Source organism: Oncorhynchus mykiss, chromosome 3, assembly GCF_057628025.1.
Source record: "Oncorhynchus mykiss isolate SJ-2025 chromosome 3, ASM5762802v1, whole genome shotgun sequence".
NCBI lineage: Eukaryota > Metazoa > Chordata > Actinopteri > Salmoniformes > Salmonidae > Oncorhynchus > Oncorhynchus mykiss.
Window position 1 is genome coordinate 35862694 of NC_143024.1, and position 144179 is coordinate 36006872.

The 144179-nt window shown below is 42.8% G+C and overlaps 3 protein-coding genes and 4 pseudogenes across 6 annotated transcripts; all 7 read right to left on the minus strand.

Annotated features, from left to right (window-relative positions):
* Positions 1-25451: 25451 nt before the first annotated feature.
* LOC149984521 (uncharacterized) lies at positions 25452-28053 on the minus strand (annotated as a pseudogene). The gene has a single exon (XR_016494594.1). The product of XR_016494594.1 is annotated as an uncharacterized LOC149984521 (transcript).
* A 16630-nt stretch (positions 28054-44683) lies between these two features.
* On the minus strand, positions 44684-48821 carry LOC149984522 (protein rapunzel pseudogene; annotated as a pseudogene). The gene is made up of 2 exons (XR_016494937.1): positions 48812-48821; positions 44684-45776 (listed from the first exon to the last, which is right to left on the minus strand). The product of XR_016494937.1 is annotated as a protein rapunzel pseudogene (transcript).
* A 175-nt stretch (positions 48822-48996) lies between these two features.
* Positions 48997-49749, minus strand: LOC149984523 (protein rapunzel-like; annotated as a pseudogene).
* A 6218-nt stretch (positions 49750-55967) lies between these two features.
* On the minus strand, positions 55968-61594 carry LOC149984524 (protein rapunzel-like; annotated as a pseudogene).
* A 16513-nt stretch (positions 61595-78107) lies between these two features.
* Positions 78108-86647, minus strand: LOC110515051 (uncharacterized). Its single transcript, XM_036972936.2, has 7 exons — positions 85971-86647; positions 85246-85533; positions 84940-85036; positions 80361-81270; positions 80144-80213; positions 79725-79899; positions 78108-78712 (listed from the first exon to the last, which is right to left on the minus strand). Exons 1-7 carry the CDS (start codon positions 86287-86289, stop codon positions 78559-78561), a joined length of 2013 nt encoding a protein of 670 aa, XP_036828831.1. The 5' UTR covers positions 86290-86647; the 3' UTR covers positions 78108-78558.
* Positions 86648-86745: 98 nt separating this feature from the next.
* LOC149984525 (uncharacterized) lies at positions 86746-88687 on the minus strand. Of its 2 annotated transcripts, none has more exons than XM_090230701.1 (4): positions 88092-88687; positions 87576-87992; positions 87395-87491; positions 86746-87164 (listed from the first exon to the last, which is right to left on the minus strand). In XM_090230701.1, exons 1-4 carry the CDS (start codon positions 88462-88464, stop codon positions 86963-86965), a joined length of 1089 nt encoding a protein of 362 aa, XP_090086827.1. In that variant the 5' UTR covers positions 88465-88687; the 3' UTR covers positions 86746-86962. The 2 variants fall into 2 exon arrangements, with proteins under 2 accessions (XP_090086827.1, XP_090086826.1); XM_090230700.1 differs by having other exon boundaries at positions 87395-87487; positions 88092-88657.
* A 25967-nt stretch (positions 88688-114654) lies between these two features.
* On the minus strand, positions 114655-131201 carry LOC110515085 (nuclear receptor subfamily 2 group F member 5). The gene is made up of 4 exons (XM_021594134.3): positions 130098-131201; positions 119261-119541; positions 118632-118878; positions 114655-116743 (listed from the first exon to the last, which is right to left on the minus strand). The coding sequence occupies exons 1-4, from the start codon at positions 130462-130464 to the stop codon at positions 116427-116429; spliced, it is 1212 nt and encodes a 403-aa protein (XP_021449809.1). The 5' UTR covers positions 130465-131201; the 3' UTR covers positions 114655-116426.
* Between the last annotated feature and the right edge of the window lie 12978 nt (positions 131202-144179).

A 144179-nucleotide genomic window follows, 5' to 3' on the forward strand; every position in this document is an offset into this window, starting at 1 on the left:
CAGGGGAAGTGGGTATATCTGACCTCCATCATCTAGGACGTGACAACGTTTAATCAAATCTCCCCATTTCTGCCCATTTAAAAAAAAAATGTTGCACAGTTTTGCAGGCCTTCTCATACAGCTGCAACTGTAAATGCATTCGTAAATCAAGACCTTTATTGGCGTTGGGCTCTGGGATGCCTGCAACTATTGAGAATCTGAGTCTATGGTCGTTGTGGGGGGAAGGGGTTGAGTATGTATAAGTGTGTGGGTGTGTATCCCACAACTGTTGCGAGGGAGTAAAAGATGTTTGGTACAATATAGGATGGTTCACAATAATGGTTTGCTAATATAATAATTGCTTGCCATAATGTCATTTTGGTAATGGCGAGACTGGTGAGAGGTAAAATCTTTAGCATAAATTGCCTACATTACTACAAATATTTATAGCTAATTATGGAAAATAAGAAACAGGATTTTTTTAAATATATCTATTTTTTTAATGGCTATACACATCGAGGTGAGGGCGATGGAAATTCATTTGGTGGTTGATCTGCTTCTGTTCTGTGGGTGGCACTGTGTGCTCTTTTCGAAGGATGGGTCCTGGTCTCTCCAGGGCTATGGAATCTGGGGGGTCGGGGGTGGTCTGCAGGGCATTGTGATGACAACCCAACTCGGGATGAGGAGGGCTTTTATGGGGTGGAATAGTGGGGACCAATTGGAGGTTTACTTAGTAGCAATGCAAATATCATGGTACAGCTGTATTGACACTCAATCATCATGTTACTTTTTAATGGTACATTTACAAACATATATTTTGATAAATAGAATTGAAAATTCTATCTCATTATGGCAAGTGGTGAAATAAGTATAGCCAGTTATAATTTTAAGGGCTTAGCAGATGAGAAAATACAATCAGTATTGACCTGACTAAAAGAGAAGAAATATAATATCTATTGTTTACAGGAAACTCATTCAACAATTTTAGATGAAGTTTTGTGGAAAAAAGACTCGGGGGGGCAAAGTATATTTATCCCATGGGCAAAGAAATTCAAAAGGGGTGATGATATTAAATGTATTTGGCTAAGGTAAACGTCCGACTTCACCTGTATAACTGCTCTTGCTCACTTCATCTAACCTGACCTCTACCCCAAAGTGCTCACTCCTCCCCAACTCAAGGCTGTCATGGTTATTGATACCAGACTGTGTCAAGTTTCAAGTTTATAAATGACAATGACCAAAGAAGTGCTACACTTGGACTGCTGTAAAGAATGACAGTTTCCATCCCCCTGCTGATGTTCAAAGAAAAGGCAGATTTCTGGACTCTTTCTTTTACCTGGCGGTGGCATGTTGTGACAGACAAGGCCAATACTCACTACTCACTCACACTATGAATAAAATTACAACGAAAATGTGGGAAACATGGATGATAATGCACGTAGCTAGTAACCTCATCCCCAGGCGATGTACGTTAAATGAATGCATCGATTACATTAAACCACCACATATACTGTATATACTAAGTATGCGGATACCCCTTCAAATTAGTGGATTCGGCTATTTCAGCCACACCTGTTGCTGACAGGTGTATTAAATCGAGCACACAGCCATGCAATCTCAATAGACAAACATTGTCAGTAGAATGGCCTTATTGAAGAGTTCAGTGACTTTCAATGTGGCACTGTCATAGGATCCCACCTTTCCAACAAGTCAGTTTGTCAAATGTCTGCCCTGTTAGAGCTGACCCTGTCAACTGTAAGCGCTGTTATTGTAAAGTGGAAATGACTAGGAGCAAGAACGGCTCAGCTGCGAAGTGAGAGACCACACAAGCTCACAGAATGAGACTGCTGAGTCCTGAAGCGGTAGCAACACTCACTACCGAGTTCCAAACTGCCTCTGGAAGCAACGTCGGCACAAGAACTGCTCGTCGGGAGCTTCATTAAATGGGATTCCATGGCTGAAGAGCTGCACACAAGCCTAAGATCAACCATACGCAATGCCAAACGTTGTCTGGTGATGTAAAGCTCGCCGCCATGGAGTCTGGAGCAGTGGAAACACATTCTCTGGAGTGATGAATTACGCTTAACCATTTGGCAGTCTGACGGATGAATCTGGGTTTGGCTGATGCCAGGAGAACGCTACCTGCCCCAATGCATAGGGCCAACTGTAAAGTTTGGTGGAGGAGGAATAATGGTCTGGGGTTGTTTTTTATGGTTCTGGCTAGGCCCCTTAGTTCCAGTGAAGGGAAATCTTAACGCTACAGAATACAATGACATTCTAGACGATTCTGTGCTTTCAACTTTGTGATAACAGTTTGGGGAAGGCCCTTTCCTGTTTCAGCATGACAATGCCCTCCAATGCCTCCATACAGAAATGGTTTGTCGAGATCGGCAAACCATTTCTTGAATGGCCTGCATAGAGCCCTCTTCCGTTTTGCTGGGTGGTCAGCTCAAGGAAGAGTCTTGGTGGTTACAAACTTCTTCCATTTAAGAATGATGGAGGCCATTGTGTTCTTGGGAATCTTCAATGCTGTTGACATTTTTTGATACCCTTCCCCAGATCTGTGCCTTGACACATTCCTGTCTCGTAGCTCTACGGACAATTCCTTCGACCTCATGGCTTGGTTTCTGCCCTGACATGCACTTACAACCTTATATAGACAAGTGTGTGCCTTTCCAAATCATGTCCAATCAATTGAATTTACCACAGGTGGACTCCAATCAGGTTGTAGAAAATTCTCAATGATGATCAATGGCAACAGGATGCACCTGAGCTCAATTTTGAGTCTCATAGAAAAGGGTCTGAATACTTATGTAAATTAGGTATATTTTTATTTTTATAAATGTGTGAATGTTTCTATCATGTTTTAGGCATGACCCATATGCTGACAGTGTCTAAGAAACGTTTGTTTCAAAATCAGGTGGAGGCAAACGACAGGTCAAAGGCAGGCAGGGGTCAATAATCCAGAGAGGGTGCAAAAAGTCCAGAACGGCAGGCAGTCTCAGGGTCAGGGCAGGCAGGGGTCAATAATCCAGTACAGTGGGGTAAGGTACAGAATGGCAGACAGTCTCAGGGTCAGGGCAGGCAGAACGGTCAAAACCGGGAAGGACAAGAAAACAAGAAGAATACAAGAAACAGGCAGGAGCAGGGGAACAAACGCTGATAGGTTTCACGAACAGAACAAACTGGCAACAGAAAAATAGAGAACACAGGTATAAATACACAGGGGATAATGGGGTGGGTGACACCTGGAGGGGGGTGGAGACAAGCACAAAGACAGGTGAAACAGATCAGGGTGTGACAGTTTCTAAAAAAAGTTTTTTGCTTTGTCATTGTGGGGTATTGTGTATGGATTGATAGGGGTAAAAATGTATTGAATCTAATTTGGAATAAGGCTGTAACATAACAAAATATGGAAAAAGTTAAGTGGTCTGAATACTTTCCAAATTCACTGTACTTTCCACGTAGGAACAGGGATCATTCCCTACTTCCAACCTCTCCACTCTTTCTCCATCTCCTCATTTAATGAATGCCTGAATAAAGTGTCAAATCACCTAAAAAAGTATTAGCATTGTTAGGTTCTAAATCTCAGAGTAAATGACTCAACGGACACCTATGAAAGCTTAACCAAGTTTATTCTGCCCAGAGGGCCAATACAGCTGCATTCAGACAACACGTTTCCACCACCACAAGTATATATACTCCAATTTAGGCAGTCCTCCTTCTCTCCAATCCAGTCTATTATGGTTCGACTTTACGACGAAAGCATACCATGCGATTATGCTAGGTCAGCACCAAGTCACAGAAAAACACCAGCCATTTTTTCCAGGCAAAGAGAGGAGTCACAAAAAGCAGAAATAGAGATAGAATGAATCACTAACCTTTGATGATCTTCCTCAGATGACACTCATAGGACTTCATGTTACTCAATACATGTATGTTTTGTTCGATAAAGTTCATATTTATATCCAAAAATCTCAGTTTACATTGGCGCGTTATGTTCAGTAATGTTTTGCTTCCAAAACATCCCGTGATTTTTCAGAGAGCCACATCAATTTACAGAAATACTCATAATAAACATTGATAAAATATAGAATTGGTATGCATGGAATTATAGATACATTTCTCCTTAATGCAACCTCTGTGTCAGATTTCAAAAAAGCTTTACGGAAAAAGCACACCATGCAATAATCTGAGTACAGTGCTCAGAGACAAAAAGAAGCCATACAGATACCCGCCATGTTGCGGAGTCAACAGAAGTTAGAAATAGCATTATAAATATTCACTTACCTTTGATGATCTTCATCGGAATGTACTCCCAGGAATCCCAGTTCCACAATAAATGTTTGTTTTGTTCGAGCATTTAGTTCACAGATCCACATTCACGAGGCGCAGGCCAGGTGAAAAGTCAAAAAGTTCCATTACAGTTCGTAGAAACATGTCAAACGATGTATAGAATCAATCTTTAGGATGTTTTTATCATAAATCTTCAATAATGTTTCAACCGGAGAATTCCTTTGTCTTTAGAAAGGAAAAGGAACGCAGCTAACTCTCACGGGCGCAAGCCTGACTGAGCTCATTGCCTTCTGCCAGACCCCTTAGTCAAACAGCTCATATTCTCTCCCCCTTCACAGTAGAAGCCTGAAAGAAGGTTCTAAAGACTGGTGACATCTAGTGGGAGCCTTAGGAAGTGCAATATGACCCCATAGACACTGTATATTGGATAGGCAAAGACTTGAAAACCTACAAACCTCAGATTTCCCACTTCCTGGTTGGATTTTTTCTCAGGTTTTTGCCGGCCATATGAGTTCTGTTATACTCAAAGACATCATTCAAACCGTTTTAGAAACCTCCAAGTGTTTTCTATCCAAATCTACTAATAATATGCATATCTTAGCTTCTGTGCCTGAGTAGCAGGCAGTTTATGCTGGGTATCTTATTCATGCAAGCTACTCAATACTGCCCCCAGCCATAAGAAGTTAAGGGGATCTGACATGACCTCAACCCCTCATTCGCCTAATCCCCAGTTGCCCATCTGCTTCCCCTATAGCAATCCTGTGTCTTTCTCCCGTCCACCCAACACATTCGAAAGCCATCTGGCTCCTACAGATAACCATTAACTTCTGATGTAAAAAACAGTCTCTTTCACTCCTTAGGTACTATACTTCTGAGTATAACAATGTTCCAAGTTTAAACCAGAATCTATATATATATTTTTTTTATTTCACCTTTATTTAAACAAGTATGCTAGTTGAGAACAAGTTCTCATTCACAACTGCGACCTGGCCAAGATAAAGCATAGCAGTGTGAACAGACAACAACACAGAGTTACACATGGAGTAAACAATAAACAAGTCAATTACACAGTAGAAAAAGTCTATATACATTGTGTGCATTGTGTTTCAAAAGTAATGAGGAGGTAGGCAATAGGCCATGGGAGTGAATAATTACAATTTAGCAGATTAACACTGGAGTGATAAATGATCAGATGATCATGTGCAAGTAGAGATACTGGTGTGCAAAAGAGCAGAAAAGTAAATAAATAAAAACAGTATGGGGATGAGGTAGGTAAATTGGGTGGGCTATTTACAGATGGACTATGTACAGCTGCAGCGATCGGTTAGCTGCTCAGATAGCAGATGTTTAAAGTTGGTGACGGAAATAAAAGTCTCCAACTTCAGCGATTTTTGCAATTTGTTCCAGTCACAGCTAGCAGAGAACGGGAAGGAAAGGCGGCCAAATGAGGTGTTGGCTTTAGGGATGATCAGTGAGATACACCTGCTGGAGTGCGTGCTACGGGTGGGTGTTGACATTGTAACCAGTGAACTGAGATAAGGCGGAGCTTTACCTAGCATGGACTTGTAGATGACCTGGAATAATGGTCTGGGGTTGTTTTTTATGGTTCTGGCTAGGCCCCTTAGTTCCAGTGAAGGGAAATCTTAACGCTACAGAATACAATGACATTCTAGACGATTCTGTGCTTTCAACTTTGTGATAACAGTTTGGGGAAGGCCCTTTCCTGTTTCAGCATGACAATGCCCTCCAATGCCTCCATACAGAAATGGTTTGTCGAGATCGGCAAACCATTTCTTGAATGGCCTGCATAGAGCCCTCTTCCGTTTTGCTGGGTGGTCAGCTCAAGGAAGAGTCTTGGTGGTTACAAACTTCTTCCATTTAAGAATGATGGAGGCCATTGTGTTCTTGGGAATCTTCAATGCTGTTGACATTTTTTGATACCCTTCCCCAGATCTGTGCCTTGACACATTCCTGTCTCGTAGCTCTACGGACAATTCCTTCGACCTCATGGCTTGGTTTCTGCCCTGACATGCACTTACAACCTTATATAGACAAGTGTGTGCCTTTCCAAATCATGTCCAATCAATTGAATTTACCACAGGTGGACTCCAATCAGGTTGTAGAAAATTCTCAATGATGATCAATGGCAACAGGATGCACCTGAGCTCAATTTTGAGTCTCATAGAAAAGGGTCTGAATACTTATGTAAATTAGGTATATTTTTATTTTTATAAATGTGTGAATGTTTCTATCATGTTTTAGGCATGACCCATATGCTGACAGTGTCTAAGAAACGTTTGTTTCAAAATCAGGTGGAGGCAAACGACAGGTCAAAAGCAGGCAGGGGTCAATAATCCAGAGAGGGTGCAAAAAGTCCAGAACGGCAGGCAGTCTCAGGGTCAGGGCAGGCAGGGGTCAATAATCCAGTACAGTGGGGTAAGGTACAGAATGGCAGACAGTCTCAGGGTCAGGGCAGGCAGAACGGTCAAAACCGGGAAGGACAAGAAAACAAGAAGAATACAAGAAACAGGCAGGAGCAGGGGAACAAACGCTGATAGGTTTCACGAACAGAACAAACTGGCAACAGAAAAATAGAGAACACAGGTATAAATACACAGGGGATAATGGGGTGGGTGACACCTGGAGGGGGGTGGAGACAAGCACAAAGACAGGTGAAACAGATCAGGGTGTGACAGTTTCTAAAAAAAGTTTTTTGCTTTGTCATTGTGGGGTATTGTGTATGGATTGATAGGGGTAAAAATGTATTGAATCTAATTTGGAATAAGGCTGTAACATAACAAAATATGGAAAAAGTTAAGTGGTCTGAATACTTTCCAAATTCACTGTACTTTCCACGTAGGAACAGGGATCATTCCCTACTTCCAACCTCTCCACTCTTTCTCCATCTCCTCATTTAATGAATGCCTGAATAAAGTGTCAAATCACCTAAAAAAGTATTAGCATTGTTAGGTTCTAAATCTCAGAGTAAATGACTCAACGGACACCTATGAAAGCTTAACCAAGTTTATTCTGCCCAGAGGGCCAATACAGCTGCATTCAGACAACACGTTTCCACCACCACAAGTATATATACTCCAATTTAGGCAGTCCTCCTTCTCTCCAATCCAGTCTATTATGGTTCGACTTTACGACGAAAGCATACCATGCGATTATGTTAGGTCAGCACCAAGTCACAGAAAAACACCAGCCATTTTTTCCAGGCAAAGAGAGGAGTCACAAAAAGCAGAAATAGAGATAGAATGAATCACTAACTTTTGATGATCTTCCTCAGATGACACTCATAGGACTTCATGTTACTCAATACATGTATGTTTTGTTCGATAAAGTTCATATTTATATCCAAAAATCTCAGTTTACATTGGCGCGTTATGTTCAGTAATGTTTTGCTTCCAAAACATCCCGTGATTTTTCAGAGAGCCACATCAATTTACAGAAATACTCATAATAAACATTGATAAAATATAGAATTGGTATGCATGGAATTATAGATACATTTCTCCTTAATGCAACCTCTGTGTCAGATTTCAAAAAAGCTTTACGGAAAAAGCACACCATGCAATAATCTGAGTACAGTGCTCAGAGACAAAAAGAAGCCATACAGATACCCGCCATGTTGCGGAGTCAACAGAAGTTAGAAATAGCATTATAAATATTCACTTACCTTTGATGATCTTCATCGGAATGTACTCCCAGGAATCCCAGTTCCACAATAAATGTTTGTTTTGTTCGAGCATTTAGTTCACAGATCCACATTCACGAGGCGCAGGCCAGGTGAAAAGTCAAAAAGTTCCATTACAGTTCGTAGAAACATGTCAAACGATGTATAGAATCAATCTTTAGGATGTTTTTATCATAAATCTTCAATAATGTTTCAACCGGAGAATTCCTTTGTCTTTAGAAAGGAAAAGGAACGCAGCTAACTCTCACGGGCGCAAGCCTGACTGAGCTCATTGCCTTCTGCCAGACCCCTTAGTCAAACAGCTCATATTCTCTCCCCCTTCACAGTAGAAGCCTGAAAGAAGGTTCTAAAGACTGGTGACATCTAGTGGGAGCCTTAGGAAGTGCAATATGACCCCATAGACACTGTATATTGGATAAAGACTTGAAAACCTACAAACCTCAGATTTCCCACTTCCTGGTTGGATTTTTTCTCAGGTTTTTGCCGGCCATATGAGTTCTGTTATACTCAAAGACATCATTCAAACCGTTTTAGAAACCTCCAAGTGTTTTCTATCCAAATCTACTAATAATATGCATATCTTAGCTTCTGTGCCTGAGTAGCAGGCAGTTTATGCTGGGTATCTTATTCATGCAAGCTACTCAATACTGCCCCCAGCCATAAGAAGTTAAGGGGATCTGACATGACCTCAACCCCTCATTCGCCTAATCCCCAGTTGCCCATCTGCTTCCCCTATAGCAATCCTGTGTCTTTCTCCCGTCCACCCAACACATTCGAAAGCCATCTGGCTCCTACAGATAACCATTAACTTCTGATGTAAAAAACAGTCTCTTTCACTCCTTAGGTACTATACTTCTGAGTATAACAATGTTCCAAGTTTAAACCAGAATCTATATATATATTTTTTTTATTTCACCTTTATTTAAACAAGTATGCTAGTTGAGAACAAGTTCTCATTCACAACTGCGACCTGGCCAAGATAAAGCATAGCAGTGTGAACAGACAACAACACAGAGTTACACATGGAGTAAACAATAAACAAGTCAATTACACAGTAGAAAAAGTCTATATACATTGTGTGCATTGTGTTTCAAAAGTAATGAGGAGGTAGGCAATAGGCCATGGGAGTGAATAATTACAATTTAGCAGATTAACACTGGAGTGATAAATGATCAGATGATCATGTGCAAGTAGAGATACTGGTGTGCAAAAGAGCAGAAAAGTAAATAAATAAAAACAGTATGGGGATGAGGTAGGTAAATTGGGTGGGCTATTTACAGATGGACTATGTACAGCTGCAGCGATCGGTTAGCTGCTCAGATAGCAGATGTTTAAAGTTGGTGACGGAAATAAAAGTCTCCAACTTCAGCGATTTTTGCAATTTGTTCCAGTCACAGCTAGCAGAGAACGGGAAGGAAAGGCGGCCAAATGAGGTGTTGGCTTTAGGGATGATCAGTGAGATACACCTGCTGGAGTGCGTGCTACGGGTGGGTGTTGACATTGTAACCAGTGAACTGAGATAAGGCGGAGCTTTACCTAGCATGGACTTGTAGATGACCTGGAGCCAGTGGGTCTGGCGACGAATATGTAGCGAGGGCCAGCCGACTAGAGCATACAGGTCGCAGTGGTGGGAGGTATAAATTGCTTTAGTAACAAAACGGATGGCACTGTGATAAACTGCATCTAGTTTGCTGAGTAGATTATTGGAAGCTATTTTGTAGATGACATCGCCGAAGTCGAGGATCGGTAGGATAGTCAGTTTTACTAGGGTAAGTTTGGTGACGTGAGTGACGGAGGCTTTGTTGCGAAATAGAAACTCGACTCTAGATTTGATTTTGGATTAGAGATGTTTGATATGAGTCTGGAAGGAGAGTTTACAGTCTAGCCAGTCACCTAGGGGGGGGGGGGGGGGGGGTAGCCAGGAGGAAGGCATGGCCAGCCGTTGAGAAATGCTTGAAGTTTTGGATTATCATGGATTTATCGGTGGTGACCGTGTTACCTAGCCTCAGTGCAGTGGGCAGCTGGGAGGAGGTGCTCTTGTTCTCCATGGACTTTAGTGTCCCAAAACCTTTTGGAGTTAGAGCTACAGGATGCAAATTTCTGCTTGAAAAAGCTGGCCTTTGCTTTCCTGACTGACTGCCTGTATTTGTTCCTGGCTTCCCTGAACAGCTGCATATCGCAGGGACTATTCTGCTGTTGCAACTCCCCCCCCCTAAATCTCAAAGTTTTATGAGTTCTCAAAGCATCCCGAATATACCTGACCTGTGTTTAAAAAATATATATATATATATATATATCTTCCACCCTGGTCATAGGCCTAAGCCATGTCAAAATACATAGAATTACATTGAATTAGCTTTAAAACAGTAAAATGTTCCTGGGGGAGAACCCCCAGATCACCAGTCTATGGGTTGTGCCAGGGGGAAATGAAATTCATATAGCAAATCTCACTTCAAGCATTCTTCAAAAGTTGGCACCCCTGAGTGAGTGATAGGATCTTTAGAGGCTGAACAGGCAGGACATTAATTGAGCCTGGTTTTACCTTTGGCACACTAGAGATAAGGAACCAATAACAAATCTCTTTTGTGTGGTGTATGAAGAGGTTACTTGACAAATTACCAGGGAATAGTACTTTTCATCTTTAACCATTTGTCACGATTCTTCAAAATCGAACCCAGAAGCAGACCAGGACAAGGAGAGTAGGAAGAAGGTGAGTATTTATTTACAAGTGAATGTGAATGGGTAGATATATCCAGGTGGTGTAGCGGGTAGCGGTGGTGAGTTGATGGGAGTAAATAGGTGGATCCAATGGGGAAGCGGAATCCTCTGACGACCAGGCGGGAATGGGGTAAATGATCCGGGTGAGTAACTGAAGACAGAACAAACAGAGGTAAGTTCAAGGCAAGCAATACGTAACAAACAACAAAACAAATTCTATCCAACTTGAGGCTGATACTCTGGCACAACATACTGTTCATGGCTAACGATCCGGCAGGGAATGGATGTCAGGTTAGAGCTTTTGAAGGGGAGAGGTGATGATCAGGACAGGTGTGCAGATTACTGATGGGATACAGGTGCGGGTGAACATCGATCTCCCAACAAGCTAATTCGCCCGGCAACCAGACAGGGTGCGTTCCAGGACACCGGAAACACACTCCAGGACAGAAACACAGGCAAACACAGACTCAGGAAGCGGGATTCGTGACAGTACCCCCCCTCCGACGAACGCCACCGGGCGGACTACCTGGAGCGCCAGGGTGCAGGCGGTAAAAGTCACGAAGCAGGTCGTCATCAAGGATCTGACGCAGAGGAATCCAACTCCTCTCCTCTGGACCATATCCTTCCCAATCCACGAGATATTGGAACCCTCGACCCCGCCGTCTGGAGTCCATGATGCGGCGCACCGTGTAGACAGAACCACCTCCGATCATCCGAGGAGGAGGAGGACGAGGAGGAGGGGGCAACAGAGGACTGAGGTGAACCGGCTTGAGGCAGGAGACATGAAAGGTGGGGTGTACTCGAAGCGTTGCCGGCAATTTGAGTCGGACCACAGCAGGATTAATGATTCTCTCCACCACGAACGGACCAATGAACTTTGGTGACAGTTTCCTCGACTCAGTCCGTAGAGGAAGATCCCGTGTAGCCAACCACACCTTATCTCCGATGGTATAAGCAGGAGCAGGAATACGGCGACGATTCGCCTGGATCTGATACCGGTCAAAAACTCTAAGGAGAAACTTCCTGGCCCGATGCCAGGTCCGGTGGCAACGACGAATGTGGGCCTGGACAGAAGGGACCGAAAGATCCCTCTCCTGAGAAGGAAACAAGGGAGGTTGGTATCCGTACAGGCATTGGAAGGGGGACATCCCAGTGGCAGATGAAGGAAGGGTATTATGGGCATACTCGACCCAGGGTAATTGAGGACCAAGAGGTGGGATCAGAGGAGACAAGACAACGCAGCGTGGACTCCATCTTCTGGTTGGCTCTCTCCGCCTGACCATTAGATTGGGGGTGAAATCCAGATGTGAGACTGACTGTAGTTCCAATGACCAAACAGAAGGATTTCCAGACAGCAGAGGTAAACTGAGGACCACGGTCAGAAACAATGTCACAGGGCAACCCGTGGACCCTGAACACCTCCCTAACCAGGATCTCGGACGTCTCAGTGGCAGAAGGCAGCTTGGAGAGGGGAACAAAGTGGGCAAACTTGCTGAATCTATCCACAATGGTCAGAATAACCGTGTTACCAACAGAAGAGGGCAACCCCGTGACAAAATCCAGGGCCAGATGCGACCAAGGTCGTCGGGGAATAGGTAGGGGGTGAAGAAGCCCAGAGCTGGCCCGATTGGTACTCTTATTCTGCGCACAAACAGGACAAGCGGCAACAAACCTCCGGGTATCTTCTCCCATGGCAGGCCACCAAAATCGTCTGCGCAGTAGCGCCATAGTCCGAGCAACACCAGGGTGACAAGCTATCTTGCTGGCGTGGGACCACTGAAGGACAGCAAAACGAACCGACTCAGGCACGAACAACCGACCGGGTGGACCGTTACCGGGCCCGGGCTGTGTCCGAAGAGCCGCCATCACCTCCTCCTCAATCCTCCATGTAACGGCTCCCACGACAACGTTCTGGGGAAGAATCGTCTCAGTCTTGGCCTCACTCTCCTCCGTCTTGGAGAACATCCGGGACAGGGCGTCCGCCTTCCCGTTCTTCGACCCAGGTCGGAACGTCAGGGAAAAATTGAAGCGTCCAAAAAACAAAGCCCACCGGGCCTGACGAGAGTTGAGACGTTTAGCCGATTGCACGTAAGCCAGATTCTTGTGGTCAGTCCAGACCACAAACGGTTGCTCCGCTCCCAGCAACCAGTGACGCCACTCCTCCAAGGCAAGCTTCACAGCGAGAAGCTCCCGGTTACCCACATCGTAGTTTCTTTCAGCTGGAGAAAGACGACAAGAGTAGAAGGCGCAGGGATGGAGTTTACCGTCAGTGGAGCTACGCTGGGACAGGATGGCGCCCACCCCCACATCAGACGCATCCACCTCCACAACGAACTGACGGGAAGTGTCAGGTTGAGAGAGAATCGGGGCGTTGGTGAATCGGCTCTTCAAATCTAGAAATGCTCGGTCTGCCTCAGGAGACCAACAGAACTTTCTGGTGCAAGACGTCAGTACAGTTAAAGGGGCGGCCACCTGGCTGTAATCACGGATAAACCGATAAAAATTTGCAAACCCCAGGAATCTCTGGAGCTGCAATCTCGAACCGGGCTGGACCCAATCCCGAACCGCCCGAACCTTCTCTTGGTCCATCTTGATCTCTCCCCTGGAGATTATGTAACCGAGGAAGGACGTCGTGTGGGCGTGAAAATCACACTTCTCAGCCTTCACGAACAGACGGTTCTCCAATAACCGCTGCAGGACCTGCTTGACATGTTGAACGTGGCTAGAAAGCTCCTTCGAGAAGATGAGGATATCATCCAGGTAAACGAACACAAAAATACCAATCATATCTCTCAGAACGTCATTCACCATACTTTGGAACACAGCAGGAGCGTTGGTCAGTCCAAACGGCATCACCTGGTACTCAAAATGTCCCATCGGAGCATTGAACCCAGTCAACCACTCGTCCCCCTCTTTGATCCGCACCAAATGATAAGCATTACGTAAATCAAGCTTCGTAAAAACCGTAGCACCCTGTAAAGAATCGAAAGCCGAGCTCATCAAGGGCAGGGGATACTTGTTCTTGACCGTAATATCATTCAAACCCCGATAATCAATACACGGTCGAAGAGTGCCATCCTTCTTGCTCACAAAAAAAAATCCTGCTCCCAGAGGTGATGACGAGGGCCGAATGAGACTTGCAGCTAGAGACTCCTTGATGTAGGTCTCCAAGGCCTCACGTTCAGGTCGAGAGATACTGTATAACCGTCCTTTGGGAAAGGCGGCTCCAGGAAACAGATTAATCGCACAGTCATAAGGTCGGTGGGGAGGAAGGGACTGAGCCTTCTGTTTACTGAATACTTCACCCAACTCGTGATATGTTTCTGGAACCAGGGACAAATCAGGAGGAGCAGAGTCACTGACCTGACTGGAAATGGCAGGAGAACAGGCAGTCCTAAGACAGTTAGCATGACAATCAATGCTCCAACTAGTTACCTTACCCATCACCCAATCAAACGAGGGATTGTGTTCCTTCAGCCAGGGGTAACCAAGAACCAGAGGGACATGGGGCGAGGACAGAATGAAGAAGGAGATAAACTCTGAATGATTACCCGACAACATCTTAACCGGTTCAGTCCTCATAGTGATCCGTGCCAGACTACTGCCGTTCAGGGTGGTTGCTTCAATGGCTTCCGGCAATTGCTCCTTGGAAAGCCCCAGCTGTTCCACCAAGTCAGCATCAATAAAGCTGCCAGCGGCACCTGAATCGATAAAAGCGTTCATCTCTAAGCTCTGATCCTTATTCATAAGGGTCGCAGGAAAACGGGGTCTGACAGGATTCTTGAGAGGTTGAATCTGGCTCGCTAAAATTCCTCCCAAAACTAGCGAGCCGGGCAGTTTAACGAGCGCTGTGGACAAGCGGAGATGTAATGTCCTGAGCTACCACAGTAGAGACAGCTGTTGGTCTCACGTCTACGTTGGCGCTCCTCCTTAGTTAGCCCATGTCGCCCCACTTGCATTGATTCAGGCTCTGGTGGCAAGACCCCTCCACTAATCCCATGTGGGGAATAACGATCAATACGTTCTGGTTCACTTCCTGAACCGAATGGTAACCGAGTTGCTGATTGATTGGATGGGCCCCACTGCTTCTCCCTCCTCTCTCGGACTCTATTATCTACCCGAATCGATAAAGTGACCAAGCTGTCTAGGTCACTAGGCTCTGGATAGGATATCAGCTCGTCCTCGAGTTGCTCCGACAACCCCTGGTAAAAAGCCGCTTGTAGTGACTCCTCATTCCAACCACTCTCCACAGACAATGTCCTGAACTCGATCATAAAGTCTGCCACACTGCGAGCTCCTTGGCGAAGAGTGAACAAACGTTTAGCTGCGTCCTTACCTCGGACTGGATGGTCAAAAAGCCTTCTCATCTCTCCCGTGAATTCCTGGTATGAAGCCATGCAGGTCCCCTGTCGTTCCCAAACGGCTGAAGCCCAATCCAGAGCTCTTCCACGCAGCAGTTCAATAACAAAGGCTATCCTAGCCTTGTCAGTGGCGTAAGAATGGGGCTGCAGATCAAACACTAACTCACACTGCATAAGAAACGAACGGCATCTTCCCAAATCCCCTTCATATTTATCAGGCGTTGGTACCTTGGGTTCACGGAAGGAAACCGCATCAGGCACGGCAGGTGAGATGGGTGAAACAGGTGGTGAATGAATCACCAGCAAACTGAGCTGATCCTGGATCTGTGTCAAACTAGCAGATCATTTCTGGATTGGAACCGCTATCTCCTGTAGCGCCGTCTTGTGTTGTCCCACTGTCTTCCCCTGCTGGGTAATGGCATGGCAAACGGAATCCAGGTCCGCTGGGTTCATTCTTGGCCGGATCGTTCTGTCACGATTCTTCAAAATCGAACCCAGAAGCAGACCAGGACAAGGAGAGTAGGAAGAAGGTGAGTATTTATTTACAAGTGAATGTGAATGGGTAGATATATCCAGGTGGTGTAGCGGGTAGCGGTGGTGAGTTGATGGGAGTAAATAGGTGGATCCAATGGGGAAGCGGAATCCTCTGACGACCAGGCGGGAATGGGGTAAATGATCCGGGTGAGTAACTGAAGACAGAACAAACAGAGGTAAATTCAAGGCAAGCAATACGTAACAAACAACAAAACAAATTCTATCCAACTTGAGGCTGATACTCTGGCACAACATACTGTTCATGGCTAACGATCCGGCAGGGAATGGATGTCAGGTCAGAGCTTTTGAAGGGGAGAGGTGATGATCAGGACAGGTGTGCAGATTACTGATGGGATACAGGTGCGGGTGAACATCGATCTCCCAACAAGCTAATTCGCCCGGCAACCAGACAGGGTGCGTTCCAGGACACCGGAAACACACTCAAGGACAGAAACACAGGCAAACACAGACTCAGGAAGCGGGATTCGTGACACCATTTGCACCCACAGGTTTGAATACTTTTGTAAATTAATATGTGTGTATTTCATTTTTAATAAGATAGCAAACATTTCTAAAAAAACATATTTCCACGTTGTCATTGTGGGAAAGTATGTAGATGGGTGAGGTTATTTTTTAAATCCATTTTGAAATCAGTCTGTAACACAACAAAATGTGAAATAAGTAAAGCAGTATGAATACTTTCTGAAGACACTGTCTTGTAATACTGATAGCTTAATATAATGTGCCACGTGAGTATCTAAGGTAATTTAAGGTATTTCTTGTGTTATTTTTGCATAGTTTGATATTGCCTATAGGGCTCAAAATTGCTGGGACCATGGCAGGCAAGTTGCGTCACATACGCCTAAAATAACATTGCAGGACGAGCGGTTGGGTTCGGGATTAGATCTTGCAGTAATGGTTGGGTCAAAGTCATTGGCTGCGGGCGGTTGCGGTATGAAAAGCTGTGCACAGACCTGAGTGTGTGTATGTTTGTGTGGTATCGTGGTTTTGTTCACATTCAGTCCTTAACATTGTGTCGGTACTCTAATCCAAACTGCTTTTCAGTATTTTTGTTTAGCATGAATAACTACGTGACTATGTTCAGCATTTAGTTTGGTTTATTACTTTACTCGGTTCATTTAGAACCTAACACTACTGTAGCTGCAACCAAACCTATTCTGAGTGATGCAAACTTCTATGGATATGTTTCATTAATGTTCTACTGGAATGGGGTATGGTGATGCCAACTTCCATGGAAATATTTCATTAATGCTCTACTGGAATCTGGTGTGGTGATGCCAACTTCCGTGGAAATATTTCATGAATGTTCTACTGCAATGGGGTGACAATGACAAAGTGCAAAAATCAAGTTGATTAGGTTACGGGGCAAGGCTAATCTTCAATCATTTGATGGGCTCACAATCCCACAGCTGCAATGTAAAAAATACAGTAGCTGCAACCAAACGTATTCTGAGTAATGCCAACTTCCATGGAAATCTTTCATTGTGGGTGTGTGAGGGGGAAATCAGTCCTGCACAGACCTGAGTGAGTGTGTGTGTGTGTGTGTGTTTGTGTGTATCGTGGTTTTGTTCACATTCAGTCCTTAACATTGTGTCGGTACTCTAATCCAAACTGGTTTTCAGTATTTTTGTTTAGCATGAATAACTACGTGACTATGTTCAGCATTTAGTTTGGTTTATTACTGTGTGCAGGGCTCCATTCACATAGGGTAATTAATAGAGGTCGACCGATTATGATTTTTCAACACCGATACCGATTATTGGAGGAACAAAAAAAGCCTGATACCGATTAATCGGACGATTTTTATATATATTTGTAATAATGACAATTACAACAATAATGAATGAACACTTATTTTAACTTAATATAATACATCAATAAAATCAATTTAGTATCAAATACATAATGAAACATGTTCAATTTGGTATAAATAATGCAAAAACAATGTGTTGGAGAAGAAAGTAAAAGTGCAATATTTGCCATGTAAAAAAGCTAACGTTTAAGTTCCTTGCTCAGAACATGAGAACAGATGAAAGCTGGTGGTTCCTTTTAACATGAGTCTTCAGCATTCCCAGGTAAGAAGTTTTAAGTTGTAGTTATTATAGGAATTGTAGGACTATTTCTCTCTATACCATTTGTATTTCATATACCTTTGACTATTGGATGTTCTTATAGGCACTATAGTATTGCCAGCCTAATCTCGGGAGTTGATAGGCTTGAAGTCATAAACAGCACAATGCTTGAAGCACAGCGAAGAGCTGCTGGCAAATGCAGGAAAGTGCTGTTTTTTCGAATGCTTACGAACCTGCTGCTGCCTACCACCGCTCAGCCAGACTGCTCTATCAAATATCAAATTATAGACTTAATTATAATATAATAACACACAGAAATACGAGCCTTAGGTCATTAATATGGTCAAATCCGGAAACTATCATTTCGAAAACAAAACATTTATTCTTTCAGTGAAATACGGAACCGTTCCGTATTTTATCTAATGGGTGGCATCCCTAAGTCTAAATATTGCTGTTACATTGCACAACCTTCAATGTTATGTCATAATTATGTACAATTCTGGCAAATTAATTACGGTCTTTGTTAGGAAGAAATGGTCTTCATACAGTTCCCAACAAGCCAGGCAGCCCAAACTGCTGCATATACCCTGACTCTGCTTGCACAGAACGCAAGACACAATTTCCCAAGTTAAAAGAAATTCATGTTAGGAGGCAATATTAACTAAATATGCAGGTTTAAAAATATATACTTGTGTATAAATTTTAAGAAAGGCATTGATGTTTATGGTTAGGTACACATTGGTGCAACGACAGTGCTTTTTTCGAGAATGCGCTTGTTAAATCATCACCCGTTTGGCGAAGTAGGCTGTGATTCGATGAGAAATTAACAGGCACAGCATCGATTATATGCAACGCAGGACAAGCTAGATAACCTAGTAATATCATCAACCATGTGTAGTTAACTAGTGATTATGTTAAGATTGAATGTTTTTTTTATAAGATAAGTTTAATGCTAGCTAGCAAATTACCTTTACTCCTTGCTGCACTCGCGTAACAGATAGTCAGCCTGCCACACAGTCTCCTCGTGGAGTGCAATGTAATCCGCCATAATCGGTGTCCAAAAATGATGATTACCGATTGTTAATGAAAACTTGAAATATGCCCTAATTAATCGTCCTTTCCGATTAATCGGTCGACCTATAGTAATTAACCTATTACAAACAGCCTATATATTTTGTAGGCTACTGATGGGTTCTCCTAAACTTAAAATAGTGAGTGCCATAGTCTGGTTTCTACACCAGAAGTGAATGGTTATCTCTAGGAGGAATGTATGTGGTGGATGCAATTAAGCTTGCAATGTATTGAGTAAAGGAAAGGCAATTACATGGTTGCATGTACTGATAAGGGTGGAAAGATGTGGTTTAGTGAAGAATGGAGGTCAGGCCCGGTCACATTAAGGTAGAAGGAACCGTTTATGGCCCGCATCACTTAAACTTCCTGCCTAAAAATAAAGATGTCATGTTTCGAGGGAAGGAGGAGGCTTCACCCAAATTGTGGTAAATGTACTACCACTGGTTAAAACATGTATTTGTATTATACAACTGTATGACCCAGGGGGCAAATAAACTTTGTTTGAGCTTTACTAATTGTCCGTGAGCTTTACTCGGTTCATTTAGAACCTAACACTACCGTAGCTGCAACCAAACTTATTCTGAGTGATGCAAACTTCCATGGAAATGTTTCATTAATGTTTTACTGGAATGGGGTGTGGTGATGCCAACTTCCATGGAAATGTTTCATTCAAGTTCTACTGGAATGGGTAGTGGCAATGGCAAAATGCAATAAATAAAGTTGATCGGGTTACGTGGAAAGGCTAATCTTCAATCTTTTGTTTGGCTCAGAATCACACGGCTGCAGTGTAGAACATAGCTGCAACCAAACATATTCTGAGTGATGCCAACTTCCATGGAAATCTTTCATTGTTTTTGTACTGATGAATACAAATACTAAGCTATATTGTATGAAAAAAAGGACAATTGTATTATTTTATACTAATACAATTGCTCAGAGAAATACTTTTTGTTTATCAAGTAATGAGATTTGTATTTCTCAAAAAGGTAAGGGTCAAAATAATTGGCACCTCTGATTTCAATACCTTTCAATACCTCATCTTGCAAAGATAACAGAACTGAGCCTTTTTATAAAATGTTTTATGATATTAAAGAGCACATTGGTAAGGATTTAACTGGGAGGTTATTGTCTTGCTGGACAATCTGCTTGCGGCCAAGTGTCAGCTTCCTGGAGAGGCAACCAGGTTTTGGGCTAAAATGTCCTGTTTTCATGTAGAACACATATTTGTATCAACAAAACATAAAAGTATATTCTAGACAGTTTATTCATAGTGAGAGTATTTCTGACCCTGCTCTTTATAGTTAGGGGATGTGAACGCTCTGTGCGTAAGATATTTCAGCCATATGGCCACAAAATTACAGAGCATGTTGGGTGTTTTCAAACTATAATTCCATAGCCACAGCTTCTGTCCCTCAGTTAGCTCTTCCCTTAGACTTCGATTGTGTTGCTATGATGTCATTGAGTATATATAACATAGTGAGTACAATTCATTTTTCCGATCTGTAACTCCTCACCTTACATGCAGATTTAGGCAATCTTCCAGTGCAGTTTCAGCCCTTTCCTCAAACATACTATACTGTGGTGACCAAAGACAGCAAACCAAATAAATCAAGATCATTTATTTTAACATTGTAATATCCATATTTGTTTTTATTTGATAAGGTAATTTGTGTGATAAGAAGAAGGCATATTGACAGAGATACTAGAACAAAATAATTATTCCTTTTAGATCAGAAAAAACATCTTGAACATTTTTTTTGTCCTCATTATCTAAAGAAAACCATACAAACATGCTACTCTATATGAAGAGATGATAGTGCCTTGTAGATGAATTATATTATAATTTGTGTTGTTTAAGGCTCATGTACTCATATGTTGACAAAGTAATACAGACATGGTTTAAAATGGTCAATATGGTGTTCTTATTACTCAGTTTAAGGGTGTGCAATGAATTGTGTTCTTTTCATCCCCTTTAAAAATGTTGAAGTTGTTGGCAATGTCTAGTTTGTAATATGCAGGCCATAGACATCAAACCACCACTGTCACAACTTCCGCCGAAGTCGGTCCCTCTCCTTTGTTGGGCGGCGTTCAGCGGTCGACGTCACCGGCCTTCTAGCCATCGCCGATCCACTTTTCATTTTCCATTTGTTTTGTCTTTGTTTTACACACCTGGTTTCAATCCCCCAATTACTTGTTCATTATTTAACCCTCTGTTCCCCCATGTTTGTTTGTGAGTGATTGTTTGTATGTTATACGGTCCGTTATGTGGACTTGCCTTATTGTATTTGCCTATTTTGAGAAAATTATGTTTATTTACTCATATCTGCTGTCCCGCGCCTGACTCCTCTACACAAGCTACACACAGACCTCTTAACAACCACTTCATAATCATTAATTGATTGCATTTATATAGTGCCTTTCCAGATGTTCAAAGCACTGTATGGGGGGGGGGGGGGGGGGGGGGGGGGCTCACCTCTTCCACCACCAAGGTGAAGCACCACTTCAGATCAACATTTTTTGAAAAATAAAATATATAAAAGTAGTCAAATTCCTCAGAAAACAAAGGTGCAAAATAAATGGAATGCAAGGAAAATGGAATGGGTTAAACATTATGATACTAAATGTAAGCACACTTCATAAGGTTGTGGGAGTTGTGGAACTATGGACTTTTATAGACTGAATCAAGATGACCTGTGATACCACCATTTCTGTTGCACAATACAATAGGTAAAGATGTAATGAGCATTTCTATGCTAGGCATTCATGAGTAAACACATCGTCCTCCAACTTCCCAGCAATAATTTGTCTTAGCATGCCCGTGGTGTGGGTTGATTGATCAAATCACATGGAATGGGAGCTGTTTCAGTGAAGCAGTATGTGCCAAAATAACAGAGACAGGATTGGCAAAATACAATGCCAATTGAGTTGTCACCATATACAGTGCCTTGCGAAAGTATTCGGCCCCCTTGAACTTTGCAACCTTTTGCCACATTTCAGGCTTCAAACATAAAGATATAAAACTGTCTTTTTTTGTGAAGAATCGACAATAAGTGGGACACAATCATGAAGTGGAACGACATTTATTGGATATTTCAAACTTTTTTAACAAATCAAAAACCGAAAAATTGGGTGTGCAAAATTATTCAGCCCCCTTAAGTTAATACTTTGTAGCGCCACCTTTTGCTGCGATTACAGCTGTAAGTCGCTTGGGGTATGTCTCTATTAGTTTTGCACATCGAGAGACTGAATTTTTTTCCCATTCCTCCTTGCAAAACATCTCGAGCTCAGTGAGATTGGATGGAGAGCATTTGTGAACAGCAGTTTTCAGTTCTTTCCACAGATTCTCGATTGGATTCAGGTCTGGACTTTGACTTGGCCATTCTAACACCTGGATATGTTTATTTTTGAACCATTCCATTGTAGATTTTGCTTTATGTTTTGGATCATTGTCTTGTTGGAAGACAAATCTCCGTCCCAGTCTCAGGTCTTTTGCAGACTCCATCAGGTTTTCTTCCAGAATGGTCCTGTATTTGTCTCCATCCATCTTCCCATCAATTTTAACCATCTTCCCTGTCCCTGCTGAAGAAAAGTAGGCCCAAACCATGATGCTGCCACCACCATGTTTGACAGTGGGGATGGTGTGTTCAGGCTGATGAGCTGTGTTGCTTTTACGCCAAACATAACGTTTTGCATTGTTGCCAAAAAGTTCAATTTTGGTTTCATCTGACCAGAGCACCTTCTTCCACATGTTTGGCGTGTCTCCCAGGTGGCTTGTGGCAAACTTTAAACGACACTTTTTATGGATATCTTTAAGAAATGGCTTTCTTCTTGCCACTCTTCCATAAAGGCCAGATTTGTGCAATATACGACTGATTGTTGTCCTATGGACAGAGTCTCCCACCTCAGCTGTAGATCTCTGCAGTTCACCCAGAGTGATCATGGGCCTCTTGGCTGCATCTCTGATCAGTCTTCTCCTTGTATGAGCTGAAAGTTTAGAGGGACAGCAGGTCTTGGTAGATTTGCAGTGGTCTGATACTCCTTCCATTTCAATATTATCGCTTGCACAGTGCTCCTTGGGATGTTTAAAGCTTGGGAAATCTTTTTGTATCCAAATCCGGCTTTAAACTTCTTGACAACAGTATCTCGGACCTGCCTGGTGTGTTCCTCGTCCTTCATGATGCTCTCTGCGCTTTTAACGGACCTCTGAGACTATCACAGTGCAGGTGCATTTATACGGAGACTTGATTACACACAGGTGGATTTTATTTATCATCATTAGTCATTTAGGTCAACATTGGATCCTTCAGAGATCCTCACTGAACTTCTGGAGAGAGTTTGCTGCACTGAAAGTAAAGGGGCTGAATAATTTTGCACGCCCAATTTTTCAGTTTTTGATTTGTTAAAAAAGTTTGAAATATCCAATAAATGTCGTTCCACTTCATGATTGTGTCCCACTTGTTGTTGATTCTTCACAAAAAAATACAGTTTTATATCTTTATGTTTGAAGCCTGAAATGTGGCAAAAGGTCGCAAAGTTCAAGGGGGCCGAATACTTTCGCAAGGCACTGTAAATGCAAATTGCAGCAACTGAAATGTCAGTCTGCAAGTGAAAGTTCACTCTAAAGTGTTTGTTTATATACTGAACAAAAATAAAAATGCAACATGTAAAGTGTTGGTTCCATGTTTCATGAGCTGAAATAAAATATCCCAGAAATGTTCCATATGCACAAATAGCTTATTTCTCAAATGTTTGGTGCATACATTTGTGAACCTCCATGTTTTTGAGCATCCATCCACCTGATAAGTGTGGCATATCAAGAAGCTGATTAAACAGCATGATCATTACACAGGTGCACCTTTTACTGGGGGCAATAAAAAAAAACACTGCAAAAATGTGCAATTATGTCACCCTACACCATGCCACAGAATCCTCAAGTTTTGAGGGCGTGAGCAATAGGCATGCTGACTGCAGGAATCTCCACCAAAGCTGTTGCCAGAAAATTGAATGCTCAATGCTCTACCATAAGCCACCTCCAATATTGTTTTGAAGAAATTGGCAGTACGTTCAACCGGCCTCTCAACCGCAGATCACGTGTAACCATGCCAGATCAGGACCTCTACATCTGGCTTCTTCACCTGCGGTATCGTCTGAGACCAGCCACCCAGACAGCTGATGACTCAACACTATACTTGTCAGCTACTACAATGACTGAAATTACTGCAACACTTAACAAAGAGTTGCAGTTAGTTTCAGAGTGGGTGGCAAGGAATAAGTTAGTCCATTCACTGAACCCTAAACCTCAACTAAATCTTGTAAAATATAATGTGGAAATTGAGCAAGGTGAGGTGACTACACTGCTTGGAGTAACCCTGGATTGTAAACTGTCAAAACATATTGATACAACAGTAGCTAAAATGGGGAGAAGTATTCAAGGGTTTTTCTTATATATATTTTTCATATTATATTGACTATTTTCTACATTGTAAAATAGTACTGAAAACATCAAAACTATGAAATAACACATATGGAATCATGTGGTAACCAAAAAAGTGTTAGTATAGTAAAAATGAAGAAAAACCCTGGAATGAGTAGGTGTGATCACGCTGAGGGTGAGGTTGTTATCCTTGCACCACACAGTCAGGTCTCTGACATGCTCCCTATAGGCTGTCTCATCGATGTCGGTGATCAGGCCTACCTCTGTTGTGTAATTGGCAAACTTAATGATGGTGTTGGAGTCGTGCCTGGCCGTGCAGTCATGAGAGAACAGGGAATACAGGAGTGGACTGAGCACACAGCCCGCTCCTTGAAAGCGGCAGCTCTACCCTTTAGCTCAGTGCGAATGTTGCCTGTAATCCATGGCTTCTGGTTGGGGAAGGTACGTACAGTCACTGTGGGGACGACGTCATCGATGCACTTATTGATGAAGCCAGCGACTGATGTGGTCTACTCCTCAATGCCATCGGAAGAATCGCGGAACATATTCCAGTCTGTGATAGCAAAACAGTCCTGTAGTTTAGCATCTGCTTAATCTGGCCACTTTTTTATAGGCCGAGTCACTGGTGCTTCTGTTTGCTTATTGCGGTGTACAGCTCATTGAGTGTGGTTTTAGTGCTAGCATCGGTCTGTGGGTAGACCGAGTCTGTTGGTCTGTATGTAGACAGCTACAAAAAATACAGATATCTCTTTAGGTAGATAGTGTGGTCTACAGCTTATCATGAGATACTCTACATCAGGCGAGCAAAACCTCGAGACTTCCTTAGATATCGTTCACCAGCTGTTGTTTACAAATATGCATAGGCCCCTGCCCCGTGTGTCACATTGGTATGAATGATAAGGGAGACAGGCGCAGGAATGTGTAATAGGGGTTTTATTTATACCCAAATTACGGCGTGCACAGGGACGAAGACCAAACAAACACTGTACAAAACACAGGGTAGAAACCCAAACAAAAGAGGAGTACCTTGAATAAATAACACAAGTGCACAATGATTAACACACGGGACGAGACCCGATCATCTGTGCAATCCACAAGCGGCAACAAAGCCAAAACACACAGCACAGGTACTCACGACCAACGGACATAGTAACAATAATGGACAGCCTAATGGAAACCAAAGGGCACACTTTTACAAGTACTAATCAGTGAGAATAGGGGACAGGTGTGCGTAATGAAAGCTCCGGAGGGATCCGTGACACCATGTCTTACCAGAGGCTGCTGTTCTATCCTGCCGATAGAGTGTACGGTATAAGCTGCCAGCTGTATGTTATTCATGTCGTCGTTCAGCCACGACTCGGTGAAACACAAGATATTACAGTTTTTAATGTTCCGTTGGTAGGATATACATGCTTTCAGTTCGTCCCATTTATTTTCTAGCGATTGAATGTTAACTAGCGGTACTGTAGTGGTCTGGGTGTAGCTGGTGCAGAGGAGTCAGGCGCAGGACAGCAGAGATGAGTAACATAAGTAACTTTACTCAAATATTCCAATAACATGTCGTAATACCGAGCCCACAATAACGGAACGAACATACATAAAACAATCACACACAAAAACCATGGGGAAAACAGAGGGTTAAAAACATTTTTTAGGGTAAATACATATTGATACCCCTGTTTTCAATACTCTAGCAACCTCCCCTTGTGACAAAAACTACACTGATGTAAGGGGCCCGTACTGGCGGCAGAGAAGTGAGACGCAGGAGAGCAAAAACTGTATTTCCAACAGTGCAGTTTAATAATAAAAACCCACCGGAAAACAGAACAATCAATAAATAGGTACATAACCCGACGCACACCAGAATAAACGTGGCACAAGCACTTACAATAAACAATACAGGACAAGGACATGGGGGGAACAGAGGGTTAAATACACAACATGTAATTGGAGAATTGAAACTAGGTGTGTAAAACAAAGACAAAACAAATGGAAAATGAAAAGTGAAACGATGATGGCTAGAAGGCCGGAGACGTCGACCGCCCAACGTCGCCCGAACAAGGAGAGGGACCGACTTCGGTGGAAGTCGTGACAAGTTTGGATGACAAAGGCAGATTAGCCTCTCGTCGCCTGATCCTCACAAGGCACCCCGATCTCTGTCTGCCAAATCTCTGTTTCTTCCTCCAGCGAATGACGGGGATGAGGGCCTATATGGGTGTCTGGAGTATATCCTTCCAGTCCGACTCATTAAAGAAGAATTCTTAGTCCAATTCCAGGTGAGTAATCGCTGTTCTGATGTCCAGAAGCTCTTTTAGGTCATAAGAGACGGTTGCAGCAACATTATGTACAAAATAAGTTACAAACAATGCGAAAAAACTAACAAAATAGCACGGTTGATTAAGAGCCAATAAAACGGCAGTCATCCCCTCTGGCACCATTAGACACCAGCATACACACACACATGATAATATATGCAGTATACACACACGTACACATGGATTTTGTACTGTACGTAGATATGTGGTAGTGGTGGAGTTGGGCACACAATGTGTTGTATTTATTGTAATGTTTTTAAAAATGCATAAACTGCCTTAATTTTGTTGGTCCCCAGGAAGAGTGGCATCAGCTAATGGGGATCCATAATAATTACAAATTCAAATGTGTGGTTTATCTGAAATGTATTTCTACAAACAAATAATTTTTGTTACATTATTTTAGTACATTTAATTTGACAAAGAATAGATTAATAGGTAAAACAGTTGTTGGTAAGTATCTTGCTTTATTATAAGTGTTATGCCTATGTTCCTCTTCATTAAGTATAGCTGGCGATCAGAACTCAACTGAGAAAGAGAGAAAGTACTTGTCAATGTCAGTCTTGGTGCAAAGATCAAATTGGACTGCAGCTTCTCGTCTGTCACTGGCACCTGAAAGCAACTTTTCCTTGTGGGGCACTGGATGTCTTTTTTGTTGGAGAACAGGCCCGAAGGGGAGCTGAATATACGGACAGACCAGCACACCCAGTCATACTTTCTTTTCAGCTTCTCCAAAATGGCGTCTGCCAGCTGCTGGTTGCTCAGGTCAGAATGGTCCCTAACCAACCTCCGGGAATCCAGTTCAGACTGCTTGGGTGATGCAGTCCTCAATGACAGCATTCATTTTCACCTGTACATCCTTCATCTTTTCACCCCAGTCTTGAAGAAGCTTCTCTTCGTCATCGCAGTCCTTTAGAGCGGTGTAGCCCATCAGAGCGATGAGGCCTATGTAAAATATTGGATTCAATCACACATAAGTCTTATATTGCGCGTCGACTTTTCTCCTCATAGTTAAAATCAATCTCCAAAACTGACTCTCCAGAGAAGTTGTCTCACATCACGGCACTGCAGAGGTTAATTAGGTTTTTGTCACCACCTGTTTTGACAAAATGCTCCATGAAAAGCTTCTTCTTCACCTCTTCACGAAAAGCTTCTTCTTCATCTCACCAAACTTGGGTTTGGCATTGCGGATGTCCATGTACTTGCGGAACTGGTTGAAGATGTTCTCCTCTACAGAAAATTAGGCAGCGTCCACTCTGCTCTTCTCGATCTCCTCGTCAATCCGCTGCATCTCCTCTGAAACCACCTCCATGTCACGCCCTGGCCATAGAGAGGCTTTTATTCTCTATTCTGGGTAGGCTAGGGTGTGACTAGGGTGAGCATTCTAGTTTCTTTATTTCTATGTTTTCTGTTTCTATGTTTTGGCCGGGTATGGTTCTCAATCAGGGACAGCTGTTCTATTGTTGTCTCTGATTGGGAATCATACTTTTCCTTTGTATTTTGTGGGTAGTTATTTTTGTTAGTGGCACTATAGCCCTAGTAGGCTTCACGGTCGTTTCTTTGTTTCTTGTTTTGTTGGCGACATTTACATAAATAAAGGAAAATGTACGCTCACCGCGCTGCACCTTGGTCCGGTCATTTCCACGACAACGTCCGTGACACTCCAGGCGTTCACAAATCTTCTGGAACTGCTCATTCATGAACGCAGCTTCCTTGCTCTCCACATTGTTCAGGAGCAATTTCATTATGGGAGCAGTGATTGCGAAAACAAGGAAGATGTCACCTGCAATACTGGCCACCACCTCAGCTCCCTGTTCAAACACTTCCATTACAGACTCTATCACTGCTACGATCTTCTGTAGCTGACCGGCCATTTTTGCTGGTATTGCTATTATTCAGTGCATAACACATACCAGTATTACATCTGAGAAAAGACCATAAGGTCATGGTCAAGAGTATGTTTAATTTACATTGGACATGATAAAGTCTATGGTCTATAGAATTACTTTTGACTAAATGGACACCTTTCTACTGACACTTAACTAATGTATTATTGAAGATCCATTTAAAATATAGACAACCAATCATCCCCCAGTCCAAGCCCTTAGTTAAAATGGAGGAAATGTTCAACAGCAATACCAAAGTCTTAACAGTTAGGCCCATATAGTTGATTTACCTACCAACCTACAGTATATTCGTATCTGAACTTACGTAGAGCTGTTGGTAATTGTCGGACTGTGGCCTGCTTCCTTGCTCAAACTCTCAACTACTCTCAGCGCAACATAGCTTCTGCGTGTAAATCAGCTAGAAAGATGTGTCGGCATCGAGTAATTGTCTCTGGCCCCCTCCCAGTTAGGGGGAGTGATGAGCTCTACAGCAGAGTCTCACAACTCAATCGCTGGTTGAAAACTGTTTTCTGCCCCTCCCAAAAGATAGAATTTGTAGATAATTGGCCCTCTTTTTGGGACTCGCCCACAAACAGGACCAAGCCTGACCTGCTGAGGAGTGACGGACTCCATCCTAGCTGGAGGGGTGCTCTCATTTTATCTACCAACATAGACAGGGCTCTAACTCCTCTAGCTCCACAATGAAATAGGGTGCAGGCCAGGCAGCAGGCTGTTAGCCAGCCTGCCAGCATAGTGGAGTCTGCCACTAGCACAGTCAGTGTAGTCAGCTCAGCTATCACCATTGAGACCGTGTCTGTGCCTCGACCTAGGTTGGGCAAAACTAAACATGGCGGTGTTCGCCTTAGCAATCTCACTAGGATAAAGACCACCTCCATTCCTGTCATTATTGAAAGAGATCATGATACCTCACATCTCAAAATAGGGCTACTTAATGTTAGATCCCTTACTTCAAAGGCAATTATAGTCAATGAACTAATCACTGATCATAATCTTGATGTGATTGGCCTGACTGAAACATGGCTTAAGCCTGATGAATTTACTGTGTTAAATGAGGCCTCACCTCCTGGCTACACTAGTGACCATATCCCCCGTGCATCCCGCAAAGGCGGAGGTGTTGCTAACATTTACGATAGCAAATTTCAATTTACAAAAAAAAAAATGACGTTTTCGTCTTTTGAGCTTCTAGTCATGAAATCTATGCAGCCTACTCAATCACTTTTTATAGCTACTGTTTACAGGCCTCCTGGGCCATATACAGCGTTCCTCACTGAGTTCCCTGAATTCCTATCGGACCTTGTAGTCATAGCGGATAATATTCTAATCTTTGGTGACTTTAATATTCACATGGAAAAGTCCACAGACCCACTCCAAAAGGCTTTCGGAGCCATCATCGACTCAGTGGGTTTTGTCCAACATGTCTCTGGACCCACTCACTGTCACAGTCATACGCTGGACCTAGTTTTGTCCCATGGAATAAATGTTGTGGATCTTAATGTTTTTCCTCATAATCCTGGACTATCGGACCACCATTTTATTACGTTTGCAATTGCAACAAATAATCTGCTCAGACCCCAACCAAGGATCATCAAAAGTCGTGCTATAAATTCACAGACAACACAAAGATTCCTTGATGTCCTTCCAGACTCCTTCTGCCTACCCAAGGACGCCAGAGGACAAAAATCAGTTAACCACCTAACTGAGGAACTCAACTTAACCTTGCGCAATACCCTAGATGCAGTTGCACCCCTAAAAACTAAAAACATTTCTCATAAGAAACTAGCTCCCTGGTACACAGAAAATACCCGAGCTCTGAAGCAAGCTTCCAGAAAATTGGAACGGAAATGGCGCCACACCAAACTGGAAGTCTTCCGACTAGCTTGGAAAGACAGTACTGTGCAGTACCGAAGAGCCCTTACTGCTGCTCGATCATCCTATTTTTCTAACTTAATTGAGGAAAATAAGAACAATCCGAAATTCCTTTTTGATACTGTCGCAAAGCTAACTAAAAAGCAGCATTCCCCAAGAGAGGATGACTTTCACTTTAGCAGTGATAAATTCATGAACTTCTTTGAGGAAAAGATTATGATTATTAGAAAGCAAATTACGGACTCTTCCTTAAATCTGCGTATTCCTTCAAAGCTCAGTTGTCCTGAGTCTGCACAACTCTGCCAGGACCTAGGATCAAGAGAGACACTCAAGTGTTTTAGTACTATATCTCTTGACACAATGATGAAAATAATCATGGCCTCTAAACCTTCAAGCTGCATACTGGACCCTATTCCAACTAAACTACTGAAAGAGCTGCTTCCTGTGCTTGGCCCTACTATGTTGAACATAATAAACGGCTCTCTATCCACCGGATGTGTACCAAACTCACTAAAAGTGGCAGTAATAAAGCCTCTCTTGAAAAAGCCAAACCTTGACCCAGAAAATATAAAAAACTATCGGCCTATATCGAATCTTCCATTCCTCTCAAAAATTTTAGAAAAGGCTGTTGCGCAACAACTCACTGCCTTCCTGAAGACAAACAATGTATACGAAATGCTTCAGTCTGGTTTTAGACCCCATCATAGCACTGAGACGGCACTTGTGAAGGTGGTAAATGACATTTTAATGGCATCGGACCGAGGCTCTGCATCTGTCCTCGTGCTCCTAGACCTTAGTGCTGCTTTTGATACCATCGATCACCACATTCTTTTGGAGAGATTGGAAACCCAAATTGGTCTACACGGACAAGTTCTGGCCTGGTTTAGATCTTATCTGTCGGAAAGATATCAGTTTGTCTCTGTGAATGGTCTGTCCTCTGACAAATCAACTGTAAATTTCGGTGTTCCTCAAGGTTCCGTTTTAGGACCACTATTGTTTTCACTATATATTTTACCTCTTGGGGATGTTATTCGAAAACATAATGTTAACTTTCACTGCTATGCAGATGACACACAGCTGTACATTTCAATTAAACATGGTGAAGCCCCAAAATTGCCCTTGCTAGAAGAATGTGTTTCAGACATAAGGAAGTGGATGGCTGCAAACTTTCTACTTTTAAACTCGGACAAAACAGAGATGCTTGTTCTAGGTCCCAAGAAACAAAGAGATCTTCTGTTGAATCTGACAATTAATCTTAATGGTTGTACAGTCGTCTCAAATAAAACTGTGAAGGACCTCGGCGTTACTCTGGACCCTGATCTCTCTTTTGAAGAACATATCAAGACCATTTCAAGGACAGCTTTTTTCCATCTACGTAACATTGCAAAAATCAGGAACTTTCTGTCCAAAAATGATGCAGAAAAATTAATCCATGCTTTTGTCACTTCCAGGTTAGACTACTGCAATGCTCTACTTTCCGGCTACCCGGATAAAGCACTAAATAAACTTCAGTTAGTGCTAAATACGGCTGCTAGAATCCTGACTAGAACCAAAAAATTTGATCATATTACTCCAGTGCTAGCCTCTCTACACTGGCTTCCTGTCAAAGCAAGGGCTGATTTCAAGGTTTTACTGCTAACCTACAAAGCATTACATGGGCTTGCTCCTATCTATCTCTCTGATTTGGTCCTGCCGTACATACCTACACGTACGCTACGGTCACAAGACGCAGGCCTCCTAATTGTCCCTAGAATTTTTAAGCAAACAGCTGGAGGCAGGGCTTTCTCCTATAGAGCTCCATTTTTATGGAACGGTCTGCCTACCCATGTCAGAGACGCAAACTCGGTCTCAACCTTTAAGTCTCTACTGAAGACTCATCTCTTCAGTGGGTCATATGATTGAGTGTAGTCTGGCCCAGGAGTGGGAGGGTGAACGGAAAGGCTCTGGAGCAACGAACCACCCTTGCTGTCTCTGCCTGGCCGGTTCCCCTCTTTCCACTGGGATTCTCTGCCTCTATCCCTATTACAGGGGCTGAGTCACTGGCTTTACTGGGGCTCTCTCATGCCGTCCCTGGAGGAGGTGCGTCACCTGAGTGGGTTGAGTCACTGATGTGGTCATCCTGTCTGGGTTGGCGCCCCCCCCCCCCCCCCCCTTAAGTTGTGCCGTGGCGGAGGTCTTTGTGGGCTATACTCAGCCTTGTCTCAGGATGGTAAGTTGGTGGTTGAAGATATCCCTCTAGTGGTGTGGGGGCTGTGCTTTGGCAAAGTGGGTGGGGTTATATCCTTCCTGTTTGGCCCTGTCCGGGGGTGTCCTCGGAGTGGGCCACAGTGTCTCCTGACCCCTCCTGTCTCAGCCTCCAGTATTTATGCTGCAGTAGTTTATGTGTCGGGGGGCTAGGGTCAGTTTGTTATATCTGGAGTACTTCTCCTGTCCTATTCGGTGTCCTGTGTGAATCTAAGTGTGCGTTCTCTAATTCTCTCCTTCTCTCTTTCTCTCTCTCGGAGGACCTGAGCCCTAGGACCATGCCCCAGGACTACCTGACATGATGACTCCTTGCTGTCCCCAGTCCACCTGGCTGTGCTGCTGCTCCAGTTTCAACTGTTCTGCCTTATTATTATTCAACCATGCTGATCATTTATGAACATTTGAACATCTTGGCCATGTTCTGTTATAATCTCCACCCGGCACAGCCAGAAGAGGACTGGCCATCCCACATATGCTCTCTCTAATTCTCTCTTTCTTTCTCTCTCTCGGAGGACCTGAGCCCTAGGACCATGCCCCAGGAATACCTGACATGATGACTCCTTGCTGTCCCCAGTCCACCTGACTGTGCTGCTGCTCCAGTTTCAACTATTCTGCCTTATTATTATTCGACCATGCTGGTCATTTATGAACATTTGAACATCTTGACCATGTTTTGTTATAATCTCCACCCGGCACAGCCAGAAGAGGACTGGCCACCCCACATAGCCTGGTTCCTCTCTAGGTTTCTTCCTAGGTTTTGGCCTTTCTAGGGAGTTTTTCCTAGCCACCGTGCTTCTTCACCTGCATTGCTTGCTGTTTGGGGTTTTAGGCTGGGTTTCTGTACAGCACTTTGAGATATCAGCTGATGTACGAAGGGCTATATAAAATAAATTTGATTGATTGATTGATTGATTGATTGATTGATTGAACTAGAGTGAATCCCTGCTGGCCTCACAGTGAGAACTGATAAAGAAAGAGAGAGAGGGAGCAGTGTACATTTCAATACACAAGCAAAGCCTACTGGGATTACAGCTGGGTACACCCAGTGAGCAATAAGGCAACTATTGACAATTCACCAATGAGGAAAGACCCGTATAGGTAGGTACTCTATGGAGTTTCAAATATGTAGTTCAACACAGTGTTTTAATGGTTTTATGTTATAGAAATGTTTTAAGTATTCAGTTTGTTGTCTGCATTATACACTCAATTCAAGTGTGTTATATATCACATCATCAAAGTGCCAAATGAGGAAAAAACAACCAACCAACCAATGAATATCTGAAATACAGTATGAAGTATAAACAGCAAGCAGGAAGCCAAATAGCAACTTCAAACACTATGATGTACTAGAGTAGACTGTGATTGAAGGGGTGGTGCTAAGTGCATTGCAACAGTGTTCATTTAAGGAAATCGCATAGAGTATCTAGCATTGGAATAACATACTACAAGCAGGGATTAAGACTAATTTCAGCCTGGAGGCCATTTTAGATGTAATACTATAATTATATGTCACAGAGGACATTACAGAACATTTACTACACAGTATATTATTTATTATACAGTAGAAATCATTTACCTCTGCTGCAATAATTCATGGCAAATTGTATTGACCATTCATCAAGATCATTGAAATAATTTAAAAGTACCAATTTGACAACTGCCGTGAAATTACTTTCAGGTCAAAGTACAATGTTATGAGCTCAAACCTTAATAATAAAAACCTAATCCATTCTCCTTTGGCCCTTCAACTACAACCACCATCCCCACCACGGTCGCTTGTCAGCCAGTTGGTTCAATTCCAAGTAGGGTGTGGGAGTGATGAACTGTCTGTACGAGATTAAACTTGCTGAGCAGAAGTGCATTTTCCACAGAAACACCAGGAACAACAGCAACAAGTCGAAACAGTGGAAACTATCCTGTTAGCATCTTAGCCAGCCTTTCTCTGCTGCTGAGGTCTGCCCCAAATGGGTTTACACCACAGAAGATTGGGGAAGATGTTACCCTCATATCTCAACCTGATCTATCACCTACTGTCAAGAGAGGCATCGTCTTCAAGACCATAGAGAACAGTGACTACTGAGAGAGATGTCTAAGAAAATCTAAGAACTCTAGAACAGTCTGAACAACGCCACCATAAAAGATTTTCACTCTGTATTTGTATTTTTTTATGGATCCTCATTAACTGCTGCCAAGGCAAAAAGGAAGGCAGTTATACAATTTTAAAAACATCATAATACATTCACAAAATATTTCACAACACTTAAAGTGTGTGCCCACAGGCCACTACTCTACAACCACATATAGTTGAAGTCGAAAGTTTACATACACCTTAGCCAAATACATTTAAACTCAGTTTTTCACAATTCCTGACATTTAATCCTGGCACAAATTCCCGGTTTTAGGTCAGTTAGGATCACCACTTTATTTTAAGAATGTGAAATGTCAGAATAATAGTAGAGAGAATGATTTAGATCAGCTTTTATTCCTTTCATCACATTCCCAGTGGGTCAGAAGTGTAAATACACTCAATTAGTATTTGGTAGCATTGCCTTCAACCTCTCTGGGATAGGCGGTATGCTTGCGTCCCACTTGGCCAATAGCCAGGGAAAATACAGAGCGCCAAATTCAAATAAAATGATATAAAAATCAAATTTTCATTAAATCACACATGTAAGATACAAAATTAAAGCTACACTCGTTGTGAATCCAGCCAACATGTCAGATTCCAAAAAGGCTTTTCGGCGAAAGCATAAGATGCTATTATCTGAGGATAGCACAACAGTAAACTAAGAGAGAGTCGCATATTTCAACCCTGCAGGCGCGACACAAAACGCAGAAATAAAATATAAATCATGCCTTTACCTTTAACAAGCTTTTTTTGTTGGCACTCCAATATGTCCCATAAACATCACAAATGGTCCCTTTGTTCGATTAATTCCGTCGATATATATCCAAAATGTCCATTTATTTGGGGCGTTTGATCCAGAAAAGCACAGCTTCCAATTTGCGCAACATCACTACAATATATCTCAAAAGTTACCTGTAAACTTTGCCAAAACATTTCAAACTACTTTTGTAATACAACTTTAGGTATTTTTAAAATGTTAATAATCGATCAAATTGAAGACGGGACTATCTGTGTTCAATACAGGAAGACAACAAACTGACGCTACTTTTCGAGTCATGCGCCTCTCTGAAAAAGTACAATTCAAGTGACATTCATTCAAGATGGCCGTACTTCTTCATTCATTTCTAAAGACTGTTGACATCCAGTGGAAGCGGTAGGAACTGCAAACAAGTCCCTTAGAAATCTGGTTTCCCAATGAAACCTCATTGATTAGACAGTGACCTCAACAAAAAAAAATAAATCTGAATGGTTTAGTTTAGAAACTTCAGAGTGTTTTCTATCTAAATCTACTAATAATATGCATATCTTATATTCTGGGGATGAGTAGCAGGAATTTGGGCACGCTATTTATCCAAAAGTGAAAATGCTGCCCCCTATCCTGAAGAAGTTGTTTAACTTGGGTCAAACGTTTCGGGTAGCCTTCCACAAGCTTTCCACAATAAATTGGGTGAATTTTGGCCCATTCCTCCTGACAGAGCTGGTGTAACTGAGTCAGGTTTATAGGCCTAATTGCTCGCACTAGCTTTTTCAGTTCTGCCCACACATTTTCTATAGGATTGAGGTCAGGGCTTTGTGACGGCCACTCCCATTCCTTGACTTTGAAGTCCTTAAGCTATTTTGCCACAACTTTGGAAGTATGCATGGGGTAATTGTCCATTTGGAAGATCCATTTGCGATCAAGCTTTAACTTCCTGACTGATGTCTTGAGTTGTTGCGTCAATATATCCACTTATTTTTCCACACCAGCTACTTATCTATTTCATGAAGTGCACCAGTCCCTCTTGCAGCAAAGCACGCCCACAACATGATGCTGCCACCCCCATGCTTCAGGGTTGGGATGGTGTTCTTTGGCTTGCAAGCCTCCCCCTTTTTCCTCCAAACATAACGATGGTCATTACAGCCAAACAGTTCCATTTTTGTTTCATCAGACCAGAGGACATTTCTCTAAAAAGTACGGTCTTTGTCCCCTTCTGCAGTTGCAAACTGTAGTCTGGCTTTTTTATGGCGGTTTTGGAGCAGTGGCTTCTTCCTTGCTGAGCGGCCTTTCGGGTTATGTCGATATAGGACTCGTTTTACTGTGGATATAGATACTTTTGTACCTGTTTCCTCCAGCATCTTCACAGGGACCTTTGATGTTGTTCTGGGATTGATTTGCACTTTTTGCATCAAAGAACGTTCATCTCTAGGAGACAGAAGGTGTCTCCTTCCTGAGTATGACGGCTGTGGTGTCCCATGTTGTTTATACTTGCGTACTATTGTTTGTGCAGATGAACGTGGTACCTTCAGGCGTTTGGAAACTGCTCCCAAGGATGAACCAGACTTGTGGAGGTCTATAATTTTTTTGGGGCTGATTTATTTTGATTTTCCCATAATGTCAAGCAAAGAGGCACTGAGTTTGAAGGTAGACCTTGAAATACATTGACAGTTACACCTCCAATTGACTCAAATTATGTCAATTAGCCTATCAGAAGCTTATAAAACCATGACATCATTTTCCGGAATTTTCCAAGCTGTTTAAAGGCACAGTCAACTTGGTGTATATAAACGTCTGACCCACTGGAATTGAGATACAGTGAATTATAAGTGAAATAATCTGTCTGTAAACAATTGTTGAAAAAATGACTTGTGTCATGCACAAAGTAGATGTCCTAACCGTCTTGCAAAAACTATAGTGTGTTAACAAGAAATTTGTGGACTGGTTGAAAAACGTGTTTTAATGACTCCAACCTCCAGACGTGACACTTGGCATTCGGGCCAAAGTGTTCAGTCTTGGCTTCATCAGACCAGTGAATCTTGTTTCTCATGGTTTGAGTCCATCAGGTGCCTTTTGGCAAACTCCACGCGGGATTTCATGTGCTATTCATTGAGGAGTACCTACCGTCTGGCTACTCTACCATAAAGGCCTGATTGGTGGAGTGCTGCAGAGATGGTTGTCCTTCTGGAACGTTCTCCCATCTCCACAGAGGAACTCTAGAGCTCTGTTAGTGACCATCGGGTTATTGGTCACCTCTGACCAAGGCCCTTCTCCCCTGATTGCTCAGTTTGGCCAGGCGGCCAGCTCTAGGAAGAGTCTTGCTGGTTAAAAGGGTCTGAATACTTATGTAAATAAGGTATTTTTGTTTTTTTGTTTTTTTTATACATTTGCTAAAAATTCTAAAAACATATTTTTGCTTTGTCATTATGTGTCGATTGATGAGGATATTTATTTATTGAATCCATTTTAGAACAAGGCTGTAACGTAACAAAATATGGAAAAAGTCAAGCGGTCTGAATACTTTCTGAATGCACTTAGGCCTATATAGCATTTGCGATGTCATCAACAGCTATTGTTTCAATTCAACCACGGGTTCAACAAAAAAATGTCAATAAGCTACATAGCTACATTCTGTATATTACCCAAATGTCCACTTTGAAATTATTTGGTGTGCCGAGTGGGACCTGTACACATTTTTTTAATGAGAATGTTTTGAAATTGTTGAAGTTGAAGTGTACTGCTCTGTCTTCAGCTGCAAGGATAGCTTCTCTGTCCTGTAGATGTTTCTAGGTCACAGAGAAAACATGTAATATGATGACAGATGACTTAAATGAAATGAAATGAAATGACGTCCCCTGCTGGATGAGGGAGGTCCCACAGGAAATTAAATGATGTCCTCTGCTGGATGAGGGAGGTCCCACAGGAAATGAAATGACGTCCTCTGCTGGATGAGGGAGGTCCCACAGGAAATGAAATGACGTCCTCTGCTGGATGAGGGATGTCACACAGGAAATGAAATGACGTCCTCTGCTGGATGAGGGAGGTCACACAGGAAATGAAATTAAAGTGACCAAAAACGTAGACCACTCCTTCTTGTTGATAATTCACTGCACTACACTTGATCAATTGTTGTTGAAGAAACTGTACTGTACGCCAGTGCGTGATCCCACAGTCCTCACAGAAAAGTCCCCTGTCTTTTCACGCTGCAGGCAGCTGTCCCAGCCACCTAAAATACTTAATCTGTAGGTTTCCTATTAGGCATTGCTGACAGAGGTTTTTAAAAATAAAGAAAGTGAAGAGACTATCAAAATGTGTTGTTTATTTTTTCTATCTGAAAGAAACCTAAACTGTTCATGTTGGATATTATTGCTAGGTTTGTTTTGTTGGTGAATTGTTGGTGAATCTCCTGTCCTATTTTATAAAAGGGAAGATGTTATGGGTGTAAGATGGCACGTTAATGCCATCTGTTGGTAAATGTTCATTGCTGCAACACCAGTGTTTTTACCAGTGTGCTTAATATACCCGGATGTATTACAATGTGCTGAACAAGACTGGTTACTCGCATCAATGACTCCTTCTCGTCACTTAACATCCAAACAAATGCTGGCAATGAACTATTTGATAATGATTAACGTCACTAACAAATACAAATGTTCACTCTCCCTTTCCCTCTTTGTCATGTGTTGTTATGTACAGTAGACAAATCATCCATAAATGCTGTGCTCTAACTGAACTTTGACCCATCTGAGTCATAACCCACTGGGCACACACTGGTTGAATCAATGTGGTTTCCACGTCATTTTAACTAAATTAGGGTCCCATATACAACTACTCCTACTCCAACTCCAACTACTAATCTTCACAAGACTACAGCCCCAACCTCTAAATGCAGATCCTCCAGCCAGGAGAGGGACCTTTCAGAGAGTTGATCCTGAGTGCTGGGCTGGACCTGCAGCTGTGCGTCACTGAACAAATGTTTTAATGCTTGTTATGAGATTAGCCTACTTAAAGATCAGCGGGCTGGTCGATGGTGCACACCGATGGGTAATAACATTATCCTGGCTGGGATTGGCAGAGGCAGCCAGGCAGAGGCATCCTGCCATTGATCCAGACCCTACAGGGCCACTCTGACACTGCCCTCCATCAAATCACTCATTTGTTTATGAAATATTGATATTAGGTGCGATCTCTTCCTGAAGACGGGTAAACGTGGCTAGTAGGAGAATAACATGTCTTTAAACAGGCCTTTGGATCTACTAGATTGAGTTTATTAGAATGTCTACAGCAAGTAGGTAAAAATATTAAGTCCAACAAACCTGTTGCTGATTGTTCGTTAATGTCTCCTAAGATTCGGGCGCTCAACTATTCTGTGCAAACAACATGATGGATTTTGTTTCCTGTCTACTCAATGCTGATTGTCACAGAGTGGAAGTATATAGGCATAGATTCCAATGGAAATGTCAGTCGTGGCTTCTTTTCTATTTCATCCGAATCTAGGGGCGATTTGGAGATGGAAGACCGGGATCAATACTCTTACATTCAGTAGTGCCACTGCTTACGTATGTGTGGAGAGACGGACCAAGGCGCAGCGGAGATTGAGTTCCACATATTTATTTAAAGTGAAACTTAAACAACCAAAACAATAAACTAACAACGAAACGTGACTACGTGGTGCACATGCACAAACACAAAATAATATCCCACAAACACAGGTGGGAAAAATGCTACCTAAATATGATCCCCAATTAGAGACGATTACCAGCTGCCTCTAATTGGGTTGGGTTGTGTAACGGAGGACGCATGACTTTCAACCTTCATCTCTCCCGAGCCCGTACGGGAGTTGTAGCAATGAGACAAGATAGTAGCTACTAAAAACAATTGGATACCACGTAATTGGGGAGAAAAAGGGGTAAAATTCACAACAAAAAAAAAGACTGAGGTGGGATCTGTTGATCCTAACAAATTCCCCAGTCTATGCCGGTGACAAAAATACCCATAACATGATGCTGCCACCACAATATTTGAAAATACAAAGGGATCAACAACATTGCATTCATTACATACTACTGGCCTGTATGACAAAGTGAAAAGAAATGAGCCTGTCTTAAAAAATCCATTCTAAATAATCCATTGTGTTTGTAACAAGGCTGTTAAGTAATACTACAAGACAAAACAGCAAATAAATTAACTTTTTAGCCTAAACTCAAAACCATATTGTGGTGGCAGTATCACGTTATGGGTATGCTTGTCATCGGCAAGGACTGGGGAGTATGTCAGGATCAAAATAAATATTAAAGGAGCAAAGCCAAGGGAAAAAGTTTGAGAAAAACCCAAAGTCATTTGAAAACCTCACCCTGGAATAGGGTTTTATTTTTCAGCGAGACAATTACACATTTTAATGCCAAAGACACACCAGAATGGCTTTACAAGAGTTGTACCTGAGTGGTCTAGTCTCACTCCTGACTTAAATTTGCTTGAAAATCAGAGTCAATATTTGAATATTGTTGTCCATCAATGATTCCCAACCAAATGTAATGAGCTTGAGCAATTTTGACAAAAACAATGGAAATATGTTGCCCTAAGAGTTGTGCAAATTTGATGGAATCTTACTCCAAACGATTCACAGCTGTAATGGCTGCCAAAGGTGCTTCCACCAAGCATTAACTCAGGGTGGTAGATACTTACCCAATTATTATATTTCAGTTTAGTTTGGATTAGTATAGAAATATTTATATAACCTTCTTTCACTTTGAACATTTTGAGTAGGTTGTGTAGATCTGTAGGAAAAAAATATAGATTTTAATCACTTTTTAGTTTTAATTTTAAGGCAGGAAAATGTGGAAAAAAAGTTCAAGATGGTTTAGACTTTATATTGCATGGTCAACATTTTTTAGGGTAAATACATATTGATACCCCTGTTTTCAATACTCTAGCAGCCTCCCCTTGTGATGAAAACTACACTGATGTAAGGGGTGCGTACTGGCGGCAGAGAAGTCAGACGCAGGAGAGCAAAAACTGTGTTTCCAACGGTGCAGTTTAATAATAAAAACCCACCGGAAACAGAACAATCAATAAATGGGTACATAACCCAAGGTACACCAGAATAAACGTGCACAAGCACTTACAATAAACAATACAGGACAAGGACATGGGGGGAAAAGAGGGCTAAATACACAACATGTAATTGATGGAATTGAAACTAGGTGTGTGGGAAGACAAGACAAAACAAATGGAAAATGAAAGGTGGATCAGAGATGGCTAGAAGACCGGTGACGTCGACCACCGAACGTCGCCCTGCGGCCACAGATGGTGCACGAGCTGGAACCCCCTCCGGTCTCCCTGCGCACCGCCCCTCCCAGCTCCATGGGTATCGTCAGAGAGGGGGTGCGGGAGGATGGATCCACCAGACCCCGATCTGAACGTCCGCGGGTAGCCAGCAGGTTATCCAGCCGGATGGACAGGTCCGCCAGCTGGTCGAACGTGAGGGTGGTGTCTCTGCTGGCCAACCTCACGCAGACGCGCTCCTCCACCCCTATACCTGGGGTACCTGCTCCTGCTGACTCCATACGTTTGGTCCGGTATTCTGTAAGGGGTGAGTACTGGCGGCGGAGAAGTCAGACGCAAGAGAGTGTTTCCAACGGCACTGTTTAATAATAAAAACCCACCGGAAAACAGAACAATCAATAAATGGGAACATAACCCAAGGCACACCAGAATAAACGTGCACAAGCACTTACAATAAACAATACAGAACAAGGACATGGGGGGAACAGAGGGCTAAATACACAACATGTAATTGATGGAATTGAAACAAGGTGTGTGAGAATACAAGACAAAACAAATGGAAAATGAAAGGTGGATCGGAGATGGCTGGAAGACCGGTGACGTCGACCACTGAACGTCACCCGAACAAGGAGAGGGACTGACTTCGGAGGAAGTCGTGACAACGGATCCTTTTTCAAATTATATTATTTATTGTATAGTATTTTTTTAAATCAAGGGTGCCAAAAATCATGGAACTGACAGCATGTATTGCCCCTCATCATCATTTTGAGATAAACCAAGTTAAAATGATAATACTATTGCCTCAATATATTTTTATGCAAAAAATCTAATACAAGTGATATTTTACATTCAATCTTTATTGATAATGCTGCATAGTACAACCATGCAACAAAGAACATAACAAAAAATAGGCTATGACATTTAGATGAGCGTATATTTTCAGAGAGCCCTAGAGGTAAATATATTCCCATCTAATTAATTTTAATAAAGCAGAATTATAACTATTTAACAGCCATACATCTCGGTTGTAACAATATGAGAGACAGGGACTGGTACCACAGAATAGGCATTCCATTGAATATAGGGTTATGAATCACAGATATGGATCGGTGAGCATAGAAATGGCATCAGTAACACTGGAAATCTGAGTAGTGGGGTTAATAGCACAGAAGAGATCAAATCAAACTGCAGTGCTTTAGAGAACAAGAACAAATGAAGTAGAGAACGTAACTTTGTGAACCGTTTCTTAGGCAAAGACACAGTTAAGGGGACACGGAACATGAACCACAGCGTAAGAGGAGACATTGTTGGTCAGTTATGAGAGGATACTGATTAAAATCAAAACTGCTATGGCAAATTAAGATATATAAAATCCCCAAAACATCTAGAACACATCCCCATAATGTATTTTAGAGTGATTTTTGATATCTTACGCTACTTTTGGTGTAAATGGCTTCAAAATATGAAAATAATACAATATAAGTGAAAAGAAAGAGGGTCACAGAGCAAAGACAATTCCCCAGAAATGTAATTATTTAGGGTGTGTTCGTAATTTGTGCACTCTGGACATTCGTATAATTTAGAGCGTTGTCAGATTCTCTGTTTGTATATTCAGAGCGTTTCGCTCTCGGAGCATTTGGACGCTCTGGCTGAGGAGTAGGGTTGATCTCACAAGTCATGCACCCAAACTAACTGGCTAAAGTTGACTAGCTTGCTAGCTACTTCAAGACACAAATAGGAGAAAACCTCACTCTGACCATTTTACTCGCCCTAGAATAGCTGGTTAGGCTGTTTTCATGTTGTTTATAGTGTTGGTGACTAACTGTGCTGCTGGCAACAATCTAATTATGTTTTTTTTGCAGACGTTTACTGACACAGGTCATATTCAACAGGTGTTGCGTGTTCGTAGATTAATCAGTTATTCTACACTCTGACCCACTCAGACGAGAGTGCTCTGAAATCGGAGTAGACGGACGGCCAGAGTGAATTTATGAACACACCCTTAGAAAAACAAAGATTTGTTCTAATACTTAATTTCTCTGAGATACAAGAGAACACATAAGAGAGGAAGCACTTAAAGCTAATGTTTACTTTGACCTTTTGTATTGCTGTGTGGTTAGTTTAGTGTTGTCACTGCACTTGGTTGGTTTACAATCACAACCATCATAATGTAGTGTGTTCATGAAAACAAACTGATACACCTTACAATATGGTTGAAAAGGAAACAGTAGTGTTTTTGGACAGTATAGTAAACCAGTTTTGGTGTTACATTGAACAGGCTACAAGTGTTTAGTGTTACAGTATGACTTTCATCCCACCGACTTCATTATCTGGGTGTAAGCTTTTTTTTTAACTAGGCAAGTCAGTTAAAGAACAAATTCTTATTTTCAATGACAGCCTAGGAACAGGGGGTTAACTGCCTGTTCAGGTGCAGAATGGCAGATTTGTACCTTGTCAGCTCAGGGATTTGAACTTGCAACCTTTCGGTTGCTAGTCCACCACCCTAACCACTAGGCTACCCTGTTGTTGAATAATTATGGAAGCAACATGATGCTAGTGTTGTGTGTGTGTGGCATTAATTATTGGATTCCCTCCATAAATACATTCTTAGATAACTTTTGGATATTTTAAGTTAGATTTTACAGTGCATTATTTATCAAAACTTTTTAATGCTATTTCCAATTGAATGCTAAATAAGTTAATTTAGGTGCTGATAATAAGTAAAGTAATACTAATTAACCCACAGTAAAGTAAAAAAAAAAAAATGTATTTAGATAATTGTCATGCTCTGTTAATAGTGTCCACAGTATAGATAATGTTTATTTATTTATTTTATACTGAAAGTGCTAGGTTGCATCAGTGGCACTATTAGATTTGCATGGAGTGTATGTCTGTTCAAATAGATACCCATTATGGTGAATCTTACATTCATGCAACAGAATGAGCCCATTCGAACTGTCTCCCTCTAAATCAGCAGCAAATATCTATGCAACACAACATATTTTTCAAAACGCTGAATATTGTCAGACATTAAAACCACTACATCATACTCTTTAGAAGATAGGAATGGCATAGTTAAATCTAATTAAGAGCCAGTCCAAATGTTGATATTCAGACTGCTGTGTATGCAGGTTTCCATATCAACATTCACATATATTATATAGGTCTGTTAATTTACTACTGCTGTGGATGGGGCAAATCCCTAACTGTTTTCATTCAATCTACTTACCACTAACTCATAGATACCAACAGTGAATAGCCATGTGATCATTGAAGAATAATTCATCCACATCACAGGATGCTACTGAGGGGAGACTGGCTCATAATAATGGCCGGAACAGAGCGCATGGAATTGCAAACACCATTCCACTAATTAGGCTCCAGTCATTATCACGAGCTTGTCCTCCCCAGTTAATTAAGGTGCCACCAACCTCCTATGATCCACATTGATAGACAATTAACGGGTTGAATAAACAGAGAGGTGGTATACACAGCTGTCCTGGAGTAAGGAGAAAAGTGATGGGAAGGAAGGATATGGGATCCTAAGTCATAGAGAGAGTCCTACATATTGAGGACAAGTAGCAACCTCTACACCTCCCTCTCCTCCTCTTCTTCACTTGCATTTCTGGAGGGCCTCCTGCATCCTCTCCTGCACGTGCTCCATCTTCTCGGCCGACTCGTCGCTGATGCCCTCCTCGTCGTCTCCGATGACAGCGGCGTAATCCATGATGGCGATCAGGCCGATGCAGAAGAGGTATGTGAGGCGTGTGCACAGGTTCTCCATGGTGCGGCGGTCGCCCTGCGAGTGCTTCAGGTACACCTCCAGGATGGGCCGGCTGAACAGCTTGGGCTTGCCCACCACACCCTCGTAGAGTGTGTGCAGGTTCTGGTCGCCTAGGTCGTTGGAGTAGCTCTCCTCGAAGTCATCCTTCTTGCGCTCACAGTGCTTGGCCCTGCCTCCACCATCTCCGTGAACTTGCGGAACTGGTTGCGCAGGTTTTCCTCCACACAGCACTACTGGCTGTCCAGCGTCTCCTTCTTGATCTGTAGCAGGGTTGCCGTGGCCCCTTGGCCCTGTCCTCCACGATCTCCATCTCCGACATGGCAAGCAGGGGGTCACAATACAGAAGTCAAAACCAGGTAGTGCTTGAAAGGGTTGGGGAGGATGGTAGATTCTGATTGAGAAACAGGAGCCTAAGAGAAAGAGAGTAGAGCAATCTATTGACAAGTTCTTTAAAATAGAAAAAGTTCATGTTTTAAACTCTAGTGTTACATTTAACACTAACAAAGTATCTATATCGTTCCACACTGCACAGAGTTAATGTTAACACTTTCGAAAGTTCTTTTTCACTTTCACAGAGTTTCTGTAACTCTGTAAATAGTTGGAAATGAACACTGGCCAACTGTCGTGGAAGATTCAGAATTTGTTGGTAACATATGTAAGATGTTTTATATTCATCAAATGTGTGTAAGTTACTTCTCATCAGAATAGTATTTTTGTATAATACTGTGGCGAGGGTTGCAGTATCTGTTCTATGTCAAGACTAAGTTGCATGGCCACAGAGAGGGGAGAGGTCAAAGTATCATCATGTGTAAACATATCTTTTGCTCCACAATGTCTGTGTGCCAGTCAGTGTGTCTGCGTGAGCTTGTCCAGGATTGGTTGTATTTAGAATTGGTTGTATCTAAATGACAATTTGATATATGCCTGTTGATATGGAGGATTGGTTTATGGTTCTGAGGTTGAGAGAGGAGACAAAGCTGAACAATGAATTACGCCGATGCTGTTTTATCCTGTGTATCTTTGCTATAAAGGATCCCATTTTGCCGTTGTGTGGGGACTCTCAACTTTTCATTAGAGATACTGAACTGTTGAAAGTCAGAGTAATCAGAGTCGGCAGTGGTAAATAGAAAACCCGAGGGCTGAAGTGCAACACTGCAGTGCAACACTGCTCATAGCAAAACATTATACAATATAGATTTAATCCATTCCATTCATTGACAAAGAAGATTGCCCACCACACAAAAGGAAATGACTTTTTTTAAAATGAGGGAAGAGGACTAGTTTAGTCTCCAAACAAATTTCAACCTTACAGGCATACTTCAGGATTTTGACAATGAGGCCCTTTATCTACATCCAAAGGTAGATGACTAGCAGATACCCCTGTCACGTTCTGACCTTAGTTCATTTTTTTAATGTCTTTGTGTTAGGTTGGTCAGGGTGTGAGTTGGGGTGGGTTGTCTATGTTCTTTTTTTCTAGGTTATATTTTCTACGTGTTTGGCCTAGTATGGTTCTCAATAAGAGGCAGTTGTCGTTCGTTGTCTCTAATTGAGAATCATACTTAGGTAGACTTTTCCTATCTGTGTTTTGTGGGTGATTATTTTTCCGTGTCAGTGTTTGTTCCACACGGGACTGTGTTGGTTTTCAGTTATTTCTCTTGTTCCTTTTGTTTTCTGTGTCCAGTGATATTTCATTAAAATACACTGTTCAAAAAAATAAAGGGAACACTAAAATAACACATCCTAGATCTGAATGAATAAAATATTCTTATTAAATACTGTTCTCTTTACATAGTTGAATGTGCTGACAACAAAATCACACAAAAATGATCAATGGAAATCAAATTTATCAACCCATGGAGGTCTGGATTTGGAGTCACACTCAAAATCAAAGTGGAAAACCACACTACAGGCTGATCCAACTTTGATGTAATGTTTGATGTAAAACAAGTCAAAATGAGTCTCAGTAGTGTGTGTGGCCTCCACGTGCCTGTATGACCTCCCTACAAAGCCTGGGCATGCTCCTGATGAGGTGGCGGATGGTCTCCTGAGGGATCTCCTCCCAGACCTGGACTAAAGCATCCGCCAACTCCTGGACAGTCTGTGGTGCAATGTGGCGTTGGTGGATGGAGCGAGACATGATGTCCCAGATGTGCTCAATTTGATTCAGGTCTGGGGAACGGGAGGGCCAGTCCATAGCATCAATGCCTTCCTCTTGCAGGAACTGCTGACACACTCCAGCCACATGAGGTCTAGCATTGTCTTGCAGTAGGAGGAACCCAGGGCCAACCACACCAGCATATGGTCTCACAAGGGGTCTGAGGATCTCATCTCGGTACCTAATAGCAGTCAAGCTACCTCTGGCGAGCACATGGAGGGCTGTACGGCCCCCCAAAGAAATGCCACCCCACATCATGACTGACCCACCGCCAAACCGGTCATGCTGGAGGATGTTGCAGGCAGCAGAACGTTCTCCATGGCGTCTCAAGACTGTCACGTCTGTAACATGTGCTCAGTGTGAACCTGCTTTCATCTGTGAAGAGCACAGGGCGCCAGTGGCAAATTTGCCAATCTTGGTGTTCTCTGGCAAATGCCAAACGTCCTACACGGTGTTGGGCTGTAAGCACAACCCCCACCTGTGGACGTCGGACCCTCATACCACCCTCATGGAGTCTGTTTCTGACCGTTTTAACAGACACATGCATATTTGTGGCCTGCTGGAGGTAATGTTGCAGGGCTCTGGCAGTGCTCCTCCTTGCACAAAGGATGGAGGTAGCGGTCCTGCTGCTGGGTTGTTGCCCTCCTACGGCCTCCTCCACGTCTCCTGATGTACTGGCCTGTCTCCTGGTAGCGCCTCCATGCTCTGGACACTACGCTGGCAAACCTTCTTGCCACATCTCGCATTGATGTTCCATCCTGGATGAGCTGCATTACCTGAGCCACTTGTGTGGGTTGTAGCCTCCGTCTCATGCTACCACTAGAGTGAAAGCACCGCCAGCATTCAAAAGTGACCAAAACATCAGCCAGGAAGCATAGGAACTGAGAAGTGGTCTGTGGTCCCCACCTGCAGAACCACTCCTTTATTGGGGGTGTCTTGCTAAATGCCTATAATTTCCACCTGTTTCACATTTGCCCAACAGCATGTAAAATGTATTGTCAATCAGTGTTGCTTCCTAAGTGGACAGTTTGATTTCACAGAAGTGTGATTGACTTGTTACATTGTGTTGTTTAAGTGTTCCCTTTATTTTTTTGAGCAGTGTATATTATGGACACTTACCACGCTGTGCATTGGTCCGATCTGTCATACTCCTCGTCAGAGGAAGACGAGAAACGTTACAACCCCATAACTTCCAGTCATTGCGCTAATGCTAGTTAGCATTGACTTGCGTAACTACATCTAACTTCCTTCATACTGGACACAGACATAAAAATGGTCTGCCTCTGGTGAAGTAGATAAAGGGCCTCGTTGCCAAAATCCCAAAGTATCCCTTTAAAGCCCTCATATGCCACCCGACCCTGGGAGTGGATGAGGATCAGTTCCCCTCATACTGGGCCAGCGCCTCATCCATCTTGGCCTGAATCTTCTTCACCCTGGGGGCCCATTTATCCCTCCCCTCTGACCACCGTATATGCCATTAGTGTCATCAGGCCCATGCGAAAGACATTAGCCAATTGGGAACACTTTTTCTCCATGACGTCTCAGTTTTTCTTGTAGTGCTCTAGGTACACCTTCAGCAAACCTCTGTTCAGAAGTGTTATTCTTTTCTATGACACTGCTATAGTATCTGTCTAGAGCTAGGGTAAGCTTGTCTCTCTCATAGACCCTCTGGAACTCTGAACTCATTTTCGATCTGTTCCACCATGGTGTTGAGGGCGGTATACTGGTGCTTGATATACTCTTCATACTTTCTGTACTTCTCATTGACCTCGTTCTGGTGAATCTGCTTCAGAATCTGCTGGTTTGTCTTGGAGATGCTTTCCAGCTTGGTGTGGATTTGGACAAATTGTTGGACGTCCAGGTCTTGGGTGAGGTGTTTGGCTCATGTCTGCAAGTAGTGCCAACTTTATTGAATGTGAATTATGTGGGGTGATTTACTTTAACTTGTATTCAGAATATTCACAAAGAAGCCTTGTGAATCCTTGATAACTTTTTATTGTGTACGCACATTCGGCAAATGCATCTGGAATTTAGCTGAATAATAATAGAATATTGTCATACAGCTGAAGAACAGATTAGTCTGCTCTTTGAACACCGACTGACTCTCTACAACATTGGGACACAACATTATACCCCTTATTTTTAACATACAGAACAAGTATTCTGCTGCAGCCAATGGCAGATGGTTGCTGTCCAGTTCTGAAACTGGAGTTTAAAATACCATATATGCCCCACATTAGATGGAAATGTTAGTAAATAAATACTCTTCTCAGAGTATTGATGAATGTACCAATTTGTATGCAATCATTGGAGGGGATTACGTCTTTTGATATCAGTGAGATCTACAACTAGCACTATTCCATCTTAAATTGTGGACAAAAATATATGTGACTGTGCTAGATACATTCAATGTCCATTGATTTAATCTAAAATTAGGATTAATAATCGGCTCTTACCAGAGTCAAGTCGGTAGCTGTTTCCATCCTTCTGGTTCTGTTGTAGTACTCTTGGTAGTTGTGGTTCTGTAGTAGTAGAAGTAATAGTACTACTAGTCTTGGTATTGTGGTTCTGTAGTAGTAGTAGAAGTAATAGTACTAGTAGTCTTGGTACTTTGGTTCTGTATTCTCTGAACTAGCAGCCTTTACATCCATCAGTAGACCTTGGCCAGTCCTCCGTGCCATGTAAGGGCAGGTTGTGGGAGTGGCTCATGCATACACAATGCTGATTGGGTTACGGGGTAAAGGCTACTCGTCAATCCACTTTTTATTGGTTCACTTTCCAACGGCTGCAGTGTCGGGTGATGCCAACTTCCATGGAAAGCTTTCAGTAATGTGAATGGAACTAGAGGAATGAGGAGTGACAATGACAAAGTGCAAAAAGATTTTTGAAATATTTTGTGCTTTTTGGGGCTGTGTCTTCAGAAGGTTTAGATGGAAATTATCTTGAAAGTTATGATGCCAGATGACGCAACTGCACACACAAAGCTACTGAGATGAGGATGTCCATGGTTGCTGTTTCAAGACATGGGGATATGTAAATCTTACTCCTCAACCTGAAGTGTCCCCACTTGCGCCACCAAATAGCTAGCTTTTTGTGTGGCGTGACTGGTAAGACGCTTTGGGAGTGCGGTCACGTGCTAGCAAACAAGAGATCCTGGGTTTGAGCCTCTGTGTAAGCCGAATTAGGAGGAAGTGGTACTCGCTAAGCAGGAAGCGTGACGTCCATTATACTAACACCAGTACCACAGCTGTCATGTAACTGATACCCATTGTCGGGTAAGGGGTGCACAGAGGTGTAGCAACAGCCAAAATAAAACTGTACACAGCACAGTAAGTTCGCAGTTAAGTGTACATAAAACTGAAATGTAGGTCAAATAGTGAAATATTTAATCAAAGTGGAGGTGATATGTAGGCTACATTTAGAAGTGTCAGAGCCTTAGATATTTTACTCACAGCAATGATACAAAGTAAAATTCTGAGTAAAATTTTGAAAAAAGTATTTGTATCTGTTGACAAGTGAGTGGAGGAATTGTAAGAGGTATGTAAATGGCTTACACTGAGTCACAGCTCCTGGTCTGGGACTGTGATTGATGTAAATAAATAACATGCACATATTACTACTAATCACAGCTTATAGTGTCCATTCCATTTCCAGTTGAAGGTGTTAACAGCCGTCTCTGTCAGTGAAACCTAAATCAGTGTGCTGCTAAGAGCTTTGCTTTATCCACTGTCCCTGCGTCCCCTTACTGGGCTAAAACCAGTGGTGCTCTAATCGCAAACACACGTGACCGCCCTCCTTGATAATTTACCAACCAGTTGCGCTATAGAAAATGATCGGATAGCACCATTGGCGACATTTAAGCTAGCTGCGTGGAGTAAGTTTATGGCACTTTCTTACCTCCATTACATTAGCATAGCAGCCCTCCTTTCAGCACAAGACCGATGTCTTGGAGGGGACTGATAGCTCCAGTGAGGAAGTGTTAGTGTTCAAATACTGGAGAGTTGAGACCAAATCACGGACGCTGGACAGAGTGGATTTCAGTTGTAACAAAAGACAGTTTTAATGAGTCAGAGATATCTTGTCCCGCAGTTTTACGTGCACGGACCTAGTTCACATAACTCGGCAAGGAGCCAGGTGAAAAAGAGACCTATACAATGGTTACATACATTTTTATACATAGAATAAAGTAGGTGGAGTCTTGTCGTTTCGGTCTTCTTGACTGGTCGGAGGGTTGGAGGCGGGCCTTGCTCTAGCCAGAGCGGGCCCCATTGGTGCACAGCAAAAGTTCTTTGCTCTTGGGACCGGCCAGTTAGAGGGAGATGAGATGTGTGTTTATATAAGGAAGAGGGGGTCAGTCTTATGGCTGGGTGTATGTGTTCTTACGACAGAATGTCTTTGTTTATATGAGCTATGTGTATGAATATTTATATAACAAATCCCCCTCTTCACATCTATTAGACGTGAAAACTATAGCAGAAAGGTGGCGGTTGCAATCGTGGGTATACATAAGGTGGTGCTCCTAACCTTGTCTGGTTTGCATGGTGGGTCTGTAGGTGTAGTGCTACGTTTGGGACGGGAGTGATTGGAGGGAGTGATATCAGGAAAGGAGTTAGGGACATGTGTAGGGGTTGGTGTATGTGATGTGGCAGGGTGAAATAGTTGTTCAATTAACCATGTGAAAGTCCTAGGGTTACTCCAAATATCAGTAGGAATATCACAAATAAGGGACCAGATATCCCCAGCCTCACCCAGAGAGGGAGAAATTTCCCTCTAACTGGGCGAGGTTCCCTTCTCAGGGGAGGCGGAGTTTGATGCCGCATCACCTGAGGAAGGAGTGTCTTCATTTGGAATCGAATTTAGGCCGCTCAAATCAGCTCTGACTTCAGTCAGTGTTCTAGAAGGAATTGGGGCTGGGGTGCAATGTGTAAGGCGGTGCCAAGGTGTGCCTGATTTACCTTTGACCTGGACTGAGTGTGAAGTAACCTCCTTCACTTCGTACGGTCCAGTCCACCTGGGTTCCAGCCACTTTCTCTTGTGGACTGTAACCCTCACCCCGTCACCAACCTTTACCTTCAGTAGTGGCGTGTCCCCCGGCAGCTCCCCCTCCTGTCCTCCACGATCTCCATCTCCGACATGGCAAGCAGGGGGTCACAATACAGAAGTCAAAACCAGGTAGTGCTTGAAAGGGTTGGGGAGGATGGTAGATTCTGATTGAGAAACAGGAGCCTAAGAGAAAGAGAGTAGAGCAATCTATTGACAAGTTCTTTAAAATAGAAAAAGTTCATGTTTTAAACTCTAGTGTTACATTTAACACTAACAAAGTATCTATATCGTTCCACACTGCACAGAGTTAATGTTAACACTTTCGAAAGTTCTTTTTCACTTTCACAGAGTTTCTGTAACTCTGTAAATAGTTGGAAATGAACACTGGCCAACTGTCGTGGAAGATTCAGAATTTGTTGGTAACATATGTAAGATGTTTTATATTCATCAAATGTGTGTAAGTTACTTCTCATCAGAATAGTATTTTTGTATAATACTGTGGCGAGGGTTGCAGTATCTGTTCTATGTCAAGACTAAGTTGCATGGCCACAGAGAGGGGAGAGGTCAAAGTATCATCATGTGTAAACATATCTTTTGCTCCACAATGTCTGTGTGCCAGTCAGTGTGTCTGCGTGAGCTTGTCCAGGATTGGTTGTATTTAGAATTGGTTGTATCTAAATGACAATTTGATATATGCCTGTTGATATGGAGGATTGGTTTATGGTTCTGAGGTTGAGAGAGGAGACAAAGCTGAACAATGAATTACGCCGATGCTGTTTTATCCTGTGTATCTTTGCTATAAAGGATCCCATTTTGCCGTTGTGTGGGGACTCTCAACTTTTCATTAGAGATACTGAACTGTTGAAAGTCAGAGTAATCAGAGTCGGCAGTGGTAAATAGAAAACCCGAGGGCTGAAGTGCAACACTGCAGTGCAACACTGCTCATAGCAAAACATTATACAATATAGATTTAATCCATTCCATTCATTGACAAAGAAGATTGCCCACCACACAAAAGGAAATGACTTTTTTTTAAATGAGGGAAGAGGACTAGTTTAGTCTCCAAACAAATTTCAACCTTACAGGCATACTTCAGGATTTTGACAATGAGGCCCTTTATCTACATCCAAAGGTAGATGACTAGCAGATACCCCTGTCACGTTCTGACCTTAGTTCATTTTTTTAATGTCTTTGTGTTAGGTTGGTCAGGGTGTGAGTTGGGGTGGGTTGTCTATGTTCTTTTTTTCTAGGTTATATTTTCTACGTGTTTGGCCTAGTATGGTTCTCAATAAGAGGCAGTTGTCGTTCGTTGTCTCTAATTGAGAATCATACTTAGGTAGACTTTTCCTATCTGTGTTTTGTGGGTGATTATTTTTCCGTGTCAGTGTTTGTTCCACACGGGACTGTGTTGGTTTTCAGTTATTTCTCTTGTTCCTTTTGTTTTCTGTGTCCAGTGATATTTCATTAAAATACACTGTTCAAAAAAATAAAGGGAACACTAAAATAACACATCCTAGATCTGAATGAATAAAATATTCTTATTAAATACTGTTCTCTTTACATAGTTGAATGTGCTGACAACAAAATCACACAAAAATGATCAATGGAAATCAAATTTATCAACCCATGGAGGTCTGGATTTGGAGTCACACTCAAAATCAAAGTGGAAAACCACACTACAGGCTGATCCAACTTTGATGTAATGTTTGATGTAAAACAAGTCAAAATGAGTCTCAGTAGTGTGTGTGGCCTCCACGTGCCTGTATGACCTCCCTACAAAGCCTGGGCATGCTCCTGATGAGGTGGCGGATGGTCTCCTGAGGGATCTCCTCCCAGACCTGGACTAAAGCATCCGCCAACTCCTGGACAGTCTGTGGTGCAATGTGGCGTTGGTGGATGGAGCGAGACATGATGTCCCAGATGTGCTCAATTTGATTCAGGTCTGGGGAACGGGAGGGCCAGTCCATAGCATCAATGCCTTCCTCTTGCAGGAACTGCTGACACACTCCAGCCACATGAGGTCTAGCATTGTCTTGCAGTAGGAGGAACCCAGGGCCAACCACACCAGCATATGGTCTCACAAGGGGTCTGAGGATCTCATCTCGGTACCTAATAGCAGTCAAGCTACCTCTGGCGAGCACATGGAGGGCTGTACGGCCCCCCAAAGAAATGCCACCCCACATCATGACTGACCCACCGCCAAACCGGTCATGCTGGAGGATGTTGCAGGCAGCAGAACGTTCTCCATGGCGTCTCAAGACTGTCACGTCTGTAACATGTGCTCAGTGTGAACCTGCTTTCATCTGTGAAGAGCACAGGGCGCCAGTGGCAAATTTGCCAATCTTGGTGTTCTCTGGCAAATGCCAAACGTCCTACACGGTGTTGGGCTGTAAGCACAACCCCCACCTGTGGACGTCGGACCCTCATACCACCCTCATGGAGTCTGTTTCTGACCGTTTTAACAGACACATGCATATTTGTGGCCTGCTGGAGGTAATGTTGCAGGGCTCTGGCAGTGCTCCTCCTTGCACAAAGGATGGAGGTAGCGGTCCTGCTGCTGGGTTGTTGCCCTCCTACGGCCTCCTCCACGTCTCCTGATGTACTGGCCTGTCTCCTGGTAGCGCCTCCATGCTCTGGACACTACGCTGGCAAACCTTCTTGCCACATCTCGCATTGATGTTCCATCCTGGATGAGCTGCATTACCTGAGCCACTTGTGTGGGTTGTAGCCTCCGTCTCATGCTACCACTAGAGTGAAAGCACCGCCAGCATTCAAAAGTGACCAAAACATCAGCCAGGAAGCATAGGAACTGAGAAGTGGTCTGTGGTCCCCACCTGCAGAACCACTCCTTTATTGGGGGTGTCTTGCTAAATGCCTATAATTTCCACCTGTTTCACATTTGCCCAACAGCATGTAAAATGTATTGTCAATCAGTGTTGCTTCCTAAGTGGACAGTTTGATTTCACAGAAGTGTGATTGACTTGTTACATTGTGTTGTTTAAGTGTTCCCTTTATTTTTTTGAGCAGTGTATATTATGGACACTTACCACGCTGTGCATTGGTCCGATCTGTCATACTCCTCGTCAGAGGAAGACGAGAAACGTTACAACCCCATAACTTCCAGTCATTGCGCTAATGCTAGTTAGCATTGACTTGCGTAACTACATCTAACTTCCTTCATACTGGACACAGACATAAAAATGGTCTGCCTCTGGTGAAGTAGATAAAGGGCCTCGTTGCCAAAATCCCAAAGTATCCCTTTAAAGCCCTCATATGCCACCCGACCCTGGGAGTGGATGAGGATCAGTTCCCCTCATACTGGGCCAGCGCCTCATCCATCTTGGCCTGAATCTTCTTCACCCTGGGGGCCCATTTATCCCTCCCCTCTGACCACCGTATATGCCATTAGTGTCATCAGGCCCATGCGAAAGACATTAGCCAATTGGGAACACTTTTTCTCCATGACGTCTCAGTTTTTCTTGTAGTGCTCTAGGTACACCTTCAGCAAACCTCTGTTCAGAAGTGTTATTCTTTTCTATGACACTGCTATAGTATCTGTCTAGAGCTAGGGTAAGCTTGTCTCTCTCATAGACCCTCTGGAACTCTGAACTCATTTTCGATCTGTTCCACCATGGTGTTGAGGGCGGTATACTGGTGCTTGATATACTCTTCATACTTTCTGTACTTCTCATTGACCTCGTTCTGGTGAATCTGCTTCAGAATCTGCTGGTTTGTCTTGGAGATGCTTTCCAGCTTGGTGTGGATTTGGACAAATTGTTGGACGTCCAGGTCTTGGGTGAGGTGTTTGGCTCATGTCTGCAAGTAGTGCCAACTTTATTGAATGTGAATTATGTGGGGTGATTTACTTTAACTTGTATTCAGAATATTCACAAAGAAGCCTTGTGAATCCTTGATAACTTTTTATTGTGTACGCACATTCGGCAAATGCATCTGGAATTTAGCTGAATAATAATAGAATATTGTCATACAGCTGAAGAACAGATTAGTCTGCTCTTTGAACACCGACTGACTCTCTACAACATTGGGACACAACATTATACCCCTTATTTTTAACATACAGAACAAGTATTCTGCTGCAGCCAATGGCAGATGGTTGCTGTCCAGTTCTGAAACTGGAGTTTAAAATACCATATATGCCCCACATTAGATGGAAATGTTAGTAAATAAATACTCTTCTCAGAGTATTGATGAATGTACCAATTTGTATGCAATCATTGGAGGGGATTACGTCTTTTGATATCAGTGAGATCTACAACTAGCACTATTCCATCTTAAATTGTGGACAAAAATATATGTGACTGTGCTAGATACATTCAATGTCCATTGATTTAATCTAAAATTAGGATTAATAATCGGCTCTTACCAGAGTCAAGTCGGTAGCTGTTTCCATCCTTCTGGTTCTGTTGTAGTACTCTTGGTAGTTGTGGTTCTGTAGTAGTAGAAGTAATAGTACTACTAGTCTTGGTATTGTGGTTCTGTAGTAGTAGTAGAAGTAATAGTACTAGTAGTCTTGGTACTTTGGTTCTGTATTCTCTGAACTAGCAGCCTTTACATCCATCAGTAGACCTTGGCCAGTCCTCCGTGCCATGTAAGGGCAGGTTGTGGGAGTGGCTCATGCATACACAATGCTGATTGGGTTACGGGGTAAAGGCTACTCGTCAATCCACTTTTTATTGGTTCACTTTCCAACGGCTGCAGTGTCGGGTGATGCCAACTTCCATGGAAAGCTTTCAGTAATGTGAATGGAACTAGAGGAATGAGGAGTGACAATGACAAAGTGCAAAAAGATTTTTGAAATATTTTGTGCTTTTTGGGGCTGTGTCTTCAGAAGGTTTAGATGGAAATTATCTTGAAAGTTATGATGCCAGATGACGCAACTGCACACACAAAGCTACTGAGATGAGGATGTCCATGGTTGCTGTTTCAAGACATGGGGATATGTAAATCTTACTCCTCAACCTGAAGTGTCCCCACTTGCGCCACCAAATAGCTAGCTTTTTGTGTGGCGTGACTGGTAAGACGCTTTGGGAGTGCGGTCACGTGCTAGCAAACAAGAGATCCTGGGTTTGAGCCTCTGTGTAAGCCGAATTAGGAGGAAGTGGTACTCGCTAAGCAGGAAGCGTGACGTCCATTATACTAACACCAGTACCACAGCTGTCATGTAACTGATACCCATTGTCGGGTAAGGGGTGCACAGAGGTGTAGCAACAGCCAAAATAAAACTGTACACAGCACAGTAAGTTCGCAGTTAAGTGTACATAAAACTGAAATGTAGGTCAAATAGTGAAATATTTAATCAAAGTGGAGGTGATATGTAGGCTACATTTAGAAGTGTCAGAGCCTTAGATATTTTACTCACAGCAATGATACAAAGTAAAATTCTGAGTAAAATTTTGAAAAAAGTATTTGTATCTGTTGACAAGTGAGTGGAGGAATTGTAAGAGGTATGTAAATGGCTTACACTGAGTCACAGCTCCTGGTCTGGGACTGTGATTGATGTAAATAAATAACATGCACATATTACTACTAATCACAGCTTATAGTGTCCATTCCATTTCCAGTTGAAGGTGTTAACAGCCGTCTCTGTCAGTGAAACCTAAATCAGTGTGCTGCTAAGAGCTTTGCTTTATCCACTGTCCCTGCGTCCCCTTACTGGGCTAAAACCAGTGGTGCTCTAATCGCAAACACACGTGACCGCCCTCCTTGATAATTTACCAACCAGTTGCGCTATAGAAAATGATCGGATAGCACCATTGGCGACATTTAAGCTAGCTGCGTGGAGTAAGTTTATGGCACTTTCTTACCTCCATTACATTAGCATAGCAGCCCTCCTTTCAGCACAAGACCGATGTCTTGGAGGGGACTGATAGCTCCAGTGAGGAAGTGTTAGTGTTCAAATACTGGAGAGTTGAGACCAAATCACGGACGCTGGACAGAGTGGATTTCAGTTGTAACAAAAGACAGTTTTAATGAGTCAGAGATATCTTGTCCCGCAGTTTTACGTGCACGGACCTAGTTCACATAACTCGGCAAGGAGCCAGGTGAAAAAGAGACCTATACAATGGTTACATACATTTTTATACATAGAATAAAGTAGGTGGAGTCTTGTCGTTTCGGTCTTCTTGACTGGTCGGAGGGTTGGAGGCGGGCCTTGCTCTAGCCAGAGCGGGCCCCATTGGTGCACAGCAAAAGTTCTTTGCTCTTGGGACCGGCCAGTTAGAGGGAGATGAGATGTGTGTTTATATAAGGAAGAGGGGGTCAGTCTTATGGCTGGGTGTATGTGTTCTTACGACAGAATGTCTTTGTTTATATGAGCTATGTGTATGAATATTTATATAACAAATCCCCCTCTTCACATCTATTAGACGTGAAAACTATAGCAGAAAGGTGGCGGTTGCAATCGTGGGTATACATAAGGTGGTGCTCCTAACCTTGTCTGGTTTGCATGGTGGGTCTGTAGGTGTAGTGCTACGTTTGGGACGGGAGTGATTGGAGGGAGTGATATCAGGAAAGGAGTTAGGGACATGTGTAGGGGTTGGTGTATGTGATGTGGCAGGGTGAAATAGTTGTTCAATTAACCATGTGAAAGTCCTAGGGTTACTCCAAATATCAGTAGGAATATCACAAATAAGGGACCAGATATCCCCAGCCTCACCCAGAGAGGGAGAAATTTCCCTCTAACTGGGCGAGGTTCCCTTCTCAGGGGAGGCGGAGTTTGATGCCGCATCACCTGAGGAAGGAGTGTCTTCATTTGGAATCGAATTTAGGCCGCTCAAATCAGCTCTGACTTCAGTCAGTGTTCTAGAAGGAATTGGGGCTGGGGTGCAATGTGTAAGGCGGTGCCAAGGTGTGCCTGATTTACCTTTGACCTGGACTGAGTGTGAAGTAACCTCCTTCACTTCGTACGGTCCAGTCCACCTGGGTTCCAGCCACTTTCTCTTGTGGACTGTAACCCTCACCCCGTCACCAACCTTTACCTTCAGTAGTGGCGTGTCCCCCGGCAGCTCCCCCTCCTGGACCTTGTGAACCTGGGTAGAGAGTGCTGCAGCGAGAACCGTCAGTTTTTTCACATAATTAGACATTACAATTTGTTGTACATCAAGGGCGGGCATATGACCTCCCTCCCTTGGTGGACCATGCATGACTCTACCAGTCATTATCCCATGAGGCACATACTTTAGCTATCTTAGCTTTTGCTTTTGGTTTGACGTTCCACCAGATTTTGGGATTGGGGCCTGTACACAGATCCAAATCTGTGGGTTATGCCAAATCTTTCTTCCACCTGTCTCAGGTGTTTGTTAAATGTAAGCCATTTGTCAAATTTGATTTGTCTTGGGATGCCATACCTGGGTATTAGTTTGGTTTGTAGCCACTTAAAGACTGACCTAGCATCCTCCCCTTTTGTTATTATTGCCTCTACCCATTTGGAGAACCTATCTACTATGACTAGGAGATAGAGTTTGCCTTTAGATACATTTTCGGGGCCCATGTCGGTGTAGTCTATACTAATATCCTGAAAACATGCATTAGGTATTACGTATGAGCCCATTGGTGTTTGATATGGTTTCTTTGGGTTGTGTCTGTCACAACCATTGCCATAAAATAAGTCAGTCATATTTTTTATGTGAGGGTGCCACCAGATGTGCGAGGCCTTTTTGGAGGGTCTTTAGTTTGCCTTCGTGTGTGGGGCCATGTGTTTCTCATAAAAGTTATGGGTCCATCAGTGTGGCCTGCTTCATGGGCATGGGCTGAGTCTGTATAGATATTCAGTCTTTCCTTTTCCTCTGATGAGGACCTGCGTCAATCCGATGATTTCAGCTAATTTGGCCGATGCTGGTTGAGGGATGATGGCTGATTGAAGGGTGACATCACGAGGTGAGCTGTTTTTTCAATAGCTTTTGCTACTGCAGCAACGTATCTGGAGCATGTTGACTGTCCTACCTCAATGTGGTCAAGTTTGAAGAGTAGTACATCAAGACCCTTCTCTCCCCCTCTTGTTTCTGGAATAGGACGGATGAGGTGAATCCTTCCCTTTCAGAAACATCCAAATGGAACTTGTTCTTGTAGTCAGGTGCAGTCAGAGCTGCTGCCGCTGATAGATCTGTTTTCAGGAGTGCTATGGCTGTTGATGCTTCAGCCGTCCAGGCCAGGGGTGCATGGAGGTTCCTTGATCGTAGGATGACCGGTGCTGCCACCCCCTCTGGGCCACACCCAATGGTACAACACCTGATAGGTGGGGTCAGGTGCATCATGTCTTCGTCCCAGTCTGCAGTGTAGAGGCAGTCATCAGTTTCTGTTGCATTGAGTGTGCAATGGATCTCAGCTTGGGGAGTCTTATATGGGTGCAGAGTGTAGATTTGAGCTTTCAGTTGGTTGAACTTAAACTGGATGTGAGGGGTGGCAGGCCCTGTGGGTAGGCATTTTAGCCAGTACACTTCTTGGGCTTCAGACAGTGTGGTCATCGGCAGGAGTGGCATCCTCATCATTCTTACTGGGTGATCAGGTGTTGAAGTGGGAGGGTTGGTTGTAATCTTGCTGCTCCTGCTGCATGTGTCTAGGAGAGGGTCCTCTTCCTCTTCCTGGTGCCCCTCCACGTCCTCTTCCTCTTTCTCTCCATTGCTGTTGCTGCGGGGAGAGTGGTTTCGTGCAATATCTGGCATAGTGACCGGGAATTCTGCAGTTATACCACTGGTAGTTTCCCCCTCTGTATGGTCCAGTGTAGGGGCCTCGTTGAGCCCGTTGCCGTTGCAGGATATACCGCTGTGGGGGAGGGTAATGGGGTGGTGGGGCTGCCGCTGTTGGATCATCTGAGAGACAGTCTGTGCCACGATCTGAGTGTTATCTGTCTGCTCCCCTTGGTCTTGAGTTTCTACTGCAATCATTTGTTTGGGCGTGATGGCTGCAGACATTTTATCTAAGTCGTCTGATAATGTGTATAATGCGTTATTTAGGTATATTCAATCCTTACTATGTGGTGTTTATTTCTATCGTTGTATGCTTAGATATACTGCTGTACTGGCAATGGCTTATCTCTTCTACCCCCACCCTCGCATACCAAGGGGGTTATCAGTATGTGACGCCCGCCACGTGTCTGTTTCTCCCGTATTTTATTTGAATTTGTTCAGCGATTCGTTTAGGTATTTTCTAAAAATGATTCGGCGATTTCCTTTTGGAACAATATATCAGTGAATATATGCGGTTCTATAACAATTTTCAGAGTAATTCTAGCTCTTTAGGAAATATAGATAGAATTTCTAGACAACTAAGAGTTGTTCAGTGAATTATTTAAATATTTTCTGTAAACAATTCAGTAAATTCCTTTATGAACTTATATCAGTAAATTCGAGCGATTCTATAGCAATTGTCAGAATAATTCTATATCTTTAGGAAATATGGATAGAATAGAAAAACCCAAAAATCAGTGTGTAGCTTTTAGCGTCTGTCAAACAAAGTCTGTACTAAGCTCGGCGGCTTATTTAAATACTTTCTAGAAACAATTCAGTAAGTTCCTTTATGAACTTATATCAGTAAATTCCAGTGATTCTATAGCAATTGTCAGAATAATTTTAAACTTTAGGCAATATCAACAGGAATGAAAAAAACGAAAATCAGTATTCCAGCCCGGCTGCTGTCAATCAAAGTTGCCCGGCCATTCGATACTAAGGTGGCTTTGTCTATCAGCACGTGTGCCTAATAGCCCAGTTACGTATCCCAACCTACTCCGCGACAAACGTTTCTTTCAATTTAATTTCCCCCATCTCCAAATCATGGAATGTGAACTCTGGTTCATATTATGTTTATTGTTTGATGTGCAATAGCCACCTCATTCCCGATCTCTGTCTTGTGGAACGCCAAACTTACATATCCTGTATCTACTCGACATAGAATAAATGATACACAGCTTTTTTAATAGGGCATTTTTCATGCAGATTCATTCAATCCAACCACACCTCCACAAGACCTATTCGATGTTATATGTATCAACAGGAGATTTTACTTGCAGATCCGGTTCATCCATAATTCAACTATAACCACACCTCCACAAGACCTTATTCGATAGTATAGAACGTATCAAAAATAGGACATTTTTACTTGCAGATTCGGTTCATCTATAACCACACCTCCACAAGACCTTATTCGATAGTACAGAACATATCCAAATAGGACATTTTTACTTGCAGATTCGGTTCATCTATAATTCATTCATTCGTATGAAATTCTCATTGAATTTCCAACATCCATAATTGTGTCCTTTACGTGAACACAGCCACTATTTAACGTCACCTCTATACACAACCCAATACATATATAATTAGGACAGTTTTCTATGCAGATTTCAGAACAAATAGGGTCCCTGGAGGAATTTAACACATTGGTCAATCACAATTCACACATTCCTATTAAAATAACTGAGTATAGGCCCATTAATAAGAATATATATATATATATATATTTTTACAAAACAAGATATCTTTAATCAATGTCTTAGGTTCTTATGTAAAAAATTTGGGCACCGATTCATACTCACGCCCAGTACTTTCTGATCAAAATTTGGTTTAGGCTATAATACAATGTGCAGATTTCGATATAACGGGCTCTGCTCACCTTTATATAGAGCACTCCGATCAGATTTCCTGAGGCAATATGAATGGCTGGGGAAGTCACTCTTCCGTCTGATTTTTTAGCCGTGATCAGTCTCGTCCTCTCACACTAACTTATAATAGATCGAATTCAAGAACAACCATCCTCTGCTACCAATTTTGTTAGTGTTCAAATACTGGAGAGTTGAGACCAAATCACGGACGCTGGACAGAGTGGATTTCAGTTGTAACAAAAGACAGTTTTAATGAGTCAGAGATATCTTGTCCCGCAGTTTTACGTGCACGGACCTAGTTCACATAACTCGGCAAGGAGCCAGGTGAAAAAGAGACCTATACAATGGTTACATACATTTTTATACATAGAATAAAGTAGGTGGAGTCTTGTCGTTTCGGTCTTCTTGACTGGTCGGAGGGTTGGAGGCGGGCCTTGCTCTAGCCAGAGCGGGCCCCATTGGTGCACAGCAAAAGTTCTTTGCTCTTGGGACCGGCCAGTTAGAGGGAGATGAGATGTGTGTTTATATAAGGAAGAGGGGGTCAGTCTTATGGCTGGGTGTATGTGTTCTTACGACGGAATGTCTTTGTTTATATGAGCTATGTGTATGAATATTTATATAACAAATGTCATACATTTTGAGTGGTAGTTAGAAGCAATGGATGCTAACAGCCACTGTGCGGGACACTGAATCATACAGAGAAGCAGAGATGACAGAAAATCTGAGCTCAATTTTGGTGGAAGAGAAACCTGTTGCAGGGCAGCACGGTTGACTTAAACTGGAGTGTCAGATGATGCAACTGTACATACGGTACAAAGAGATACTGAGATGAGGGTGTTAACCGCTGCCAACAACCGTAACACAGCTATCGAGCAACTGACACGTAAAGTTGTAGCAACAGACTAAATTATGTTATACACATTGCAGTATATGTTTCCATAAAACACCCTTATTATTATGACAGAAATGTAGGTCAAATAGTGAAAGCTTTAATCAAATTGGAGTTCAACCAGTTAAACCATATGGAGTTCATACGACTTGAAACGTTGATTAATGTGCACTGTCCCTGTAAAAATAAAAATAAACTCAACTCATGTAGGCTATATTAAGAAGTGACAGACAGAGCCTTTGTATTATCCATGTGATTAAAATATCTAAGTAAAATGAACTGAGTAAAATGTGTAAAGAAGTATTTGCAGCAGTTGACAAATGAGTGGAGGAATTGTAATTGCTTACGTTGAAGGGTTTGACAAGCTCCTGGACTGTGACTTCAGGCTCTGATCGATGTGACGCCTAAAGAAAAGAGAACATCCATCAAGATTGGGGGAAAATATGAACTGCATCTGTGCACAGCTAATAGTGTTCTTTCAATTTCTAGATGCGATTAGACAGCATCTCTCTACAGCCTTTCATATCTGTATGTATTTGTCAGTGAAGGAGTTAACAGCTATCTCTGTTAGCATAGCAGCCCTAAGGTTCAACACGTCAGCACCACGCTGCTTTGAATATGCCTCTATGGAAAAGACTGATCGCTCCAGTGTAGCCGTGATATCAGCGCTAGCAGGTGAAATGTGGAAGTCGTGCCCCTCAAGTGGTGGTTAGAAGCTAAAAGACACTGGACAGGACTGAGTCATACAGAGAAGCAGAGACGACAACAGACTGAGCTTAATCTCGGTGGAAGAGCAACCTGTACTATGCAACACAGTTGCTTAAACTGTTACATCAAAGACACTACTGTACATTAAGTGAAATAATTTCACGGTGCTAATTTAACCTGCATGAGTTGAGTGAGATTGATGGACGTTTTCAAAGATCGGCAGTTGTTGCCAAAGGTGTACCTAGATCACTGCGACCGAAACGGAGGTGGCTTAGCTGGCAAAATGCTGGGTCATCCTTCCACATGTTTGTAGTACAAAATATGTTGTTGGTTTTTTAGCTGTGTTTGTCTTTACATGGACATGATCTTGGAAGTATTTATATGATTCCACATGATGCACACAAAGAGCTACTGAGATGAGGGTGTTCGTGGTTGCGTTTTTTGTTTTACAGCTGCTAACAGTCACACAGCTATTGTGCAACTGACTTACATTATCAGCTGTTTCTAAGGAGTGCACAGAAGTGATGTAGCCAAAATAATATGGGGGACTACTCTTCAATCCACTTTTTGTTGGCTCACATGGCCACTACTGCAGTAGAACATACAGTAGCTACAAGCCAAAACAGAAGTCTAAAATCTGGAGTAGCAGTGGCATTTGGCAGTGAATGAGTTAACAATTTTCTCTTTAAACATAGCAGCGCTCTGTTCAGCACTTCAGCACCAGGCCGATTATGAATGTGCCTCTATGGAAGAGACTGATAGCAACGCTAACAGGCTAATTGAGGAAATCATGCCCTTCAAGTGGTAGTTAGAAGCAATGTGCTCTAACAGCCACTGGGCGGGACACTGAGTCATACAGAGAAGTAGAGACGACAGACTGAGCTCAATATTGGTGGAAGAGAAACCTGTTGTAGGGCAGCACGGTTGGCATAACTATAGTACTACATTAAAGACTACTGTACATGAAGTTAAATCATTTCACTGTGTTCTAGTGGAGGAATTCAGAGGCTAATTTAACTTGTATGAGTTGAGGTGTATTGTCTGAGAAGTGCTTTCTCAGTCTACACAGTGGTACTTATCCTCATGTTTAAATATGTTGCAAAAACACATAATTGTAGACCAAGGTGTTTTTGAAAAAAAGCACAGCCTTAATGTACCACAGTCACCGTTGAATTTGACAGATATCAGACAGAGCAGTGGAGATGTTGAGAGCGGTGTCAAAGCGAGAGCCTGCTCATAATCTCTTTTAGTCTCTCACCTCACTGAGTGCAAATGACAGGATAGGATTGGTCCCACTCACTCTTTTGTGCCTGAATCTACCAGAGGGGGCAGTAAATGTACATATTTTTATGGGAGGGAAAACTCAGTCAGATTTCAGCACCAATGATGGACTGAGTAACAGTGTCACTCCAAAGCACATTTTAACCCTTTGCATTCCGGCAAATATTAGTTAGTGGGTTTGGATAGGATGTTATTGAAATTAATATGGGGGAAAGAAGGCAATATAAAAGAAGCAAATGGGGAGATAGTAGCTTAAAGTAATCTGATTAAAAGCCCAGTATTCATGAGAATATGATCCCTTTCTTGACATTTTCTGCCTTCCGGTGCTCAATTAACCCTTACCACACCAGTGAGACAACTTTTCTATTTCTGAGATCAGAAATATACCTATGGATAAAATTTCTAATTTGGATAATTATTTACATTTTTGTGTCTTTCCCTTTACAGAACACTGCATCCGAGAGAGAACTGGCTTTGAAATGTAGGTAATGAAAGTTAATTGTGTTATTTAACCTGGGGGCAGACATTTTCACATTATTACTCTGTCTATCATCATCATCACAGAAATGCAAGCAAGCAGCAGTGTAATTGAACCCTTTGTACAAATGAAGCCTGTGTTTAACTGTTACTTCCAATTGAACGCTTTATAATTGGTGGTTTCAATAATACCCATCCCATAGTAAACTGTGTTTGTACACAGTAGAAAAGTGTATGCATGGAAAAGTTGATGTATATGGGCTGTCAACCCAATATGTTATTTCGGGGAAACAGCTGACCAGACCCCACGGCCCGTTAAACTAACGCCTCCCTTTCAGGTTAACCGATCACCACTGTGCTACGGTATAGCTGAGCCTTCAGAGACTCAGTACACTGCAGCACTCCCTGTTTGAAGCAGTTGGTCTAGGCCCATGTCCTGAAACCTCAAATACAACCATTATTTCCCAAATAATTAACTTAATTCTAAGTTAAAGATGGTAATTTGTATTCAAACAACATATTTTGCCTCATGAGTACAAATAAAGCAGCTGCGATGGTGCTTCAATCAGGAAGTGGGCAGTTACTCTCACCACTCTCTCTAAGTGGAGCGGCCATCTTTACAGTCTCTAGATATGCACATAGCAGAGCAAGCTAAATACATTCTACATGTTATCTCACACTAAAATCTTTACAAATTTTACCATTTGCATGTTTGCTCTTTATTTGAATAATGTTGTGTCTCTTACTGTTCAATCTTCACAGCTTCCCATCTTTCTTTACAGAGCACAGCCTGTGAAACAGTTTGGGCACTTCCCTTTGGACAACAGCCCTGAGACCAATGTAGAGCTGGCAATAGCTGACTAATTAACACAATAGACAACAATACAGTTTCTTCCGGAGTTTTACTGACTTTGTGCATACTAAATCCAACCCACATCTCCTCTGCAGTAGCACAGAGCCAGCAAGCTCCATTCCCTTCCCAGCTATGGCTCCCCCTAGCCGTGCTTCCATATTTCCTTAAATATGCACAGCATAATGGCCTGTCCCGCCCTTCTCTATAACATTATAGAGAAGCACCTGAAAATCTAAATTTTTCTGGATACATTTTGAGATTAGAGTCTCTATATACCCCATTTCCATCCAACGGCACCCTAACCATAGTGGAACATAGCTTTTCTTACCTTTACAAAGTGCCTCTCTCTATACTTCTCTCTCCCCAAAGTCCCAACCTCGATAGCCTCGTTCTTCTTCCCAGAAATCCCTCCAAAAGAGGCACTTCCATGTAAGATTTATGTGTAGGAGTGCTCATATTGGACTCAACCATTATTGTAAAATATAGAAGGCCCCAGATGCTCAGTAAGGGCCTATTTGGGTACATAGTCCCAGTGCCAACATGTCCCTTTCAAATGGTATGACACTGGCCCTATAGTAAATAACCCTCCCCTAACTCACTCTGTCCCCCCCCCCCCCCCCCCAATGGCTTTCACATCATATGGTCCATCCACCAGTCATACAGCCAATACTGAGAAGAAATTGTCACTTGCTGCACAAATTAGCTCTCAGAGAGTTTCCACTGGGGTTTTGTAGATTCACCAAGCCTTGGAGCCTCTTAGAGAGGCTCAAAATCATTGATAGGGGATATTTTGGACACACAGAGACCCCTTTTTATTGAAACTGACCATTTGAATGCAGAGGAAAATATGCTGGTGGGAATATGATCGAATCAAGCAAAAAGAGAGCACCGTCTCCAAGTGTCCATCTCCAAATGTATCCAGTGGGACACTGAGAAGGTAATCAAGCTCCTGAAGTTTAAAATGTCATTTTTAAGAAGGTGTTTCTTCATATATTACTGAACAAATCGTCAATTTAAGGGGTGGTGGATGACAAATGCCAATTTTGGGGTCAGCACTTTGAAAGCCCAACAGGTAAGCTCACTAACTGACACGACACACTGTAGGTGCACAAGGTAAGGACTTCATTCTTGTTCAAAACTACATGTATATACATAAATAAACAATTTCTTTAAATAATTTGAAGGTGTCATAATATCAATGGTGTATCATCTTAAACTTCAATTTAACATATTTACCATATAGTCTACAATATACACCTACCACTTTTTTATAATATTTTATTCAGCACTAGCCTTCAGTTGACTACATGGTTCTGAAACTAGATAACATGCTAATGTTTTTAAAATAAACTTTAAGTCTTTAATATCAGAAAATGAACAAAACATAGCCTGGCAGTTTAAGACTTGACTGAACTAATTTCGATACAGCCTGCCCTGAATAAGCAACTATATTTCAGGATCTGACAGTAGGCATCAAGACATGGAATGGGTATGCTTTAGAAATGTCCAGTGTTTTAAAAAGAAACACCAAAACCTTGTAGTCTTATTTCACAGTATTTCCAAAGTAGAAGTGGCAGTAAAACAAATGCCAGTATTTTCCTGCGAGTCCAGACTTGAGCTGATACTTGTCCTAAAACAATAAGACCCCCAAACCAGTCGTCAACTGCCCAAAGCAACAGCAGATCAATCCAAACCTTCAGGGTCGAAATAGGGCGTAAAACGTGGTCTTCATTTTTTAAACCGTAAATAACAAACTCCTAAACACCTGCCCAGAACGAATCTCAACACTACAGCACAGATATGCTATTTAAATTAAATTATGTATTCGTAAACAATGATAAATTATATCCAATCGAATAAAAATGAGACACTAGGTACATTTACCTAGTGTTGTCAGAGTATGGAGACAGGCTTCAGCGCAGGACTGGAGATGTCAGCTGCTGGCACGCACTGAAATGCATCCACAGGTACACCTCAAATTGACTCAAATTATGTCAATCAGCCTATCAGAAGCTTCTACAGCCATGCCATCATTTTCTGGAATTTTCCAAGCTGTTTAAAGGCACAGTCAATTTAGTGTATGTAAACTTCTGACCCACTGGAATTGTGATACAGTGAATTATAAGTGAGATAATCTGTCTGTTAACAATTGTTGGAAAAATGACTTGTGTCATGCACAAAGTAGATGTCCTAACCGACTGCCAAAACTATAGTTTGTTAACAAGACATTTGTGGAGGGGTTGAAAAACGAGTTTTAATGACTCCAACCTAAGTGTATGTAAACTTCCGACTTCAACTGTACCTTTTGAGCTGTCTGAATCCTCCTGACTAGTGGTTATTTTTTAAATAAACTAAATATGCTTCTCTGCATCTCTGCTAAAATATGGGTAAAATATTGAAAGGAATGTGAGTCTTATTCAGTACATTTAGATATTGCTTGTATTTCTAAAGTCTACCAATCTTGCCTGCAGGCATGCCAGTGAAGATGATAATTAGACAAGCTAGCTATTCTAACTTGATTGATTGCCTCAACCTATCTGGGATAGCTAAAGCCAACTTCATAAAATTGCTAGGTGGCAAGTAGTATTACTAATTTTATTAAATTCAGATGTGTCACTGATCTACACAGAATACCCCATAACGTCAAAGTGGAATTGTGTTTTTAGAAATGTTAACAAATTCATAAAAAATTCAAAGCTGTCTTGAGTAAATAAGTATGCAATCTTTTTGTTATGGCAAGCCTAAATAAGTTCAGAAGTAAACATGTGCTTAACAAGTCACATAATAAGTTGCATGGACTCACTCTGTATACAATAATACTGTTTAACATGACCACCCCATCTCTGCACCCCACACATACAGTTATCTGTAAGGTCCCTCAGTTGAACAGTGATTTTCAGGCACAGATTCAACTACAAAGACCAGGAAGCTTTTCTTATGTTTTGCAAAGAAGGGCACCTATTGGTAGAAGGGTATAAAAATCAGACATTGAATATCCCTTTGAGCATGGTGCAGTTATTAATTGTACACTGTATCAATACACCCAGTCACTACAAAGATACAGGTGCCCTTACTAAATCAGTTGCCGGAAAGGAAAGACACCCCTCTTGGATTTCACCATGAGGCCAATGTAACAGATTTTAATGGTTGTGATAGGATGGATCAACAACATCGTTACTCCGCAATAGTAACAACATAAATGACAGAGTGAAAAGAAGGAAGCCTGTACAGAATAAGAAATATTCCAAAACATGCATCCTGTTTGTACTGAAGTAATTCTGCAAATAAATTGGCAAATACATAAACTTTTTGTCCTGAATTAAAAGCGTTATGTTTGGGCAAATCCAACCCATCACTGAGTACCACTCTTCATATTTTCAAGAATGGTATTAGCTGCATCATGTTATGGGTTGGCATGAACTAGGGAGTTTTTTAGGATAAAAAGAAACGCAATAGAGCTAAGCACAGGCAAAATTCTAGAGGAAAACCTGATTCAGTCTGCTTTCCAACAGACACTGGGAGACAAATTCACATTTCTACAGGACAATAATCGAAAACACAAGACCATTTTTGCACTGGAGTTGCTTACCAATACATCATTAAATGTTCCTGAGTGGCTTAGTTACAGTTTGGACTTAAGTCGGCTTTAAAATCTATGGCAAGAGTTGAAAATGGCTGTCTAGCAAGACCAATAACCAACTTGATAGAGCTTGACACATTTTTTAAAGAATAATGGGCAAATATTGTACAATCCAGGTGTGCAAAGCTCTTAGAGGTTTACCCAGAAAAACACACAGGTGTAATCGCTGCTAAAGGTGATTGTAACATGTATTGACTCAGGAAGTTTAATACTTATCCAATCAAGATATATTAGTGTTTTATTTTCCATTAATACAAAATGTATATACTTTTTCTTCCACTGACATTACAGGGTATTTTGTGAAGATCATTGAAAATGAACATAAACTGAACAAGTTCCACAGACATGTGACTAACAGAAATGCAATAATGTGTCCCTGAACAAAGGGGGGGTCAAAATCAAAAGTAACAGTCAGTATCTAGTGTGGCCACCAGCTACATTAAGTACTGCAGTGCATCTCCTCCTCATGGACTGCACCAGATTTGCCAGTTCTTGCTGTGAGATGTTACCCCACTCTTCCACAATGGCACCTGCAAGTTCTCTGACATTTCTGGGGGGGAATGGCCCTCGCCCTCACCCTCCGATCCAACAGGTCCCAGACGTGTACAATGGGATTGAGATCTGGGCTCTTAGCTGGCCATGGCAGAACACTGACATTCCTGTCTTGCATGAAATCACGCACAGAACGAGCAGTATGGCTGGTGGCATTGTCATGCTGGAGGGTCATGTCAGGATGAACCTGCAGGAAGGGTACCACATGAGGAAGGAGGATGTCTTCCCTGTAACACACAGTGTTGAAATTGCCTGCAATGACAACAAGCTCAGTCCGATGATGCTGTGATACACCGCCCCAGACCATGACTGACCCTCCACCTCCAAATCGATCCCGCTCCAGAGTACAGGCCTTGGTGTAACGCTCATTCCTTTGACGATAAACGTGAATCCGACCATTCACCCCTGGTGATACAAAACCGTGACTCGTCAGTGAAGAGCACTTTTTGCCAGTTCTGTCTGGTCCAGCGACGGTGGGTTTGTGTCTGGTGAGGACCTGCCTTACAACAGGCCTACAAACCCTCAGTCCAGCCTCTCTCAGCCTATTGCAGACAGTCTGAGCACTGATGGAGGAATTGTGCGTTCCTGGTGTAACTCGGGCAGTTGTTGTTGCTATCCTGTACCTGTCCCGCAAGGTGTGATGTTTGGATGTACTGATCCTGTGCAGGTGTTGGTACACGTGGTCTTCCACTGCGAGGACGATCAGCTGTCCGTCCTGTCTCCCTGTAGCGCTGTCTTAGGCATCTTAGGCAATTTATTGCCCTGGCCACATCTGCAGTCCTCATGCCTCCTTGCAGCATGCCTAAGGCACATTCAGGGACCCTGGGCATCTTTATTATAGTGTTTTTCACTATCAGTAGAAAGGCCTCTTTAGTGTTCTAAGTTTTCATAACTGTGACCTTAATTGCCTAATTGCCTAAGCTGTTAGTGTCTTAACGACCGTTCCACAGGTGCATGTTCATTAATTGTTTATGGTTCATTGAACAAGTATAGGAAACAGTTTTTAACCCTTTACAATGAAGATCTGTGAAGTTATTTGGATTTTTACTAATTATCTTTGAAAGACAGGGTCCTGAAAAAGGGACGTTTCTTTCTTTGCTGAGTTTATTTATCTTTAAACAGGACAAATCTGAGTGGGCACGTGCCCCTGTGGGCATGACACCTCTGCTATTTATGATTGTGTTATTATTATAATAAACAAGGGGAAAATAAATACATCAGAGCAATATTTCAGGGTAAGGTTCTTCTGTCCATGATATGCCATGCATGTTGATGTTTCTATGTCATTTTGATGTTTTCTATAAGCACTAGGGCTAGGCAATGGAAGATGGAGCCTACATGCAATAGATTATTACACATGACATAGACTGTCTACACTGTATGCTGCTTTAGTGACGATATTCAATGCAAAATTGTACAGAGATTATTTTTTTGTCAATAAAATGTACTTTTTCAAGACTTTAAAGTGTCAAGTGTTATATTGTTACTATAACCTCTTCTCATATACATTGTTTATAATTCAGAGACCATACAGTAAGTGATATATTGTTCCCTTTTGAGTCTGTAGAATACTGTCTAATACTGTCTAATCATCTCATATCTCACAACCTGCCTTATTTCTGCTTGTGGTCCGAAAGGAGTTACTGTAATGCCTGTCAGACTACAATGGTACAACCTCTGAGTTACTCTGCATGCACATTTCCCATCTACAGTTACAATCACTCCATTCATAAGGTTTGTCAAGATAGTTCATCTTCACAATGTTGTATCAAGCTGCATTTAGTTCATGGTAAAGGATTCATAATTAAGTCATTTGTGCGTGTTCTTTTTGTGACGAGTAGAGTAGTACTTGATTGATCCCCACTTGGAAATTGTTTTAGCACTCAGCATCATCAATAAATGACAAGGACAAGAGAAGACATGTAACAAACACATGATAAAAAAATCAGATAGACACATACAGTATGAAGGCACCTGCACCTTAGAGGCCTTAAAGTTCAATTCACCACAGTGCTGTGGAGTGGGTGCTGCATTACAGTGCTGTCTGTGTGTGTGTGTGTGTGTGTGTGTGTGTGTGTGTGTGTGTGTGTGTGTGTGTGTGTGTGTGTGTGTGTGTGTGTGTGTGTGTGTGTGTGTGTGTGTGTGTGTGTGTGTGTGTGTGTGTGTGTGTGTGTGTGTGTGTGTGTGTGTGTGTGTGTGTGTGTGTGTGTGTGTGTGTGTGTGTGTGTGTGTGTGTGTGTGTCCATGTGTCCATGTGTCCATGTGTCCATGTGTCCATGTGTCCATGTGTCCATGTGTCCATGATCATGTGTGTCTTAGCTTGCAGCCTTTTTATGATTATATCCTGCCTTGATTCTAGATTGCAGCTGATTGTAGCACTGGCTTTCTTGATGATTTTGTCAAGCTGGTTTGAGTCCTCCTTGGCCATTCCAGCACACCACACTGCTGTAGAACATGCAAAGCATTTTGTCAACGACAATATCTAAGCTTCCCTAAAAAATACAGTCTGGATTGGACTTTTTAGTACACTGTGTGAATTCTCCTTCCAGTTCAGCTTGTTGTCCACTATTACACCCACGATCTTGTAAAAGTCAACAGTACTAAGGTCTTTACCATTAATACAAATTTGATTGGGAAAAAAAATCCCCCCAAATCTACCACCTGCTCTTTGGTCTTTAGTAGATTCAGGTTCAGGTAGTTAGCCTCACACCATTTCACAAAGGACTCTGTTGTTTCCCTGTGGTGAGTATTGTCTCATCTCGTGACACAGCTTACTATAGCAGTCATCAGTTCAGTGTTGTGTGTAAAAAAATTGTGTAAAGGATAAACAGGAAAGGTGACAGGACCGTCCCTTGCGGGGGCCCCCATGTTTGTACATATCCGATCAAATACTGCCTGGTTCAGTCTTATGAACCGTGGTCTATTGGTCAGATCACAATCCATTTGATTATGTGTGGGTTGACATGAATGTCTTTTAGCTTTTGGGCCAGAAGTTGGGGTTGTATGGTATGGAAAGCACTGGAGAAGTCAAAGAACATTGTTGTCACCACACAGCCAGGCTTTTCCAGGTGCTCTGTGGAGGAGATCGAGCAGAACATCTTCAAGACCAGTTTTAGGGTGGTATGCAAATAACAAAGGATCCAGGTAGGATGCCACCTTGGCTCTTAATAAGGGCATTCAAATTTGTTCAATCATAATGTAATAAAGATATAAATAAGTCATATTCTTCTAAAATCAAGGTGTTTATTTTGGTCATAATTCTGTAACACCTATCCAATTGTTTTAGATCAGGAGCAATTGAAATTCAGAAAAATACTTCAGTAAGTTAAATGTTATTAATGTGCAAAATATATGTTTAAATGAAAAAGGAAAAACATTTGTTTCGCTTTATTGCTATTACAAACTGTACAATATTTTATGCTAAATTGAACACCTGATAGAATAACGCTGCAAGTATGGATGATGAGAAGGTACACCTGTAAGTTCAACCTGTCAGGAAACTCCTGAACATGCACAAACCGTGCCTCCTGTTGATAGGCTCAATGACATCAATTACAGAGATGAACCAGGTATCTATTCAGTCCTGAAACCGTTTGTTACCGGCCATGCTCAACATCTCATTTTAAGTAAGTGGTCTGTATGGAATGTCAAAAGAAGACTGTCCAGTAGCTATCCAAACTTGCCACCCTACTGCCTGCCCCTGCGTCGTCCCCTAGTCCCCCCAGGTGTCCGTGTTCTGGGGGGGGTGGCAGGGCTGTGTGGGGTTCGTCGGAAGGGAGGACATTTTGCGGGCACGACGGCGTCTGGATGCTTCTCTCCAGGCCTCCCTCTGCTGTCTCTGGGTCTCTTCAGGTAGATCTGATATCAGCACCCTCTTCTGATAATACCTGAAGAGAGAATGAGTATGAACACAGGCTCCACAACACAGATACACACACTAGGGCTGTCATAGTAGAACCGCCCAACCTTTGCTTTTGGAGAATGTGCTTATTGTTTTCTAGGTATGATCACTGCACTGTTGGAGATAGAAACACAAGCAATTCGCTGCACCTGCGATAACATCTGCAAATAAACTTTGATTTGATAACCCGTCATAAATACAGACCGTACACAAATTGAAGCCTAAACCTTGGTGGACAGTCATTGTTTAACATTTCGGTAAATGTATTTATTTTGTTTGGAGTGGTACACTTCCACATGGAGATTAAAAGAATGAATGACGCTGTTTTGCTGCTTTAAGTCATTTATTTATCAGGCCTCTATAACCGGCAGATGCTTGATAGAAAACATGAACAAGCATGCAGCTGTTGCGCAACATTTAAAAAAAATACTATTATGGCTAAACAGAGTTTGGAGAGCACGCCTCTGTGGTGTAGTGCAGCTCAATCTACTTTGTCTTCTTGGCAGGTGGCTGGTAGTCAGGTTCCATGTCCTCTTCATCTCCTTCAGGTCTATCTCCATCGTCTTCTCCCACTTCCACATCTGCAGCCCTTTCGTCCACTCCTTCCCCAGTGCTAACGTCACCCTCTTCTCCCTCTTGTCCTTCCAGGAGACTACCACTGGTGGCTTCTGTGGAGTTGGTGGGGGGCTGGTTGACAGGGATATCTGTTTGAAGAAAAATGCAAGGTATTTTTTATGCAAGGTATATCTTCAATAAAATAAAGTTGCATACATTCTGCAATCTTCACTTTGTGTTGCTACACAGAGGGGAGTTGTTGGTATATGCTGTTGTATGTATGCTGTTAAACGTATACTGACTGTACAAAACATTAAGGATACCTACTACCATACCCTGTTGAAAGGCACTTAACTCTTTTGTCTGTCCCATTAACCCTCTGAACAGCACACATGCGACAATTGAGAAATGGATTGTGTAAGGCTTACAAACCCTTCTTTAACCTGCCTCCTCCCCTTCATCTACACTGTTTGAAGTGGATTTAACAAGTGACATCAATAAGGGATCATAGCTTTCACCTGGATTCACCTGGTCAGTCTATGTAAAGAGCAGGTGTCCTTAATGTTTTGTACACTCAGGGTATTTTGTGTATGCTGTTGAGAGTGGAGAGTAACTTACGCTTCAGAAAAGATTCATAGTATTTGAGCAGCTCCTGGAGGCAGTCCTCCTACAGACCTGGCCGAGGGTTGGTGGGCATCATGATTTCTACTCCCCAGCAGCCTCCACGGGACTGCTTCCCAATGAGGACGGACCTAAAGCCCAGAGCATGCACTTTCCGGAGCTGCAGAAGACAAAAGGGTTTACAGAATTATAATTTCAATCAGATGGCTGCTAATCATAAATACAATAGGAATTAGTTCAATTCAAATGGAATAAAGCTAAGAATGTGTCCAGAAATATGGAGGGTTACCATTATGAAAAGTGAGTCCAGGAACCTGGCAACGTTGTTTTAAAGGATGGTCGTTCTTGTCCACTCTATCAGTGTCTTGTCCATTGCCTTATTTTGTTATTTGTGGTATTTCTTGAAAGGCTGCACGGTTTTGCAGGTCTCATATTTTAGAAGCATAATTTAACAACCGTTTGCAGTTGAGCCATGAGTTGGTTAAATTTGATAAAGAATGAACAAAGAAACAAACAGAAAGGCGTCAAGGAGAGCACATGGTTAGCACATTTGATTTGACAATAAACAGAAGTTGCAGTCAATATTACCTCTTGAACAGGTACCCTGAGTGTGGCTTATTACAATCAGCTAGATTGGGTGGGTTTTGATAATATGATAGCCTTAAGCATAGCCTCCCCACTCCCTATTAATCCCATTCAAGGGGGGGAAAAATGAAATAACCTACTCAGCAGCAGAGCGCACACATCAAGTACAGGTTGAAGGAATGGGGGATTAATGGAGATTTGATTTATTGTATTTAAACTTAACATTTTACTGTACTTTAAGGTGCAAAATTGATTAGCTACCAGTCAGAGAAATACACTGCACTGTCAGTAGACAAATTCCAATCCTCAAGCTAGATCGGCAATGGAAAAATGCAGTTTAATCCAAAACAGGATGTTTTATCACAAATAAATAATATTGAAGAGGATAACAGCTTAAGCCCCCATGCAGTCTTTGTAATTCTATTTTTAAATCACCACTGTATGTCTAATAAATTACTATGTTTATTTAATGAAAATTACACCAACATATACTGTATGTTTAACCATTTATGTCCCTGAGCCTCCTTTGGCCCTTAAAATGCTCAGTCTGTTTGTGTGGGCGTTAGGAAACACATTTGAAGATACAGTATTTTCATACACAGATCCGATTGGCTGATAGGATGGTCTAGAACCCACTCCCTTACCCAGATGAACAATCATTGGGCTATTATAATCAGATCATGATGTGGGCCAAAAGTTCCATCCTACCTGAACAGGCTTAAATTCCAGGCAATTTTCAAACAGCTCTTACACAAAACAGGCATCATTTTGACCATTTCTGAGTTTTATTTCAACCTCATTGTGTGGAAATATAACAAAAAGCAGGAAAAATCAAGTTTAACTTCACTGCCCCTTTAACACTGTAGTGAAATGGGAAATGAACAAAACTGAATTTAATCACACTGATTTTGTTTACAGTAAGTCAACAAAACGTCTTAAAGAAATCTGTCAACAACAAAAAAAAACACTTCCGGTAATCATTTAGAACACCATTATAACATAAAAGTTATAAAATCACGTTTCCCCATCACAGACAGGGCCAGCCAACAGAAACATATAACAATTATTCCAAGATGCATATCATGATAGATAGAACTCAATTGCAATCTGTAGTGTTGATTGATTGATATTAAACAAGAGCAACATTATAACATTTGAAGCTATGCATCATGTATGTGCATCCTTGTTTGTGTGTTTGCATCTCCTATGAAACTGGTTCACCATTCAAATTCAGTCAGGTCTTTGAGGAAGGTGGCAACTGCATCGGTCTTCCTTTGCACAACTCTTCCAGTCCTGCGGCTCACCCCGGCTTCTGAATCAAGGTATGAAGAGCATTTGGTTCCTTCATTTGGGTTGATCCCTACTAGAAACCTAAACAGTCAACATGGAAGCATTAGTCAATCCAGGCAATCAGGCATTGCTTTCACAACTCTTTCAATTCGGGTTGCAAAGCTATGGGTAATTTAGAAATCTAACGGAATCTTCAGTAATTTCGGTAATTAAGAGAAAATGTATGGCAATCTATTGTAACTTTGGTAATTTATACTTGAATAAAAATATATAGTATTCATTTTTTTATATATCTGTGTCCATATTGTACATGAGTTTCTAGTAGATATGGTTCAAGAGAAAAGAGCCTAATTAATGAAAGCATCAACGATTGACTTTTTTACAACTGTCACCAGTTTGACGCCAAAACATTGACAACAAATACATACGGGGCGGCAGGTAGCCTAGTGGTTAGAGCGTTGGACTAGTAATCGAAAGGTTGTAAAATCTAATCCCTGAGCGGACAAGGTAAAAATCTGTCGTTCTGCCCCTGAACAAGGCATTTAACCCACTGTTCCAAGGCCGTCATTGAAAATAAGAATTTGTTCTTAACTGACTTGCCTAGTTAAATAAAGGTTAAGAAAATTACAAATTAAAATAAAATACTGACATAGTAAAATAAATAAGTGTGCAAAAATATATAAAAGCTACTTCATGCTGAAACCCTCATATGAATCACCAATGGTATTCACCAAGTTAATGGTTTATATTTAGGATGTTTTACAGCTTTGTTTTTCTATTTTAAAATATTCTTCTTGAATTATTTCATATATTTAAATGTGATAAGGTCACACAGAGGGCCAGAGATAATTACAGACACCTGTGATAATCTGAGGTACCCAAAAGGGCCACTATATGTATTGTAATAGATTAAATAAAATCCTTGACGATACCAAAAAGCTGGCAGTTTACTGGTAAACAAAAGTTTCCAGTAACATACCCTCCCTTTGCAACACTAGGCAAGTCTCAACACTGAGATGCGCAAAGACGAAATGTAACTGCAAGGCATGCAAGACAAATGTAAGTGCTGGATCAATAAATGTTCAATACTTGCCTCTGAATAAGCTCCAGTGTTGCTGAGGCTGTCTCCTGGTACTCTGTATTGAACACGTAGAAACATCCAAAGAGCACAGAGAGGGCAGCAGCAAAGTTGGACTGATTATCCAAAACACAGACCACTCTCCCCTCGATTGACACCATCCACTTAGATGAAGCCAGCAGGGAACTCCCTGAAGTACACAGTAATAATGAATGTGTTAAACAATATATTTTTTTAATATAGGCCTACACAATATATTTCTGTTCCACCACAATTAAAGATTACAGTATTAGACTATAACTAATCTTATTGCTCTATTCTTCTGTGCAGTATTAACATTATGAAGTTAAGTACCAGTATCTAGCCCCACCGTCGACATAATCTGATTTAAGAATATGATCATCTCCAGTCCATACACAAAATGCTGTCATTACCAAGCATAATAAGTCTTGGAGTGGCCGGCAAATGCAACTGAGCCTCTACATCCATCTGGGTGTCATTCACCTACATTAAACACAAAGAGAAGAAGGTTGTTGAATCCTGATATGATCAATCATGTGTGTAAAAGCACAGTATAATGTATATAGTCCCAGTATAAAACAATCAGATTACGTTTTTTATTTGAATAAAATCACACACACAATAACTTACATCAGCCAAGAGGAAGAGAGAGTCCTCTTTCTCTCTGAAGTGGGACAGCACCAGAAGAATGGCAGCACAGGCTGTGAGGTTTCCACTGACGTCACCTTCAATGTCATTGAGGAGACTTTGGATGCCTCTCCTCCAGTTGGGTTTCTGACTTCGGAAGAAATTGACAATGGTCTTTCCTTTGCTCTGGAGAGCGTCACTGAGACAGCGGTCGATCTCAACTCCAGTGAGCATGTGGAAGTGGGCGCAGAGCCATCTCTTGGTAAAAAGAAAAGGCCATTGTTCCTTGACGTCACCGATGCTTGGGGCTGGCCATGCATTTATCATGTGGCGTTGGTTAATGTACGTAAGCCTCATGAATTCATCCACGTCTCCCCTGTCCACACCTCTGGGGCTTGCACTGTTGAAAATGGTGGCCATAATCTGTCTCTTATTTTCCAGGGAGTCAGGAGTTTCTCCTTCTGGAAGGTCCTGTGGGTGCCAGTTGATGCACCCATAACTGTCCACTTTTGTTCTTGCTGTTTTGACTTGTCTGTTGCCGTGTTCCCCTTTTTTGCTCGTCTTGGGTCTGCGTATTCTATTTTCAGTGTTCCGGTTCACATGCTCCACTCTGGTCTTTATTTGGGTGAGCAAGGAGGAGTACCTTCTGCTAAGCAGTTCCCCTTCTTTTGACAGGTCTGCAAAGCTCTCTGGATATTCTGAAACTATAGCTTTGGCAATTTCTGAACATACTTTCTTGTTGGGGTTGAGGCAGTGTACACGCATTGCATCAACGGTGATCCTCACCATCAGCCGCCTATCTGCCGCCTCGACTCTTCGTCCCTCTGCAATGGCTCGCCTGAGGCTTTCAGGCGTCTGCTGCCAAGGGACATGAAAGTTGCTGATCCAATCCTCATCATAATCATCATCCTCCCTAAAAAGCAATACCAATTGCATGGGATAAATTGATGGTTGCTTGTGTGGCAAGTGTTCACAGTGCTATACAAAGCCAATATGTTATTATATGTTTATTTTTGCCTGAGCCAAGAGGATTTGGTACCTCCAATGAATCCTGGTAGAGAATTATTGACAATGATGATGGGAGGCTCTTGTAAAAAGTCAATTTTCTTTCAAATTTGACCATTTGTCATGTCCTCATTAGCAACAAAGTGGATCATTTTGTACTGGTCTTTCACCGTTGACAGTCCAAGAATAGGTGTCAGTCTCTTTGATAGGATACGCTTCTGTCAGTAGATCCCTGCCTGTTGCATTGGAACCAAGACATCTGAGCTGAATTGGCTCAACATAGTGTCCAGTTAGACCATACACCTTTTCCATTTATACTGTATGCAGATCTTTCGTGACAATCAATGCTTTTTAAATATCTATTAAAATATTTGAATAAAAATATCTGAGTGTCTCCCGACAGTGAAGCACAGTTGATTTTAACACAATTGTAATTTATCAGACGCTCTTATCCAGCGCGACTTAAAGGATCAATTAGGGTTAAGTCCCTTGCGCAAGGATACAGACACATTTTTCACCTAGTCAGCTCGAGGATTTGAACCAGTGACCTTTCGTTTACTGGCCCAACGCTCTTAACAGTAAATATGTTTTTATGTGAAGTACAGTAATGTTATAGTAATATAACAGCAAGCTTTATATTATGGAAGATTACAGTATTGTTTTCCCGCCTTGAAGAAATGTCCTATACTGTAATTAGGGATGCACGATATATCGGTGAACATATCGGAATCGGACGATATTAGCTAAAAATGCCAACATGGTATCGGCCGATGTCTAGTTTAATGCTGATGTGCAAAACCGATGTCAAAGCTGACGTGCATAACTATATAACGTAATGACGCCAAGTCGAGCAGTCAACAAGTCGAGAAGTCCTTTCAAAGAGTAAGAACATTTCTGCGAGACAACTCAAAAGGAAAAATCTATTGACGCCAAGATAATGGAATTCATTGCCCTTGACAATCAACCGTTCTCTGTCGTGGGTGATGTTGGCTTTCGCCGACTGGTTGAGCACCAGTACACACGTTGCCCTACCAGAGTTACACAGTAATAGCGTCACTGGTATTAGCTTCACGACATACTATGGAACGCTTGGGTCTTCGCGTGTCAAAAAATATATAAAAATAACACTATTTGACGTGTTAGATAAGCTTTTAATTTGACACGTCAAATAACATAGTTCTATTGTAGAAGGTTGTGTGTTCTGAATTTGCACATGCAAGCCAAGCGCCACCACTACTATCAGTAGCACTGTCAAAGCTGTACAGAAAAAAGTCTGCAAACAAGCAAACACCGGCCACGAACGATGTGTTTAAAATAGCGCGTTGGTAATAAAGCATTATTTGTTCAACCATAACTTCTGGGGTAGCTAGGTACCTTTAGCTCGGTACCAAGCTAGCACCAATACAACCAGCCTGAAAACAACAACCAGTACAAATTTCTGTCATTTTCATTATTCTTAGAAATGGTTTAGGAATACTTGTGAGTAAGTATTAGCTAGGTAGCCACTTCTTGTTCGCCAATTGAACTTCAGTTCATGAAAATAAATAGCTAGCCAGCTACTTAACCCTGTTGCCCAAAGCTAACATTATAAGCAGCCAGCTAGCTTCATCTGGCTAGTGACGCTCGACCGGACTGTGGATCCGGGTTATGTGTAGTGAAGCTAGACACAATAACGATTAAGCACAATAGTGGAGTTTGCTGTTTGCCTTCAAAATAAAAGTACATCTTTGAAAGTGATGCAGAAGGTGGAATCATGCCATATTTAGACTAAATAATGTTAAACAAGGTTGGAATGTGAATCAATGAAATGGCGTATCAGTCTACTCGGTGACACCCACAGAACACACATGTGAAAATGTTACGCAAATATTAGCATTGTAGCTCTTATCCTTGGACTGTGACTGTGTGAAAACACCTCCCCAGTCAACCTATTGTGTGTATTGACATTCATATTGCACTGTACAGCTTTGCCTAAGGATTGGGGATCAATGAAATGGGGTATCAAGTCTACTCAATACCCAATATAGTTTTCTACAACATCCTCCTCAGAGTTATCACACTCAAACATCCATGCAGTATTGTTTTTTCTAATGAATAGTGTTCACATAGACTGACAATAAATGTGGCTCAATTCACAGTTGTTTCAGAGTACCGCAATAAGAGCTACGACGCTAATGTTCTCTGGGTGTCACTGAGTAGACTGATACCCAATGTTATTGATCCATAATCCATTTAAGGCTGTACAGTGAAATAAGTATGCCCCCAATGCAATTCTAAAGTTTAATACATCCAGTGTGATTTCAACAGATTTGTCAAATTAACAAATTGTCTTCTGTTGATTTTATATAACAACATTCCAACCTTGTTTAGCATGATCTATTCAATTATAATTCTACTATTTGTATTAATTTGCATCACTGTTAATTATACTTTTATTTTGAAGGCTAACCGCAAAGTAGACTATTGTGGCTAATCCTTATTGTGGCTAGCTTCACATAGATGGGTCTGACCACCATTAATCAGAAATGTCTTATAAATTAGGGTTATTTCAGATGATGACACCTAGCTATATAGTTAGCTAGCTAACTATAGCTACTGAAACGTTTTTGCTATGTTTTAAGGGAAGAACATTGTTTGCATCCATGAGCTAGCTAGCTTTTATGACCAGCACTGTAGGTGCACGAGACAACTTTACCAGCATCATAGCATACGTATCAATGAATCGTTGTGACATATGAAATACGAGTGATAGTTATTATACATTGATTACACTATGTAAAAAATGTATGAACGCCTTAAATAATTATGTGACGTGCAGTCATGTTCAGGTCCTGATTGGTCAACAAGTTTATTTGACACTTCAAATAGTGTTATTTAACACGCAAAGACCCAAATGGTGTTTCATAGTATGAGAAATCCTGGTTGAGAAAGACACGACTGAACAAATAAACAACGAAACGGCACAGCAAGTAAGTGAAAGAAATAGGTTTTGATGTTTTACTGGTAATGGGGACATGCGTAAATTCCAACATAATCAGTTAAGAACAATTTCTTATTTACAATGACGGCCTACCCCGAACGACGCTGGGCCAATTGTGCGCCGCCCTATGGACTCCCAATCACGGCCGGATGTAATACAGGCTGGATTCGAACCAAAGACTGTAGTGACGCCTCTTGCACTGAGATGCAGTGCCTTAGACCGCTGTGTCCACTACTAGAATGCTTAAAAGGCTGCAAAAAAAATGTAATATTGGTATCGGGGCTTTTTTGGCAAGGAAAATATTGGATATCGGTATTGGCCAAAAATGTCATATCGGTGCATCACTAATTGTAATGTAATCTACTGTGTTACACTGCAAAACACACTGAAGGTATTTTACTGTGGATTTGTGACAGTCTTTCACATCACTGATAAAAATAATTGACAACCCAGAATCCAGGCCTGTCAAAGCACTAAAATATGCTAAACATGTCAGAAATATTACATGCTCCATGTTTTGCAAGACAACTTAACTAAATTGAATCACAATTTAAGTGCAATTGTGGACAGCCAGACTGTGTGGATGAAAGGTCATACCTGCATTTTGCCCTTTCCTTGTAGGCCCGCAACTTCTCAGGGTCAGCACGGATTCTCTCTCTGTACTGCCGCTGTGTCTCTGCGCTTGACAGCCTCCCTGATGTCAAGAGACAATAGAACCGTATTGTTATTGGCATGATCCTCTTAAACCTGAATTTAACTTGGAGTTTACCATGAACTGCATAGCAGACAGTTGTTTTTAAATCCATAAAACCCCTTACAACTTTACAATAACCCTCACCACTACACTATAAAAAAAAAACTAAAAAAAACAGAAAAGGACAGAGACAAGACACACAAGCATACTTTTCACACGCTCTGTCGATGTCTCCTCAGACAGTTCTGAACGTCTATCGCCTGGACTCTGGCTACCAGCAACAGAAGACGTTCCATCAGACTCTTTCCCCAAGACGTGCATCGGGCCTAAGCCCTCCTGTTGTTCAGCAATGCTCTCCTCACTCATCTCCCATTTGATGTAGAAGGACCCAGTGTCAGCAGGCTCCTCTTTTATCACTGGGCTGGTGACTGGAGTGGCTGATGGGGACTGGCCTCTGGTTCTCTCTGCTGAAAGCCCAGGAGTCCCTGCATTGAGACCTGGGATTGAAACAAATACATTATATCTAAAGCTGGGGTTGGTCTCAAACTGGCCAGGTTTGAACATAGACATGTTCAAGTAGCCTTTACCAGCAGATCAGTTACCATGAACAAGAAGATGTCTCATCATAGGCGTTGCAATGCTAAATGGGGCAGTACCTAGTACACAATGATAATCTGCAGAACATATACTGAGGCAAGTAGGGTAGTTAGCTACATGACCTCATGAGAAAACATTTTCTGTCATGTACCAGATTTGTCCCAGTATTGGGAATGGCATAACTTTAGCATATAGGGAATATCAACTATGAATGCATTCATCATATCATAGTGTCTATAATGATGTACACACTGACATTTATGCACCGGTGACCTGAGTGGGAATGTACAGTATTATGAACTGCTGATAACCAAGCAATTAGGACAGAGCTACTCACTGGGGAAATCCATTCTCCAATCAGTTTCGCTTCCCACCTCGTTCTCATTGCACATCGGTTTCCCAAAATCTCTTCCTGGTGAAAGTGCAGAAAATTCAAAAGATAGGCCTACTCGAAATGCTGTTAATTCCTCTTCAGCTTTTTTAAGCTTACATTTAAGCGTTTCATTTTCTTTGTCCCTCTCGACCACCTTCCTTTCATATTCCAGTATTTTGGTACTGTTCATATTGTAAATAACATCCATGACAGTATTTACCGCTGTTCTGATAGCATTTTCCACTGCACGAGCGTTTTCTTCGTTTTGTAAACAGGAATTCATTGCTCTACTAGGGAGATAAAAAAAAATCACCCACACAGCCTAACGCTACCAAGTTGGCCAAGTCACTGAGAGTGAAGCAGCAATACCAAAGATACTGATAACTAGCTAGCTAACCCTTTTGTCTGTGGCACTGTAACGTTACTAGCTAGCTCAGCTGGCTAAACAGCAGCCAACAACTTTACCGATGTGTGAGTCAGTTTGTAACACGTCAGTGACAATATTGTCGAAGAGAGAAAGCGGACTAAAGTGTGGTATTTCAAATGCACTTTCATAAAATATTCGGAAAAAAAAGAATTTGACATGTTTTAGAGAGCAACTGTATTACAGCTAAATGTTTACCTCGCAGTTCACTTCCGCCGTGTTGAACGCGCGCGTCACGTGTCAAATGTGTTTGTGGTAGCTCAATCACAGCACCATCTAGTGGTAAATCAGTGAATAATCAAATAGCAATAGGTGTACAATGAACTAATTTATTGACATTTCTAAAAATAATAACAACATACAACATTAACAGCCCCAACCAATTCATTGAATAACTGGATTGTTAGAATATGATACTGAAATCATTCCCTCAACAAAGGAGATATCAACAATTATGATCCCCAAATCCCCATCTTTGTTCAGTAGCCTAAACTCATCTGTGCAGGCCTAATCCCCCCCACCGAATTCTACCCTACTGCCTGCCCCTGCAGTGTCCCCTAGTCCACCCAGGTGTCTCTGTGTTCTGGGGGAGGTGGCAGGGCTGTGTGAGGTTCGTCTGGAGGGAGGACATTTTGCGGGCACGACATCGTCTGGATGCTTCTCTCCAGGCCTCTCTCTTCAATCTGCGGGTCTCTTCAGGTAAATCTGATATCGACACCTTCCTCTGCTGATTCCTGGGGAAAAAAGGAGTGAGCATGAACACAGATATTATAACAAATACACATGATCACAACGTTAAACATGTTGCATGCTCTGTTTTCAAATGTCTATGAAATGAACGTCTCCATGCAGGACAATGGAATTAAGATTAATTGTATTCACGTTAATGTCAATATTCTCCTCACGACTGTATTGAAGGTGGACATCCAGACTGTGGTAGTGAAAGGTACTGTAACCTATTTACCTGCGTCGTTCCTTCTCCTTGTAGGCCCGGAACTTCTCAGGGTCAGCACGGACTCTCTCTCTGAACCTCCGCTGTGTCTCTGCGCTTGACAGCCTATCTGAGACAATAGAACCATATTGTCGTTGGCATGATCCTGTTAAACCTGAATTAAAAAAATATGTATATCATTTCACATGCATACTTTTCAGATGCCTGGCTGGTCTCTCCCCATACTCATGTCCACTCTGGCTACCAGCAACAGGGTGAGTTCCATCTCTTTGCATGGTTGGAGTTCCACCCCTCTGCTGGGCTTCGTACTCTTTTCCCAGGACGTGTGTCGGGCCTAGGCCTTCCCGTTGCTCCCCAATGCCCTCCTCACTCATCTCCCATTTAATGTAGAATGTCTCAATGTCAGAGGGCTCCTCTTTTATCACTGGTCTGGTGACTGGACTGGGTGATGGGGACTGGCCTCTGGTTCGCTCTGCTAAAAGCCCAGACTCTTCTGCAGAATGGGAGGAAGGGTTCTGGTGATGGGACATATAAATAGTTGATGCCCCAGTGGGAACAGCTGTGACTTTGCACTGGGAAAAAACCTGTGGAGGAGTCCTTCCACCAAGACCTGTGATCAAAACAAAGATATTTGGACAAAAGCAGGGGTTGGTAAGTGTATGTCAAAGAGTTAAATATTGGGATAAAATCAAATCGGGACAATACTCACTGGGGAAATCTATTCTCCAATCAGCTCTGCTTGACACCTCGTTTTCAGGGCAAATTGGTTTCCCTCTTTGCATTTCTGGTGAAAGTGTATAAGTGCTTGACCTGACTTGATGACATTCATTTCCTGAAAATTCAAAGGTGCCTCGCAATGCTGTGATCTCTCGTTCTGCTGTTTTAACTTTGCGTTTCAGCGTTTCGTTTTCTTTGTCCTTCTCGGCCAACTTACTTTGATATTCTTGTATTTTGGCACTGTTGATACTAGAAATAACACTCACAACAGTATGTATCGCTGTTCTAACTGCATGTTCGACTGCACGAGCGTCGTCTTCATTTTGCAAAAAGGAGAACGTTGCTCTACTATGGAAATAATTCATTTTTTTTCAACATGAAAGCCGGCCACTAAAGACTGCATGTGCACCCAGCAGTGCTATCCGACCGCTTCTAACGCAGGTGATGAGATAATAACAAATTGGTAAGAGAACGAACCGGCGGTATTTCAAAAGAACGCGTTAATAGTAGAGAAAATAAAACAACAGACCCAGTTCATGTTGATTATCTCCAAACAACATTCACTTCCGCATGTATTTTAAAGGTGGTGGCGAAGTCACAGCGTCGTCTAGTGGTAGCTAACTCAATACTGATTTTGTTTCAAGTTTCACGTTTTAATGTCACATGCGCAAGTACAGTGAAATGCCTTTCTTGCAAACTCAAAACCCAACAATGCATTAATCAATAACAATGTATCACTAGAAAGGAACACACGAGAAATACTAATAAGAAATATGAAATACGCCGTAAAGCAAGTAAGTAGGCATACTATATACAGGACATATTTAAAAAGTCAGTTCCAATACTATGCATGTGCAGGGATACTGCAGTGATGGAGGTAGACAGGTATAAGGGTAAGGGGACTAGGCAACGGGATATAAGATAGACAGAGTAGCAGCAGCTTGCATGTGAGTTGGCGTGCGGGTGTGTTGGAGTGACAGGGTGTGTGAGTGTGGTGCCCTGTTAGTGTGCATAGGCATTGCAAATATTGAAATAAAAGGGCAAACTTGCAGTAGCAGCTTTTCTCCACATGATGGTAGTAGTATACAGCAAATAATATGGACATAAGGGAAGAAAGTTGCCCATTGCTCCAATGCTGTAGGTACCAGCCTTTGACGGAAGGTCCATCATATATGCACAGGTGCATTATATCATCAAAATAAAGCCAGAAATTTTATGGGAATATCTTTACAAATTGATGTGGATATATGCATATAATGTGGTTTGCTGGCTCATAGCATTTCAGGTTATGGATATGCATGGAAATCTAAATCAATTGTTGTGAGCAGAAAGTATGGGATAGATTGGGGTGGAATTACAAGTATAACAATAGACAACCAAAAATATAACATGAAAAATGAGAGCTTTGGACATTTCTTGATCATTAGAAGGATGGACCAATATGAGGTAAAGTCAGGTATGTTGTATACATATCCTGCTTAGGTCTTACTGTCTGACTGAAATAGAAAAGAAACATGGAGTCATCACAAGTGCAAACACAGTCACAGCATGTTCTTTTTTAGCCTTTTTGTGACCTGGGTGTTAGGGGAAGCGTTCTTTTCATTAGAAGTGGCTGAAATGACTCTCCCAGGTCTAGGGGCTTTAACGCTCTTGAGGCTGCTTCACCAAGTTGTTCTGTGACCCGGATACTAAAGCAAAGTGGTGGAGGTGTCTTATCGTGGGGGGTGGAGGACTTGTATGTTGAGAGTAGGTGGAGGTGGTAGGGGGGAGATATGCAGTCTTGCAGCTGTGCGTGTGCTTGTGTGTCCGTGTGTTTGAATAAGGGGGGCAGAAAAGATTCAGAAGTGTTGGAGCAGAAAATCTCTCTCTCCCTCCTCTTTTCTCTCACTCCTTTTCTCTTTCTCTCCCTCTGTCGCTGGGCCAGACGTAAAGCAACAGCAATTTGCGCGATTTCACAGCTCACTGGGTCCCTAAAACTCTGACTGCCCTGTAATGACAGAGGGAGAGGAGGAGGAGGAGAAGGGAGAGGAGGGAATGAGGAAGAGGGCAGAGATAAAGGGATGGAGAGGCAGGGTGGTGGCGAGGGTAAATAGAGGAGGAGGATTAAGAAAAGCAAATGAAAAAAGAACAGAGAACATTGTATAGAGATGGAGGAAGATGTATTATAATATATACATATATTTGGCTAAATGTGAAGGCAGGACACGATGTGTACTGTATTGTGACGGAAACAAGAATACATGCATGTGTAGCACTGATCCAACACTGAAACTGTCAAACCTTGATGAAGATATGGGGCTATTATATTCCCATCTGTAAGAGACACCATCTTAGTTAAACAGTGTAAACAGTTTGGTATCTCAGGTCTATAAGGAAATACTTGGACATTTCATAAAAATACTATGGACCTTTCTGGTAATATGTGTAAGAAATAATAAGAGCCATTTTGGATGCTAATCCCAGCATCTGACCCGGAGTCCTAATCCGGTCATCTCTCCATGCCCTCTTAGACATCAATAGGGTTCCCTTTGGGTGGTCATTACCCTGCCAAGTGTCTGTCCTTTGGAGCAGGGTCACCCTCGAGACCCCTCAAGGACCACCATCAACTTCTGAAGAACTGCACCGCACGAGGTTAGCGTGGTCACAGACACATTCTTGAACAGAGTCACAGACCGGTATACAGACCAACTTTTCCTGTCTTCATTTAACTTCATACAGATAGAGGTTGTCTTTGTCAGTGGCTCTCGGCCTTGGTAAGCTATTCTTAAACACCTTGCAGCAGGCATGCAGCGGAGGATTGAGACCAAGAGACTCATTTCCATCCTTAAGTCTTTCAGAACCCCAGACCGCGAGTCCAGTCGAGGGATAGTCGACACTCCGAACACCCTCTCTCAAGACTCGAGGGCAGGGAAAGCCGTTAAGAGGCTGAGCAAGAGAGAGAGATAAGAGGGGCCATTGAGATAAGAGGTGTCACCTGAATGCTTTGTCTTGAGAGAGTTAAGAGTGGGTTCAGGGGTGGTTCAGGACATCTGGGCAGGGTTTGAAGGGTCAGCCAAGGGACAGGAAACCCTCCTAATCCCCCAGCTGGCCTGGAAGAGAGGATTTGGCCCCACTCGCCCCCCGGCCCCATTCCCAACACCCACAACAGTAGCTAATTGAGCCCCACTCTGATCACAGCACTCCCATGCTTTCACAGGCTTTTGGAGCGCAGCCTGGAAATCTGCTACTGTATCTGTTATGGTAGATTGATAACATCTATGTGCACAGCATATAGGAAACCTGCGAATTGAATTCTAAGCACTTCACACAGATGTACAGATGGCTGCAAAGGCTTTGAATATGTTCTGCCTGCCTGTATGCATACAGTTAGACACTGTTGGCAGGCATGTTAATAATATTGACAACAAGATAGGCGGATGGATGGACTTAGAGTTTAATGAGGGAATAGAGGGCAGTAGTTTGTATACAAAGATGGCAAACATAGCTAAGGCAGGCTGGTACATAGTTAGAGGACACTGGCCTTGAGCTCGTGTTGTGTGGCCTCTCTCCTCTCAAATAACTGCCCCTCCCCCTACATGTCATTACCATACAGGCCGAGGGGTCAAGTGAAGGTGCTGTCCTCCACCAGCCAACTGGAAAACTAAAGAGTTCAGAGGTCATGGATAAGCAGCCCAGTTGGCTGGTTGGTCAGACAAATCAAATTTACATCATATTGTGTTCCATCTTAAATCACGGTACATATGGAATTAGGTTGGAAGACTGCACATTTAATTTAGTTTATCCTGGTACTTGACCAAAATATTGATAAGAAATTACATTAGATCAATTGACAATCCTGAATTCTGTTTTTAAAAATGTATTTTGTTTATCTGATAATATCATGCAAAATTATTTCAACTTTAGTTTGCTGGTTCTCATCAAATCAAATCAAATGTATTTATATAGCCCTTCGTACATCAGCTGATATCTCAAAGTGCTGTACAGAAACCCAGCCTAAAACCCCAAACAGCAAGCAATGCAGGTGTAGAAGCATGGTGGCTAGGAAAAACTCCCTAGAAAGGCCAAAACCTAGGAAGAAACCTAGAGAGGAACCAGGCTATGTGGGGTGGCCAGTCCTCTTCTGGCTGTGCCGGGTGGAGATTATAACAGAACATGGCCAAGATGTTCAAATGTTCATAAATGACCAGCATGGTCAAATAATAATAATCACAGACAGTTGAAACTGGAGCAGCAGCACAGCCAGGTGGACTGGGGACTGCAAGGAATCATCATTTCAGGTAGTCCTGAGGCATGGTCCTAGGGCTCAGGTCCTCCGAGGGAGAGAAAGAAAGAGAGAATTAGAGAGAGCATACTTAAATTCACACAGGATAGGACAGGAGAAGTACTCCAGATATAACAAACTGACCCTAGCCCCCGACACAAACTACTGCAGCATAAATATTGGACACTGAGACAGGAGGGGTCAGGAGACACTGTGGCCCCATCCGATGACACCTCCAGACAGGGCGAAACAGGAAGGATATAACCCCACCTACTTTGCCAAAGCACAGCCCCCACACCACTAGAGGGATATCTTCAACCACCAACTTACCATCCTGAGACAAGGCCGAGTATAGCTCACAAAGATCTCCGACACAGCACAACCCAAGGGGGGGTGCCAACCCAGACAGGAAGATCACATCAGTGACTCAACCCACTCAAGTGACGCACCCCTCCTAGGGGCGGCATGAAAGAGCACCAGTAAGCCAGTGACTCAACCCCTGTAATACGGTTAGAGGCAGAGAATCCCAGTGGAGAGAGGGGAACCGGCCAGGCAGAGACAGCAAGGGCGGTTCGTTGCTCCAGAGCCTTTCCGTTCACCTTCACACTCCTGGGCCAGACTACACTCAATCATATGACCCACTGAAGAGATGAGTCTTCAGTAAAGACTTAAAGGTTGAGACCGAGTTTGCGTCTCTCACATGGGTAGGCAGACCATTCCATAAACATGGAGCTCTATAGGAGAAAGCCCTGCCTCCAGCTGTTTGCTTGGAAATTCTAGGGACAATTAGGAGGCCCGCGTCTTGTGACCGTAGCGTACGTGTAGGTATGTACGGCTGGACCAAATCAGAGAGATAGGTAGGAGCAAGCCTATGTAATGCTTTATAGGTTAGCAGTAAAACCTTGAAATCAGCCCTTGCCTTGACAGGAAGCCAGTGTAGGGAGGCTAGCACTGGAGTAATATGATCACATTTTTTTGTTCTAGTCAGGATTCTAGCAGCCGTGTTTAGCACTAACTGAAGTTTATTTAGTGCTTTATCCGGGTAGCCGGAAAGTAGAGCATTGCAGTAGTCTAACCTAGTAGTAACAAAAGCATGGATTCATTTTTCTGCATCGTTTTTGGACAGAAAGTTTCAGATTTTTGCAATGTTACGTAGATGGAAAAAAGCTGTCCTTTAAACAGTCTTGATATGTTCGTCAAAAGAGAGATCCGGGTCCAGAGTAACGCCCAGGTCCTTCAAAGTTTTATTTGAGATGACTGTACAAACATTAAGATTAATTGTCAGATTCAACAGAAGATTTCTTTGTTTCTTGGGACCTAAAGCAAGCATCTCTGTTTTGTCCGAGTTCAAAAGTAGAAAGTTTGCAGCCATCCACTTCCTTATGTCTGAAACACAGGCTTCTAGCGAGGGCAATTTTGGGGCTTCACTGAAATGTACAGCTGTGTGTCATCCGCATAGCAGTGAAAGTTAACATTATGTTTTCGAATGACATCCCCAAGAGGTAAATATATAGTGAAAATGGACAAGTTCTGGCCTGGTTTAGATCTTATCTGTCGGAAAGATATCAGTTTGTCTCTGTGAACGGTTTGTCCTCTGACAAATCAACTGTGGTCCTAAAACGGAGCCTTGAGGAACACCGAAATTTACAGTTGATTTGTCAGAGGACAAACCGTTCACAGACTGATATCTTTCCGACAGATAAGATCTAAACCAGGCCAGAACTTGTCCGTGTAGACCAATTTGGGTTTCCAATCTCTCCAAAAGAATGTGGTGATCGATGGTATCAAAAGCAGCACTGAGGTCTAGGAGCACAAGGACAGATGCAGAGCCTCGGTCTGATGCCATTGAAAGGTTATTTAACACCTTCACAAGTGCAGTCTCAATGCTATGATGGGGTCTAAAACCAGACTGAAGCATTTCGTATACATTGTTTGTCTTCAGGAAGGCAGTGAGTTGCTGCGCAACAGCCTTTTCTAAAATTTTTGATAGGAATGAAAGATTCAATATAGGCCGATAGTTTTTTATATTTTCTGGGTCAAGGTCTGGCTTTTTCAAGAGAGGCTTTATTACATGAAGCAATGTGTGTGCTTATACAGTGCATTCTGAAAATATTCAGACCCCTTCACTTTTTCACCTTTTCCACATTTCGTTACAGCCTTATTCTAAAATGGATTAACTTATGTTTCCCCTTCATCAATCTACACACAAAACCCCATAATGACAAAGCGAAAACAGGTTTATTGGAGTCCACCTGTGGTAAATTCAATTGGTCTGATTTTTTTTCCTTTTTTTTCTCACCTTTATTTAACCAGGTAGGCTAGTTGAGAACAAGTTCTCATTTACAACTGCGACCTGGCCAAGATCAAGCAAAGCAGTGTGAACAGACAACTCAGGTTTACACATGGAGTAAACAATAAACAAGTCAATAACACAGCAGAAAAAAAGAAAAAAAAGAGTCTATACATTGTGTGCAAAAGGCATGAGGAGGTAGGCGAATAATTACAATTTAGCAGATTAACACTGGAGTGATAAATGATCAGATGGTCATGTGCAGGTAGAGATACTGGTGTGCAAAAGAGCAGAAAAGTAAATAAATAAAAACAGTATGGGGATGAGGTAGGTAAATTGGGTGGGCTATTTACTGATGGACTATGTACAGCTGCAGCGATCGGTTAGCTGCTCAGATAGCAGATGTTTAAAGTTGGTGAGGGAGATAAAAGTCTCCAACTTCAGCGATTTTTGCAATTTGTTCCAGTCACAGGCAGCAGAGAACTGGAAGGAAAGGCGGCCAAATGAGGTGTTGGCTTTAGGGATGATCACTAAGATACACCTGCTGGAGCGCATGCTACGGGTGGGTGTTGCCATCGTGACCAGTGAACTGAGATAAGGCGGAGCTTTACCTAGCATGGACTTGTAGATGACCTGGAGCCAGTGGGTCTGGTGACGAATATGTAGCGAGGACCAGCCGACTAGAGCATACAGTTCGCAGTGGTGGGTGGTATAAGGTGCTTTAGTAACAAAACGGATGGCACTGTGATAAACTGCATCCAGTTTGCTGAGTAGAGTATTGGAAGCTATTTTGTAGATGACTTTGCCGAAGTCGGTAGGATAATCAGTTTTACTAGGGTATGTTTGGCGACGTGAGTGAAGGGGGCTTTGTTGCGGAATAGAAGGCCGACTCTAGATTTGATTTTAGATTGGAGATGTTTGATATGAGTCTGTAAGGAGAGTTTACAGTCTAGCCAGACACCTAGGTACTTATAGATGTGCACATATTCTAGGTCGGAACCATCCAGGGTAGTGATGCTAGTCGGGCATGCGTGTGCAGGCAGCGAACGGTTGAAAAGCATGCATTTGGTTTTACTAGCATTAAAAAGCAGTTGGAGGCCACGGAAGGAGTGTTGTATGGCATTGAAGCTCGTTTGGAGGTTAGATAGCACAGTGTCCAAGGAAGGGCCAGAAGTATACAGAATGGTGTCGTCTGCATAGAGGTGGATCAGGGAATCGCCCGCAGCAAGAGCAACATCATTGATATATACAGAGAAAAGAGTCGGCCCGAGAATTGAACCCTGTGGCACCCCCATAGAGACTGCCAGAGGACTGGACAACATGCCCTCCGATTTGACACACTGAACTCTGTCTGCAAAGTAGTTGGTGAAACAGGCAAGGCAGTCATTAGAAAAACCGAAAGGCACATACCTGTCTACATAAGGACCCACAGTTGACAATGCATGTCAGAGCAAAAACCAAGCCATGAGGTCGAGTCATTGCCCGTAGAGCTCCTAGACAGGATTGTGTTTAGACACAGATCTGGGGAAGGGTACCAAAAAATAAATCTGCAGAATGTCCCCATACACAGTGTCGTCCATCATTCTTAAATGGAAGAAGTTTGGAACCACCAATCTGGCCTTTATGGTAGAGTGGCCAGACGGAAGCCACTCTTCAGTAAAAGGCACATGACAGCCCGCTTGGAGTTTGCCAAATGGCATCTAAAGGACTCTCAGACCATAAGAAACAAGATTCTCTGCTCTGGTGAATCCAAGATTGAACTATTTGTCCTGAATGCCAAGCGTCACGTTTAAGGAAACCAGGCACCGCTCATCACCTGGCCAATGACATCCCTACGGCGAAGCATAGTGGTGGTGGCAGCATCATGCTGTGGGGATGTTTTTCAGCGGAGGAACTGGAACACTAGTCAGGATCAAGACAAAGATGAACAGAGCAAAGTACAGAGAGGTCCTTGATGAAAACCTGCTTCAGAAACTGACATTTCAGTTTTTTATTTCTTAAAACCTGTTTTTGCTTTATCATTATGGGGTAGATTGATGAGGAGAAAAAATAATTGAATCTAATTTAGAATGAGGCTGTAACGTAACACAATTGTTGGTCAGGTCATGTCATAGTTCTTTGTCCCTGCTCTTTTGAACAGTGCTGAATAGACTGTTGAACAGCCATCACTAGCCGTCTACCGGGTGATGCACACTCACTCACACAAAACACACACACACACACACACACACACACACACACACACACACACACCTACCTCATACTCACAAACACATGCACATGCACATGCACATGCACATACACACATATACACACTCATACACACACAGCCAACGCTGCTGTCCCATGTTAGAGACATTGAACCACTGGTCACTTCCCGTTTCACACTGTGTATTTAAATACTTTATCCCCAATGTAGCTCATCATAATATTTCTACTACTGGACATTGTATTTTAGTTACACTGATTATACACACTATACAGAATACATTGGATTCTTGACAGAGCTTACTCTAATATATCCCCTGCTATACATATATTCTATTTGGGTTGTTAATCAGATATGTCCCAGATTTCTTGTCCTTTTTTGTATTTTATTTCCTTACATTTTAATTGTTTGACATTTTACTGCATTGTTAGGCACTTGTAACATAAGCATTTCACTGCACCAGCTATAACACCTGCTAAACTGTACGTGACCAATAAACTTTGAATCGATTTTTCTTTGAATAAGTTATTCAGTCCGTTTCATGTACAGAGGACAAGCTAAAAGTGAAGGGGATCGGGTCCAGTTTGCCACCACCACCCACAGGGAGATGTGCATTACATGCTACATTGGTGTTGGCACCTCTCATCTGAACTCACTATCTCTGTAATTTCCTTTTTATCCCTTCCATGACTTTGACCTTCTCTGCGCTGCGAGCATTTGGTAAGCAGTGATTTATCTGCCAAATAAATGTGTTGGCTCCATTGAAATGTGTTTAAGGTGGGGGTCATTCTCCAGGCCAAAGATGGCAGCTAATAAATCCAAGTTGGGGTGAGGGGCGAGAGGAGAGATAGATGGGCCAGAAGATAAAAGGGGGGAGTTTAGAACTCTGTGAAAAATGGGGAGGGCATTCTAAGGAGATATAGATTGTTTTATAGAGGCTTGAATGCTAAATGTCTCGGTACAGTGCAGCATGGGAGACCTCACCTTGAGTGAGATCCGGCAATAAGATGGAGCATCATTCATGTTGACAGTTTGAGCTTGAGCCAGCAGGTTAGAGGGCTCATCTAAAGAGTAAAGGGCGGTGTCCCTCCCTCCCAGCTCTTTGGGTTTAGAATGCTTTAGTTACCTGCCTGAAAAATGACTGGCCTCATTCACATTATTACCCACAAACACTTCTCTACTCCTAGCCTGTATCACTGGCGTTATACATTACTTTGATGATCTGACTCTTTTAATGAGCATTTATGACAGTGTATATGATTTTATGAAGAAGGTGAAGGTTCAAATCTAGTTTGAATACTGTACTACTATCCCATATACACTCTTAGAAAAAAAGGTGCTACCTAGAACCTAAAAGGGTTCTTCTGCTGTCCCCATAGGAGAACTATTTGAATAACATTTTAGTTCCAGGTAGAATGTTGTTATGGAAAATCAACAAAACAATGAGTTAATTTGACAAATCTGTTGAAATCACACTATATGTATTATACTTTAGAATTGCATTGGGGGCATACTTATTTCACTGTACAACCTTACCTATAGATTGTGGATCAATGACATGGGGTATCGGTCTACTCAGTGACACCCAGAGAACATTAGCTCTTATTGCGGGACTCTGAAACAACTGTGAATTAAGCCACATTTATTGTCAACCTATGTGGATTGAACTCTATTCCAGAGGAAAATAATTACTGCGTGGATGTTTTGGAGTCTAACTCTAAGGAGGACGTTGGGAGAAAAAAATATTGGGTATTGAGTAGACTGATACCCCATTTCGTTGATCCCCAATCCTTAGATAAAGCTGTACAGTGCAATATGAATGTCGAAACACAATAAGCTGACTAGGGAAGTGATTTCACACAGTCACAGTCCCGCGATAACAGCTACAACGCTAATATTTGCTTAAACTCTTCACATTTGTGTTCTGTGGGTGTCACCGAGTAGACTGATACCCTATTTCATTGCTTCACATTCCAACTATGTGTAACAGTATATAGTCTGATTCCACCAATTATAACCTTCTGCATCACTTTCAAAGAGGTACTTTTATTTTGAAGGCAAACTGCAAATTCCACTATTGTGCCTAATCCTTACTGTGGCTAGCATCACAACACATAACCCGGTCCGGTCGAGCTTCCCTAGTCAGATGAAGCTAGCTGGCTGCTTATAACATTAGCTTTGGGCAACAGGGTTAAGTAGCTGGCTAGCTATTTATTTTCATGAACTGAAGTTCAATTTCAATAGGCGAACAACAAGTGGCTACTTAGCTAATACTTACTCACAAGGATTCCTAAATCTTTGCTAAGAATAATGAAAATAACTGCAGTTTTTACAGGTCATTGTTTTCAGGCTGGTTGTATTGGTGCTAGCTAGGTACCAAGCTAAAGGTAGCTAGCTACCCCAGAAGTTGCGGTCGAACAAATAATGCTTTATTACCAACGCGCTATTGTAAACACATCGTTCGTGGCCGGTGTTTGCTTGTTTACAGACTTTTTTTGTACAGCTTTGACAGTGCTACTGATAGTAGTGGTGGCGCTTGGCTTGCATGTGCAAATTCAGAACACACAACATTCTACAATAGAACTGTTATTTGACGTGTCAAATCAAAAGCTTATTTAACACGTCAAATAGTGTTATTTGACGTATCTTTTTTGACACGCGAAGACCCAAACGGCGTTCCATATTATGTCATGAAGCTAATAGCAGTGACGTTATTACTGTGTAACTCTGGTAGGGCAACGTGTGTACCGGTGCTCGACCAGTCGGCGAAAGCCAACATCACCCACGACATAGAACGGTTGATTGTCAAGGGTAATGAATTCCATTATCTTGGCGTTAATGGATTTTACCGTTTGTGTTGTCTCACTGACATTTTCTTACTCTTTCAAATGACTGCTTGACTTGTTGACTGCTCGATACACACAACAGACATTGTGGGCTAGGTTAGGAATGCTGTGTTGCACGTGTAGCGCAAAATATTACACGTCACCTTTAACATCGGTTTTGCACATCAGTGTTAAACTAGACCTCAAGCCGATACCGACGTTGGCATTTTTAGCTAATATCGTCCGATTCCGATATGTTCACCGATATATTGTGCATCCTTAGTATATACATATGCAGTGGGTTAAACAGTATATTTTTAGTAGAAAGAGGAGGAAGGGAAGTGCTACTAAGGTACACAATAGTACATTTTGGTAGATAGAAGGTGCTCTTTGCTAAAAGGGGTAAATTGGTCATCAAAAAGAAAGGAGGACCAAGACACTCTTCATATAATTGATTAAAATGCCTTTATTAGTATGCCATGTTCAATAGAAACAACGTTTTTTAAAACCAACACGTTTCGGCTGCATGGCCTTCATCAGGGAGTACAAAAACAGGAATACAATGTCCTCTTTTTAACAGCTTTTCAATTAGCCCTAATTGGAAGAGGGCGTGGTTACACAATTGATTGGACAAACCTAGTAAGCAATACTATACACATTCATGTTACTAGGTGTGTCCAATCAATTGTGTAACCACTCCCTCTTCCAATTAGGGCTAATTGAAAAGCTGTTAAAAAGAGGACATTGTATTCCTTTTTTTTTGTACTCCGTGACGGGACTGGACTCTTACCAATGCCAAGTCGCTCACCCACCTTGTATGAAATGGTGGGCTGGACCTCACTTTACATGCGCGGACAGCTACATTTTTATGTGTTCATCTACAAAATGTTTCCGGGTAAACTCCCCCTCTATATTGGTACCCTGCTCTCCTATCAGATGCTTTCTGCTAGGTGGTTGATACTAAAAGTCCCCAGGGCCGTTACAGAGTTAGGCGATTCTGCCTTTTCCTATTGTGCACGGGAGGAATGGAACAGTCTGCAAAGTACGCTTCACCTATATGTACTAGTGCCCCTTAGTGAGTTTAAAACTCTGTGTAAATGTTTCCTGTAGGCCGGATCATCTCTTAATGAATGTGCTGTTTGTATTGCATGTTTTAAATGTTGTAATGTTGTATTGACTGCTGCTGCTTTCTTGGCTAGATCTCCCTTGCAAAGCTGTGACTCAGTGGGTGTATTCCTGGTTAAAGAAAGATTAAATAAAACAAGATGGTGCTACATATCCCAAAAACATCGATCAAGAAACCACAAACATTCTGCAATCTTAAACTAAACCAAGGCCAATACAGCACATGACTGTACAAGCAACTTGTTGGCGAGTGTTGCTCAGTGTCAGTCTATCCATGATTGCCCTTTTGTTTACCTTAATTCACCACCAGCAGTTTCGCCACAAATGAGGTGGCCAGCTCTGGTACCAGGGGTCGTTTGGTGTGTTCACGCTGCTCTGAATTGCGTCACCGTGGGAGGAGAGGGGAGTGCAAGTGGCCAGAACCCCGAGCAGATGTCAGCAGCTCACCATTAATGAGGCCTAATCACTAATTAGGGAGGGGTGGCTAATGAAGGTTACTACTGAGAGGGAGCCAGGGAGCAGCCTGGAAAAGGGAGGATAGGACAGTCACTAGCATCTTATCAAAACAGGGCTGTTATGGAAGGTTCACGGTAAACCGTAGACATATCCAAGCTAAATGTGCTCCATTGTTGTCCTTGGACCAGATGCGGTGTCTGTGAACGTTTGAGTTCTGAACTGTACACGGCCGTCGACCGGGGGTCAAGCACACGCTTGTTTGTCTTGGAATGGGAATAACTTTGTACTGGGGATTGCATTTGCTGGTGAAGGCAGCACAATGAGGAAATCAAAAGCGGTAGTAGCAGATGGATACAGAGATGGATGGAGGGTCCTAAGAGGCAGATGTTTATGGGCCATTATTTACAAGCTCTTTAATCTGGGCTATTTCCTCGCCCTTGGCAATGGACAGGTCTATGGGTCACGCTAGCTGAACCCTTCCACTCCTGGTCATCCATCTCCCACTGGCTATGAGATACAGAGGGATGAAGGGATAGAGAGAGGGAGGGAAAGAGGGGGGAGAGAGAGAGAGGACTAGTGGAGGGAGGGAGAGAGGGGAGTTGATAGACGGAGATAGAGAGAGACATGGAGCCACTCCACTGAAAAGCTGTCACAACCATTATTCATTCATCTTTCTGTCGTTCTTTCACTCTTTTTCTCCCTCTGCATACATTAAATTAGTGGAGCCCTTACAGGGCTGTTACAATGCCAACAGCGCTCCTCTGGCTCAACTCTCGCCTAATTTTCCCATCTGCGAGATGAATATTAGCTGAATTGCTGTCCATATTGATTTGAGCTAAGGTTAAAAGTTTTGAAGACCTTGGCTTGAATATGAGTTGCCTAGCAACCGGCCCTTCGACCCCCCCCCCCCCCCCCCGTTTGACTGTGGTCCCGGCCTACCCAGACAGCTTAAGCCTGGACCTTGATTTCCTCTCCCATTTGTGATTAAATGCAGCCCCTTCTGCCTGACACAGCGACCTTAGCCCCGGACCTCCCTGCTCCAGGGTCACTTAACCTTGAACCCAATTACAAGATAAGGTTACTTAAGTGTAACCCATGCCTTGCTTCACTCAGTTAATAGGACAGTCAGGAAAATGGGCCAGCGCAGCTGATTCGCTTCTAGCTAATTCGCTGGTTTGACAAAGGTCGGGTGGCTTCCAAAAAGAACGGGCAGCTTCGATTTCTCCTGCAAAATGAAACTCAGCAATACAATATTGAGGTGGACTAAACAGCAGCGCTAGCAAACCTGGTATTCAGATAGGGCGGTTTCATCACTTCAGACACCTCTGCTGAGCCTTGTCTTCTGTGTTGCATATCAAGTAGGAACTGTCTTGTAGACATAGAGCTATGCTCTACGAAACAAATATATTATCTATTGTCAGTCCAACATTGTTCTAACAAAGCCAATTTGCTTTGCTATGATGCTTGGGACCCGTTATGGCTGAATTAACTAGTCATTCTTTTGTTCTGCCATTCACCCCTCCAATCTGGCTCTACTCCTGTTGGAACCTGGCCAATGGGCTGGTTTAACAAGCTGTGCTACATCCATAGCAGACCAGAGGGAGGGAGATCAAAGTCTACAACTGACGAGCTAGCATTAGCAGCTAATCCTGCTAGCTTGCTAGTTTTAATGCTGCTACTGGTGTTGCTGCTACAATGTACAAATGTGACACAAATGTATTCAAAGACTAGAATAATTCAAATATATTAATGTGGACTGCAACTGTCAAACACTACAACTACCAAGCTAGCAATACATTATTACAGTGTGCTAGTTCTAGTGCCGCTACTGCTTGTTAATGTATCATTATGGGCTGCGTTACTGTTATTGGTGTTACACTTTGTATTATTCTCCTGATCAATTTAAGATAGACTTAAGCTAAGACTTAATAGTATGCTACTAGCACCATGTATTTTATGCACTTGCCGTCATAGCAAAACATCTTCAAACTCCAGTTCAAATACAAATAGCCATGTAAATGAAACAATGATCTTTGACCACTATGAGCAATGCGACAAGGGAATGACAATAATGTGAGCACATCGGCATTCGTAATGGCAAAGACTGGCATATGTTCAGCCTCTGACTGTAGAGGACACACTGTATTATAGTGGTCTGGATTAGCCTATGTGGGCTTTGGGCTTGTTTTTCCCTGGGTTGTTGTGTCACAGTGGTCCTGAACTCTCTGGAACTTCCCACAGATCAACACATGGTTAACCTTATCAACACATCGCCTTTTTTTATCAACTCCCAAATAGGTCACACCTTTTACCCATAGTGAAAGACAAAGGGTTTCTGATCAAATTTTGCAACCATGTTTGCCGACATATGGATTTAACCAGATCACAGCATGTCAGGTCATGCACACGTACTGTACAACCTCATCACATTCTCCCTCGTGAAATAAATACTTTCATATGGCAGACCACAATGTACCACAACACAAATTATGTTCAATTGGATACAATCTCAACTACAACCACTTTACTTTGGGTATAGTTAAACGGTAAACAGGCAAAAACATTTACACACAGACACACATGCACTTAAACACTTAGCCAAACGCACAGCGTATATCTCCCTCGATCGAGCATGCATAGAGGGAACAATAAGGCCGTTGTGTTGGCTACGGCAGTAAAAATAACACTCATTTTTAATACACTCCTTTGGAGAGAGTGCTGTCTGATTTGCTTAACGCAGTCAAAAAAAGAGGCGGAGAAAGGAGAGGGAGAATGAGAAAAACAGAGAGGGGGGGGGCGAGCAAGCGAGAGAGTGCCCTGGTAGCGGCTTGCTGACCGCCAGTTGAACCTGTCACTGAACTGAGGATGAACCCTCAACTTGAGGAGCATCCGTCACGGATCTCCCTGGGAGCTACAAGCGAGGGCAGCCACCGCTGGGACACACACACATTGGTACGTCATACACGCATAATCCTCATTCATCCGGTACTGGGTGTGCAAACATACGCACAGACACATCCCCATTCACGCACGCGTGCGCACGCACACACACAGCAATGTAATAATGACACACTCACATGCACACTTTCGATCCCTGACACACAGGTCGACCCTGCGTGCCATTTTCACAGGCACATGCCCTCTGGCCCGCAGAGGTGTGCGTGTACAAGCAGACATGCAAAAGCATCACGCACAGCGTTTGTGTGTCACACACACACGCAAGCACGCACATACACTTGTGCACGCTAACAACAGCTAACACTTTACCAGACACATTCGCGGCAGCTAGCCCTTTAACCATCCCACTGTGACACGCCCATGGGGACATGGCAGAATGCACCGCGGGGTCATGGACAGGTCAGCACAGAGCATACCAACCCTGTCCCGGTTTGGCATTCATCTCCAAATGTCAGGGGAGGGGAAAGAGAGAGATGGAGACCGAGAGAGATGCACGGGAAAACAGTTAAAGGTTGCAGAAGGGGCGCTGTTTTTCATGTCATCTGACTTTTCTGAGGGGTATTTGGTGTTACCATGAGATCCCAATGGAAATCCCCACTGTACAGAGTGGGGCAAGAGGGAGCTTCGGGGTGAGGAAGGACGGTATAAACAGGAGGATTTCGGATCACAAACCCCTCCCTAACCCCCCTTGTCTGGTCTGGCGGTGCACTGTCAACATGTCAGACACAAAAGCACAAGAGTTCCATGTACTGGACCCCCCGTCACGTAGCCCGCCCCTTCCCCCCCCAAATGTGACTTTTCCTTTTGTTTATTTTGATTCAGTCACATTATGGCGACCTTGAATCTAAACGCCACCAGGATGCACTGTGTTGGAAATTCGGTCTGTTGTTGAATGTTTTGACAAGGCCACAGCCTCATAGGTTTACAGTTTGCGTGGTATGTACAGTGCGTTGAGTTATTGTCACAGATGCTTGCAGCAAATATACAATATTCCAAATCCATTTTGTCTACAACAGATTGTCTATCCTGAAATACCCAACAATATATTATGCAACCATTTATGTCATAATTTAAATGCAGGGATATGTGTATGGTATTAATAACATATTTATCAACATATATATTATCCATAGCCCAAAAAATTCCTAAATACTAGTGTAAATTGATTTTTGTGAATTAGCATTTGCTCTGTAAAGGTAAGCAATATTGTCCACATATGGAATTGACTCTGGCTTGGACACAGTCAAGCTTCTTGTAGAACTTGCAATATCCCATTGTTTGAGAATAGCTGAGTATTTAATTGAACGGGTGGATGAAATAAAGACATTTCCTACGTTTCCTCTGATAATTTATTCATATCCCAGAGGATGGATGTGGGAAGGAAAATGACAGAGGCTTGGTGTACTTGTACAAATGGGCTTACCCCAGGGACAATCATCACACAATCATTTCCTCTTTTAGTGGTGTTATCTTCTGTCTTTTTTCTTCTAACGTTTTTTTAGCCACTTAAGTGGATCCCAATTAAACTGTAGTTGTTGTGTCAACCTCCTTACACTACATGTGTAATGGATGAGGCACTGCATAATTGGATAACCTATTACAGGGTAATGACACCTAGGTCATTCAACTGGCTGTATCTGGTGTAGGGCTTATTCATTTTAAAGTGTGACCTCTTTATTTTCTATAATAAAATGATCTTGAACCTCTTTGCAGAACATGCATCTGTCAAAATGATAAAGACATAGGTCTGTGTAAATAATAAAGACATAGGTCTGTGTAAATGATAAAGACATAGGTCTGTGTAAATGATAAAGATATAGGTCTGTGTAAATAATAAAGACATAGGTCTGTGTAAATGATAAAGATATAGGTCTGTGTAAATGAGAAAGACATAGGTCTGTGTAAATGTTAAAGATATAGGTCTGTGTAAATGATAAAGACATAGGTCTGTGTAAATGATAAAGACATAGGTCTGTGTAAATGATAAAGACATAGGTCTGTGTAAATGATAAAGATATAGGTCTGTGTAAATGAGAAAGACATAGGTCTGTGTAAATGTTAAAGATATAGGTCTGTGTAAATGATAAAGACATAGGTCTGTGTAAATGATAAAGACATAGGTCTGTGTAAATGATAAAGACATAGGTCTGTGTAAATGATAAAGACATAGGTCTGTGTAAATGATAAAGACATAGGTCTGTGTAAATGATAAAGATATAGGTCTAAATGATAAAGACATAGGTCTGTGTAAATGATAAAGACATAGGTCTGTGTAAATGATAAAGACATAGGTCTGTGTAATTGACAAAGACATAGGTTTGTGTAAATGATAAAGACATAGGTCTGTGTAAATGATAAAGACATAGGTCTGTGTAAATGACAAAGACATAGGTCTGTGTAAATGATAAAGACATAGGTCTGTGTAAATGATAAAGACATAGGTCTGTGTAAATGACAAAGACATAGGTCTGTGTAAATGATAAACGGTTTAAAGACAAAACGCACACAAGTGATTTTTAGGAGTGACACGAGGTAAGAGGATTTCCAGTTGATCCTCTGTTGTTTACTAACTGTAAGATGGATATGAGTGTCATCTCAGGTCAGTAAGTTATGTCAGACATAGGTCACGGAAGCATGTCTTACCCTTGTTGTTGTCCAGGCCAGCAGGCATCACATTGAGAGTCCTCACAGAACACTTTAGGTTTACTTGTGATATCACACACTGTGAGTGAAAAAGTGACTGTGTGACCCCTGGAGGGGCCGGTGGGGGGGCCCCCGCTGTGTTGTTCTGTCCTCCGTACAGGGACACTGAGATCTTTATTGGGTACTGAGGAGGTTTGAACATTGGCTCATGAGGTCTATCATGTTGGGAAGCGTGTTTGCGAGTGTATAATTAAAATTATGTGGATGTGATATAAAAAATCTACAGTATGATTGCGTATCAGAACGTCCACATCTAATCCTGAATTAAGTTCTAAAACCAAGACAAGATTTACAGTCTATTGACCTGCACTGTCTAAGTTTTTGTCCTCATTGTTTCAATACTGAATGAAACCTCTCAAACCAATGACTCTCACCATTAATGAAATACAAAGGAATAAATATCAACCAGCAGACATTTGAGCCTTCATGGAAACATGGACATTTTCTGGACTTTATAAAAACAACAGCTGGGAGTCTGGCTGTCCCTGAGGTAATGACAGGTGTTGGTATCTCCGGGTAACATGCCTATCGACAGCTGCCATGGAGACCTGGCTGGGCGTTGGCCACACAGACACAGTGCAGGGGAGGCTGACAGGTGGTGGAGAGGGAACCGCTGTCAACATCCCTGTCATGAGTCATGACCTTAGATGGGGTTTCCCCTCCAGGCAACTGGTAGGTCATTGATACACATACGCAATTCCCTTTGATAGACCAGTGGTGCTTGCTTTGTTATCGTTCCTCACAAATACCGGAACAGTTATTCGAGGGTGACTCTCACACTCACTTTCTAACTTTCTCACTTTGAGTTTATGTGTGTGTGTGTGTGTGTGTGTGTGTGTGTGTGTGTGTGTGTGTGTGTGTGTGTGTGTGTGTGTGTGTGTGTGTGTGTGTGTGTGTGTGTGTGTGTGTGTGTGTGTGTGTGTGTGTGTGTGTGTGTGTGTGTGTGTGTGTGTGCGCGCGCGTGTGTGTGTGATCAGTGTCCAAGCCAAATAACACATCATTTACAGTATGATGGAATTTCTTTCACTCTGACCCCTGTGGAGAATTCATACACTCATAAAAGACTAATTTCACCAACACACACGTGCACACCAACATACACACACACACACACACACACACGCGTGCCCAAAAGTCTCACTCTTTAATCACACTCGATGAAGTACTCAGGAACATACAGCTGCATCACCCAGCACCAATTAGCACGGCGGTGACCTCACACATCCGGGTCAGTGATTCCCACAACAGGAACAAAAAGAAAGCTCGTCCTGGAATCCCTGTTCCCAATTACTCTACAGTGAGCTGCCCGGTGGACAATGCTGCAGGTGAGAAGTTGGATGGGGCCTCTGTTAGAGCTTGGCAGGGACACAATGGAACACTGTGGCTTCGGCTGGAACAGCTAGGCTACATGCTCGCTGGCGACTTGGCCCTCGCCCAGCTCTTGTATCATCTGATTTTTCATATAAAGTATGACAAGTCACAATTCTGGAAATGGATATGCTTGTTTTACTACCTGTCCTGATCTGGCGTCTCTATAACTTTTATTTAAATGGCAGTGCATTGTCTTTATTCAATTTCAGATAACATAATGATCCATAAGGACATCAAATGTTAAATATCTGATTTTAAACTATTTCAAATCTGTTCTCAACTTCAGTAATACATTCTGTAGGGTTACATGGAAACAAAGAAGATGAATGTATGGATTGCAATGCACAGACCATCTGAGGGCAAAAAGCTCTCCATTGATCCCACATATGTGGCATGGGTCAAAATATAGCATGGGACATGTACTCCTGGGCCCATTGTAATTGTTTACGTTTCTGGGAAAACTTGCACCATGTTTTCAGTCCAATGGCCGCTCATCTCCGCAACAATGACCCCTCCCTCTCTGCATCCTGTGCGCTCAATGCAACATGCATGTGATCTAATATTCCTGATCTATGGCCACTGGTTTGAGGAGAATGGAACCAGAGGACCATAATTAGTCTGCTGTACAATAGAATGGAATCCTTTCCACAAAGAGTGGTTACAAAATCTATATGGTATAAAGTGTTCACTCCAAAGACCAATCCTGAAATGGATCTGATAGGGGCATAGTGGATGATGGTTCGCATTGACCCCAGCAGCCAAGGCTTCAATGTCACAACCTCTGTGGGTCTTCTGTGGTTGGATGTTTACGCTCAGTTCACAACCAATTACAGAGGGACCCTTCTGCACACAATGCGCAATTGATATGCCTCTGGGCCATGTGAAGATGACTTAGTGGGTCAAATGGAGCCTGCAGACATGGCAGTGAATGAGAGAGAAACAGAGGGAAAGAGAGTTGAGAGGGAAAGACGGAGGAAGCAAAAAATAAAAACTGAAAAAGAGAGAAAGAAAGATAGAGGGGGAGAGAGACCGAGAGAGGGAGAGAGCAAGTGAGAGAGTAATGGAAAGAGACAGGGAACAAGAGAGAAGGAAAGAGAGGGAATGATAGAAAGAGAGAGAGAGGGAACAAGAGATAGAGAGATGCACTAGTGAACACACGAGGGGAACGTACAGAAAGTGGAAACAGACGGGCTAAAAATAAATCATCTGAAATATTTAACTTACTGACCCAGAAACAGCCCCAGTGTAATCATATCTGTGCTCCAACAGAAGAGACTGCAATGGCACAGCCATGATATCATTTGGGCCAATGGAAACGGTAATGAAATGCCAGGAGTACGTGGCTCGTCGCAGGAGAACACACTAGAAAACCTACGCAAATGAACCACATAATGTCAGTCTGTCGGGTATAATGTTGGCAGCGAAAATCTGCATGCCTGAGACCAGAGTACCATTGAGTAAAATGAAGACGACACTCACTCAGAACATTTAATGCGGTTGTAATTTATCAATGAACTCACAACACTTTTCACTCTGGTCCGGTTTTGAAACTCTCACGTGACCTTTCTCTGCAATGAACAGCAATAGGGTATTACCTTTTCAGATATCTCAATCAGGTATGGAAAATACAACTTTTGCATGGCAATACTGAAAGAAAACATAAGAACAATAGTCCTTCTCCTTATGATAGAATGGTCAAATGAAAATAATTGAAATGTATTTGTTTATTTGGATACAAGTAGCAGCTCCTCTTCCTGGGGTCCACAAGGAACAGTGACTAAACAAACCGTCGACAGACACGTATTGTGATGGTGAAGATGTTGGAGAAGACCTGGTGATTGGCATGTACCTTTGTCCCTTTCTACCTCAATCTCAATGCTCTCCATGTCCATATTCAGCAGTGAGATTGGCCTATAACCCCAGCCCTGTTGCCATTACCATTTTAGAGTTCCGACTGAGCAGCGAGGATGCTGCACAACACCATCAATATTAATGTTCTGTGGCTAAACCGGCTTTGGAAGAACTTTCTCCCACATTAATATTGATGCTATTGCCAGATATTGGAGTTGGGCTTTCTTTAAGGATTTATAGCAGGAACCGGGGAGGCGCACTCCTCGCGAGGGGCAATGCCATTTTGGATCCGTACCTCGATGATGCAGACGATGTCTCTCTGTTCGTAGCAATTTCCGTGGGAGAGGGGTGACTTCTGTGCACCCTTGATGAGATCTGAGGAGAGAGGGTTGCCTTGACGCAGATCCAATTCCCTTCTGATGCTGCACGGCCGGGATGATTGTTATGAGCTTTCCCCTTTCAAGGGATCTGGGAATGCCAAATGGGTTTGTTGATTCTGGAATATGGGTTATTGCTTCTGGAACATCTTCACAAACAGTCCACTGTTTAGCCACACACACTGACTCCCATATCACATTCATTATTTGTTTCTAAGATGTATTGCTTTACATATCAAGTGTCAAGTGGGCTTACTTATGAAGCGTTTCAGGCCTGGAGATTTTGTCATGGATTCTGTGAGAAATTGACTTTGTAGAAAACCCAGTATAAATAAAAACGGATGTGAATGACCTTGACATCGCTGCCTGACATACAATCATTCTATCAAGACTTAATAAGGACTCGGCAGTCCCGTTCTTTGAGCTTGTGTGGCCTACCACTTCACGGTTGAGCCGTTGTTGCTCCTAAACATAAGGAATCCAGAAGCATTGGTCATCTTCTTGACTGTTAAATTTAGTGACAGAGACATTATTGGTCATGATTTTGGGGGTCTCCTTCTGAATCTTATGTCCCTACTAGCACTTTATGAATCCGTCTATTTCCATCATGGACAAACATTTCTAACTAGGCAACACAAATTGCTTATCATACACTACATGTCCAAAAGTGCTGTACACCTGCTCGTCGAACATCTCATTCCAAAACCATGGGCATTGGTCCCCCCTCTTCTAGGAAGGCTTTCCACTGGATGTTGGAACATTGCTGCGGGGACTTCCATTCAGCCGCAAGAGCATTTGTGAGGTCGGGCGCTGATGTTGGGCGATTAGGCCTGGCTTGAAGTCGCCGTTCCATCCCAAAGGTTCGATGGAGTTGAGGTCAAGGCTCTGTGCAGACCAGTAAAGTTCTTCCACACCAATCTCAAAAAAACGTTTCTGTGTGGACCATGCTTTGTGCATGAGGGCATTGTCATGCTGAAACATGAAAGGGCGTTCCCCAAACTGTTGCCACAAAGTTGGAAGCATAGAATCGTTTAGAATGTCATTGTGTGCTGTAGCATTAAGATTTCCCTTCACTGGAACTAAGGGGTCTAGCCCGAACCATGAAAAACAGCCCCATGCCATTATTCCCCCAACAAGCTTTACAGTTGGCACTATACATTCAGGCAGGTAGTGTTCTCCTGGCATCCGCCAAACACAGATTTGTTTGTCGGACAGCCAGATGGTGAAGTGTGATTCATCACTCCAGAGAACGCGTTTCCACTGCTCCAGAGTCCAATGGTGTCAAGCTTCACACCACTCCAGCCGACACTTGGCATTGCGCATGGTGATCTTAGGCTTTGTGCAGCTTTTTGGTCATGGAACCCCCTTTCATGAAGCTCCCAACAAACAGTTGTTGTGCTGATATTGCTTCCAGTGTCAGTTTGGAACTCGGTAGTGAGTGTTGCAACCGAGGACAGACAATTTGTACATGATATGCGCTTCAGCACTTGGCAATTCCATTCTTTGAGCTTGTGTGGCCTACCACTTCACGGCTGAGCCGTTGTTGCTCCTAAACATTTCCACTTCACAATAACGACACTTAAAGTTGACCGGGGCTGCTCTAGCAGGGCAGAAATTTTACGAACTGACTTGTTGGAAAGTTGGCATCCTATGACGGTGCCACTTTGAAAGTCACTGAGCTCTACGTTAAGGCCATTCTACTACCAATGTTTGTCTATGAAGATTGCATGACTGTGTGCTCGATTTTATACACCTGTCAGCAATGGGTGTGGCTGAAATAGCCGAATCCACTAATAGTGTATATTAAACTTTTTAATTTGCATGGACTATATAGAACAAAACGTGTCAACAATGAAAACCATGTCTTGGATCAGACTCCCAAAGAGCATGTTACTGACAAAACCCATATATCTCTGACATGGGTTGCCAAATACAGCTGTCCAGCTAAAATCCCCCTCTCTCCATCCCCCTCTCGCTCCATCCCCTTCCCTCCCTCCATCCCTCGCTCCCTCTATCCCCCTCCCTCCATCCCTCTCTCCCTCCCTTCAGCCCATCTAGCTTTTGCGTGCGAGCCAGTAAGTGGGACCTCTTAGGGGACAAAGAGTGACCTCAATTCGATCTGAAGTCTCGCCTATCGATCTCCTTCGATGGCGGCCTGGGCTGCCGTATCCCCCGGAGACAGACAACTTGGCTGTCCTTGTATGACTGACGTTCACGTTTAAAAACCTCTGGCCTGTTTATCAAGCACAACCCCCCATCTCCCTCTACCATCCCCCTCTCCAAAATATAAATTACACAGGCTCAATCAGAATACACCCCCCCCCCCCCCCCCCCCCCAATCCCCCAACCCTGTTTTTCAGGTTTTCCTCATACGCATTGCTCATCTGCGGAACCATTTGCAAAATGTGAAGTGTTTGCCATAACAGATTGAGGAGGTGTCTGGGTTAAATGCATGTGACTGGTGCCTGTGTGTGTCATCTCCAGAGGCACCTGCGTGTTTTAGGGGGTGATGGGACCTGGAACAATTACTGTCAGGCTACGGGTGACGTATCGGCAGAGTTAATGTATTCATCATCCCAACCTCTGACTTGAGCCTTGATTGGTGAGAACTAACCTCCTCTTACATGCATGCAAGTCTTTTGCAATGCTGTTCAAATATTGGTTTATTCAATGAAATACTTCTATGTTCACACATGGGGAAGTACTATACAACGTTGAAGTTGGTGTTTGACTCCACCTACAGATTCATATGTCTATGTAGTCATGTTTTGATGGTATGTGTAGGTGGAAATGTTTGCCGTAAAAAGGCAGGTGTGCAAAACGGAAGGCAAGAGTAATTATTCTCAAGCCATTCAAAGCAGCCATGCCAGGGTTTGATTTACCCTTACCCCCAGTAGTGCACACACACAAACACACACACAGTCACTCACACACACAGATACTCACACACACACCTTTGGGCCACATGTGTTTTTTATATTCATACCAAGGGAGGGAAAAAATGTGTGCCTTCAAAATGGGGGTTGAGGGGTCATGGTGTTTGGCCAGGAGTGACAGCTCTGAAATGAAGGCATAAGTCACTCTCCTACTCACCACACGCACCATTCTGGGATAGGGGGAGAGGGGAGGGGAACAGAACAAGGCTATGAAGGGTAGAGGACTGGGGAGGGAGAAGGCTTTAAGGCAGTTGGTGGGAGGGAGGTGGGGTGTAAAGGGCACAAGGTTACAGTGTGGGGTAGTGGTGTGTGATGGGAGGAGGGGGCCGGTGGAAGAATGACTGAATATAAAGCATGTCTTTAGGGAGGCGGAGGACCTGTGAGCTCTTCTCTCTTACCTTTATCAGGCTGCCACAGAGCTGCCAATCTGAGTGAAGGACCACAGATGTTGTTTACACATACAGTACCCACCCACCAAGCCTCTCTCTCTCTCTCTCTCTTATACACACACCACCTTGAACTGAAGGGTCGAAGACCATGTGTGCACTTTCTCTTGATTCTCTCTCTCTCTCTCTTTTTCTCTCTATTTTTCTCCCTGACTCAAACACACACATACATCATTAAGTGAGAGGTCAGAGTGTTTGTTTACACTCTCTCTCTCTCACACTAACAGCAGGGGAGTATCAACATTTGGGCTACACCCTGCCGTGAGAGTTGGTTGAGTCCCCCACTTTGTTTCTCACTGATTAGTTTAGAGCATTGATTTGTTTCATGCCTCTGTACCCCATCATATCCAAACAGCTTGAGATAAACACACTGTCCACACTGAGTGACTACTACTCATGGCCAATGGACTGCACTACATGGAATTATCCATATGACTTGAGCCACCTGTCATAAGCTCCGTCTAAAATAGCCACTTGAATTCATATCGACTTGGTGTATCACCTGATTTCAGCCTGTTCTTTGGCAAGATAATTTAGTTGTATTATGTTGTAGTCATAATGACAGAATATGCCATGGTGTTTGAAGTGAATAAAACTTTGATAGTATAGTTTAACATCTAAAATGTTAGTCATGGTTATGACTGGTTATGACATCTGTAAGTCATGTGTTAACTGCATTAGGCAATAAATTCATAGAGTAGGATGTTAGCTGGTTCGGATCATAGCAACACAAGATGGAGAAATAACTGTGAACAACACATTTTTATTTCAATTAATGGATCCATTTTTCCCAAACAAAAATAGAGAAAAAAAAACATACTCTTATAGAAATATTCTGTGAACAAATTTATCAACAGACAGTCCTGCTCTCCAAGGTCCCAATGGCTTTGAAATCCCAATAATTGTTGCTGATACCCCAGTGCCACGTTAAAAAACAGACTGGTCGTCCAACAATCAATGTTGCCTTACAGCCCGTCATCAATTGATGGTAACAAAAACACAATAATATCTATGCTAAATCACAGTAATGACCATTGTAACTTTAATTGAGGTTTGGAGGTTAGTAATACAATTTCCTAGTATGCTGCTTGAATGACAATTGAATTGAGGTGGCCTCATATGGAGGACATATTGCCTGTCATAACAGGTAACTTCAGATTATGGCACAGTCATAAAATAAATGCTCAGTGACAAAATCTTGTTCTAAGGCAAAGTACAACTATAGTTTTCAAATGCTTATTGGTCCAGGCTCCATAACAATTTACATTTTTTTTGTGATTGTGACATGAAACTAACAGGGATTAACTGGCATGTGTTATGTCATTCCTTTGACAGAATTATATAGATGTTATGAAGGGATACTTGTATGATATTCTGCTTTGAAACAGTGGCGGAAGTACACTGACCATTACCAGTTAGTGGCCCTGTAGTTTTGACCTCAAAATGGCGGCTGAGGAAGAATCTACCAGTGCTGTGTTTATGATGGGAGTGGGTCAAGTGTGGGTTCTGGATAGTTTCACATTGCAAGTGCCTATTTTTGTAAATATATATTTGTTTTGCAACTTCCCACACCCTCTGACGTCTAAATACAAGTAAAAGGTCAAATTATAGACAAACCAAAAGGTGTTTTTGTCACCACTACCACAAAGATAATCCAAACAATTAATATCCATGTTCCACTTTGGTACAGACTGTTGATAGGTGTTTTGCCCTGGGTGAGGAGTGATTCTCTGTTACCTACTGATAGTGGCATGTCTGTCCTGTCTGTCCTGTCTCCCCAACCTGAACCTGAGCTAGTCCCAACATACCCCTTAATGTGGATGTCTATGAGTCAATGACATACATATGGACACAATCATGAATTTCTCTCATTATAAACAGTGCTAATACACACACACACACACACACACACACACAATAAATGTCTTCTGAAAATTCCAAGGAAATTTGGCATTTGTTTTTTAATGGCTTCGGGTTAATAAAAAAATTATTGGTTGATGAAGAACCTTTGGCCTGGCTCTCTCGGTCAAGCAGTTATATCGGCCAAGGCCTTGCTCTAAATCGCCATACCGTGGAGATTCTTGGACACGTCTCCTTTAGATGCAAGCACAGTGCCGACAATAGAGTGACTGCATCGCCAGTAGCTAACACCGCGTCGAGTCCAAGACTGACAAAGTCGTCTTTAACGGCGTAAGTCCGACAGAGCTGCAGGAGAACGGCGCAAAAACCCTTCTGCCAGCCGGCCCGTCTAGTGTCACCTCTCAAATGTGGCAATGGCGAAGTAGGAGGGGCCATGGCAGCCTCCTTGTCTCTCTATTGGCCGTGGTCCCCTGGAGAAGAGGCATGTGAATGGCTGGATTGGTGAATGGGGTAGGGATGTGGTGAGGTGGTCAGTCTGCTTTTTGGCAGAACGGTGGTGGTCTTCCAGGGGATGGAGGGAGGAGATAAACGGAGGGAGGGATTGAGGGATGGTCGATGAAGGATGGATGAAGAGCTGAATACCCGACGACTCGTCCTCCTCAGGGCCCGTTTTCATTGTAGTGGAGGGAGATGGGGCGGTCGCGCTGCACGGGCATGTAGGGCCAGTTGTAGCTGGAGCCAGAGAGGAGCATGTCGCGCAGCAGCGTCTCGATGGGCGTCTTGCCCACCAGGCGCACGAAGAAGAGCTGCTCGATGACGGGCGAGGAGACGATGCGGAGGGAGGGCAGCCGCAGGAGCAGGCGGCCAAAGCGGTTGGGCTGGCTGGGATACTGGTTCCTCACATACTCCTCCAGGGCACACTGGGACTTCTCCTGGATGCTCTCCACGTGGGCCACATCCGACAGGCCCATGGCATCTGAGAAAGGGATAGGAAGGTTAGGTGTTGATGAGTTTCTGGTTCATGTTTTTGATGAGTTGACCTCACACTGACATGCAATGTGAAATTGTGTCCAGCTACGTACATACATTAGAGCTGAAATGTCTGCATCCCTAAGTAAATATGTAATTCTATGTAGTGGAATACAATTCCCTTTGCCTTCAGTTGTGGGTCGAGGTTTTGTCCCTGCTCTCCCACCTCCCCTAGCACCAGTCCCTGGTGTGAGTCTCACATCACACAGAGAGTGTGTCGACTGTGTGAGATACTTTTCACATCCTTCGAGCTCCGTGGTTATGGGGTCAGAGATGGGTGAACTCAAAACAAAGTCCCATTTAGTGTACTGCACGGTGCTGTCCTGTACTGCACGGTGCTGTACTGCACGGTGCCATAGTGCACGTTCAGTACTACTGTGCCAGTGTTTCTGTCCCCAGTATGAACCTTGTTTAAAGGCTGCATCGAACAGCGAGGGTAATTTTCTCCCAAGTGCTTTACTCTAGTGGGCAGCAGAAGCACTGGGCCAGGATCTTTTACCCACCACCCAGCATGCTGGTCCCTTTGTTACAGTACCCTTTAATCACCCCCCTGCGCAAACTTGGTCCAGCTGAGCTTCAGTTCCGCGTAACAAAAGATTCATGTGCCTCATAATTTCGTCTGGCTCCCTGGGCACACACAGCCACACTCTGGGGATGAGGATGGTGGCGGTGGTAAGATGGCCGCTCCTTGATTTGGGGTGAAAGGACTGGGATATAGGGTGGAATGTCTGAGGGCGGAGGTGAGAGGGGGGTATTGAGATTTTGTCTGTCCTTGTTAGCTCATGCAGGCAGGTCTCGATGGGGGGCCTGGTCTACGAATGGTCTGTCTATCTCATTGTGTGTACATGCATGTGTGTGTGTGTGTGTGTGTGTGTGTGTGTCTCATTGTGTGTACATGCATGTGTGTTGGCTGGAGTTGTGGGACGGATCACATGGATGCTCAGGGCTACAGGGGTTGTGTAGGTCAGGGCCTGGGCTGTGGCGAATCCCCCTTGTCGCTGCAACCTACCATGAATAATTCAAGCACGGTGGTGAAGGCAGGGGTGAGAGGGCTGGGGTTTGGAGAGGCGGAAAGGGGAGGGGCTGCCTGACTGGTTTCAATAATAGATGGAAGCGTGAAGGAGAAGAGGGTGATGAAATAAATGAGAAGAGCGAAGGGGTTCTTCAGCCATCCAAATGGAAGAGTGCGAGCCAGAACTTGGTATATGCAACGTGATTCTGACAAGCTGTGCGATGGAGACAAGGAAAAGGCCGATCGACAGGAAACAAAAAAGCAAGACCTCAGAGTTGGGTGCTCTCACACTCATACCCCCTGGGTCATAAACAATGAGTCCTCCACACATCCCAATCCCAGATCTGACAGACCTCAGAGTTGGGTGCTCTCACACTCATACCCCCTGGGTCATAAACAATGAGTCCTCCACACATCCCAATCCCAGATCTGACAGCATTCTGGGTGGCGTAGAATAACCAAAATGATGTACTGTGCCTCATTCAATGCCAAAAGTGGTGTATCAAAGCAATAAGCAAAGTATTGTTTTTATATTGCTATTTCACCAATATTTACGCTTCTTTAGCTCATATAAGTAGTCCATCCATGATAATATTGATATGGTATCCATACATTATTGATACATTGTTTACAAAGACATTGTTAACCACTTGGTTGTTAACCACACGCTGTACTGCAGACTCTATACGTCGGCTAACTTATCTGGAGTGACCACTACGACCGAAATGTGTAGTTCCGCACAAAATACAACGCAAACTATCCTACAGGTGGACATAAACAAAGACATATAGAAACAGAAACCACTAAAGTCAACGCCACTCACCGGAGGTGAAGAGCACGATGGATTTGAGGCAGGAGTACTCAGCCGTGTCCACCTGCAGAACCTTCAGTTTCTCCACCTGCTCCTGGAACACCCGGATGTGGTCCATGAACGCCACCACGCGCTCCGCAGACATGGGCGATGCGTGCAGGCCAGCCGCCGCCAGCAGGGGCGCCACGTGCAGCGGCATGGAGCACTGGGCCGCATTCAGCACAAACAGCTCACTCCATGACATGCGCAGGAGCGCCACCTAGGGCACGGGAGGAATGATGGCAGAATTGGTTAGTTCAGAGTGGACGAGGGTGGTTCTGGGAAACAAGGACAATAGTGTTTATCTTCCTTATGCAAATTATTGAGCATGGCAAATGTTAGTGATATGCTCAAACTTAAAGGCTGCTGACCCCACAATTGAACCTTTACATGACATACCAATATACATATATTTGTTCTGGGCAATATCTGTGTTGAGCATCTACAGCTCATCCATAAGGGACTACCCAAATAAAGTGACCACACCACATCTCTAAGCATTCATAATTTCTATTTTCTAGTCAGGCATAACAAAAAAGATCTAGTCAGGCATAAAAAAAGATCTAGTTAGGCAGAGTTTCTAGTCAGGTGGTCGTCCTCACCTGGTCCATGAGCTGCAGGTCAGGGAAGAAGGGGATGTTCTTGGCCCACTCCACAGCGCTGAAGAGGAGCCGTGCGGCCAGCTCGCAGATGTTCTCGATGCCCATCAGGTTGTTTCCCTGCATGCACTGGGACCCGTAGCGGGACGTGGGATAAGGCTCGGCGCGCAGCAGCAAAGAGATGAATCCTGATAGGTAGGGCTGCCCGTTGTAAGGGTCGCTTCCATTGGTCAGGTACTGACCCGGGCTAGACTGGGAGTTGGACATGCGGCCTCTCTGGACAGCTGAGGGAGAGAGAAAGAAAGGGTTAAGAAAATGAGGAGATAAAGCATTTGAATTTTATGAGCAAAATACATTTTTCCCTCTTTTGACATTTCATAAGCAAATACTCAAGTGCTAGAAGCTAATTGTTTGGCATGGGGCTAACTTGGTTAGACTACTGCATCTTTCATTCATTCATGTGGCTGTACTCTATCCATCTATCCTAAGAGGCTTTATTTCAATCCAGGCTGGCATAGTTACAGTAACATTTAGGACCTGAAGCTTCTCTGCATTCACATTGCCATGACTGCGTCCAACACTAACTGCCTTGATTTAGTAGGCTGCAATTACCACTGTGTCATAAAGCAGTATCTAGAGGCACTCAGACGAGTCTACTCTTTCTCAATGGGAATATATAGGGCCAAATCACACTGGGGCTAGCAGCTAAAAGCCATGTCTGGGGAGAGGAGGAAGGTGGGTGGAGGTTGGAGGTGGGGGGTGCAAAGTGTGGAGAAACGGGGGGAAATTTCTGCAGCTCTAAATGTGTCGGCACTCTGTCTCCTGACCGGCAGACACCGGTGCCGTGCATCAGTGAGTAATGGCAACCAGCAGCCAGTAAAGACACTATGGTTCTTCACACCTCTGCCCCCCCCCCCCCGACTGCCAAATGGCTCAGCCGAAGGGGAAGGGGGCACACAGAGGCTAAGCACACATCCCCACCCCCGCCGAGCTAAGAAGCGGCGGCTCAAAGCCCATTTGGAAAACACCTGTTCAGTCATCCCCGCTGTCTGACTAATAACTCCCTCTACAGTTACAGAACAAGGGAGAGAGAGAGTACGCGGGAGGGAGGGAGGGAGGGAGGGAGGGAGGGAGGGAGGGAGGGAGGGAGGGAGGGAGGGAGGGAGGGAGGGAGGGAGGGAGGGAGGGAGGGAGAGAGAGAGAGAGAGAGAGGGAGAGAGGGAGAGAGGGCGGACAGGCTAGGGTTTGTAAAATACTTTGAAACTCAGCATCACCTGTCCTTCGACACAACAGCTGTGAAAATGTAATACACTACAGTGTACCAAAGAGTACAGGTCAAATCACTCAAGAACATGGTAAGTCAATAGATATGTCCATCGAATTTCAAGACTGTTGAATGATTAGAAAAACATTTGAGTTTGTGACCAAAAAATACTGGTCTCCCTTGAACACAAGCAACTCCTGTCCCAGGGAAAGAATGTTGCCTCATTTTGCAAACGACAACGTAGCGTACAGAGACAGCATTGCACAATGGGCCGTACCATGTCACTCACAAAAAAAACAAATCCTGGTCGTACCCAAACCTGAACTTTTTCTAGAGCATGGTTGCCCTTCATTAGTTATAACTACCTGAATTAAAATAATATTAATCAATGCATCATAATGATTAATGACGTAATGCACCAGATGCCAAATCCACCCCATCCACTTGTCTTCTGAAAAGCCTCTTTGAGGAGGTTGTGTGTGAGTGCATGAGTGCTTGAGTCGAAATGACGCTTGAAAAGCATCTCTATGTGAATGAGCAAGGGAAATGAATGAGACAGGGAGAGAAGGGCATAGACAGGATAAAAGGGAGAGGGAGAAAGATAGTGAGTGGCATGGGATGAGAGAGTGAGAGTGAGGATGTAGAGACAGATTTGAATGCCTGCCATAATCGATTTCCAGATTTCTAATTGGTCAGCAGTGGCTTAGTGTGATTGGAAAGACCAAATCCCCGATCTCTTGACAGTAGAGGTACTGGCAAACAGTGGGACCAAACAACTAAAGAGCCTAAAACCCCAAACAGAAAGACCATGGCACTACATATAACCTCCTCTCCCCTGTAACTATTCCCCAGGTCGTTGCTGCAAATTAGAACATGTTCTCAGTCAACTTACCTGGTAAAATAACGGATAAAATATGGTACATAAATAAGGCAGAGGGGAGAAAAGGGCACTAAACAGGTATCATGGGCGATTTCAGCCATGACTTTTAAAAAACACCACCAGTACAAGACAGTTGAGCAAATACAGATAAATACAAGCAAATATAGATAAATACAATGAAGGACTATCTGCTCCTGTAAAAGGTCATAGTCAGGGGCTATGTACTAGAAGCATGACAGATTTGGCACAGCCTCATTGTCAACGGAGATAAGTGGTATAATGGTTTTCGTGTAGTCCCTTAAAGGTCTGCTAACAAAAAACACAAGATACTGTAACATTCAAACACAGAAAATTGCTTATTTTGGACAGTAAAGCAGTGTGTATTGTGTAAGCCTGCTCAGAGAAGAGTGTGTGATGTGACATTCATGTGTTATTCCTGTGCTTCTGACAGACTTCTTTAGCTTGGGTTGAACTCTGAACTCTGGGGTCACTGCTCTCACTCTGCATGCAAGGGTTACAGTGAAGCACCAATCCCCCAGCAAAAAGTCAAACCATTTACCCTGTCAACTCCATATTCACAGAGGAAAGGGGGCCAAGGCTGTGAGAAAGATGTGGAGAGAAAGAGAGGAAGAAAGGGTGAGAGGAAAGGAGAGAAAAAAAGAGGTTGAGAATGAAGATGAAGGTGAGTGTAAGAGTAGAGAATTGAGAAATAGAGGGATGAAGTGAAATAAACCAGTGGTTCCCAAACGGTGGGGCACGCCCCCAAAGGGTCAGAAGGGGTGGGCCCCCCCCCCCCACAAACCCCCCCCCCCTTCTAATAGTAGAATGCACAAGGTGCAATCCCCGAAATTGGGTAGTGCATCATCAGTTCCTCTTGTCATGTTAGTCACTGCATACCTTAGAGACCTATAAATATCACATGAATACACATTAGACATGACAAAATGCGTAGAATTGCAGGAAAGAAGCTTTAAACCTGCAAAATTCTCTCCGCCAACAGGAGGGCTGTGAACAGTTTGTGCCATGAACAGTGTTTGTGCCCATAGAAATAGACGTGGCGTGTGGCAGCGGGATATTCCCCCAATGCTGGAGGGGGATCCCTGAAAGAGGCAATGAGATCAAGGAAGAGGGAGGGAGGGAGACAGAGTTAAGTATGACATTGTATGGAAAGGGAGAGGGAACGGGTAAAGAGACAGGGAAAAAGAGAGACACAGACAGACGGAGATGGAGAGAGCTCCCGGTGAGGATGCTCAGACGCGTTAGCTGCAAACGTAGGCCCTTTAATATCCACCCAGTCATGTTGGCGCTGGTTTGATGAAGCAGATATGAATTAATAACAGAAATGCACCCTGCACGGAGGAGTGCTCTGGCTTTCTATCCATCTCTCTACTCACTCATATCCATTTCTACAATGGAAGAGATCACACAACAAGCTATGCTATACAAGCGATTCAATCATTTTCATTACAATGAGTTAAAAACTCAATGGCTGTATCTCAAGAAAATTGGTGTAAAGTGGCCTGGAATCAAAAACAACACGATACTTCAAAATGTAACAATGAATATGGATAACGCTGGACTTACTGTAAATGCTAGCCTTTCATATTGTGGCAATAGGCTAACCTGGCTATTGTACAGACAACAGAGAAAATGAGAGACTCAACAGAGAAATATGACAATATGACACGCAATGTATCGTGAACTGGAGTCTATTCACCTTGAGGTGTCAAAGGAAGCCCATCTCTGCAGAGTGAGCTCTATTCCTCCACTCACATCCCCCCTCCTCTAAAATATTAAATGCTAGCCTTGGGGATATCAGAATGGGAAACGACTAGTGCCTCAGCTCTACGGTCTCTTTGTCGCCTATCACTTCAATGGAGGCTGCTTTCTGACAGTGAATAATGGCAAGGCCTCTGTCAATATGGAAGCCATGGTGCTGGAACCTTACAGCCAGCTTGGACTTAAAGAGACCTATTCTAACATGTCAATAAACTATGACAGTATTGTAATAGGGGAATGTTTTGGCAGGCCAGAGTTTAGGGGTCAAACTAGTCTCGGTTTGTGATTGCCTGCTCATACAAACTGGACAACGTGTATGGATTAGTCAATAAAGGCAGTCAGTTAGCGAGCCCTGGTACTTTCTCAATAGAGTCAACCTCACATTTGGACCTTGAACATCGCCATTATTAATGTTTAGTTTCTGGTTCCTGTTGACCTACAGTATATCCGTCTCTGTGTTTGGTCGGTGTGAACCAAGGGTCACCAGCTGTAGCAGCGAGTCTCGTCAAGAGTGATGTGTTTCATAATCCTATGTATGAGTAACTGAATATCAATATACAGGTCTTTCCCTGTGTTATTTACCATTGAAGGACACACACACTAGGAGTCATAATGAAGATAATCTGTCTTTGAATGTTCTGTCTATGAACAGTCGTAACTATGTACTTACTATGAACAATCTAGAGCAGGGTTCTCCAACAGGTTGATAGCAAGCTACCAGTAGCTCGCAGCCCACCTATGAGTAACTCGCCAAACAATTCTGAAAGTACATGCAATTTTCATGTATTCCACGACAAACTGTCATAAACAAATCTCAGAAGTATCAGACACCACAAGCTCCCAGCTACTATTTATTGATATTATCCCACCCCTAGTTAGCCACTATTTGGCTTAAAAAGCCAAACCTAACACCATCTGCCAATAAATTTCCATCAATATTGCCCCTGTCTGTCTGTGTGGTGCGTGTCTTTGTCACTCCGTGTGTAGCCAGTTGATGTGATAACTGTCTTGTGGGTTGACAGGAATACTTTCTCCCAATCCTTCTCAATTAAATTTGAACTGCAAAGTAGGCATACCTGGCAGAAGTATATCATGAGTAAGTATATCATTTGTATCTATTATTTGAAAACTTTGCCATGAAATTAGCATTAGTAGTACAGAACCATTACTAGACCAGCACATTAGATGGCACAATGCTCACTTGCTAGATGTGCAATTAAAAGGCCAGATGCACAACTAAAGGGGAATAACAGACAAACATAATAATTTGCTAGTTTTATTTCCAGACCTACAAAAATACATTTAATTTGAGCTTTGACATGGACTCAGACCATCCAATTCTGTTGTTTCTCTATGAATCATTGCAATTTTGAGAGTGAAAAAAATCTGAAAATCTAAAACCAGAAAAAATAAAACTAAGAAAAAAACATCAGTTGGGAAAATCTTTAAAAAAAATCTAAAATCAAAAAAAATTCTATAGGACCCCGCTTGTTTATTAACCATTATTTTAGCAGGTATATTGACAGAAAACATAGCTAGAAAAAATGAGTAGCTCGCAACCCGTTTCATTTTTTAAAAGTAGCTCCCATACTAGAAGTAGCTCCCATACTAGTGGACAGGGTGCCTGTCCATGCCAATCTCTGTGACCATGTCACTATGTGCGGTAGCTGGTAGGGAATGTATTGTATGCATGAGAAGGCTGCTAGTTGTGAATGTAAAATTGTCAATGTGTCAAGTATACAGTGTCTTCTTCGAACGTGTGAATTTGACAAACATCACAGTCTATATTGGTCTTTTTTGGTCTCACTAAGGTCAGAGGAGCACATACGGAACATTCCGACAGCAGAACATGATATGCACTTCACTCCCAACTAGCCCAAGGAACTGTCAGCCAGTTGCACAGGTTCACTGTCTCTCTCTTCCTCACTCCCTCCTCATCCCTTACACCAGTGTTCTACTCTAAGCAGGAATGTCATTGAGAAACATGTAGAGTAGAGATGCCAGAGGTGCCAAACAGGTAGAGCAGTGAAGAGGTAAACATGACCTTTTACATGACTGTTTAGTATAAATCAACCTTTAACACGAGATATTCGATATCTATGCAGGCTGAAATAGAGTGACCTCTCAGTCAAGTTACACACGAAGGGTCACCCTAAAGATCAACTGAACTGTCCAAATAACACTCCTGAATTAGCCAGCGAATGTGACACTGATCTTAAATAATGAAGATGTGTGTGCAGTACATTTTGTAGCAAGTTATGGCATAGATAGGATCAATTACTATTTTTTTTGTACCTTACTAAAACGTTGCCATGTTTTACAGAATTTCGCCACTAGGGAGTGGTGCATTTTTGGAGAGGGAGGGGAGATGAGGGGCAGCGACTTGGTCGACAAGAAAGGCCCGCCTAACCACAAACATAACCTGTCAGGTTTGTTTTTATATGCTTTGTTGCTGATATTCTGCTATATTTGTTTATTTTCACTGGCAGAGGCCTCCTACACCATCAATACGTTACTTTTACGCATGTTACCAACAGTAGAAGGGCATGGGTAGAATCACTAGGGAAGCCAGGAAAAATGCCATATTACAACATACAACCCTGTATGTGTTGTGATAATTACATTGTTTGCTCTATAACCTGTTAGTTCATATGCTTTGACACCGTGATATATAGGCCTAAAGGCAGAGACAATAAGAAGACACAGTGGTAGAATAAATTCAACCACACCTTTGTTTCATCACAAAACCAGAGAGCAACTTCTGTCCGGTGAAGTCCACAAAGTATTTAGCCTGTAACAAACAGCTACATGACCTACAGCATGGTCAAGCAGTTAATGTTTCTGACATTTTTGGACCTTTTAAACAACCATTGACTTAGAACAATGGAGAATTACCGCAAGTCGAAAAGGAAACAGGAGCTGCCTCCACTATTCCAGCACCATTTCAACTTCAACATTTCAACAGAATCAAATAGCCTATGTTTTGTCTAATACGGTGACAACTAAAAGATACAAAAAACGATTTAGTCCAATCATCAAGCTAAATATGATGTGGCTGTCCATGGTTGATTTCTGTGTGTGTGTGTGTGTGTGTGTGTGTGGTGTGTGTGTGTGTGTGTGTGTGTGTGTGTGTGTGTGTGTGTGTGTGTGTGTGAGTGTGTGTGTGTGTGCGTGCGTAAGGAGAAAAAACATGTTGATTCACCCTACTTGTTGAGAAAGGCCAATGCCATCCTCCTCTCTTTCATGTTGACGAAGCGGTCTTTCACTCTGTCATACAGTACATGCTTTTATTTATTGTTGTCCTAGACTACCTGGCTAAAATGTTTGCTCACTAATCTAACTTCCTTTCATGGGCAACAGTAGCTCGTTACATTAGCCTTCTAAAACTTGCTACATACTGAACTTCCATCCTCTTAGGCCAGTGGCACAACAATGTATGAATTAATGGTTGGATCAGAATCGCCATTATAATTATTGCCAGTATGGAGAATTAAGTAAAACCACAAGTCCAAAGCCACCGGATGACAACAACACAACAACGCAACAATTCTAGTTGTCTCTGTCAATGACGTATGCTCTCAATTCAATTTGATAGGAGTGACGCCAAATCCAAGCTGCTTACCCTTAACACTTTTGTACTTTTGGTGCACCAGGACCATTCACAGTTGAGCTCACTCAGTTTTGCTCAATGCTGATGGGCTATTATTTGATACTTTTTTATCAATAGAGGCCAAATGCTCGCTGGCTTCCCTTGCGTTCAATGCTACGAGAGGCAACAATGTCATACTCTTTTAACCAGACAGCATCAGATACATGGCCTACACATACAGATACAGAGGGGTAGTTCATATAAGGTAATCAGTCAGTTGAAATAAATGAATTAGACCCTAATCTATGGATTTCAGCCTGGTTCCCCTGTCGGCCCACCCACAGGGGAGCCAGGCCCCGCCAATCAGACTCAGTTTTTCCCCACAAAAGGGCTTTATTACAGACAAAAATACTCCTCAGTTTCATCAGCTGTCCAGGTGGCTGGTCTCAGATGATCCCTTAGGTGAAGAAGCCAGATGTGGAGGTCCTGGGCTGGCGTGGTTACACTTGGTCTGCGTTTGTAAAGCAGGTTGGACGTACTGCCAAATTCTCTAAAACGACGTTGGGGGCGGCGTATGGTAGAGAAATTAATATTAAATTCTCTAGCAACAGCTCTGATGGACATTCCTGTAGTCAGCATGCCAATTGCACACTCCTTCAAAACTTGTCATTGTGTTGTGTGACAAAAGGCACATTTTAGAGTGGCCTTTTAGTGTCCCCAGCACAAGGTGCACCTGTGTAATGATCATGCTGTTCAATCAGCTTCTTGATATGCCCCACCTGTCAGGTGGATGGATTATCTTGGCAAAGGGGGATTTGCTCATTAACATGGATGTAAACCAATTTTTGCCATTTTGTTTGAGAAATAAGCTTTATGGAATATTTCTGGGATATTTTATTTCAGCTCATGAAACACTTTACATGTTGCATTTATATTTTTGTTCAGTATATATTTTTTTATTGGTCAATTTTTTGGGGACGCCTAGCTTCCCTTGGCAGCCATGAATTAACATCACTGGTTACCAATCCATGTGCCGAGAATAGCATGATATTTAGAGGATTATTTTGTGCATGGCTTGCATAACACAAGTAGGCAATACCTTGTAGTGGTAATAACTATTACAAAGTCAATTATTGATAGTTTCAACAATCAATTTGAGATGATTTCAAATCCATATTCAGGGCAGGAATGTACATTTGTGTATTTCCAAAATGTTCCAAAATTCACACGGATTATAACTCAGAAAGCCCAATGGCCTCCTCTGTCAGCCAACCCAGGTGCATTATGTAGAAGAAACATGACTTATGTATGACCTCTGGGGAAGACGAAAAGTAGCTTTGGGTGTGTAGTCTTGCTGCTTTCTCGCTGCTACCAGTAAGCCTTTAATGTGATTGCAATGCTGCATTTAAATGTGTACAATTGGTGCTTTTATTATTAATTATCCCCACCATTAGGCTACCTCTGAACTTTTCAGGGCAAATAGTTAGCAGGACTTTATCTTTATTGCTGAGTTAGAAACATATACGTAGACTATTTCACACCAAATTATGCCTCTAACATTTTGTTAATTATAATCTGATTTGATAATTTGATTTTCTTTCAGGGTTTGAAAATTATTGGTAGGCCTAAAGAAAACAATTTTCTTTTAAATATGTTTTATCTACTACCTCACAAAGGTTGCCGTTTAAAAGCATTGCTAACACTTGGTTGTAGTACAACACAACTCTGCATAGCATTTCAATTATAATTATTGTATTGAATGTCAATTAGAAAATTAGGCATATACAAAATAGTTACGCCTAGGCCTGCATTAACCACGTCATCATCTTCAATTTAAAACCAACACTTTTAATATTTTAAAGAAGTGCGATTTCAAAATGTTCCTCAAAGGCACTGACACTTACGAGGACATGTCTCTAGGCCTGTAATCCACGATGAGGATGAGTCTGTTTTGCGTATGACAGACCTGTATCAATTTAATCAACACTTGAAAGAATTGAGATTTTTGAATCGTGTTTTTGGTGAATATTATTCTAGACCATATAATAGTAACATAGCAAATCAAATCCCTTTTAAAATGTTATCTTCAGTAGTTAATATATAATGTAGCCAAATAATGGTCTGATAACATATTGAGCATGTTTATGTAGATGAAAGGTCAACAGACTGCACTGTGTCAGGAGATTTCCTCGGGTTCATTCAGTCAGAAAGGGGCATGGCTGACTAAATTTACCCTGCAGTGTTTTACATGAACTGTGTACAGTTTACACACTAGCACACTAACGAGATCCCTTGAATGATAATATTAGGCGATAGGACGGGTATTTCCACCTAAAATGTATTGTATAGTTAGTTCATTTTGACAGAGGCTACTGTATTCAAGACCTCGTTTGTAATAGGCCTGCCTGCTTGATACACTCACTCACACACTGGAAGTTAAACACAGCGTGCTTCCTGCACAGAGCGCACGTCTTCTGTTGACTACTGTTTGTGTCACTATTTGCACTGTTTATGGTCATATCATAGGAACCTTTTGGGGTATCCACAACAGCTTGCGTGGCCAGATTTAGCAAGAATTACAGTACATAATATAATTGTTTTTAATTTGCGATAAAAATCTATTACAATAAACTAACAAGGTTGACTCCAGAGTAGGCTACACTGCCCAGCGATAAACATGTATTTAGGATTAGAGAAATGTAGTATTGTTGGTGGGTAACGCATAAAACACAGAGTACAACGACGTCCAGCATGGAGAAAGCTTTTATGAGGATTTCAAGTGTCTGGTTCGCGTGTTGTAATTAACACAACTCGTCTGATTGAACATGACGCAGCAAGGTCCAAGCTGACTGATTAAAAGTGAAACGCAGTGCTTTGCGAACACGTTGCCACTGTTCATCTTTCGCACTAATTGACCCTTTCATAATCATGCACAATACAATACATGTCGCGGGCCCTCTTGTAGCGGATAGGGTGTAGAGGAGCAAACACCAGAATTAATTGGGGAGACAAAGGGAGCCCTTTTCCGAGGGGAGAAAAATAATTGCATACTATGGACTGAAAAGGAAATACAAGGGTAGACGATCTGAAACAACAAACATTGCGTTACAGCAGACTACAAATGCCTTTTAGGAGAACTATGACTGATAGAAGCAGGAAATCTATAAGACACGGACATCCATCGTTAAAGCACTAACGTTATATGGTTTCAACTTTACGCACCAATATTCTTGACACCAAACGTCCGCCAAAACCCAATTTGATAATTTTAGTCATTTACATTACATTTGCATAAAGGCTACAGTCTTCACCGAATCTCAAATCTTACCTTCTCTTCTCATGCCGACTTTGAGGCACTTCTTCAATCGGCAGTACTGGCACTGGTTCCGATGATGTTGGTCGATGGGACAGTCGCGGTTCCCCCGGCATGTGTAACTGAGGTTCCGTCGCACCGAACGCTTGAAGAAGCTTTTACAGCCCTCGCAGGTGAATTGACCGTAATGCTTGCCACTGGACTTATCCCCGCACACCATGCAGTCCACGTTGGGAATCTTGTCCCCGGAAAGTGCATCGTTCCCCGGGGTGGAACCAGAGGGGGTTCCCGGTGTCCCGCCAGGCTCCTGACTACAAATCTGGAGCTGGGACCCGGGATCCGCCGAAATGTTCTCTTGCCACTGGTTTACTACCATTGCCATGCTATCCTAAAACAATTTGGTTAGACAACAGATACGAGTCCAACTCCGTAGCGCGGGGAGGAGATAAGAATCCGTTCTGACGTCTTGGGAAAACAAGGCAGGGCGAAAAGGCGCTTCCCACTTCCTCCAAAAAGTATTTAATATATTATCAAATTGATTTTCTCTAGTTAATCAAATGTCCCTGTCGTAAACGTATCTTCTGTAAACTTCTATCAAAGTTTACGAAGACAGCACGGTATCAACATGACTATTGCGTAAGAATGGAGGCTACTGCCAGTGTTCTGCTCTGCGCAGAAATCCATAAACACGCTCTCTCAAAAACGTTGATTGTATTTGAAAAGTCGACTAACAATACAGCATGTACAGAATGGAGAAGTGGTCGTTAAAGTGTCATTTTCATGAATATCGACTGCCTAGAATCTTATTCTGCTTAATATTCGAACTGAACTAAATCAAAATATTCTCTCAATCACAAAAACACAATACTGACCACAGTTCTACGCAATTATGTGATCGAAGTTATCTAGTGAAATCATACGGATCATCCCAAAATAAACGTTACTTTCGTTCCTCTAATGTTGTGCGCCACGATGAGGTCTGAATAGAAATCTCGATAAACCATGGATGGAGTGCTCTGTGGTAGATGCAGTATGTTCACAAGCAGATATCTTTGCCAAACATGTACTTCACCCGTCGGCTGTCTGTCCCATCTCTGAGAATCATAGTTAGAATTTGGTGAAAGTGACACGAAACAGCCGTGCCCATATAAGGCCAAAACTACCATATAAGGCATGACCCCTCCTCTCATCGAGAACGGTTATACGCATGTGCGGGCAGTTTCAATTGGCCAGAGGAGAATAAAGCAGTAAGGCACTCTCCAATTGGCGCAGCCGCCGATTAGCTATACAGTATGTTCTGGTTGATAGAGTGGCTGTGTTATTACTGTATAGCAGAGTGTAGCTGGATACACAAATCACTGTATACATAGATCTTGATTTCTTTTAAATATAATAACACAAAACTGTTAGGCCTCAGTCAAAGGGTAAAATGCCTTTATCAAAGTAATAGGCATTTATATGTCAAATACGTCCCCAAACATCAGTCTTTATAAACTTTTCCACTCTAATTTAGCTTTTATTTTCATTGTTTATTCGATGGCTATTGAACTCAATCATACCCACTTTAATTCACTTAAAAAATAACAAATAAACGTTTTAACTACTTGTATATCCTACTGATACCACAATGCACTCTTTCTGAATGTTTAATGTTATGCCCACGTGCTGAAAGCTATGCAGTTTTCACAGTAAGATTATCGATTGTGCCAAACCAAGTTGACAAACTTCTCACCAAGACAAACATATGGAGTGTTCATTTTGTCAGTTTGTTGTGCAGATAAACTTGCCATCTGGATATCAATGCACAAAAGGTCATAGCAGTAATTAACGATGGCTACTGTGTTTTTCTCTAATGGGGTTTTCAAGCTGAAAACAGCAGGGACCTCATTATTTTTCCAGACAGGTCCTGATCTGTCATTTGAGGAGTAATAAGACCATTGTACATGACAGCAGCAGAATCCCATGTGAAGACTAGAAGCAAATTCAACTAAAATAGTACATGTTTTTAACCTTTCACTCTGCAGAATATGATAACCTAGGCCTGGGTCATTGGATATTAATAGTAGTATATGTAACAGACATTTATTTGTTTGTGACTTGAACATAGGCCTATAGCTTACCTTCGATATTGACTAACTCAAATACAAATTCATATTTTCTAACTCCGGCCTGAAATGTCAGATGTTGATAACAGCATTTAAGCCTAGCAACTTTGACAACACGAACAATGTATGTTTTCTCGTAACAGATCTGTGAGTAGATTTTTTCCCCCAGACGTGTCATAACATGCAGAGAGAAATACTCCCTAAATGTCCCCAACCTTTGTGCGCCAAAAGTTAGCTCTCATAAGGCCAATAAATTGTCACAAATGGAAATGCCATTAACCCGTTGAAACTATTCTGACTTGAACTCATTCACACAATTTTAAGCTGTGCATTTTCTATTTAGCTTTTGTACAGTTGTACCAGAACAGACCGAACAGTGTGTCGTGAAGGCTTTGCGCTTTCAGAAATGCAAAGCTACACACATTTTGCTTTTAGGACTTTTACTTTTTCAATGAGGATAACTCATCTTTAAAATATCTTAATTACAATGTCATTAGCCAACCTATTGCCGGTGCAGGTTGGTTTGAAAACCATGCGTAAAACCAAATATTCAGTAGGCCTAAAGTATAAACAGAGTACAACCTGGGTTAATCACATTCACAGAAATAAGCTACGGGAACGGAAAAACTTCATTAACGTTGAAGTGATTTACCCAAAGGAAAAAAGCGCGAAGAGGACGGGACCCCACTTAGCTTTTAGACAGGTTGAGTGCAGTGCTTCAAGTGCCCCGGGCGAAAACGTTGGCCTCGCGCTCGGCATAATTGTTGTCACATGTAACCTTACCTGTCTTCCAATTAGCCCCTTGACTCGCTATTAGAGCATTCCACTGGCTATAGGCTAGTGACCAAGGGCACTTTTTGGTTTGGGGCCTAATAATTAGGGTGTAATTCTATACGTTGAAGGCTTATGAGGAAGGCTGGAGGAGTTTTCAAGTCAATTTAATTGAGCAAAGCGACATTTAATGAGGTTCAACCAAAATTGTTCATTTTTTAATGCATACTATATGTACTCCTCCTCCATTCTTCAACATAAGTAGATGGACCAATACTAGTTGTATATTATGTTTTCATTGACTTAAGTGAACTGTTGAGATTTGGAACTAGTGAAATTGGATCAGTTTCCATGGCAGATTAATTAGAATGCATAAAAACGATCCATCAAATTCTAATTGTATTTATTTGTCACATGGTTTGTATACAATAGGCGTATACTAACAGTGAAACGCTTAATTATGAGTCATTTTCTATCAATGCAGAGTTATAGATATAAAATATAACATAAATACTGACAGGAGTGGGAAAACATTACACAGTGAATAACGAATACCAATGAGTTAAAATAACATGGCTGTATACAGTACAATGAGTACCAGTACCAAGTCAAAGGTAATTGAGGTAACTATGGACATAAAGGTAGGGATAAAGTGACTATGCAACATGATATATAATAGATAGTAGCAGCAGCATATGTAGTGAGTGTGAAAGTGTATAGTGTGTGTGTGTGTGGGGGGGGGGGGGGGGGGGGTGTTTGTGAATGTGTGTGTGGAGTCAGTATGCATGTGTGTGGGCATATGTAGTGTGCATGGGTGTGTGTATGTGTGAGTGTGTGAGTAGAGTCCAATGGATAACCAGTTCAGGAGAGTCATTGCAAAAAAGGGTCAATGCAGGTACAGATGTGTCATAAAGAGACCTGATTTGATGGACCTTTGTTAATTGCTTATTAAGATGACAATACATCTTCTGATTGTATTTCTGAATATAAATTAGTGTAATTGTTCTTGTTATTTAGCTGTAACTTGGTTATTGAAATAGATATTACAGCTCATGCCAACCTAACCCATGTCAAAACTAGTTAGTCCTAAATTAATGAACCAATATCGTTGCGTGTTTAAGTGATAAATGACCCCAGCAACTGGTGGTCAGGTTTGGGTTTAAGGGGTAAGAGGGGTTGGAGGGTAAACATGACCGCAAAGGATTGCCTAGCAAATGCAAAGGCAACAGGTTTACTGGGTAATTTATGGAGGCCCTGACAACACCAGAGGCCCACAATGCAATGCTTCTTCTGGCTATGCTAAATATGACCCATTTTCAGAAAGGTGTCCATAAACTGATCAGGTATGTGAGCTGAGTGTGGGGCAAAAATAGAAGTGGGACTTGAATGACCTGTTGGACAGGGCCTCGCTAAGGCCCTTAGAGAGACAAGAAGTGGTGTTTGGACTCTATGTATGTGATCAAGTCCAACTAGTTACATGGAGTGTAGTTTTCAAGAACTAGGCTAGCACAGAGACAGACATAAATGAAAATCCAAGGAAATGTGTGTTTGTGTCAAAGTGAATGTGTGAGCATGTTTACTTTTGATAGTGGTCTGAGCCGACAGTTTTTTTGGCCTTGCTGTTTCCTTTGGCCGATTGGGGTTGATTAAGAGGTTAACCATGGAGAAGCATGGCGTCTTTAAGGGAGATTTATCTGTTCTTGCACTGACCCCGTACGGGTTGCTTCCCTCACCCCTGTGTCCTTAGGATTTATTTAGTTATTTGTTTGTATGTTGGAAGGGGTCACATGTTTCCCCACTCCATTTTCCCTGTTTGTCCATCCCAAGCTCATTCCTCATCCTTTTTTTTTGCACTGGTTATGAAGTTGTTGCCATTTTGCTGAGCAAGCTATGTTATGACATGAATGAAGTCCCTGCTAAGTCTCATGACCTTAACAAAACCAGTAAGACACTCCCTAAAATTGCTATTATTATTATTGGTTCAACTTTGACCCTTGGATAAATGACTGTGTTTGTTTCACAGTATTCACTGTTTATTTTAATTCAGTACCATCTTATTGTTTTCAGTTTCCCATTTTATGTATTTCTACATTAATTCATTGTTTACATTTTTAACAAACAAGCTCACTAACTTCCTGTACATTTAGTCCAAAGAGGAAGCTATGACATATAATCAGGCTTGTTATAGTTATATAGATAAAGAGTTAATAGTTGTTAAACAATCTATTATAATTAATGTCTTCTAACTACTGATATTAGGACTTGGGTTGGAAAAACTACACATAAAAAAATTCTAAACACACGGACACTTTCTCCCAAAAGTCTCTTTCAACTGACTGTCTTAAAAACACACACACTTACTCACACCTTTTGTGTAGGATCCTGCCACAACCTAAAGTCAGTGGGCCTTTTCCAGTGGGGCTATACAGGGAATGCTATGTGCTAGCATGACCTGACATGTCTCTGAAGTTGGAGGGGGTCTCGACCTCTGAACTCAGGCTCCAAAACTAGGAAGATGAAAAAAGGGATTGGGTGGGAGGGTTGCTCCTAAACAAGGGCTTCTGTTTCGACCACTCCAGGAATGTCAGTTCCATAAAAAGATGCCTACAAGAGAGAGAGAGAGAGAGAGAGAGAGAGAGAGAGAGAGAGAGAGAGAGAGAGAGAGAGAGAGAGAGAGAGAGAGAGAGAGAGAGAGAGAGAGAGAGAGAGAGAGAGAGAGAGAGAGAGAGAGAGAGAGAGAGAGAGAGAGAGAGAGAGAGAGAGAGAGAGAGAGAGAGAGAGAGAGAGAGAGAGAGAGAGAGAGAGAGAGAGAGAGAGAGAGAGAGAGAGAGAGAGAGAGAGAGAGAGAGAGAGAGAGAGAGAGAGAGAGAGAGAGAGAGAAAAGAAAGTGGAAGATACCACACTTTACCCATAGTCCTTTATGGCTGTGCCACATGAGGACCATGTAAGTCTATGACTACCGAAATCCATACATAAGACTGTATAAGGAGGCCTTGTGGCAGGCAGCCTTGAGTCCTAATAGACACAATTATAAATGATCAGGCGTTGAGACTGTGACCAATGGGCTTAACAAGATAGTGTACTTGGGGCTGAAACAGATACTTTTCCACCTAACCTCCTCAACCTTCATAATGCAATGTTTACAGGCATATCTACACTGATCTGCGGTCATGCGATCGGCCAATAAATGAACCCCTGGCCCCTGCGGAGGGAAGGGAAGCCCTTGTGACTTGCTAGCCCGTGCGCACTAGGCTAGCCTGAACAGTTCTGACGTTGCATGGCCGGGGACTAGTCAGGAGATAACCTTGTGTGACACTGTTTTCCATTGAAACAACCATGAAGAAGACAGACATCTGGAGAAGAACACCCAGCACCGCCCAGCAAGGTTCCTAATGCATTCCCAGTGGAACCTCGCTGACACAGGCCTGCCAACCGTACGTCTCCTGGAAGCGGCTAGCGTTTTAGCCAAATGTCGTCTTTGTGCTCTTGTGGTGATAAGAATGCCAAAAACAGGAAATGAGGCAGCATACGAGCACAATGCGGAAAGATTGGGGATCCTGATGCCATTTAAAAAAAAAGATTAATCTCCAATAACTCCAGCATGAGATTAAGGAGGTTTGTCTGTGTGGGCGATGATTTAGTCTATTCAATTTAGTCTGTCTAGTTGTCATGCTTTTGGACAGCATGCTGTTAGATTCACCTCATCAGGCCGTATAGATTATTTTATGATTATGATTCACCAATGGCCATGTCAAGGGCCACCCAGACTTCTGACTGATCCCAGACCTGCTCTAGTGTCTGATTGCATCAGATGTCCTCTATGTGACGTCCTTATGATGGAATCTCAACTAGCCAGGCTATAACCCATGGTCCAATATCTAGGCACAGAAGACAAGAACCACCAGCAAACGTTTGGAGAAATCCTCTGTTCTCAGTATCAAACATTTGGAGAATACTCCTCTTTTCTTTTCTCTCCCCACTGTTAAAATCTCAGACGGTGGTCTTTAACACATTCTCCCTCTCCCTCTCCCTCTCCCTCCCTCCTCCTCTCCCAATAAAAATCTCTGACCAACAGTTGACCTTTCGCCATGGCCCCCTCCGTTTCCTCCTCCTCCTCTCCTTCCATTCCCTTCTTCTCTCCTTCTAACCTCCACCACTGAGGCTCCACTGCTGGCCAATAGGAACCAGCAGCTGTGGGGAGGTGGGGAGGGAGGAATGGTGGGGAAGAGAGAGGGGAGGTGTGGGGGGTCGAGGTCACGAGGGTCATGGCACTGGTAAAGTCATCGCTGGGACTCCGATGCGGGGCATCACTTCCCCCTTCAAAGGCAGTGTGGGGACGTCCATATCCCCCCCCCCCCCCCCCCCCCCCCCCCCCCCCCCCCCGCCCCCGCTGTTCCTGGGCTCTCAGGGTCGAGACAGCCGAGGGTTAATAAAGTGATACCAGGTGTTGGCCAGGGAGGCATTTTCCTTCTTCTGTTTTTTGTTTTACTCCGCCACCAAACTGGGGGCCCCCCTATTTCACACTGCTGAATCCTGCTGGGGATCAAGCATGAGAGCAAGTTAGCCAGGAGGGGTGGCCACGTATGTCAACATGAAAACACCCCTCAGGTAGCAGTGAGTCACAGAGACATGGTGGACCTGTGTGTGTGTGTGTGTGTGTGTGTGTGTGTGTGTGTGTGTGTGTGTGTGTGGACATCCTAAGCAGAGGGGAGAACACATGTCATGTGACGGCAAGCTGAGTAGCATCAGAGTTCCAATGGGCCTCTATGACAATATGGGTTAACTGAGCCAACAAAGTGTCTGATTATGTACCACGGAGGAGGATTTTAGCCAAAAAGATCCCAATCCCAAATCCCACCAGCCACTTTCCCGGCTCAGTGGATACACAAGCACAGATCAGAGGTTTATAAGGTGGCATACTGGGGTTAGAGTTGTGTGGGGTGGCTTGAGCCCAGGAACAGTAGAAAAGAGGACCCCCTGAATAGCTGTGAAGATAAAACCCAGCGAGTGAAGAGCAACAGTGGGAAGCCATCAGCGGACAAGTGCTAGTGGCTGCAGTCGCCATGCTAACAGAGAGTCCCTGGCTTGTGTGTGTATATGTGTGTAAAGCTCAAATTACAGTATATACAGCAGACAACCACCAGATTTGGTTGCAACACCCCGTGAACCAACTCATTGTAAAGCCCCCACCCTATGGCCCAACCAGCAATTCATATCAGTCCGATGTGGTCCTGATGGCACGTGAAAAAAAGGGTCAGGGCACGGGGTCTGTTCCATCAGTCTTGTTGTGTTTATAGACTGCAGCAAATGTACCTGTCACAGCAGGAAAAAAGTTACCAGATGATACATGCATTGTCTGCTCTGTGCTCCATCCATATTGAGATGCACTGTTTTTCCCCACGTGGGACCAATGCCATGCTTTGGGAACACCCCCGCACTCTGTGGTGATTGGCTCGTGATTTGCTAATGTCACAGGATGTCGAACCGACAAGACCGGACAAGACGATCAGATTCTCCGGGAGAATTTCTACCAATGCACTCCCGACATTTTCCCATCATGCTCCGAAATTCATTCACATAAAAGCGACGGTACTTAACTCTTCCGAGTCGCCCAGGTCTAAATGGACCCCTATTGGCTCTGAAAGAAAGCCTCCAGCGTACACACACAGGTTCCATGGCCGTACCCCCATCGCGTTTAATGAGGGGCTCCTAATTAACGCTAATTAACGTCAATGACAGGCAAGGGGCCATTAGTCGATCTAATCCGTAGTTTACATTTTCCCCTCTCTTGGAACCCTGCTGGCGATATCTCACCCCAATCACAGAAAGGACACATTGTTAAGAAACCCAGCCGGCATCAAAGCTACGGCCCCCTCAACGAGTTGCCCCATTAGGACCTGAGAGAGAGAGCCGGGCCTGATCAGAACACACCACTCACACAGCCCTAGGACTGGAAGGGGTGATTGGGGGTGAGGCGGGGTTTGTGCCCCCGGCCCCCCGAGTTTAGACCCCGGTCCGATCCATCAATGACTCGTTTGCTCTCTTTCATGATCCCTGGTCGTGTAAAAAATGTTGAGCGTGAAAGAGGGTAGTAAGGGATCTGAAACTGTAAACAGGCCTCAGTGTATAGGCTCTGTTGGGATGGGATGGGGGCCTGAGAGTGGAGGGAAGTGTGTGTGGCTGAGGGGCAAGGGAGGGAGAGTCTCTGGTTTTGGAAGGGGGAACAGGGGGTGGTGGGAGTAGGTTCTGACCTTTGTGTGTTTCTCTGTGTGACTGCACTGTTCTCTGGGCCAAGGTTGTGCAGTGGAAGCTGTGAATGGGACAGTGAGTGGAGCACTTGTTCCCTGTTAATGTATAATAAAGCCAATACGTCTATTGGCATCCACACAAAACCCCGAAACCGCATGATCTGCAACACACATTTTGTGCATGAATCAAAAGGGATAATTAAAGTAACTGTCCAGTATTTCAGATTTCTATGAAATATGACCTATAATTAATTACAATATGAGTCAAATATTTTTTCTTCCCAAAGGGATGATTTGGGATCCCTTTATCTACTTCCCTGGAGTCAGATGAAATTGTGGACACCATGTTTATGTCTCTGCATCCAGTATGAAGGAAGATAGAGGTAGTTTTGTGCGCCAATGCTAACTAGCGTTAGCACAATGACATCCAGTCATTACGCTAACGCTAGTTAGCAATTGCGCAAACATTAGTTAGCAACTTTCTTCAAACTGCACGCAGGGCATTGCCAAAATCTCGAAGTATCCCTTTAAGTACTTTAAAAAGCATATTTTCAGTGTTGGAATGGTGTCGGCATACACCAACAACAGAATGGTGTGGGCATATACCGGTCATTAAAAATATGAAATATATGACATCATCCTCTATAAGGAAATAGCAAATATTTTTTTAACAGTCTGATGTGGTGTTTTTTTTTTTTTTACCCACACGATTAAATAGCTATTACATCCATTCATTGGTATTATAACAAACATGGCTTGAGGAAGAGCAGTCGTAGTTGAATGACTTTTCCCATGTTTGCACAGTGCAATAATAACACACTATCCAGCTAATTCTCCATGGGTTTGACCTGACATGTCCCTTTAAACTCTCTTTAGTTCTCTGTGTAACTTTATCGGCCACAAACCACCTGTATGTCCATAAATCAGTCATTCTTTTTGAAATCATAAAAGTGAGCCCCTCACATTTACTCTAGCGCTTCCTACACACGTCAACCACCCAACACCTTTTTCACTCATCTCCTACAAGTCTTGGAAAGTAAACGTTAGAAATTCCAGCACATAGCCAGGCAGTAGGCTTCAGAGTGTTGTGTTATTTTGTGGCTCCATGGATAAGTACAATGGAAAGACAGCTGTGCTCTCTATTTGGGGTCTTGGAGCCACTGGAGACTTGGGAGCACATGTTCGTTAATGATCAATTACAAAGGCTACAATGGGGGAACTAGTCGCTGAGGGCTGTAGTGCTTTGCATCTCAAATCATTTGAATGACCGAACCTTCTGCTAAATGTATAACCGAAGTTGTCGTCTTAAATTGATCGTGGATGAGTCGACGGTTTAAGCCCATTGGGGCTGGGTGTAAAAACAGTTATTAGCTATTGAACATCGATTTACTGAAGAAACAAATCAGCAAGTTACTTGCTTCCCCTCAACTCTCCTCTAATTTGAAAGAAATGCTGTCATTAATAATGTTTGGAGAAACTTCTACATTTTTATTTGACCTTTATTTAACTAGGCAAGTCAGTTAGGAACAAATTCTTATTTTCAATGACAGCCTAGGAACTGCCTGTTCAGGTGCAGAACGACAGATTTGTACCATGTCAGCTCGGGGGTTTGAACTTGCAACCTTCCGGTTACTAGTCCAACACTCTAACCAATTAGGCTACCCTGCCGTCCCAAACATCTGAAAACACCTCAGATTGTTTAAATGCATTTCAAGTTTTCCTTATCAAAATAGTTCACTTACATTTTCAAACACAACTATTTTGGTAAAACAATATATACTGAACAAAAATATAAATGCAACATGTAACAATTTCTAAGATTTTACTGAGTTACACTTCATATAAGGAAAACACTAAATTGAAATAAATTCATTAGGCCCTAATCTATGGATTTCACATGACTGGGAATACAGATATGCATCTGCTGGTCACAGATCTTAAAAAAAAAAGGTTTGGGCGTGGATCAGAAAACCAGTCAGTCAGTATCTGTTGTGACCACCTCATGCAGCACGACGCATCTCCTTTGCATAGAGTTGTTCAGGGTGTTGATTGTGGCCTGTGGAAAGTTGTTCCACTCTTCTTCATTGACTGTGTGAAGTTGCTGGATATTTGTTTTATTTAACAAATTAGCAAGTCAGTTAAGAACAAATTCTTATTTACAATGGCGGCCTGCTGGGGAACAGTGGGTTAACTGCCTTGTTCAGGGACAGAAAGACAGATTTTTACATTGTCAGCTCTGTGATTCGATCCAGCAACCTTTCGGTTACTGGCCCAATGCTCGAACCACTAGGCTACCTGCTGCCCCAAATTAGAACGGAACTGGAACATGCGGTCATCCACGTCGATCCAGAGTATCCCAATAGTGCTCTATGGGTGACATGTCTGGTGAGTAGGCAGGCCACAGAAGAACTGGGACAATTTCATCTTCTAGGAATTCCTTGCGACATTGTTATGCTGAAACATGAGGTGATGGTGGCGGATGAATGGCACAACAATGGACCTCAGGATCTCGTCACGGTATCTCTGTGCATCTGAAGACATTGGAGGTGGCTTATGGTAGAGAAATGAACATTGACATGCAACATGTTGGGCAAGTTTTTCCCAAAAGGCTTTTGCAGAGCAGTAAACTTCAAGAGAAAGTTTCAAATGCTGTGAGCACTAAAGCTGTAAGGAGAAGTTTTAAATAAAGAGCTGTCCGGACAAGCTCACACACACAAACGCACACACACACACACACACCTATCCCTCTAGGGCAGTCCACGTCCCTCCCCCACCCCTGAAACCCGATCTGTAGGCATGCAGCACGGAATTCTCCAATCGCCCTGACTTTTGACCTCTGCCCTTTTTGGCAGCACAGAGAAGAGAAGATGAAGTGTCCAAGCCTCTCTTTCCCCCCAACACAAAAAATCCCCTGTTCTAGCAATCCTCCCTCCCTCTCTCCCACTCACACACACACACACGCATGCACGCACGCACGCACGCACACACACACACACTTGGGACGCCTCTAGGCCAAACCCTCCCCTCAGGCACATGGCATAATGAGTCTTAATATCTTGGTCTCTAACCAAGTTTTGAATGCGTGTCGTGTGTTTGTGTGTGTGTCAGTGTGTGTGTGTGTTCATGCTTGCATTTATGCGGGCTTGCAGACGTGCATGTGTGTGCATGTACGTTGTTGTGTTAGTGTGGTGCGCACATGTGCGTAAGTGTGTGCATGTTTGCGAGATGTTGTGAGTCCTCCGTTCCCATGCCGCTGCCCCAACAGCCCCAGTACGACTCTAAAACCCTGTGGTGCACCACCTCTCTTTCCACCATCTGACCAGTGCCATTTGTGCATTGTGTGCGTCCGGCGTGACTGCTCTCGTCATTTTCCTCTTTGATTGGCCCTCTCACAATGTAATCAGTGTTGCAGCTGTCTGAAAAGGCCTCTTGTGCAGTATCTGAGCAATGTCGATCTGAACGATGTGTCCGCACTTCTCGTTTAGTTCCATTCACGTCCATGACAAACGGCAAACTGTCTGGTGAGTGTTTGTCAAACCACTTGATTTACTTCTTTGTTGGACTGTGGTGGCCTTTTAATGCTGTCTCATTTCTGTATTTCTAAGAAATGCCATGGCCATAAGCTTGAAATTCTAATGTACAGACTGATAGACTGGAGAATAGAACCACAGACTGAGAAGAGAAAGAAGGTCACATGATCCTGCTAAAAAACAAGGCTTACTTTTTCCCCTTTTGCTAATTCTTTGAAGATTGCCTCATTTTGAAATGACTTGATGGACTCATCAATTGAAAACATGGCTGACCAATATCCTTATTAACTAACCCAGTCTAGCTTCTCCAATGATGAAACAACACAGCCTTTTATGTTCGAAGCCTAAAAAGACAAGAAAAATTCCAGGAAACACCATGTGGTTTGAGTTAGTTTGTTACCGAGTGGCATGCCTTCATCTAAGGTAACTCGGTGTGGTGGATCCCTAAACTGTAGCCAATCCATTAAGACAAAGGTCTCTTGATCCCTTTCTTTAAACTCTGCACCGTGTCTGATTAAATGTAGCCGATTTTTACGCCTGGGCTATGGAGGCCAAGAGGCTGAATGGGTCCTCACAGTCAAACCACCATGTGCTGTCACTTCAATAGCCTGAGGAGAATAAGCCAAATAACTGCCAGACTGGTTAGAACTGCCAGCTTGCGATATGAAGATTTCATCAAGAGCCGTATGAAAGGTCTGTTTGTAGTTTCTCTCAAAGAGCTGCAACATAAAGACATACTGGGGCAAAAAAACTACAGTAATATGGATATTAACAAGAACAAATGTGATTAGGGGAATGGTAACTGGAACTACTTTTTTAAAACGTGTCGGTCCAAAAATCATAGTTGAATTAACCCTATGAAGGTGCATAATTAAATAACTATATCCAATTGCAACTGCATTCAACTGTCAATTTGTGTTGCCCAAACTAACCATGTAAAATACTAGGCCTGTAAAATACTTGTCTTTACAGGATACTTTTATGGAGAATGACCCAATTAAAAGCCAAATCAGTAAAAGCACCCGAAATTACACCAAACAACGCATTCATTATGCATCACTTGACGCCAAATACATGACCCCTGGACAACAACAACCCCCCCATCCCTCCATCCCCAAAAGGGCGTTAAGACCTGTATACTCTCTCCCTTGGGAATGCTGGGAAAGGAAGGCCTCTGCATCTGTCCTCAGCCCCAGGGGGAGAGAAAGGGAGAGAGACAGAAACAGAGAGAGAGAGAGGGAGAGAAAAAGAGAGAAAAAAGAGAAGAAGAGAGCGCAAGGGAGGGAGAGAGAGGCCAAAATTCCTTCACCACCACGAGCCCCTACTACCACCCCAGAAAATGAGAGAGATAGAGAGAGAGAGAGGCTGCACCACAAATCAGTGTCCCAAAGCTGAGGGAGTGCAAATTATTGAGGGTGTAGGGGCTAATTAGACCCTCCAATA

Excerpts from the sequence above, each read along its gene's own strand:
- LOC110515085 (XM_021594134.3), bottom strand. The coding sequence starts at position 130,464 with ATGGCAATGGTAGTAAACCAGTGGCAAGAGAACATTTCGGCGGATCCC. Across the intron at positions 119,542-130,097 it reads AGTCGGCATGAGAAGAGAAG|CTGTCCAGAGAGGCCGCATG; the intron begins GTAAGATTTGAG and ends TCTCTCCCTCAG. Across the intron at positions 116,744-118,631 it reads CATCGTGCTCTTCACCTCCG|ATGCCATGGGCCTGTCGGAT; the intron begins GTGAGTGGCGTT and ends TCCCTTTCTCAG.
- LOC149984525 (XM_090230701.1), bottom strand. The coding sequence starts at position 88,464 with ATGAATTATTTCCATAGTAGAGCAACGTTCTCCTTTTTGCAAAATGAA. Across the intron at positions 87,492-87,575 it reads ACCAGCCAGGCATCTGAAAA|ATAGGCTGTCAAGCGCAGAG; the intron begins GTATGCATGTGA and ends CTATTGTCTCAG. Across the intron at positions 87,165-87,394 it reads AAGGAGAAGGAACGACGCAG|GAATCAGCAGAGGAAGGTGT; the intron begins GTAAATAGGTTA and ends TTTTTTCCCCAG.
- LOC110515051 (XM_036972936.2), bottom strand. The coding sequence starts at position 86,289 with ATGAATTCCTGTTTACAAAACGAAGAAAACGCTCGTGCAGTGGAAAAT. Across the intron at positions 85,037-85,245 it reads ATCGACAGAGCGTGTGAAAA|GGAGGCTGTCAAGCGCAGAG; the intron begins GTATGCTTGTGT and ends TCTTGACATCAG. Across the intron at positions 81,271-84,939 it reads AAGGAAAGGGCAAAATGCAG|GGAGGATGATGATTATGATG; the intron begins GTATGACCTTTC and ends ATTGCTTTTTAG.